The 137,335-nt window shown below is 39.9% G+C and overlaps 20 protein-coding genes, 1 long non-coding RNA gene and 1 other non-coding gene across 25 annotated transcripts in view; 12 read left to right on the top strand and 10 right to left on the bottom strand.

Moving 5' to 3' along the window:
- The window catches only part of LOC102708003 (peroxisomal membrane protein PEX14), a 3,474-nt gene extending 3,240 nt beyond the window's left edge, over positions 1-234 (top strand). For all 3 annotated transcript variants that reach the window (XM_015832815.2, XM_015832814.2, XM_006643588.3), the window contains exon 10: positions 1-234. This exon is cut by the window's left edge. In XM_015832815.2, coding sequence (XP_015688301.2) covers positions 1-26 — 26 coding nt within the window. In that variant the 3' untranslated portion in view covers positions 27-234.
- Positions 235-2,227: 1,993 nt separating this feature from the next.
- Positions 2,228-8,257, top strand: LOC102707716 (1-deoxy-D-xylulose 5-phosphate reductoisomerase, chloroplastic). Its single transcript, XM_006643587.3, has 12 exons — positions 2,228-2,449; positions 3,588-3,769; positions 4,094-4,180; positions 4,279-4,404; positions 4,487-4,549; positions 5,565-5,714; positions 5,951-6,018; positions 6,097-6,208; positions 6,290-6,394; positions 6,577-6,698; positions 6,993-7,139; positions 7,901-8,257. The coding sequence occupies exons 1-12, from the start codon at positions 2,362-2,364 to the stop codon at positions 8,067-8,069; spliced, it is 1,419 nt and encodes a 472-aa protein (XP_006643650.1). The 5' UTR covers positions 2,228-2,361; the 3' UTR covers positions 8,070-8,257.
- A 949-nt stretch (positions 8,258-9,206) lies between these two features.
- On the bottom strand, positions 9,207-11,982 carry LOC102707436 (RING-box protein 1A-like). The gene is made up of 5 exons (XM_006643586.3): positions 11,738-11,982; positions 11,603-11,653; positions 11,447-11,506; positions 9,637-9,708; positions 9,207-9,538 (listed from the first exon to the last, which is right to left on the bottom strand). Exons 1-5 carry the CDS (start codon positions 11,964-11,966, stop codon positions 9,501-9,503), a joined length of 450 nt encoding a protein of 149 aa, XP_006643649.2. The 5' UTR covers positions 11,967-11,982; the 3' UTR covers positions 9,207-9,500.
- An 815-nt stretch (positions 11,983-12,797) lies between these two features.
- Positions 12,798-47,613, bottom strand: LOC102715629 (serine/threonine-protein kinase ATM). Its single transcript, XM_040521758.1, has 80 exons — positions 47,526-47,613; positions 46,915-47,165; positions 46,733-46,841; positions 46,462-46,602; positions 45,711-45,872; positions 45,438-45,633; positions 45,156-45,312; positions 44,919-45,049; positions 44,756-44,843; positions 44,551-44,654; positions 43,655-43,753; positions 42,845-42,901; positions 42,619-42,694; positions 42,352-42,435; positions 41,710-41,751; positions 41,523-41,593; positions 40,289-40,337; positions 39,213-39,284; positions 38,373-38,510; positions 38,190-38,270; positions 37,000-37,184; positions 36,166-36,763; positions 35,743-35,811; positions 35,480-35,644; positions 34,697-34,822; positions 34,485-34,612; positions 33,721-33,877; positions 33,492-33,538; positions 33,338-33,401; positions 33,114-33,188; positions 32,463-32,585; positions 31,925-32,110; positions 31,466-31,590; positions 31,309-31,378; positions 30,608-30,735; positions 29,269-29,410; positions 29,049-29,189; positions 28,842-28,940; positions 28,539-28,585; positions 28,176-28,374; positions 27,867-28,073; positions 27,628-27,699; positions 27,480-27,549; positions 26,972-27,080; positions 26,472-26,595; positions 26,253-26,384; positions 26,005-26,070; positions 25,505-25,552; positions 24,313-24,417; positions 24,129-24,215; positions 23,612-23,911; positions 23,023-23,135; positions 22,555-22,621; positions 22,392-22,466; positions 22,187-22,309; positions 21,427-21,591; positions 21,243-21,344; positions 20,544-20,695; positions 20,243-20,444; positions 20,112-20,159; positions 19,939-20,022; positions 18,822-18,905; positions 18,249-18,329; positions 18,077-18,166; positions 17,935-17,997; positions 16,984-17,124; positions 16,804-16,860; positions 16,653-16,712; positions 16,205-16,299; positions 16,006-16,114; positions 15,259-15,348; positions 15,036-15,115; positions 14,868-14,946; positions 14,730-14,776; positions 14,366-14,465; positions 14,123-14,254; positions 13,853-13,987; positions 13,708-13,773; positions 13,175-13,315; positions 12,798-13,064 (listed from the first exon to the last, which is right to left on the bottom strand). The coding sequence occupies exons 2-80, from the start codon at positions 46,981-46,983 to the stop codon at positions 12,987-12,989; spliced, it is 8,979 nt and encodes a 2,992-aa protein (XP_040377692.1). The 5' UTR covers positions 46,984-47,165; positions 47,526-47,613; the 3' UTR covers positions 12,798-12,986.
- Positions 47,614-48,160: 547 nt separating this feature from the next.
- Positions 48,161-51,702, top strand: LOC102715355 (formin-like protein 16). Its single transcript, XM_040524729.1, has 2 exons — positions 48,161-48,246; positions 50,495-51,702. The coding sequence occupies exons 1-2, from the start codon at positions 48,161-48,163 to the stop codon at positions 51,459-51,461; spliced, it is 1,053 nt and encodes a 350-aa protein (XP_040380663.1). The 3' UTR covers positions 51,462-51,702.
- A 1,074-nt stretch (positions 51,703-52,776) lies between these two features.
- On the top strand, positions 52,777-53,607 carry LOC102707158 (H/ACA ribonucleoprotein complex subunit 4-like). The gene has a single exon (XM_040522777.1). The coding sequence runs from the start codon at positions 52,857-52,859 to the stop codon at positions 53,424-53,426; it is 570 nt and encodes a 189-aa protein (XP_040378711.1). The 5' UTR covers positions 52,777-52,856; the 3' UTR covers positions 53,427-53,607.
- Positions 53,608-57,009: 3,402 nt separating this feature from the next.
- Positions 57,010-58,447, top strand: LOC102706883 (isoflavone reductase homolog IRL-like). Its single transcript, XM_006643584.3, has 2 exons — positions 57,010-57,870; positions 57,999-58,447. Exons 1-2 carry the CDS (start codon positions 57,105-57,107, stop codon positions 58,160-58,162), a joined length of 930 nt encoding a protein of 309 aa, XP_006643647.1. The 5' UTR covers positions 57,010-57,104; the 3' UTR covers positions 58,163-58,447.
- Positions 58,448-60,649: 2,202 nt separating this feature from the next.
- LOC102706602 (isoflavone reductase homolog IRL-like) lies at positions 60,650-61,873 on the top strand. Its single transcript, XM_006643583.3, has 2 exons — positions 60,650-61,471; positions 61,574-61,873. Exons 1-2 carry the CDS (start codon positions 60,655-60,657, stop codon positions 61,735-61,737), a joined length of 981 nt encoding a protein of 326 aa, XP_006643646.3. The 5' UTR covers positions 60,650-60,654; the 3' UTR covers positions 61,738-61,873.
- Positions 61,874-62,361: 488 nt separating this feature from the next.
- LOC102715074 (protein RER1A) lies at positions 62,362-64,805 on the bottom strand. Its single transcript, XM_006645366.2, has 3 exons — positions 64,273-64,805; positions 62,922-63,102; positions 62,362-62,617 (listed from the first exon to the last, which is right to left on the bottom strand). Exons 1-3 carry the CDS (start codon positions 64,626-64,628, stop codon positions 62,570-62,572), a joined length of 585 nt encoding a protein of 194 aa, XP_006645429.2. The 5' UTR covers positions 64,629-64,805; the 3' UTR covers positions 62,362-62,569.
- A 3,611-nt stretch (positions 64,806-68,416) lies between these two features.
- On the top strand, positions 68,417-71,953 carry LOC102706325 (uncharacterized sugar kinase slr0537). Its single transcript, XM_006643582.3, has 7 exons — positions 68,417-68,666; positions 70,329-70,592; positions 70,670-70,741; positions 70,845-70,883; positions 71,014-71,121; positions 71,223-71,320; positions 71,417-71,953. The coding sequence occupies exons 1-7, from the start codon at positions 68,496-68,498 to the stop codon at positions 71,784-71,786; spliced, it is 1,122 nt and encodes a 373-aa protein (XP_006643645.1). The 5' UTR covers positions 68,417-68,495; the 3' UTR covers positions 71,787-71,953.
- A 606-nt stretch (positions 71,954-72,559) lies between these two features.
- On the top strand, positions 72,560-74,052 carry LOC102706042 (iron-sulfur assembly protein IscA-like 3, mitochondrial). The gene is made up of 3 exons (XM_006643581.3): positions 72,560-72,827; positions 73,503-73,620; positions 73,699-74,052. The coding sequence occupies exons 1-3, from the start codon at positions 72,647-72,649 to the stop codon at positions 73,790-73,792; spliced, it is 393 nt and encodes a 130-aa protein (XP_006643644.1). The 5' UTR covers positions 72,560-72,646; the 3' UTR covers positions 73,793-74,052.
- Positions 74,053-74,115: 63 nt separating this feature from the next.
- On the bottom strand, positions 74,116-77,486 carry LOC102705754. Its single transcript, XM_006643580.3, has 7 exons — positions 77,350-77,486; positions 76,343-76,886; positions 75,076-75,234; positions 74,937-75,002; positions 74,787-74,852; positions 74,610-74,678; positions 74,116-74,513 (listed from the first exon to the last, which is right to left on the bottom strand). The coding sequence occupies exons 1-7, from the start codon at positions 77,484-77,486 to the stop codon at positions 74,373-74,375; spliced, it is 1,182 nt and encodes a 393-aa protein (XP_006643643.1). The 3' UTR covers positions 74,116-74,372.
- LOC121054939 lies at positions 76,557-78,336 on the top strand. Its single transcript, XR_005812184.1, has 3 exons — positions 76,557-76,658; positions 76,737-76,869; positions 78,086-78,336. It is a non-coding gene; the product is annotated as an uncharacterized LOC121054939 (long non-coding RNA).
- Positions 78,337-85,457: 7,121 nt separating this feature from the next.
- Positions 85,458-89,667, top strand: LOC102714791 (alcohol acyltransferase 9). The gene is made up of 2 exons (XM_040527395.1): positions 85,458-85,896; positions 88,569-89,667. The coding sequence occupies exons 1-2, from the start codon at positions 85,462-85,464 to the stop codon at positions 89,478-89,480; spliced, it is 1,347 nt and encodes a 448-aa protein (XP_040383329.1). The 5' UTR covers positions 85,458-85,461; the 3' UTR covers positions 89,481-89,667.
- Positions 89,668-97,104: 7,437 nt separating this feature from the next.
- LOC102705470 (light-mediated development protein DET1) lies at positions 97,105-103,187 on the top strand. Its single transcript, XM_006643579.3, has 11 exons — positions 97,105-97,379; positions 97,997-98,421; positions 98,539-98,767; positions 99,749-99,844; positions 100,130-100,198; positions 100,427-100,483; positions 100,571-100,651; positions 100,727-100,891; positions 101,997-102,092; positions 102,501-102,600; positions 102,913-103,187. Exons 1-11 carry the CDS (start codon positions 97,299-97,301, stop codon positions 103,047-103,049), a joined length of 1,536 nt encoding a protein of 511 aa, XP_006643642.1. The 5' UTR covers positions 97,105-97,298; the 3' UTR covers positions 103,050-103,187.
- Positions 103,188-104,782: 1,595 nt separating this feature from the next.
- LOC102714517 (NAC domain-containing protein 92-like) lies at positions 104,783-105,841 on the bottom strand. The gene is made up of 2 exons (XM_006645365.1): positions 105,667-105,841; positions 104,783-105,573 (listed from the first exon to the last, which is right to left on the bottom strand). Exons 1-2 carry the CDS (start codon positions 105,839-105,841, stop codon positions 104,783-104,785), a joined length of 966 nt encoding a protein of 321 aa, XP_006645428.1.
- A 3,848-nt stretch (positions 105,842-109,689) lies between these two features.
- Positions 109,690-112,020, bottom strand: LOC102705195 (ricin B-like lectin R40G3). Its single transcript, XM_006643578.3, has 4 exons — positions 111,432-112,020; positions 111,212-111,334; positions 110,155-110,383; positions 109,690-110,016 (listed from the first exon to the last, which is right to left on the bottom strand). Coding segments are annotated over exons 1-4 (888 nt in total). The 5' UTR covers positions 111,966-112,020; the 3' UTR covers positions 109,690-110,014.
- Positions 112,021-116,982: 4,962 nt separating this feature from the next.
- LOC102714245 (NAC domain-containing protein 2-like) lies at positions 116,983-118,064 on the bottom strand. The gene is made up of 2 exons (XM_006645364.1): positions 117,564-118,064; positions 116,983-117,459 (listed from the first exon to the last, which is right to left on the bottom strand). The coding sequence occupies exons 1-2, from the start codon at positions 118,062-118,064 to the stop codon at positions 116,983-116,985; spliced, it is 978 nt and encodes a 325-aa protein (XP_006645427.1).
- Positions 118,065-120,128: 2,064 nt separating this feature from the next.
- Positions 120,129-125,046, bottom strand: LOC102704921 (protein NCA1). Its single transcript, XM_006643577.3, has 8 exons — positions 124,955-125,046; positions 124,502-124,788; positions 123,820-124,051; positions 123,531-123,676; positions 122,573-122,660; positions 122,346-122,492; positions 120,651-120,800; positions 120,129-120,561 (listed from the first exon to the last, which is right to left on the bottom strand). Exons 2-8 carry the CDS (start codon positions 124,774-124,776, stop codon positions 120,514-120,516), a joined length of 1,086 nt encoding a protein of 361 aa, XP_006643640.1. The 5' UTR covers positions 124,777-124,788; positions 124,955-125,046; the 3' UTR covers positions 120,129-120,513.
- Positions 125,047-125,271: 225 nt separating this feature from the next.
- On the top strand, positions 125,272-130,082 carry LOC102704457 (C-type lectin receptor-like tyrosine-protein kinase At1g52310). Of its 2 annotated transcripts, none has more exons than XM_006643576.3 (4): positions 125,272-125,439; positions 127,528-127,956; positions 128,064-128,631; positions 129,208-130,082. In XM_006643576.3, the coding sequence occupies exons 1-4, from the start codon at positions 125,382-125,384 to the stop codon at positions 129,785-129,787; spliced, it is 1,635 nt and encodes a 544-aa protein (XP_006643639.1). In that variant the 5' UTR covers positions 125,272-125,381; the 3' UTR covers positions 129,788-130,082. The 2 variants fall into 2 exon arrangements, with proteins under 2 accessions (XP_006643639.1, XP_006643638.1); XM_006643575.3 differs by having other exon boundaries at positions 128,061-128,631.
- Positions 130,083-130,143: 61 nt separating this feature from the next.
- LOC102713968 lies at positions 130,144-134,586 on the bottom strand. Its single transcript, XM_006645363.3, has 12 exons — positions 134,203-134,586; positions 133,984-134,106; positions 133,107-133,227; positions 132,815-132,942; positions 132,576-132,723; positions 132,259-132,437; positions 131,760-131,997; positions 131,574-131,663; positions 131,344-131,489; positions 131,065-131,172; positions 130,857-130,945; positions 130,144-130,724 (listed from the first exon to the last, which is right to left on the bottom strand). The coding sequence occupies exons 1-12, from the start codon at positions 134,269-134,271 to the stop codon at positions 130,172-130,174; spliced, it is 1,992 nt and encodes a 663-aa protein (XP_006645426.1). The 5' UTR covers positions 134,272-134,586; the 3' UTR covers positions 130,144-130,171.
- A 904-nt stretch (positions 134,587-135,490) lies between these two features.
- Positions 135,491-135,571, bottom strand: TRNAL-AAG. The gene has a single exon. It is a non-coding gene; the product is annotated as a tRNA-Leu (tRNA).
- Positions 135,572-137,335: the final 1,764 nt, after the last annotated feature.

Here is a 137,335-nt window from a genome sequence, read left to right as displayed (position 1 = left end):
AGCAAGAGCGGGAAGCAGCTGCTTGATACTCCACTTGTTTTCTGTTTGCCACGCGATGCATCTATCGTGTACAGTACAGTACTTACAATTAAGCATAAGGAAAAAAAAAAAGAAGATAGCGAATGCTGTGTATTTATCTATTCGCTGTGGGTGTGAATACTTAAGACAAGATGATGATTCTTCTGTGAAAAAATGGCCAAGAAAACAAGATGCGTGTCTTGTATTTTTACGTACAAGGATGGAATGGCTGCCTTGTTTTTCATGTGGTTTTATTATTTGTAGGCGTTAGTTATGAACTTATGGGCATATGCAGACAATGCACACGAGACAGAGACAGAGACACAGAGCGGCTCCAAATTGTGCAATCTGCTCAACCACAGCATTTCTTGCTTCCTGCTTTGCTTTTCTTACTTGGAAAAAAACCCAGGCCAGTTACAAGGCTTGTGATTGTGAAGTTGTGATGGGGGACATGGCCGGAAGCCTGTCCAGGAGTGTCATCTGAACTCATCTTAACTAGTTTTTTGGGTACCAGAAAAAAAAGAGAAAAAATGACAATAAAAGAGCAGAGACAGAAGTACGTGAAAATTTCCAAACTCGTGGCTGTTAATTTCGTTGCTCATTGCAGTACAAATATATAAAAAAAAAATCAGACTTGTTTGACTAGTGGATGGTTGGTCTTGGCGTTGCTGGATGTCGCAAGTAGGTGCAACACGTGAAGTCGAAATCCGAGCATGTTCAAAGCATGCCTTTGGTTTTGGTCTTGGTCATTTCAAAGTACCACTCCCCTCCCCTGCCTGCTAATCCTGCAATTGGCATAAACAACAACATTTGGCAGGTGCATTTAGCTAATCATTCAGCTGTTCAACCTCGTGGAGGGGAAATTCAACTGCATGCCTCTGACGTTTTGACTTGCTATTGGAAACAGTCAGGTTTCAAGCAGACTGCTGTTTTCAGTCTTCTCTTTAACACAGATGAACTAGTAGGACCGAAGATGAGGCATGCAGATGTTCAGAGTTGCAAAATTCAGCTTTATACCACCACAAGATACAGTCAGAATCTCTAGTAAAATTTCGGTGGGCATTGGCAGTCTGCTTTGCTAGTGGTCGCACTGATGATCTGATTGAAGCAGGTCAGAAGAAGCGACATGTGGTGCATTTCCACTAGCAAAATTAGAGTGATCCGGCTGAGTGGTTGCCCTAGCTAGCACCAGTACTTTTGGATGCAGCTGCACACGTGTCCATGGCGATCGATGAGATGTGTATGTATGAGTTGGGCTGATACACACACATGTCAAGATCAAGTGAGCCCATTGAGTATGGATGATGGGGTAATCTAGTTAAATTAGGTCATCCCACGAGGCCGACCGGCCGACCACGCCTTTCGCCTGCTAACAAAGAAAATGCCTGAATATGCAACCACGCCGCAAGTGCTGCCGCCAATTTTATTACCAAAAATTATATGTTTTTTTTTGCCGGGTTGGCCAATTAGCCAACCAAATAATTAAGGAAATTATATGTTTTTAGTTTGTGTGCTAACATGTATCCAGCACCGGCCCACTAAAATCTCCGATTTATTCTTCCAAAGTATGTGTCCCCTAATGTATATGCAGTTTTTTTTGGCAAAGGAAAATATGTATTAACATTAAAAGCACGTACTATTATGCAGTTTAATTACTCCCCAAATGAAAAACTGCTATAGCAAATTAGCGAGTACTACATGATACAATATATTTTCCTACTTCCTTTAATATACTACATGTTACCGTACAATACATTCGGTGTTCTCAGGTTTGAAGGTAAAAAATTACAAATCCTTTTTGAGAACTCCGGTGAAATCTACATGACCACAATTGTATCATTGTAGTAAGACCATAGGTTATCTTAAACGAAACAACACATCAAGTGGTACTCAGCAGAGAGAGAGAGAGAGAGAAGTATTTAAAGTGCACACACGAATCTTCGAAGCATAATATAAATCTGACCGATTTTGAATAAAATTTAGGCAAGTGATGGATACGAAATAGTAAATAAGAAGTACGTAGTACAATGTCTCTCTCTCAGTCGAAAGAGCATTTGGTCCTCACGTTTTGTTTGTGTATTTTCTGTTCCGAATGGCACTCACTTCTGAAGAAGAAGAAGGCAGCATCGGCCGGTGGCGCTGCCGTCCATAGGTCTCTCAGATTCCCATCTCGTCGTCTTATCTCTCCACTCCACACAATCTTCTTCTTCTTCCTCCCTCTCTCTCTCTCTGCCTCTCTTCTGCTGCTGCTGCTGCTTATATAGCCTTCTTTCTCCCTCCCCCAGAGGTCAGAGCAGACGTCGAGTCGAGAGCATTCCCTCGCCTCGGAAGGTACAGGTTGCCATGGCGCTCAAGCTCGTATCTTTCTCCGGGGAGCTGGCTGCGGTCTCCTTCCTCGACTCCAGCCGGGGAGCTCTCAACCAGCTCAAAGGTTGGATCTTTTCCCTCTTTAGGCGCCTGTTTCTTTTCTTATCCCCTTCCGGATCACTTTAATGGCTTTCTTTGTTGCTGCTTTCTTGTTTCTTGGCCTTGGGTTGGTCTGCTGCTCCTGCTTTCCTGTCATTCTCTTCCCCTCTTCGCCTTTAGGATAAGCTGTTTGGAGTTCATTTCATCTGTTTAGCCATTGGGAATCATCTGTTTCAAGTCAATTTGCACTGCCACTCTGCAGTATGGTCCAAGAACGCCAATTCTAGTATTAATAATCCTGGCAGTTCTTCTCACACCACAGACTCTGACACCCATTCTGTTCGTGGGATTAGGAAAGCTGCAGGTTCGCAAGGTTTTATGCCACAGTTTTGGTTTCGATTGCTTCGGCTCAAAATTTGGTTCTTCTGCCTCTTTGTCTTCACAGTTCGTCGGAGCTGCTGAGTTTTGCATAACATAGACAAACAGTCATTGTAAAGTTGCAAACTCTGATCCCCTAACAGTTTTGATTTTGACATCTCAAAAGGTGGATTTTCCTTGCTTCTCAGAAAAAAAAAGTTTTAATTCCTTTCTTTGAGATAAAAAAGGGGGTCAGATTTTTCTCCTATACGGGTATAAGACACAATTCTTCTAGAATTTATGCAACTTTCTCTTTGTCGAGAATTATGGCTGTTGTCAGTATTACGTGTCTAGAGCCGACAACTTTTGTAATAATCAACTGGCGGATTAAATTCTGATATATCTGGGCATTATCTTGATGTTAGCTACCTCAACCTTTGGAATATCTCGTGTTATCAGAATATATTCTGCATAGATTCCAATTCAGTTTCTACTTTCTAGTGATATGATATTGTTCAGATAGAGTTGCACTACTGTTACGTGCTTTTACTCTAAATGCTTTGTGCACATGAACTAGGAGTTCACACAAAAGCTATTTAGAGTTCATTTCATCTCTTTAGCCATTAGTCAAATTGTCAAGATCGGGCTCAATTATCTCTGGCTCCGGACTAATTTTTTCTGTCTAGTTTATTCAGCATATTGCTAATTTTTTGGAGTTTAGCAGAGATTGTAGGCACGTATATATTCCTGAAAATCGATTACTAGTTCTGTTTTTGAATCCTAATTTGCTTTTATCTTTATTGCAGTGGACTTCCCGGTTCAAAGGAGGAACAGAAGAGCAATTTCCTTAAGAAGGACTTGCTGTTCAATGCAACAGTCTCCACCACCAGCATGGCCTGGTCGAGCGGTTGCTGAACCTGGGAGGAAATCATGGGATGGCCCAAAGCCTATCTCAATTGTTGGTTCAACCGGTTCTATAGGCACACAGGTAAATGAATCAATATAAGACTAATGGACGGAAATTAGTAACCCGTACCTTTTTTTCCTTTTTGTTTCAGTTGTGCTAGTAATGTTAACTTTTAAGACATCAATGTTTGGTGAACTAGTTCATCTACTTGAAGGATCTAAGGGTTAAATTTGCTTTCTGACTGACCTGTTTATCTGATGATAAGAGTTGATTTTTTTTTTCACATACATCAGCATGCCAGCTATTCATTGAAGTTCACAATAAGTTGGATATGAAAAAGGGACATTGACATTCTGCACCACTAATAGTGTTTATCTTTCCCTTTTTTTTGCATAACTAAAAAAGACATTGGACATAATTGCGGAACATCCAGATAAATTCCGAGTTGTTGCTCTTGCTGCTGGCTCCAATGTGACTCTTCTAGCTGATCAGGTATACTGATTTTGTGAGGGAATATTCCTTTCTTCAAATGTTTAAATTAGGATTATGAACTTGAGAGCTAACTGGATGTAGGTTGTTTAATTCAACAGGTGAAAACATTCAAACCAAAGCTTGTTGCTGTAAGAAATGAGTCATTAGTTGATGAGCTAAAGGAAGCCTTAGCTGATTGCGAAGAGAAGCCAGAAATTATTCCTGGGGAGCAAGGTGTTATAGAAGTGAGATATTCCTGTCATATTTATTTTTAAATAGCTGTTGCTTTGCTGTGACTTTCACAAAGATTTAAATCTCAAATAATAGGTCGCTCGCCACCCAGATGCAGTTACAGTTGTTACTGGGATAGTAGGGTGTGCAGGACTGAAGGTAATTTTTCTTTTTATATTATATGTTCTTCATCTTCAGTGTGCTTTCTTTTATATTAGGTGTTAATATTACAGAAAGAAAAACGATATTCCTTTGATGTTTTACCAAGTATTTTCAAGAACTTATTGAGAACGAAAATGAAGATAAATGTGCTTGAGAAATATATTCTTAGTGTTATCTTACCAAAATCATAGGCCATCCAGGCATCCATTAGAAACATGTAGTACTGAAACACTTGGATTATATATGACATTATGTTTACATACGTGTACTCACTATTTTTGAAAGTGTGTATGTTTGAATTGGATGAGATATGCCAAATATATCTTTTTAGACTGATGATTATGTACCCAAATGTGCCTAACAATTTGAAAACTTCTTAATACAGAGTTCTGATGCATAAAAAAAGGGGCCAATTTACGGTACCTTCCACTAGTGCTGCAAGTAGTGTAGTAGTATTAAATCCTACTACACCATATATTTACAATCATGATACAACAAATTTTTATCCTTCCTCCACCATATATTTATAATGATGCCATATAACTTCTTCTCATAAATACCCTTCTACTACACTACTACACAACCTAATAGGAGAAGTAGAAATAAATCTGATCCGTTTGATCTATCTCAATGGACGGCTCACATCTACCTGGAGGTACTCTAAAAAAAATCCAAAAAAAGAGTTTGATATGCTATAACTAAAATGGAAGTGGTACACATATCCTATTCTTATCTTTGTAGAACATTCGAGCATGGACCATTTTGTGCAATATACTGTAATATCAGGTTGCCCATCATACCTTGATGGTGCTACTTTTGGGCTACTCAATATATTGATCTTCTTTTTGATATTTTTTAAGTTTGATTTATCTATAATTGTAGACGAATGAGCTGTAGTCAAATGAAAGAATTGAGTGCTTGCTGAAGTTCTGTGTGAATATAACCTACTTTGTCAGTTTAGTCTGGCACTAAACCTGCTGATTCCCCTACTTTATTTTCTTTTTTCTGCCAGCCTACAGTTGCTGCTATTGAAGCTGGAAAAGATATAGCATTGGCGAACAAAGAGACGCTTATTGCAGGTGGTCCTTTTGTGCTTCCCCTTGCACACAAGCACAAAGTGAAAATACTTCCTGCTGATTCTGAGCACTCTGCTATATTTCAGGTATCACAGAAAACAATTACCTGTAACCAATATTTCTTGTTTCATCATGATAAAAGTTTGGTGTAAGGTTGTGATAGTTTGGTATGTGTTGAACATTTGGCTGTTGAAACAACCTCTAATACACTAATGGCTCTCTGTAAAACTCTATACAAGGTAGCAGTAAGATTTACATTGGCTGTTGTAGTTTACTGTGGTTCTATTATATGCTGATTTACAGTTTACTTCTACTATTATAGTGTATACAAGGCTTGCCCGAAGGAGCACTTCGTCGCATTATTTTGACTGCATCAGGTGGTGCTTTCAGGTAGTCTATTGTCCTACAATGTTATTAGTCTTTTTACCAGAAACATTGGACTTTTCTAATATCAATTGATGATGACAGAGAGTGGCCAGTTGACAGGCTGAAAGAAGTAAAAGTTGCTGATGCTTTAAAGCACCCGAATTGGACTATGGGGAAGAAGATTACTGTAGATTCAGCCACTTTATTCAATAAGGTTTTTGTACTGAACTTTCAGAATTTTACTGATGTCATGTTGGCAATATCAAGCAGTAAAATGATCACTTGATTTTTACAGGGTTTAGAAGTTATTGAAGCACATTATTTGTTTGGTGCTGAATACGATGACATTGAAATTGTCGTTCACCCGCAATCTATCATACACTCTATGATTGAAACCCAGGTGAGTCCTACATCACGGCTATCTGGTTTTCTAGAAAGCAAATGTTTAGGGGTTATGCTCAAGTGCAGTGCATTTTAAAACTGTTAACACACGCACCTAATCCTGATATAGTGACCATATTTTCATGTTTACGCATGGCTTGATCATTATTTTTCAGTATTCATGAAGTTTTATTTCTCCAGGATTCATCTGTGTTAGCTCAACTGGGATGGGCAGATATGCGGATACCAATTTTATACACCATGTCTTGGCCAGACAGAATCTATTGCTCGGAGGTCACATGGCCCCGACTGGATCTTTGCAAGTACAGGCTCTCCCCTGAAATTCAATAAAACTCTTATACCTTCATACAAAATTCAATGGATCGGTTAAGTCCCTTTGGCTGGTTACCGGTGATATCCAAGTAGTTAACGCTTGCAGTGAACTATGCCTTGGTTGTTGGGCAGACGCTGCTTCGTCTTAGTAAATTTAAAGAATAAAAGGTTGAGAAAGTAAAGGAGCTAGAGTCAACACAAAACTACCAATTTGTAGTACTAATTACTAAACCGTGTAGATTTTTTCATTGCATGAAGACTTATTTTTCAATTTGACAATGCAGGCTGGGTTCACTGACATTCCAATCTCCTGACAATGTGAAATACCCATCGGTGAATCTCGCCTATGCCGCTGGACGAGCTGGGGGCACCATGACAGGAGTTCTGAGTGCTGCAAATGAGAAGGCTGTGGAGTTGTTCATTGATGAAAAGTATGATACTCACCATCATCCCTTTCCGTCTTTTCATTGCATAGTGGATTCCATCTTCTGATTTTGTTTACGCACCTATTCTCTGCAATTTTCAATGAAAATCATGAGCTGCTGATTGCAGCAATGCAACACAAAGAATAACTGGTATCTACCAAAGTCCATAGATATCTGTTGCCCTTTGAAAAGTGTGAGTTGAAAGGAGAACGCATGCATGTCGTTAAAGCAAATATTCTCGGGCACCTTCTGAGCCTTAAGATATATCATGGATTATATAATAAACCGACACCATCTTGATTTATGCTAGTAGGCCTTGTTTATATATTGTAGCTTACCTGGGGGCCACCTATTGTTCTGAATGCCAAGCTGTAGCCAAGATAAGTTGAAGGAGAATATATGTCCTTAAAGCTAATATTCTCAGAGCCTTGAATCTATGATGAACTATAATAAACCAGAAACATATAGTATTGATTTATGCCATAGGTCTGATTAAATCATGCATAGAAGGCAAGTATCAAAATGGTGGTCATGGTGTAAAAATTTGTCCTGTCAATGGACAAATTGGCTTCACTCTTCCTGAATCCTGATATAGAAAATAATGAAAAGCTGAAAACGTTTCATTATGGTTGAACTAAATTAGGAGTGAAATGCTGCAAGTTAGTAGCTAACAGAGTGGCAAATTTGAGCTAGTCATCTAAACCGGTGAATTAATGTTTCTGCGGCTGTGCGAGATAAACTTAGTGATGAAATGAGTTGTTTGGCAGGATCGGGTACCTGGACATCTTCAAGGTGGTGGAGCTGACATGTGATGCACATCGGAATGAGCTGGTAACAAGGCCATCACTGGAGGAGATCATACATTACGATCTGTGGGCGAGGGAATACGCAGCCAACCTACAACCATCCTCTGGCCTCAGCCCTGTACCTGCCTAACTTAACTTGTTCAGTTCCTTCCATGCAGCACGCTCAAGCTAGTACTAGATGGGAGAGATTTCAAGGATGTTGTAAATCATGCCTTTACATGAATAAATCGTGCGTGCGTGTGTACCATGTAAATTTTGATTGATGATAGTCAGGTAAAATAATATTGCCAAGTTAATCTAGGTAAGAATCATCAAATACTCTTATGTTGCATTCCTTTTCTTACGTCGTAGATGTTGTTAGCCACCGGTACATTCATTAGTGGAGGTTTGGGTGACTTTTTATGGCACACGAAACTACGTGAGCAATTAGTACAGTATTAGCTATTCTTCTATATAATTCTTTTATAAAAAATTCACCATTTAATAATTTAAGATGTGTGCAAACTGCATAATTTTTTTTATAAAGGACACACCATTTAATAATTTAATATGTGTGCAAACTGCAAACGCTGAAGCATTCGTCTCTCCCTCGAAAAACAAACGGTACATCTTTAGATACCGCTTTCCGTAAAAGGTTTCGTAAAGAAACTTTCTTCCGGTCTTTTCGCTTTTACATATAATTATTATTGGCTAAAATTTAAATTTTAATCTATAAGTAAATTTTAAAGTTTTTTATCATAATTTATTTTCTAATCTTAGCTTTTGGCTATTAGACAGTAAAGAACATGTATAATTCACGAAATATTTTTCATTTGCAAATAAGCTGTTTGTTTTTTTCAAAATAAACCAAACAATCGCCGCCATTCCTTCTTGACACAAAAGGGGTAATTATTTAGGTGTTTCATGAAAAATACCAAACGACGTATTTACAAACAACAAATAATTTATAAATAAAATTTTTATTTGTGTATTCTTAATGATCTAAAAGTCAATGCTAAAAAATAAACTTTAATAAAGAAACCTCAAAATCAACTCACAAAAATTTAGATTTTGATTTATAAACATAATCATAAAAAAAAGATAAGGTTGCTAAATACTGAAGAATAATCTTCAGAATCACCGACCCACAGGAGGGCAGGCAAACCGCCAGAATCTGATACCCTCCTAGCCAATGTCCTGGATATTTATATATATACCAGCAACGACATTCACAGGCTTCGATTCCAATGTCCTGGATAAGTCATTCAAAAGCACGGGACTTTTAAAATGGCACCACGGACCACGGTCCAGCACAAGGCAAATTGAGAAACAACCCCCGAATACAATAGCAAGTCGAGTTGTGACCCCGCAGAACATTGGTAAGAAGGATCTTATGTCATACGATACCCTCTCTACAAATCATCCTAACACAATCCCTGTACGGGAGTAGTACTCACGATAATTGTCCAGCGATAGATGTAAGGCATTGAAAGAAACTAACGATGGAACTGTTTCGCAGATGATATGACTTGGGTTTCTAGTACAGCCGTTGCACCAAACAAGCATTGACAGCAGGTGGCGTCTAGTGCCCATATTTCTGAAATTCCCATTCACTGTTGTCTGCAACATTGAACAAGAGGTATATCGGTCAGCGCTCAGCACACACCATTTAATACAATGAACTGCAAGAGCAAACAATACATGTGAACTGCAACTACCTAATGGGCACACTTGGCGAGTCTTGAGCCACCTGCTGATGCAATGGAAGTGAAAAGCATGATTACAGACACCTGGCATGCGTGAAAGCAAATCATGTTAGATTCCATCATGCAAATATGGGAATTACTCAATAATTCAACCAAGCAAATATCATATACAGAAAAACCAAGTATAATGATCAGGGAACCAAGCACTATTTTGAGAAAGTAAACGTAAGAGATATGCACAATATCTTTGAATATTTTTTTTAAAAAAAACAATCCATGTATACATTTGTTGCAGTGATATTTGGTTCATGGTTAACAGAATGTGTTTGGATATTTTACGATCTTAACGTTCAGTTGTAAAGGGCAGATTTATATCAGGGGATGTACCCTTATTGATACTTAATAGTGCATGCTTGGGGATTTTACTCCCAAACAAACATCAATGATTAAAGTCTTAACAAATATTAAACGTTCAAATTTAGCACATCACAAGACCCATATCTAGATTGACCTGCCAGTACCAGACATCAAACACTCTTCCCTTAAGTACCATAGAAGGGCATCAACCACATGACCAGGTGTAGCTTCAACAATGGTTAATCTCATACATCTGTGTCTCAAGAGATACACCCAAATTCACATCCAATATGTCCAAATGTTAATTGTTAATTCCTTTGTTATAGACAAATTAAGTTCAAGAAGCTAGAGCCCCATTGACTCATGGCTGCTCCATTCCAGAGCCACTAGTTCAAGTCTACAAACACCCTCGCTTTCTTTTTCAGATCAATAAGAAACTGGTAGTATAGTGAATTATAAAAATAAATCAAATAAATTTCTATTATCAACACTGTAGTATGAGGTAAAATGATTAGACATGAGTCATTTGACGAGGAACTTGGAAATGACACAAAAATCTAATTTCAGAATCATGACTTGACTGTATGAGCAATAAGATTAAAGATGTGAGCACTGGAGTATAATGAACAAAGCTCAGGGATATACATTGGGTGAAGAATGTTTGGGTTTGCTCTAACTTTATCTGATGTTATGGTCCATACCTATCAAATATGGTTTGGAACCTCATGCTCCTACCCTTGTAAAAGAACATACAACTTCTATATTTCCAAAATCTGAACTATGTGCCTCTAAGGTCTAGTACAGTTGTAGAGTCTAGAGTTAATAGCATGAGGTATAAATATCCACTTTAGCTTAAAGAAACTCATGTAGTTATATTTTGTTTCATTTTCTTTAACACATACACTCTGATCCGATTTGTACAGGTATTAATTGGATAATACTATATGCTACCTGGCATCCTAAAGTTGAAAAATACAACGATTCCAATACAGTCATATACATGAAGAAGAAAGGCACAAAACATCTACACTCTCATCTTTTTGCTTTTGTTTATGCTTATAGGCCAAAATTTAAATTTTCAAACTTAAAGTTGAAGTTGATTTTGGGGTTTTTCATCGTAGTTTATTTTCCAGCCTTGACTTTTAGATTGCGAAGAACACGTATATAAAAGTTTTATTCACAAATTATTTTCCGTTTACAAATATGCAGCTTGCCTTTTTCCCTGAAAAATCCAAACGATCACCCCTGTATTGTGAAATCGGTTGCATCTAGTAGCCTAGCAATCATCAACTAGAAGAGACAAACATGCAGCAGTCAATAGTAGCTATATATTGATCGGAAATTAACATAGTGGGCATTGAAAATGGTACGAGTATAACCATTTCCTGAATGTGAATGAGTGCAGACACATGCGGCAATTGAACCGAGTTATAGTAATTGACAAGAAAGACATTGGGATGCGTACCCCAAGCGACAGTGCACTCCTCGCTGGTGGCGCTGGCCTGGTTTGCCTGGCACTCGATGCCTGCAGCCAACGAACCAAAATAGATTTCACCTCCGCACAAATCGAATCGCACGATCCCTAAACAAAAGAAGGGAAGGAAGGGAAGGGCGGACTGACAGAGATCCATGATGTGGTTGCGGCAGATGGCGCAGTTGTCGACGACGATATCTGAGGAGGAGGAGGAGGAGTTAGTGAGATTATGAAGAAGATCGGTGGTAGGGTTAGGGGCGTGGAGAGGAATAGGAGGCGTACCCCAGGCCCAGAGCGCGACGGCGTTCCACTTCTTGATCTCGAAGCGCTTGTTGGGCTTGCGGGAGGAGGAGGAGGGACCAGCGGCGGAGGAGCCCTCGCCGGCGGGGGCGGGGGCGGGGGGCGGCGGCGCGTTGATGTCGGTGTCCATGGCCGACATGGAGCCAAGATCTATCGTATCTACCCTCCTCGTGTCCAAGTCCAAGGAGAGGAAGGGCTCTCTCCTCTCCATGACCGACCAGTCTCTTTCGCTTTTTCTACTGGGCTGGGCTGGGCTGGGCTGGCCGGCCGGCCCATTTCTCTCCCTTTTTGAATGGAATTAACCCCGAATTTGAATCACACACAACCTTCGCCGCCCGACTCATCATGAGGTGCTCATAGGGTAGGATTTGCGTGCGTTTCTTCTCAAGAGGAGTCTTGCTGTGTTCTCAAGAAAAAAAACTATGATCTGCCTGCCTCTATGTATGTGTTTGGACGGGTCTAACTCTTAGTTCAAGTTTAATTTACTTCGTATCGTGTTTTCTGGGGTATCCTTACCTCTATTTATTTTTCTCTGTGGTCTTTGCTCTTTATCAATCCAACGCTCTGTTACTACTTTCCAAAGCTATAATAATATCATCATAGGTTATTATCACATAAGATAGAAGATAACGCTCATCCCAGTAAAAGATGGAAGATAACATGACAAGTAAGTAAATAAAGAAAGAATGAAAAAAAAAAGACATGTTACCCAAGACATGAGAGATAAATAATAATATTATTATTTTTGTAAATTAATAGTATTTATATTATAAGAGTGGTGTCAAAGAGTACTAATTTATTGATGACACTGAGGATAGATATAAAAATTATACCTAGTGTTGTCTCATCTGCTTTCGTATGTCTCTACGGTGTTAGCAGATATTTCCTATCTATCTAGCTGCCTCGCTCAACGAGCAAGCTACAGATTGGTAACTGGCACACAAGGTTCTATCACGAAAAAGACCGAGGAGGCGGGAATGCAGATTCAGATATATATATATATATATATATATATATATATATATATATATATAAAGCCCTTCCTACGCCTGCCTACAGTTGCCTTCGCTGCTACCGCAGGAAGGATCGGACCACTGTCTGGATATTAATTACACCGTGCTAATTCAGGATTGGACTATGAATGAATGAATGTCTGGGTAGGAGGAGTACTACAACAACCCTTTTTTCTGCCTTGCTTGTCTCAATTTTCCTTCCATCTAGTGCTTTTTGCTTACAACCACGCTCCCCACCCTGGAAACATTTGGCACAACCGGTCTGCATCTACCGCATCCTGTATCAGTTGTTGCACCTGAAACCCAAACATAAAACCAATGTCTCATTTTCGCATCCACAAATCATAAATTGTTTTTTTTTTTGTTTGTTACCAAGCATACGAATCACCGAGGAGTGGTTGCTTACCTGGCCCTGCACACTTCTCATTTCACCATCTTCATATCCATCCAGCTTTTGCTTAACACGGAGGATAGCTCGGGCTGCATCCTTGTTGCCCTCATAAGCCTCTTGTGAGTCATCCAAGCACGAGTCTGTGTCATCAGTTTCCTACAAACAAACATAGGTTAGTCTATTCACTTGCTGCATAGCATCAGACTGCATATGTATCTTCCATATAGTGGTGCTAATAGTTTATAGCGGCAAATCTACTTGTTATGTTTGTAAAATTAACAGGTCATTCACTCCGTACTGTTCTCTACTAGAAAGGCTTTAAAGATACATCTACAACAATATTTTACATGTCTTCATACAATTATATATAGTCCATAATGGTTCAAGTCCTAACAGGTGTATGCCAGTAACTGCTGGTTGTATGAACCCTCAAACTGGAGTGCAGTGAGCAACATTCAACAATAGCAATTCAACAGCTTTCAATGTACATTGAGAAAACATACATCATGAAGCTAGAATAGCATGGAGAATTAATATGCTTTAGTTACCTTTTGGCGCTGTAAAGCTTTCAGTGGTGAGAGGGCCCATTTATACAGAGGATCATGGACGAAGACCTGGCATATTAGATCTGTTACTAGGAGGAATTGAAATATTGAATTTTCCAAATATATGAAAAATCTTTTGATAACATACTTCAATAATAGTGAGCAGTGCTTCTTTATTTGCCCTCATGACCGAAAGGGTTTTCTCACAAGATCTTCTAAATACACCTTCAACGCCGGTAACTCCCATGCCATCTATAATGTCCCTTGTCAGACGAAATGGAACCTACAAGTAGATGTATAAAACTTAAATTCAGGCTATTATATAAGAAAGACATAGCGTAAAATGACAAAATAAATCATATCCATTTTATGCAAGGTTACAATTTTAGGAATAAAAATATGATGCTTCATCACATACCCGTTCAGGAGTTTTAAGCATGAGACCCTGTTCAAATGCAACACCAAGATCTATGTGTACAACCTCAGCTGTCTCCTGATCAATGAGAATATTCATGGCATGACGATCACCAAGTCCCACAATATATCCTACCTGAACACAAAAGGTTAACAGGCAATGCATATATTATTCCCCAGTAGCCAGTGTAGATCCAGACAAATGATTTCAGAGTTCAGACACATTGCTTATTACTACAAAGACTACCATTGAGCTTGCTGCCACACTTCTTGTGTAAGCAAGTCTACTTTGGAACCAATCTGCAGGCTGCAAGAATCTCTCAAAGAAGAAGTGGTGCATCACAGGCCTGGTATTACAGGAGAAAGAAATGTATATGAGTGCCATGTCTTAATGTGCCTACATATTGTGATACTCCTCCTAACCAAAATATATCTACCTTTTGAGTTACGCAGAGATATAAGAAAGTAGGTAAAGTGAAATGGTGGATGGATATGATCGGGGGAGATGAGGAAATCTAGCTATATTTTGGGACAAATTTGAATGTTAAAGGTAGTTATATTTTGGGACGGGGGGAGTTAGTAGCAAATGAATATAGGAGATAGCAGAAGACCTGAAGTTGTTGCAAACTTTGGCAAACGCCTTCCTCTTGTCTTTTTCCTATAAAATGGAAATGCTTTCAGATTGGATACATGTTGTCATGGTATAAATAGCAAAAAAAAATTTAAAAAAAAATCACATGTGAACACACATTTGTCATAGTCTCTCTGCATTGGTGATATGTCCAGTCTCCAGTTCCATATCTTCCATGTGCTCCACCACTTCTTGTACTGTATGGACCAGAGGGGGGAAACCCATAACTAGAAAGCATTCAAAATGTATACTGCATAAAATTATGCGAATCATGTATGGAGAATACCTCCCCAAGAGATATTCAGCAAGAGGAACAGTCCCGTTTACCCATTCAACAACACCGGCACTTGGGGTGAAGGGAACAACCTAACTTAAATAAACTAGTTAAAATTTTGTATAAACTGCAAAGCAGGTATGGTGAAAAACTAAGATAGACATGAAGATATTTAAGAACAATAATTTAAAAAAAGATCGACTATCCTGATTAAATTCATGGATTTCATTTCTACCTTGTATGTGCGAATTCTCAATCTCCTCTCAGAAGTATCTCTGTGATTTTGCAAGAACATATTTACTAGACTGAAAAACTGCTCCATCACCTGCAAATTTATACAATATACCACTACTCATTTGGCCACAAGATATGCCATTGCGAAAAAGAAATATTCACTTTACTCAATTCTTTTTCAATCGACCTTACCATATAGTGGAAGAAAAATACTGACAGAATTACATTTGTAGCTAGCAGCTCTGTTTACTTAATGTTACTAATTCTTCAGTTTGGTTGAAAGTTTAATAATGTGCGATGATAACAGTGTAAATGACTATGACAAGATATAAAAGTATACTGCAGGCATTATCACCAAACCATGTTTCCTTTGCCCCACTAAACAAATGCTTATGGTAGGTAATAGATAATGTTCTTCAGTATAGTCAAATGCCCGTAGTCCGATTGTTTATATCCTATTTCCATTAGCTGTTACTAGCAATTGGATACACACTAGTTACTATGCCAATATATGTATCAGTTATTGCCCTGAAATATCTAGGGCAGTATGTGGTGCACGACTTAACACACAGATAAACCTTCTGTGCTGCAAGTTTAAATAAGCAGCTGCATAGTACCACAGGTTTGGAGTGGAAGATAAAACAAGAAAGCTATAGCTTTGTTGGTAGTTGCAAGCTCTCGAACTCTACATGCCAAATGCATTCTTGTAAAACTGTCTCATGCTTAAATTGTAGGAGTAAGAACATACAGCATCTTGTCGCAGGTCATCATTTCCAGATTTCGCAAGTTGGCGGTAGTTGTTACCATCAGAGCCAATACATTCAATAACCTTAGGAGCATTAATTCCGTTCATTATCCTGCCATGATGAAAGAGTTCCAACATTCAATAAAGATCAAAAAGGTACATCTTCAGTGACAAGTAATGGGTAAATTGCAGACCAACTTACATAATAGAATCTGCTAGCCCATTAAAATGTGGAAAGGAACCTTCTTCATACTGACAATTAGGATCAACTGGAATAGTAGCAGTTACAACAGGAACCTGCCAAAACCAAATAAAAATGCTTTAAAAAAAATGCATAGTAGTTTGATTTCTATGAATGATTTGAATTGGATCACAGGTGTTAGCAATAAACTAAAAGAATATGGAATAAAGGCAATAATGGGAAACATAAGATCATAAAAGTTTCTTCAACCACATAATATAAAAACTAAATACAGGAAACTATATTCTTAGTTTCTTCAACCAAAAAACATAAATATCTATAGACCAACAGAACGAAGCGTTTGATAGGTCCTACCAAGCACTATGTGATAGCACAAATCATTTCCCCTCAATGACTATCAATTTCTTCATAGGGAAGCACAGAAAAGTTCATAGAAAAATTTTCTTACAAGTTCAAGCTGACAAATGTTGCGGATCTCCCTAGGTAGCGGAATTCTTTTGTTAGTGTCCTGACAATAAGATGGACGAAATCAATATACTAACATGGATATTATGGACAGAAATCTAGAAGAACATGTTGCTGTTTGAAAACATAATTACCTCCTTCTTGGTCTCTAGTTCAGCTAACTTAATGTAGATCTCAACCATTTGTTTCATCTACAAAATGTAAAAATAAACATAATAAAAAGTATATTTTAGCAACAAATGCATTTTGACTTCATTCAGAGATGACTGGATAACAACATCCCAATAGTATAGCAATTTGAACGAGTGGCAAACCTGGCGAATCAAAGCTCCATGACAAGAAGATAATTCCTTTAACAGATTTTCAGCAGCAAGCTTCTTGTCCATGTCTACAATAAAAGAACTTCTACTCCTTTGCCTGTCTTTGACGCGGTCACCATTTGCTAGAGCCAAAAGCTGAAAGAATCACACGACATGCTTAAAATGACAAAAGAAAAGCCTCTTAATTCTACAGAATGGCATATGGGAATGATTAACATGCACCGCAGCTTCCTTCGAATATATAAAGTACACTAATTGCAAGAGCCGTGCAAGTGAACAAACTGAGATGAGTGCTTTCATTATTTCACTTTACTCTATATGTGTTTTCATTATTTCACTTCACTCTATCTTTGATCCTTCTGAAGCATTTCTTATCTTAATAACAAGAAAAATACCTGTGCATTACAGAAGATCTAAAAATATATCAGAAGTTCTGAACTTAAAGGTAAAATAACATTTTTGAGGAAAAACATATATAATTTGCAATCAATCCCCCAAAAAAACAAACACATGCATAAAATATATATTTATCCAGCCTTAGAAGATCCTGGCAACTCTAGAGGTGGTGAAACGGCAGATTCACCATCAGCGCTCATATGGTTCTTATAGTAGAGATTTGACCATGTGTAAGTGTATTGGATCCTTTCTACAGTAGTCCTTACTCACAGTTAGACACTGGAATAGCTCTAATGAGCGCCTAGGTGTATAGAATGATTTCCCACTGTCGTACTTTAAAAATGATGACCTACAAGTGATTTGAAATGCTTCAAGGTTCCATCCCAGAGCTCACATTTGGCAGATTATATTAGTATACTTTCCTTGGTATAGGCTGTTATGTTACTGAAATATCATATTGCTTTAGGCATTCAGCAGGCTAGCTATGGCTCCTATATTCAAGCATATCAAGTTCCTTTACACATGTATAAAGATCAGGAGATACAATACCTGAAATATTGTATGATATGGATGATCAATGGCCATTTTCTTCAGGAGAGAACTTAATGCATTCTGCAAGAAAAAAGATGACATTATGAGATTAATATTCACCCACTGAAAACAAAGCCCTGAAAGAGTAAGACACGTATACCTGGAAGTTCGATGAGCCATGCACGTCTTTTGAGCTTCCAAGTCTAGAAGCAATTTGATAGACCAATGGTATGAACTTGTAGGTTTGGACCTATACAATAAGAATAAATAGTCTTGCCATGAAGCTGAAACAAAAGAACGAAGAGAGTAGTGAATGAAATTTGATGATTCACCTCTTTTGTTGTCTTTATCATTGCTTTCACAACTTGCTCTCTTGAGAAAAGACTAAACCATAGAGAGACCAACCGGAAGACCTGAACATATATTTAATACCACTATAAATAACAGTGCCCCTATACCCTTATATATGAAGAGTGCAACACACAATATAGACTGAACAGTTTTATAGCTGCAAGCATATTGTGACTGAAATAGGAATACTCTGCACAAGAAACAATAACATTGACATATAACAGACAATGAGTGCTTACAATGACTTACAGGAGATGAATGCTTCACAGTAAATGAAAAAAAAATACACTGCAGCAACTAGGAACCATATTGTGACTGACAAGAAACAATAATAAAGCTGAAAATGGATAGCTGCAACTTGCAATGATACGCGGGAGACAGATACTTCACACTATATACAAACATTTTTTAGTGACAACAAACAAGCACGTTGTGACTGAATAAGAAATGATAGTAAGCAGGAGATTTGATATATGAACAGGAGTATGTATTAGCCGTTAACTGGCACCTGCTGATTCAAAAGGTTATAAGATCTTGAAATAAATATGGCATACCACTTGTAGATCATATTTCCCACCGACAGCGAGGGAGCGTTGGTACCCCTGAAGTGCTAGACTTAAGAATTTGTCCCGGTCATCCTATTAGGAGAGTTCATTAAATGTTTAAAGTGCAAAAGATTGGAAATAATACTACTAGAACTACAATGCAGAGAAGTAAACATGCACTATGGAAATGGTACCATTGAACAGAGCAATAAAATTCTGTGGTAGCCTTTCCTCCTAAAATATATTATGTGATGACTGTTTATTTGATAAGTATTCAAATTTCATGTTATCCAACATCCTAGTACATAAACAAGTTTGAAAATTTCATGTTATTCAACATCCTAGTACATAAACAAGTTTGAATTTGCTGTCCTGATTGTCACTGCAGATATAAAGATTTAATCCTGGCCATTTAAATTTTTCACCGAAAATTTCAAAATCATTTCCTGATTATTCTTTTCTCATAAATATAGAAAGTGATGAAACGGAGATGTATAAATGCTGAACAGAAGTAAAATTTTCAATATATTGTTTGAGAGTCAACTTCACTCCTGAAACCATCTGGTTATGTACTGGAATGCAAGCATCACACCCAATTTTTTGGAAATCAAATGAGGCACGCTGGTCCAAAAGATCCCAAGAAATTCCAACGATGTGTCTATTGCAAGATGCATGACATGTGCAAGATTTTGTTCTTAGTTGCTGCTTTTTTGAATTTTACTGCTGAATTTGGTATGCATGCACCGTGCAGGATAAAATATCATCCAAGTGTTTTTGTTAGAAATTCTTTTAGAGCACTGCATCATGCACTTGCAAAAAATTTCACCATGCTGTTGCTGTCTCCAGAAGCACAATAGTTGTGGATGTACAGTTATGGGTCTGGTTAGTACTGGATGATAACTGCAAATGCTATGCTCTAAGCTGGAGTCAGGGCCTTGATGCTGGATAGGTTTGTGACCAGATAGGTACTGGATGATAACTGCAAATGCTATGCTCTAAGCTGGAGTCAGGGCCTTGATGCTGGATAGGTTTGTGACCAGATAGCATATTGAAATTTTGATTTGATGCAGCATGAAAGGCAGATTTTGTATACACACTGAGGCTTGGGTAAACTACACATGCACACCTGAATCTTCTCTGCCTCTTCTCTGTCAAGTGCAAGTTGTCTCTGCAACTCTTGGATTTTCACTGAGTAATCAGTCTTTTCACTCTGAAAATTTTAAGGGTTAGTATGCGAGTCACCAACATTACCCTTGGCATATTTCCATATACCATGAAAAAATTCAGTGATCTGCTTGCCTTTGATGAACTTTTAAGTCTTTTAATCAGTGTCTCCAGCTCCCTAGTCTGCGTCCAATAGAAAATGTATTGAGATATACAGTTCCAAGCCCAATATTGATATGATGCCGTGAACAAACTTAGTTCCTTACCTTGTATTTCCTTAATCGCAGAGCTGCTTGCCATTCGTTGGATGAAAGTCTTTCTTCATAGCTTTTGAATAAGCCATCTGTGTAATGCGCTAGATGGAAATATGTTCGGCATTGCCTGGACTTGTACTTTTTGTCTGAGCTTTTGTGGGATTCAGTAAGATCTACAGAATGCCTTAGGTAGTCATCTATGATAGTTCTTGAACTAAAAAAGAAAACATTAATGCTATCACAAGCAAAAAATAGAAAACACCTTTTAATAGATGAAGCAAATGCAAACTATAAAGTATAAATAAATGGTTACTTGCTCGATCTTGTTTCAGCTAACCACTTGCCGACTAATCGGTAGACATCTGATATGTCCTTCTTATCAGGATGGTTCTTTAGGATGTATTTGCCAAGACTTATAGCCATATCATGCTGCCCTTGAGCTCTCAGCAGTTTAGCTTCTTCAAGCTAGATAGTGCAAGGGTCACATTATCAGAGTATGAACTTCATTGATCATGATTAATATACAAACCAATATGTGCAATATCATCATAAAAGACAACTTACAACTTAGCCTTTTTTTTAATTTCCAAACAATATAAAAAATATGGAAGTCGCCAATTGAACAGGTGGCTTGTTCGCTTGACTGCTCCCAGTTTCAAAACTATGATAACAGTTCTATGACAATTTTTTTTAACCGCACGCATGAGATCTGCGTGTCATTTCATTAAGAGGAGAAAAGTTGGACGGTGATAGAGAAAGACTCGGTACAACAAACACCACACATACAAAGGAAGTAAAGAAAACTAGTGCATTAGCAGCACAACCCAGTAAAGAGATCACTGAGTCTAGCAGCTTCTGCTAGACACCAAAGACGTACTCATTAGCAATAGCTTGAAGGACATCAGTCAGTCTAATTTGTTTATAGCTTTCTACTTACTTTTGGGATGATGTTGAAAAGAACATAAACACGTGTCTTTGTAGGAAGCTGGATAACACGTGGGGGAATTTATACCTTAAATAGGAAATAAGATTTTGGCATAGCTTGATGTTCCATCTGGTAACAAAGTTCTTTGAGTTCATATAAAGCAGCCGCAGCCAAAGAAAATCTTGCTCCCTGAATCCAGAAAAGGAACCATAAAGAATTATTATAAGAAAGAGAATGAAACTGTGATCATAGTTAAAAGCAGCAAGACAACCTTCCGGAGTGCTGAAGCAGATTGAAATAAATGTTCTCTGAGATGCTCTTCACAACCTAAGATTTTAAGGACAGCACTCCGGAATGCTAGAAAAGGTTCCAAAAGATCAAAATTACGTTCTGTCTGACACAGGATTGAAGTCCACTCTTTATTCAGAAGCTCCAACTACAACCAAAATAAGTTAAGGAAACGATTAGTCCACAAGGCAAATTAAAGTAGTTAAAAAAGAAATGTTACAGAGTAGAGATAGTGCTAAACCACATATACAGATGTTCATTCTCTAAAGAGATAAAGTCTTCAAGTTATTTTCTGGGGCAAACAAATCAAAGTATCTTTGTTTCGGAAATGAAAAGGGACAAGTACATGTAGCTATAACTACTATCTTAGCCAATCCAAAGTGATTTGCAATCAGTGAAAGGGCATAAAACTGAGACGAAGTGGTTGGTCTGTATCAACCTCGAGGCACACTTGACATAAAATGTATGTGAAAAGAAACCATTGTCTATTTTGAACAAAAAATTTCAAGTTAAAATTATCATCATCAGAACAGACAAGGTATGCTAAAGTGTTACATGTTTAACACTGTGAAACAGTGAGAACATTTCTCGCACATTGCCACCTAAATAGGTCACATAAATAGACATAGAAACAACGACAGTTCCCAAACATAATGTCTAAAATCTGAATGTGATTGCATCCAAAATAATGATAGAACTACCCAAAACATTATATATATGACCACAACAGATGTGAACCAAACCTGCATCCTTGTAGGAACAGTAGGAACGGGAGAAAAATCCTTGGTTCCAACATAAGACTTTGATGTATGATTGGGACAAAATTTCCAACGTAGGTCCCAAACCATAGTAAGATGATCTAACATCTAAAAAAATAAAACAAAGTAATAATGTACCTGATATCAAGTATCACAACAAGTATATCATCATAAGATAACAAGCCAGTACCTGTAGTTTGAGAACAGTAGAATGGATGCATTTTGTGCTCTCCTTGCTAGCATTTGAAAGAGCCAGCACAAGATTCTAGAAGGGGATGAACAGTAAATGTTAGAAGCTAGATTCACAACAAATCCAACAGAGTAAAGTCGACCACAGATGAAATTAAAAGTACCATCTTGGAGTTAGAAAGCTTCACATGGAACTCCTCAGAATCACCACTCTGTAGAGCTCTTAAGCAACTAAAGCATGGAGAAATAATTTATACATGAGGTTAGGTAACATATTTCTAAAGGTCAGAAGTTAGAACTATTTTTTCAACATAACCGTTGTTTCATTTATTTAAAGAATTCACTAAGTCGAATTTAGAAAGTTCAGTGCATGCATTCACAATATTATATGAAGGAAAGCATAAACAGCACAATTACGTAATGTATGGATCTGATAATATGCATATAATATGGTAAGAATTGTTGAAGTCCTTGTACCTGTCTTGTTAAGTCAGTTCATGCCACTGAGTTTTAAATTCAATTTAACATAACAGGTTCTACAATAGTATAAATTATTAACCATGCCCTTTTTTTCTCAACATATTGCTAAGGAATTGATATGTGTAACTAAGGAGTCATGGGAAACTACAGACCTGTGCAAACTTTGATTGAAAAGGCAGTAACTTTGAGAAAGGGTAGAAGGCTGAGAAGAGTATGGAGCAAGAAAGGAGAAATCCCAATTTCCAGCTCTCCAAGCAGTTTCATACTACATGACAGGCAATAAGAATTTTAGACCATATATTGTTGGAAAAAAAATGTTGGAGAATGTGGCGAAAATATATGGTGGAAACCCCAACTTAGCCAAAAACTCATGTAAACAACGACAAAAAAGTTGCCTAAAATCACACAAAAATTCTCAATGTAGATAAGATGATGATGAGCAGCTGTGTAAAAAACTTGTCCAAATTCAACTTCATTTATGAGATAAAAAAAATGAAAACTTCAAACAAATTGACAAGACTGCTTTCTGGTTCAAAACTTGCCATCTTTATATCTCACAAATGAAGTCAAATTTGTATAAGATTTTCTTACACAGCTTTTCATCATCATCTTGTCTACAAGTGAGATTTTTTTATGATTTTAGATGACTTTTCGGTCACGGCTTACATGAGTTTTCACCTAGGTTAGATTTCCACCATATATTTACAGAGAATGTGAGGCTATATGATATGTAGTACTTACCTGTATATCAATAAATTCTGAATCTTGAAGACAACTTTTTTGGCTGCTTAAACCTTGGCAATAGACATCGAGTACATGACTACATCCAGTCTTCTGCAAAGACCTCATCAGACCTTTGTGCATTTGCCAGTTCAGCATCTTCTTTTCAGCTTTAGAAGGTGCATCAGAGGGTCCAGTCAATGATGTCCCAGGCAAACTGCTAAGGTTCTCCTTTCGAGTTGATCTTACAAGTATATCATGATATTCAAGAGCACTACTCCAATCACCCTCATGCTCATATCTAATGATTTGTGAACTTATCTGCTCAAGAGATGACAATAACGGCAAACAAGAGTAAACATAACTTTAAGATCATAACACTAGAGTAATGGGTCTAAAATGTATATCTGATAGACTTAATTTATAAGAGTTCATACAGAAAATGTGCCATGTCCATTTTAAGAATAAATTGGAGTTCACACGGAAAGTATGTACCAAAACTCAATCAAAAAACAGTACGAAAAAAATTATGAAAAACCTCATTGGCCAGTGTGATCCCATAAATGCTGTCCAGCTCATTTATGCGAGTAAATGCATCAAGCAGTAGACCGATATGTGGCGGCAACTGTAAAAAGGCGAGAAAATAAATGGACACGGAAGATACTCTGATAGAGCTAAAATCACACGAGAGTAATAGTTAAGGAAATGAAATGAGGACTTACCAACTCTTCATGTGAAAAATCTGGAGGTCCTAACAGTAGCATATTGAATTTTTCCTCACACCAAAGTTCAACATACATTATTGTTGCGAAGTCACATGAGCACCTCTGCAATGATCCAGAAGTCCAAAATCAATACGAACAAAAGAAACAGGATAATTGAGCGAAAGCTCGAGAAGCATGAAGCACAACAAGCACTTCCATGTTTCATTACTACTCGAAACAATTATATTAGTACATACAATGAACAGTACTAGGATAGGAATAGAGTGGGGTGCAATGTGGTTTCAGGTGAAAGAGAAAACTACTTGCTAGCTTTAAGAAGGTTCAGAGCCCAAGCAAAACAGAAGTCTTGTATTACTTCAGTCATTGATTTTTTTTTCACGGGAATCAAACCATCAATTGAAACTAGAATCAAACTAGAAACCTAACAGTTATAGTGTTAGGTGTAATATCTGTGTCTAAGCTGAGAAGAGCATTAGGATTAGTGTCAAATGCAATACATGTGCCTCTATTGAGTGTTGAAAAGGCCCAAGTAGCCCATCTAGTGAAATGTTTTCAATCGTAAAGTCTAGGCTAGTCATGAGGGGACCGATCAGACAATAAGTTGTCGATGAGGTTCGATTAGTCGGTGTCTAGTCGTCCATCTACACAGGACATGCGTGTATATATGTATAGTTGTATACTACTAACTACTATCCTGTATAAGTGTATGTACTATAGTATGTTTACTTAAGTATAACCATACATTATATTACTACTATACTAGACAAATACATTGTAATTAATACGTGTAAATAAACAAGTATCAAGTATTTGTTTGGTGACTACCACCTCCTAATCGCATGACTAACCATAATTAATCGATGACAACCGGACTAGTTTCTTATCGAGCTAATCACCGCGAGGTGCATGATCGAGCCACAGATTCTGATTAGGCTGGCTAATCGTGACTAATCAGAGGACTTAATAACATTCTAGTCTAAAATTGGTCTACAATGTATTGTATATACACATGTCACTTGCAGTTTTAAATAGCCTCTAAGCTTAACATCTATTTCAAAAAAAAATGGAAAGTAACTAGACAAGTATAGAACTATAATTTATCGAGTCTGGTATAATACAAAGGAATTAAACATCATAATGAGCATGTTCATGAAATATTTAATGGCTGTGGGCAGGATAGCACACTTACATTAGCAGCTCTGGCAGCTACAAGATAATCAACCGACAGCCAGTACACCTGACGAGTAAACATGTTAGAAACTGGACATCAGCTGCAGAAATTTTCCCTACCTTACAGCCTTCAATCACATATGCCAGCTGAATCACAGGAAAATAGCAGGTTCATGGAAGCATAAGTAAAGGCAAAAGAAATCTTTCATTTGCAAATAGCCAACTGATCCTTACAATAGCACAAGAATCTACCACATGCATACAATACAGCAAAAAGCTACATGCTGGACTCATTTGCTGATAGTAACACACACTAAATTCATTTTTTTCCAAAGGAGAGTACAGGACTATAGGCATATGTACTTGGTTATCACATTTATTGTCCAAAAGAAATGTGACTGACAATGTGACTCTTATGCACTGCCACACTATGTGACAACAACAGAAGAGACATAGCAAAAGTTACTCATGATCATAAGTCATAACTGTGTGTGTGTGAGAGAAAAGAGAATAAGATACCTTCTTCCAGGAGGAGGATGGGGTTGTTGTTGGTGATCGACTTTTGGATCTGACAGATCTACCATCCTACAAAGCCAACATGTAGTTGAGAAGACAAATAAACAGAAAGAAGTATATCAAATGCAAAACATTACTCATGAAAAACGATAATAGAGTAAGTAACCATTACATAACAAATAACATCTGAGTATTGGATTATGGTAGTATAAGACTACATATGTTTCTTTCCTGACATGCAATTACAGTACCTTGAGAGCATTTGAAGGGCAACCCCTGGCTTTTTCTGCAACACAATAAGACCTGACAACATTCAGCGCATCCAAAAACAGATGAACTGACTTCATCAAATGATTGGAATCACAAAATATTATTTCCTCCACCTAAAGTACAACACAAGTCATCAACAAATTGAGAATAACCCTAGAGTGCAACCTTCAAGTAATCAAATAACTTGGGATGCAACAAACCATAGTTGAAATTAATCTGCAGATGCCAGCATTTGAATCCAAATTGCCCGCAATGTTCACAAGAGCACTTGCAAGCAAAATTTCAGCAGCCTCAACTTTGAGAAAAGCAAGACTCCTACAAAGTCTATAAGAAGAACATCATTTCAAACAGCAACAAATGTTAGTCACATTGAAGAGGATGTGTTAAGCTTTAGATACTGTTACAGGTGTATTTCTATACTCCTTTAAAAGAATGCTGTGGTGGTGGCAGTCAATCTACCACCCCACCTACCCCCATTATAAAGTTTACAAATTTTCCATTAAATTTATTAATATTAAGAAACAATCAAATCTAAATAGGTAGCTAGATATAAAATCAAATTAAGGTGAATATTCCCTATAAAAAAGATGTATAACACACTTAATGGAAAATATATTATTTATTTTAGGCAATATTAATATATTTTCTTTTATCCATAGCAAAGCATGGGCATTCAGCTAGTCTCAGTTGAAATTGGTACCTCAAGATGATGTCATCACAATGACAAATTAGTGAGCCCACTAAAGTACATAACCATTGCTTGTAAGACCGACCATCAGTTCTCCATAGGTCCCGATCTTCAAGTGAAACTATCAACCAGAGATTGACAAAAAAGAGAGAGAGAGAACAGTAAGTTGCAATAAATGGCATACCATAGGGAGCATAAGAAACAAGCAATGCACCATGGAGAAGCATGTTCAATAGTGTTGTACATTATAGATGCTTTCTTAAGTAAATAAGACATTACAGTGTTTCTTAATAAAAAAAATAGATGTGGTGCAAGATCCTTTTATTCTCTTGTTCACCAGAAGAAATAATTCACATATTATGTGCATGTTAGGTAGGACAGGCAGGGGATCATAAGATTGACCCATAGATTTATGAATGAGTGCTTGTTCTTATGAATGTGGAATGTGGTATAGGTATTTACGACACTGATTTAGGAGCAGTGTACTCTAAACTGCTTGAGATCATAAACTATAACTCACCACCAGAAACATTTTCCATGCCCAAAAGTGTCTGTTCAACTAACTGAGAGTTTATGCCTCGTGAATGAACCTATGCAGTAAAGGCAGTTAGGAAAATGATCTCAGAGATTATCAAAACAAACAGACATGAAACCATAGTACTACATACCATCAGTAAAGACCTATCAAGAGAATCAAGGCTTTGCAGAGCATTGAGGCCACTTGCCGTTGACAGAATTCCCTGTTCATGAGAAACCAAAACAAAATGCAGCAGCAATAATAACATAGCCAGCTAGGTAGGCCATTCAAATTGTCAAGTGCTAGGGGATACTGATGCTAAATCTAAAACAAAATATCGAGATAACATCCAATGGAATAAGAGCAAAAATGCCACTAGAAATGACTTACCCTCAGTGTTCGTGAAGTAACATCTATTATTTCAACAGAATCGTCAGACAAACAAGTCTTCAAAAGTTTCAGAAGACCAACCAAGATATCATCAGAAATGCCATAGCCCGAGTACAATTTATCCTTGGAAATATCCAGTTGTATGGGGTATTTTTCAGAAAGATTCGGCACATGAAATATCACTTGATGCACATCAGATATGCCAGCCTGCATAATTTCAAAGATATCAAGTTATTGAGACAAGAAAAATGCAAATCAACAACATAATGGAGCATGCCAACAGATTATGTACAAAGACTGAAAGCACACCCTAGAGATAAAATCAGCAAGCACCGATGAAGCTTCATTGGCCACAAACGATGAGCTACAAAAGTCAACAAGAGTCCATACAGCAGAAACAACATCAGGGTCACTGTGCCAACAACTAACTGTGTCTGCATTATCCACAGATGCATCGCCTCTGCAGATGATCTCTCCTGATAATAAGTTCTTGTGATGCATACGAAGACTAAAAGTACAAGGACAGAAGAAAATAAGTCATGTTAGAACAATGAAAAACACCATACCTCCTTGAAAGAAACACAACATGCATTCTAGCATATTTCACATATACTGTACATACATTTAACAGAGAAACCTCACAGAGGCTTGAGAGAATTAAGAAAATTATACCTCAACAGAAACAAATCTGGTGGCAAGTGAGGAGCCCTGCTAACAAACTACAGGAAGCAAAAACAATGCATTAGCGCATAATAATTACTCCCTCTGTCCCAAAACATAGAAACTTCTGGAGGATGGTACAGTTATCAAGAAAGGATGTGAAATTAAATGAAGAATGGTTGTCATTTATTGAGATGCGGGAGTACGTGGAGAAGTTTGTTATATGTGACTCAAATTTTGGATAATAGAAGTTGCTATATTTTGGGAAAGAGGGAGTATAAAGAACTAAAAGAATAGAATTTAAAAATTGCCAACCTTTAGAAACTGATCTCTTGAATCATAGGAACTGGAAAGTGAAGCATGGAACACTTGTATATCTTTTAAGCAATCCAAGCTAGGAAGTGGCTCCAGATCCTGTAAGATCATTAAGAACTAAGCAAATTAATGGCAGATAAAAACAATATAAAGCAACGGATCGTTAAGAACCAGTCAGAATAGATGGAGAGTGGAGATGAAGCATACTCTTATGTAATCATAAAGCAATGGATCAGCATCGACTGTCAATTGACGAAGCAGAGATAAAACTCTTGATGAGTCTGCAATAGCACATTTTCCTTCTTTCTCATTGCGAAGGCAACAAGTGACCAATTTTGGAACTAAGAGCTGTACGAAGTCCATTTATAAGGAGTAAGCAAGCAGACGTACTACAGATAAATTATGAAAAACTATGTATGAAGACCACCTGAAGCTGCTTGCCAAGCGCCGGAACAGTTTCAGTAGAAGAGTTTGAATTGAAAGCAACCAGCAACTTAGACAAAATATTGCAGCATTGACCTTGCAATGGTTGTCTCCAGATGTAACTCCCCACTATACAAATAATATAGCTGCAATTCAAAAAAATGGTTGCTCAAATGTTAAGATAAATAGACAGGCCAATAGATCCACAAATGATCTCCAGCACATAGTAAAATCAAATAAATAACCCGCAACATGAAAAATCAAGTCAATAGGCCATAATTGCATACAATACAAGCTTATGAAGTTTGTTAATTGTATTCCTACATGAACTCTTTTCTCCATAATATTTATTTGTAATCCAAATTTTAGATATTTACAAACTTTCAATGATGCTTATTAGTTAGTTTGTATTTTAGATATCTCTAATTTTTTTAATTTATATGCGGACCCTTTCTCTTAATACTATTCTTTAATTTTTAATCTAAATTTTAGATGTTCCTAAATTTTATTCTACATGGACTTTTCTCTCAATATTAGTTATTTTTAATTTTTTCGAATTTAAATATTCTTCTAAATTGTATTTCTACTAGCAAAATACCCATGTTTTGCTATGGAAATATATCACAAAATGTTATAGTGATTTTTTCTCAGCTATACTAATACCACATATTTTGAACCAGATATGGACTATTCCATAATATCAGAAAATACCATGAGCTAATTTGTAAAAGAACTGTAGAAAGCAGTGGGGTGGCAGATTCACTGCCGCCACCACTAGAGACATTTAAAGTAGTATAGATATGTACTCTTATCTCAACATTAGTTATTTTTAAAAAAGTTAATCCGAACTTCAAAATTTTTTTTCTAAATTGTATTACTACATGAACTCTTATCTCAATATTGTTTGTTTTAAAATTTCTTATCCAAATTTCAGATTTTTCTACTCCGTTTCATAATGTAAGACTTTCGAAACTTGTTTAGATTTATATAGTTGTCAATAAAAATAGATTTATATGTATACAAATTATATACATTGATCAATGGATGAATTAGACAGGGTTAGCAAGTCTTAAAATATGAAACAAAGGAAGCAAATTATATTTCTACATAGACTCTTCCTTAACTTTATTTATTTTCTAACTCTGAATTTCGAATATCTGAAATTGTATTTTTATTTGGACTTTTTTTTTTCTATTTTCACTTAATGTGGGAATTTCTAGATTCTTTTATGTCCTAGCGTTATGTGGGGGTTCCTAGGAGAGCCATGTGTGTGTGTTGTTGTTGTGTGTATGAGGGGAGGAGTTTGATTAAAATTAGGAAAGGGAAAAGATAAAAACACTCACAACCAAGTGCTGTAAAGAGCCACTCTGTGGCCAAGTACATCTATCAAAACCTCAATGGCACAAAGGCGATGACGCATATGCCTAGGATGGTTAGCATCTGCAATTTGCTGATGTATTGACAACAGGAACTGCAATGGGAAGCAAATATATAGAACCTGGTCAGATCTCATAATGATCAAAGAATAGAATATATAGATTAGACTACAGTGATAAATTGTCTTCGACAATTCCCCAGCACCTGTAAACAGGCACATATTGCTCGTCAAATTCATGAAGGAAAGGCTTGAAAGCCCTTGTTATGTTGTTGTAACTCCATTAAAAACTTAAAATTAACAGTTGGGTACTAGTAAAGAATCATAGCAAAACCAGTAGCAACTTGTAGTAGAAAATATACAAGAAAACAGGTGCAATCCCCCATAAACAATGAAATTATGTTAACAATCGGTAAGTTTAAGATGCTCAATCTCTTTTGTCATAGGCCACTAAGATAAAAGATGGTTTTTTCCGAGATAAAAAATTATTAGATCTATACCGAGCTTAACTCTAACACCCTAGAATACGCTTCAACAGAGGAATCTAAACATTGGCCTCTTCGCTACAGTTTTTGCTGTCTTAGAAAATGGTAGAAGCAAGAAAGATATTCCAGTTTGTGCTTTATTTCAGAAATTAGACAAGCATGCCACAACATACAAATTGAGTACCTTGAAAACCCTGTCTGAACGGAATATGTTAATTTTATCAATAACAACTGTTTCGGCCAAATTACCATCCCTGAAATGTGGAAAAACACAGTAATAGTGCTACTGAATTACCATGTAAGCATCAGAAATGCATTGGAAAAAAAAAACAAGAGTATACATTGCTTCCATAAATCCATCAACAACTGTTTTCACCGAGTGTACCACAGCCTCCTTGGAAAAGTGTGGAATTTCTGGCTGACGAGAAGAAGATGAAACTGATAGCAAAAAGCCAACAATGGAAACCTAGAGAGAGGAGAAGAGTGAGTACAAAAGATACAAAAATTTGGATCGGATTTAAAGCACTAAGAAAACTAGTCAATCACAGTGGAATAAGAAAGCCAAAAATATGAGAGTAAAACGGCAATGGAAACCTATAAATAAAAAGGTGAAGGTGACGAGGACTAAAGTATTGTGTAAAATATATTTTAGCACAAGACAGCACCCAGTTTTAAAAGGAGCCTGAACAAAGGGCAAAGTAAATGCACCAGATGACAAACACACAGCAAATTGCATAGAGAGAATGAAACAGAGTGCAGTGCATGCAGATTGAAGAGAAAAGGTTATTCAGATAGCCCACCATATGTTTTTTAATGAGATCATCGCGTTCAGGCTCAGAAATTTCACCAAGCTGCAAAAGGGATTCACATAAGACAGTCTCTGATATGTCCTTCTCTGGCCCTGAGCCACATCTGGCAGCAATGCACAATCCAAAGATCGGGACAAAGTATCTCTTGATAACAGCAGACAAAGGTTGCGATAAAATCTGAGTATGAAACACATAAAAAAAGAGATTAGGATCAGAGCAGGTTACATGAAAAGATCAAATGAAGTACCGTCCTCTTTTAACTTCACTCTTTGATAATTCTAAGGGAAATTGGTGTTTGCTATGTTGTATGGTATGATCATTTTCTACAATGAAGTTAAGAAAAATTCAGAGGTGTAAAAGTCCATTAAACTAACTAGTTAGGACTATATTAAGGGGTTCCAAATGGAGATCCTAACCCCTAACACGGTAAACTAAATAGAAAACTGGCAAGCTTCCAGAATTTCAGAATAACAATAAACACAACAAATATAGAACATGACTGCCAATATTAGAACAAGGGTCCACTCACCTTGGATAGCCAATTAAGATCGGCAGTATCACCCCTCAGAATAAGGAAAGAAAGTAACCATGGGCAGCAATGTTCAATGAAGTTCTTTGGCTCAGCCGATTTAAAGCCAAACATTTCTTCCACCTGTAAAATTATGTAATAAAATAAAATATAGCAACGCATAAGAATGACACAAAATATGATAAAGCTGAAAGACTTACAAGCAGCATGGGATCAAACAACTAATTATAAATATCTTTCTCTTGATGACTCTTCGTCAAGGAAAAACAGTGAATGCAAAACAATACAAATAGAAAATAAAAGCAGAACAGCAACAAAAAATTAAGTGTAGAGCAACCTTCTGTCAGTAAAACTTTCTTGTGGAGGCATATGGTTAGACCATTAAATAACGACATTTGTATATCAATCTTTCAAAACAGTTAAATAGAAGTTCAAGTCTATGCCTGTTCATTACTTCAATGACAAACTCAGGTGGATTCATCAAGGAGAGTGACACCCAAAAGCACCAAATACACACTAACACCTCCACATAAAAGCACCCACAGTTCCAGGACTCTCAAAGAACCAGTATCAGGCTGCCCAGCAAAGTGAATTGTCCTTTTAACAAAATTCATTAATTGGCATATGAAATGCACTGGAGCAGAAGTTTACCTCAACAAGCGAAACTAGGCTAACCTCACAAGCAACCCACCGGAAAAGAATTGGCCCTATGAGTTGGTCCAAATACTGCATTAAAAACAGGAAAATGATATGAAGTTTAGTTTGCCAGAACCAAACAATTCTCCTTTACAATTAACCAAACAAACAAGTTATCTTAGATTCAATTAACATGCTCACAATAATCAGCAAAATAACAAAAGAGAGATTCTACTCACCTTACTTCGTGAAGCATAACTGAGCCTCTTTGAGACAGAATCAAATAGAGCATAAGCTAATTCTCTGAAATGGAAGCAGCATGAATATAAGAAGCAAAGAACACGTCCATGCACCAATGTAAATACCAAATAGTTTACTCATAGTGAAAAATACCGCTGAGATGGCTCTATAGCAGCAACAGCAGAAATCATGAATATGCACTGCAACATCAGAAATGAAAGGCATAACTCTTGTATAGGTTAAGTGCAAACAGAATACAGTAAATACATCAAAGATAAGACCAATACTTCACACAAACCAATGTGAAAGACCTCAGTGGGGTATGCCAATCAATATAACAGAGTCTTATTTCAAGATAAAAGATGGTGGGATCAAAGCATACCTCAACTTCAACATCCTCACTTTGCAAGGACAAATGAGCTAGTGTAATGAGGGCAGTTTCAATAATAGGAACAGGCTGTGGACCAATAGCCAAGACTTCTCTAGCTTTAACTGGATTTTCATTTGAAAACTGCACCATCTTGACACCAATATTTGAGCTGGTATTGACAGATAACTTTGTAAGGAAACTATGAAACAATTTTGTGATTACAACACACACACACACACACACCATGTGTGCACCTGTGAGTGCAACCGCTTAGCACATGCTTGAAGTAACAAAGGTGAGAGGTGAAGGATAAATCCAAAAACCTCACAAGTCACAAAACCCCTAATTAAGCACATTCACCAGTGCACAAGTTTCGATACTAGAATCTGAACAAGTGGGTGGAGTCATACATCCACAATCACCTCAGTAAAGTATTTTCCCAACATGTAAAAATTGTAAGCAATATGTCTCGCGGGGGAAATTTTTATCTCGCGGGGGAGTTTCAAAAATTGTAAGCGATATCTTTTAACATACCCGTCCACTATTACAGTATCAATGGTAACCCATGTAGAAGTCCTGGCTCTGATAGCACATTTTTTGCTTAGCATTGCTTTCATGGTCTAAAAAGGCCTATATACCTATACAAATATATCTACTACTTAAAAGAGTGACAGTATCACAAATAAAATTTTATCTGAAATTGGACAATAGCATAAGAAATAATATCAGTATGCAATGTAACTCGGCATCATTTGATCATAACTGTAGACACTTACCAAACATCATGAAACAACTCACTGTGTCCTTCCCATACTTGGAATAGCACAACAATTTTCCGAGCCAAATACAACCTGACACGATAATCAGTATCATGTAGCATGCTAAGCAAGTGGCCAATCATGTCCTGCAATCAGAATAACGGACTAAAACACACAATATTGGCATATATTTGAGATGGTAGTATTTGATAACAGAAAAAGGAAATAACCTGAGCGACATCGGGAAACAGATAAATAAACTGAGAGATGCAATTAATCAGCCTGGTGCGGAAAAACCAATCTGTGGAACTGATCTCAGTAGCCCTGTTTACTAAATTTAATAGGATGTCCTGGTTCTGAAATAAATGCGAAAAAAAACTAGCAGTTACCAAAACTTTAAAAGAAGATGAAGCATCTAAGTCATCATTTAGCATGACTGTAGATCTAAAATATGAACTAGCCCAACCAGGTACAGAAAAACATTTGGGAACCAGCTTCTAGTAAACCTGTTCTAGCCCAATTTCCCTGGACTAAAAGCTCCCAAAATTTATACTAGAAGAGAGCACTTATTTTGGGACGGAGTAAATATTTTATACTCCCTCCATCCCATAATATAAGGCGTAACTACTTTTTTTTGTCTCATAATATAAGGCATGCATGCATTAACTAGCACATATCTTTTTCTCTAAATTTGATTTATTTTAAATTCTTCACCATCAAAACGTCCAAACACATTACATGCATGCATACATGCACCTAGATAATTTAAACGAGTAGGTGGTTATAACTCTCTCTTGATCTTTGTGTTAATGATAGTTGCGCCTTGTATTATGGGGTGGAGAGAGTATTATCATAAAAGACGCCAACTGTACAGATAGCAAAAATGGTGTTCACTCATGAAAACCTAAAACTTAAAAGTATGTTGTCACAGAACAAAAGCTACAAAGTTAAGAGCAATATTTAGCGAAGGCTAACAGAAATATGCTAAATTGTATCATATGTCAAATAGCAACCTCATTGGGCGCCACTTCAAATCCTTGTGACTTTCCATCAGTATTATGCCCAACATCACAATTAGCTGTCAAATTCCTTATCAGGGCATGGACATGTGTTAAACAATCTGCAGAGCTAAGTAGTGAGAATGCACTTCTGTCCCACATATCAACTACAAGATTGAGCTGCATGACCAACGCAAAAGTATAAAATCAGATAAATGCCTGAGTGGATAAAACTCATAAGACCACCAGCAGCAGCAGCAGCAGCACAAGGACAGTACCACAGAAGATAAACTTCTTGACGAAGCAGAGATATTTGTGCAAAGTTCAAGCAAGATAGCCTGGCCAGCCTGCAAAAGGAAATGATAAGTCAATGATACGATTGAACAAAAGACAAATTTAATACTACCTCCGTCTCAAACTACTACTCCCTCCATATTTTTTATATAACGTAGTTGACTTTTAAGTCCACATTTAACTATTCGTCTTATTCAAAATTTATATCCAAATATGCAAAATTATAAGGCATACTTAAAGTTCCTATAATAATAAATCATATTATAACAAAATAGTTAATAATTATTTTTTTGAATAAGATGAACAGTCAAACGTAAATCCAAAAGTCAATGGTGTCATATTAAAAAAATATGGAGAGAGTACTACTTTTTGAGACGGCGGTAGTAGATACTACTGCTACTTTGTACCTTGACATCGACCTCTTTCTCAGCTAAGTCGTACAAGACTTCCCATGTATGAAGTGGCACCACGGAGAAAAAGGTTGAAATAATATAGACTAATTGTAGCTTGTACTCCAAAGGGCGTGGTGAGATACCCATACTTCCACTCCCACCTGCTGTGACAGGATCTACTTCACCAGTGCCAGTCATATCAAGATCCATATCAACTAAACTACTTCTGCCGTCAGGATTTATGTCCTCTGACAAACTGACAACAGATACTGGCAAAATTTTACTAGGATTATCTCCATCAAAATTGTTCATCAAACTAGAGAGCTGGGAAAATAGCTGAGATATAGCCACTAAGAGTTCATCAAGAAATTCAGTGGCATCATGCACAGAACTAACTTTATTATTAACTCTCCACAGACTAAATATTGGAGAACACATGAAGCTCTTAAATGACGATAAGACTGAGCCAGTTGTATCAAATGCTGACCCTAGATTGGTAAGACCATTAGAAAGTTCAGCATGTTCCTTCATAACCACTGACACGGTATGTTTTATGATGTTGGTGACATAATCCAACATAGCTTGCAGAAAAGACGATTTTTCATCAATGACCCTGAAAAGCAACATTGAAATAAGGAACTCTGTGGGATCAAATACTCACCAGATGGAATGGAGGGAGGGAGGGAGGGGCAGAATTACACTTTGATCTGTATACTACTTCAGAAAGAATTGGAAGTTTGGACTCAATCTCATTTTAGTGCAAATTATCACAGATTTTGGTTCTTTGTACTGAGGCGCTGACTGTGAAAATATGAGGAAAACAAGTACAGATGACTATAAAACAAATACCTTGACAACAGAGAACAATGAATTAGGTTGCAGACAAGGGCACAAGCATATACAAGATTAGGTAAGTCCACTTGCTCGAACTGTTCATTTGACATGAATCCTTTGGTAAACTCCAAAAGCTCCAGGAACAAGGGTTGCTGAATATGACGAGGAAGGTGAGCCTGGGTGCATTTGTCAGACATGACCTGTTAAATAAATTATGTACCTTCAGTAATTAATACCAACGGAAACATCCAAACAGGAATCAATAGGATTTTATAATTTTGCTTCCTCCCCCAAAATCCAAAATGGAACACACCAGTCTACTGGCACTGAACTATAAATGCAGCCCATTAGGTCCTCATAAACTTTGATGAAATAAACCATTTCCATACTACATTACTTCGCTTGTAGCAGAGACATCATAAGATTTCCTAACTCCACTTAGCACAAAAGCTCCAGAATTTGAGACCTAAAGGCCCATATGTTGCACATGAGCTTACAGTTTTCTTTAACTCCAAGTAGTCCCAGAGTCAAAAGTATAAATTGAAACATGCATTACTGGAATAGGCAAAAAAAAAAACATGATGTTAGCCTTCATGAAATTCCACTGATCAAGCAGGTTTTTTTTATAGATTTTGATTTGATGTATACAACCGTTTTGAACCAGAGAATCAATGATTGGTTGGTCTTTCTCAACGTGATCTATAGCACGAAAAAACAGTCTTTCATGTGAAACCCGGGTTCGAGCCCAGGTTGGCGTCCTCTCTACTGGAGGCTGTACCACTGCGTTATATGTGCGTTCGCAGCTGTCTAATTCCCCTCCATGGCATCTTTCACTTATCCATATGCCGCAAGCCATTGGAGTGCTTCTTTGGCTGTGCTTTATCAACAAATACTGGTGTACAAAACTAAACTATTTCTTAAAGGGGGAATGAAGTAGTGGGTCCCCCTGCCCACCAACTTGTGTGTCTTTATTTAGCTTCTAACTAAATATCATACTGAATGTCACACGGGAATCTTTCTAGAAAAACCCATCTGGTAAAATGCAATTTGTAGATTTCTATCTAAGGTACACCTTGCTTTTTGTTACCACCTTAAAAGAAGAAAAAGGGCTGCCACCGGTTTTAAGTGCATAGATAGTTGAACCTCCCTGGCCAAAATATAAGGAGCACAACATTGAAAAGATTCAACTACAAGGAGTAAAGCACCTTGGTAGGACTTTCAAGATTGATCTCTGATAGAGCTTCCACAGAATAACCTAGTTCTTCCTCGTGAGACCAGCTCTCGTCCTTTCGGTACAACTAGAAAAAACAAATTAGCACAAGTTCACCGGATAAAAACATGCAGGATTTAACTGCAACCTGTGTAACCTGACGACTAAAGAAACATACCTTGGAAATGTCTTTACATTCACCAAACAGTTGTGACGTATCTGCTAAGTTAATCATAGGCGAGGAAAAACCAGCACAGAGAGCAAAAATGGTTTCAGGAATCATCAGAACATTTTGTTCATTCAAAAGAGAGAATCCCTGCCAAAAACATGTCAATAATTGAACTTACATTTTTCGAAAAAATAAAGGAGAATATTGATATCCCACTCCAGAATGTAACTTAGAAATGGATACAGCGGTGAATAATGTACATTGAAGAATGGGTAAACACTAATCACGGACACAATTAAAACAATTAAATGCATGATGAAATGATAACTAATGGTCCAAATAATGGGAACATATGTTTGTTTGTTTTTCTTTTGAAACTCACATTTGTATGTTATGATTCGATTAGTAAAAGCATCACAATTTCCATTCCAGAATTTAAGTTAAAATACATTATGAGGTTGACCTCTATATATATGAATAATATGATGTCCCCTGTATATATCTAGGATAAATCTGAATGAATATAAAGCATACAAATTTTAAATAGGTCATTTTGATTCTTACATGGAGTTACAAATAAATTGTGTTCCACTGTTGCCTAAATGTGTGACACTTGCATAAAGTATACTGATCTATCACCGTAAGAAACTATGTGCTCGCATTTCAAAATGCTAATGCAGATACACCTAAAGTTATAGTCTGTCAAGGAAAAAATGGTCTTTCAGTTAGCAAAATGGGCAGATGAAAACGTTGATAATATCTTTGTGAAGCAGAGAGTAAACAAAAATTAAACAAAAGAATAAATAGAAGCAAACAAAAGAAAGTTGCCTGGTAAAATTAAAACATTACCTTTGAGTGCACTAACTCCAAAGTTGATCTTAGCAGATTCTTTCGAATAAAGATGGAATTGGATAAATCACCCTGCATAGAGTGATATTGAAGAATGAAAGCATGCCTTAAGCATATTTGATATTAAAAAAGAACTGATACAGAAAGTATATAGCTAGTAAAAATAGTCAATGCAAACCAATTGGGCAGGTAAAATCATTAGCTCTAGTGTATTGAAGAATTAAGATGTTGATTTTGTTCAGATGGACTGTTTTTCTACATTGTCATAGTAGCCTGTCATTGAAAAATCCGTAGCAATTGCTTCAAGACAGGGGCTGCGTTCGTTTCAGCCTATTAGGCTAAACTTCCTCGTTTTCCGTTAGCACGCTTTTCAAACTACTAAATGATGTATTTCGTGCAAAAAATTTCTATATAGAAATTGTTCTAAAAGATCAAATAACTACATTTTTCAAATTTTTAATAAGTAATACTTAATTAATCATGTGCTAATTATGTTATCGTTTTCCGTGCGGCTAATTAGCTTTTGTGACCCTTTGTTTCGAACGCAGCCAGGCTGTTTTTAGAAACAAGACAGGCAGTATTTAGAAAGCATACAAACTGCGGGGTGGTTTTGCTCTTTTTGACCTTCGACCATAGAAGTACAGGGAAATGTGAACATTTGTGAACTCAGTGTTAACTGATGTGCTTAACCTAATCATGCCAAAAAAGGTAAATGGCAGTTAAGAAGTAACAAGCAATATATTTCCTGGTATTGCTGAACCATACATAAGCCATAATATGAACAATTAGAATTACATTTGTGAAGGACAGATTCGAAGATAGAAACCAAACATTTTGGAAACCAACAAAACTTAGTAAATTGGAAAAAGACTACGGATGTCTTATTTTTGACCCAATCTGCTGAGTTCACACTAATTAGTGAGTTAAGAATATCAATCCTTGTCATACTCGCAAACAAAACGTCACATAAGAGTTTTGAACAGGCTATTTGTTTCCTAAATTTATGGGATCAACTCCACAATCCATAGTAACCATAAACAGGAAACAACTAAAATAGTGCAAGACAGAAAACATACCTGAATGCCTATTTTTGAAAAGTAACAAGCAACGAAGTACAAAGCTGACCTAGAGTAAGAATTGGAGGGTCAAAACGAATTGTAAGTATAATCTCAAAGTTAAATAACAATTCTAAGAATTAGCTCACAATTAAATGTAACAAATAAGTACACGCTGAAATGTCCACATCAGTAGAGGATATTGAAAGAAAGGTTAGGCAACAATACCAAGGGCATAATAGAACATAAAAGAAGAAAGTACTAGCATAACTATGAGTTTATTACAACATGGCAATGCCTTCAGTTAACAATAATTGTAAGGAATCTATGCTGCATTAGTTATTTCTTTTCAGAGTCGCACGTTTGCAACCTGTGGTGTATCCGTGTGCAAGAAATATATAAATCACAATTAGATAGGTACAATCCCTAGCACGCTAGGAGGCTCTCTCTCTCTCTCTCTCTCTCTCTCTCTCTCAATCCAAGGATAAACCCAAGTTAGCACACATCCCACTATTTTATATAGTTCACAGTTAATCCAACATTCCAGAAGAATCTGTATATCATAACAGCATCAGCATATTCAGATTTCATGGGCACTGGTTATTGCTGTGCTATGAATGCAACAGTGCTCACTGCTCCCATTTCTCTTAACCAATATTTACAAAAGGACACATTTTACATTATTCACCAGCTTGTCACAAAAGTGGACTTTGGACTTATTTAGCAACACAAGTATCAACCAATCTTCTGGGACATTCTATTGACAATTAGGCCCAGATGATGCTAACTGATTATTTACAATCCAAGCAGAATGGTGATTAAGCAGGAGATTTGAAACTAGGTATTGTTCGAAGTTCAGTCAACAAAGGTGCTAGTATTTGAAAAGAATACGCAGTTCCCTTTTCTATTTGTACATTATCTCTAGAAATCAAGATGCACATGCAGTATATTCTATAATTCTGAGATGAATGTTTACTGTGAGAAGAAAGAATAGATAGGATCGCATGACAACAGAAATTAACTAACATGGAATAGCATGCAAAAAGCCTATTCACTATTCGGTACTCAGATAGAGGTGTGCTACAGGTAGTACAGGAGCTTTATACTGGCTAATCAATAAATTTCATCAATATTAAGGTAGAAAGATGTGTATTGAGCTAAGAAAAATATTAGCTACTGCATTTTCACTAAAGAAAATGAGGCAGCATTACAATTGATAAAAGGTAAGTGTCTCGCAGAAAAAGGGCATACATACGATGATGGTAATTGTTTAAATATTTGTAGGTCCCATGTATCTTCTGACACAAATGATGCATGAACTTGGTCCTTGAATAAGGAAAGCACAAAATGTCATTAATATTTTGAAATAACTATAACTGCCAGAAATTATGCACAGAATATGTTAGAGCTTCTATTGAGCTAATTGGGAATGAGAAGCTCACCCGCATGATCATTTCACTCAACAACCTCAGAACTGAATCAGCCTACAAAAAGTGCAGAATTAACATTCTAAAAGTGTAAAGTAGATAGATGTAGCAAAAGGCAATCAGTTAAGGCAGACATCTGCACGAAGGCAATCAATAAACTCCCTGCAAAATACTGCTGCAATCTGCAAGGATACACAAATGTTTGTGCAGGGTTCTACTGGGAATGTCATTACGGACTCCATCTTTATGATCTCTTTTTTTTTTTGCGTGAACATAAGCCCATAAGAAAATAAACTGATAAGATTAAATCATCGACTATTATGTAGGCAAAATTTTCTGTGAGACATGACATCCAAAAAAAAATGTTCTTGCTGATGGACACTGCAAGAACGTGGCTTTGCTTGTGGACACTCCAACAATGTGGTTCTTTGCTATTTGATACCACCTTCATAATTTCATCAATTATATCCATTTTAAAGAGAAAAAATTTCTACAGGGACAAAAATAGCTGAAAATAATGAAATAATGAAGGTACTGTCCAGTAGCAAAGAACCACAATTTTCGAGTGACCACAAGTAATGTTACAAACTTCAAACAAATATAAGTTTTGAAATATCATAAGATAAGGGTCAAAATAAGTGATTTTGTGATACTCACGACAAGAGCTGTGGTACTAAACAATGGAAGTGCATGAATAAGACAATTCCAGGTATCTTGCCAATAACCTTCAAAATTTGACATCTGCAAAAAAAAAAAAAGTAACTGGTTGTGTCATATGGTAGGTAAAATTATGAACTTCACAGTCTAGAAAATGCATATTAGTGATAGGTAGACCACATGAGATAGAGGTAGATCAGATGCTTTTTGGCCTTCGAGTTAATTAACTGGAACGCCAATGGCATACCAAAACAAAAATAAACTCACCTCGCCTTTTGTTAACAAAAATGGTGTTTCATTCCTAGCATCCAGCACGAGCAGCGCAGAGAACTCCTTGAGAACCCTGTCAAGATCAGTGAAGGTTTGACATATTCTACTTGTAATTAAGGCACACAATATCAAAACAATTTCAGCAATCATCTAGTTACAAAAAGCAGGACAACATAAGATATTTAAGCCACCAACAAAAACAAAAGGTACCATCAAAATAAACCTGATAAGCCATAGCAGTGAATCTTGAAACCGTAGGGCATTTGTATTGCTCAATACACTGCACAACCATAGAAAAAACAGATCAACATTCAATAAACTAAATAACGCAGGCCTATGGTAGGCAAATATCTGTAACAAGATCACAAAATATTATACCAAGAAATATGCTAGAACATGAATAACTACTGATGACATACAACTATACTATTGACTAATAATAGCAAGTAAAATAGTTTGAACTCAAGGAAATCAAACATATTAATTATTGCTCAATTTCAAATAAATTGAGAATAACTTTAGTTACATGTATTTTTTATGTGAGTGTTGACCAGAAAGAAAAATAGTCAGGAACGAATTTAGGTTCTTCAGCTTTATTAGTAATGAAAAAAATGTCCAAGCACATATGTATAGTCAATAACGGTATAATACTTTCCTCCTATTGTCTGTTGGCATTGTTCTTCTTGCCTTTACCATTCTAAAGCTGATATAATGATAAGAACCATTAAGTTGCTTTTACCATAAATCCAAACCTGCCTGTTAAACCAGTATATCCATCACACACACAAACATACCCATGAGACTTTCAAAATTGTATAGTTGAAGTTATCCATAAGAGTGACTTTGCTATTTTGCATGCATGTGCATTTCGGACACTCCATATGATACATATCTCGAGGGAATACCATATACTGAAAAACTCAAATAGAATAACTGTAGGTCTACTTACAACAAGCAGATTGCTATTTTCTATAATTTAGCAGTTGCTGATTGCCACAGACAAAATTACATCAAAGAAAGAAAGATCCATAACCTTTTCAAACCTTTACAGGTTGCCTCGAACCAACTAATCAACAAGGATTTATCCACTCGGTACCCATACTTGTGAATAAGATAATAAATAGAACCGCTCCTGTGGAAAGAAACAGGTTCGCAAATTCAAACACTACAAAATAGAAGATATAATGGTCATGTGCTTAACAAGGAATAAGGAATGACATCTCACCACAGGGAACAGCAATAACAAAACAATGTACTCCCCCCGTCCCATAATATAAGTCATTTTGCCCTTCTAATTTATCCAAAAGTACAACGGATATTCAAATATTGCAAGACAATACTTTATCCCAACCTACCAACTTTTGTACTGCTCTATTCCACACATATCAACTTTTGTGCTACTTTATTCCCTCCAACCATCACATTTTGTATCGTGACTTGTCCTTTCACTACTTCCTTAATTTTTATCCAAATAAATGGTAGAGTCCATTACATTATGGGACTGAGGAAGCAGTTTAAACAGATATATCTGGAAAAAAAATGTATGTTCTCCATTGTGTCATAATAATATACTATCACTGAACAAACTTAGGTAATACATCAAATATGGGTTAATTGCTCAAAAAGGTTAGTGTCACTGATTACCGCTATGTTGGTACTAAATTAGAAAAATGCAAGTGATTTATATATATTTCATAATATTGAGATAGAACAAAAAATTACTTTGTTAAAAGTCCTGGTAGCAATGAATTGGAAGCAGCAAGCAAAAGGAATGGAAATACACAAAATGAGGCATGTTTAATGGAAGGGATTCTTGAATTTTGACTGTGTTGCTCAAATTTTAATAAACCCATGGTCATATTCAGGATACACATCTGAGATTTCAGAGGTAAACAATGTTTTCTTTTGAAGTGGATAAACGGCGCATACCAAACAAGAGATCCTTTCAGCAGGCTATCCATGATGATGGTCATAACATGCTCCGTCTTTAATTTTTTCTCATTATTTGATGTCCTCGGTGTGCATTTGCAGGCCTAAATATTCCTAACAATTTGAGCTGTTTTCGAGCAAAAACAGAACAATGAAATTTGTGCGTGCAAGTCTGAGCACGTGTGTGTAGATGCAGATCCAGTACCTGATATAAGACAGTAGCAGATAGATCCATCAATTCTTCCTGGAAACATCTCAAGGACCCAGCTTTCTCATCTCGAGGTGCCTCACACCTACATTTAATGAATTTCATCAGGAAAGAACTCAAAATCAAATAGTGTTGTCAAAAAAAAAAAGATTAGCCCTACCATACTAAAGATGATCCAGTATTAAAATGATGGTCTAATTCCTTAATGATGACATCAAGAAGTTTTTCAAGAATCTCAGGGATAGCCCTAGCAAGCTTCAGCTGAACCTTCGCATAGGTGATGAACAAGCTCTGGAAAAGCAGTAAAGATGTTGTGTGAATACAACAGAAGAGATGTGATGAAGGTACAATCAAAGTGATGTATAAAGATAGAGTGGTGCAAGTCAGGCTACAGAACCTTCAAAGCCCTATCATGGGTCATCGGCCAGGAATGGAACATAAAATCTTGAATGGCATTGTGGATATCAACAGATTTGCATCCCAGATTTGGCCCATCCTTCAGTAGAAATGTGTTAACACATTCCATAAGTTTGCGGGTCAGCTTTCCCTCTTCCCTGATTCCAGAAATTATGTTTATTTCAGTTGCAACTCAGAAAAGTAATGGGAGACAAATCAAAATGCAATCCATTCTTCTTAGGAAGTGAAGGGATTCAAAAGGACATGAGCAAATAATACGTGCCTAATATTTGAGCATATTATACAAAATCCATTAAGGACCTCCTCCCTCATGGAATCTGGGTAATCACCCGGTGGATTTTCAAGTAGAACATGAAGGGTCAATGTACAACGGAAGGATTCCTCCTTGGAGCTGGCCTGATTGCTGAATTTTTCATCAAAACCAGTCACAACCTTCTTCATGTAGAGCACAACAAAACCTGAAGACATATGAAACTAATAAAGGAACAAAAGTGTTATGACATGAAAAGATAGGACAACTGGCAAGGCAACTCACTGCTATATGTTCGAGGTTTCATCTGGTACTGGTACTCCTTAACAGTTAAAAGCTGCCTAAGAATTATGCTGTATTCTATCAGAAAGCTGGGAGCATCTTTTACAACCTCCCATATATGACTGAAAAGTTTCTTAGCGATGGAAATCAAAAGTAATGACCGCCCTGCAAAGAAAGAGAACCTCTTGTTTATTATCAGGTAGCCTGTAAAATATTCCACTTCAAGGCAATTGAAAAGGCCATCTGATGGATAGTTTATTGGATAGTTCCGCATCAATTTACAACTGAAGATAAATATGATCACGTTGGAGACATTTGATGGAAATGAATGGGCATTTATTTGCATCATTGATGGGTAGAGATAAAAATGGCAGTATGCGTCGGATCATGATACGCATAGCGATACAAAATTATCTTCTCTCTTTATGCATAATATTTCAGTAGGCAGCAGCCTGCCCAAGTTCAGTTTGATACATTGTGAGTTGTGATCCATCCATAAAACGATCTGAACAAAGAAATCGTTACTGAAGCACTAGAAAGTATAAAAATGGTGAAGCATTTATTATCAAAGTAGTGACAATGCAGAACAATGATGATCTATACTAACTTGTGAAAATAGATAAACACTGAAGTGATCAGGTGGGAGAGCACAACACCCTCGGTAACAAATTGCACCCGTATAGGTAGGTACCTGAGATTGGGGCCCAGACGCCCAGTAGTAGGAGGAAGGAAGGGATTGGAATGAAAGGTAAACCTGAGAGGCGGAAGTCCTCGGCGCACTGGACAGCAAGGCGGAGCATCCTGGCAGCGGCGGTCTTGGGAGCGCGCTTCTTTCCGGAGATGTCGGCGATGACGCACTTGGCGAGGGCCAGGATGAGGAAGGGCCATGTGGCGGCTGAAAACAAGAGAAGCACAAGCAATGGCAATGGCAATGAGAGAGAGAGAGAGAGAGAGAGAGAGAGAGAGAGAGAGAGAGAGAGTCTTGTAGGAGTATAATGTAATGTGTAGAGGAAGTAGGAACTGACAGCCGGGGATGTGGCCGGGCTTGAGGCTGGCGGTGTTGCGGGTGAGGAGGCGGCAGAAGGAGAAGGCGCGGTCTCCATGCAGCCAGGTGCCCAGCAGCTTCACCCCTTCCTGCGGTGAGTGAAGCCGTGCGGATGAATCAATCGGAATCAAGGTCGTAGGTGAGAAGAGGCAGTGTACTCACATCACGGGTTCTGGCCCGGTCGGAGGAGAGCTTCTCGATGATCTCATCGACGTCGCGGAAGGTCGCCATGGCGGATTGGGGGGAGGGCTTGGGTTAATATGTGGGTGGTTGGAGCAACACACTTTCTGAAACACGCACTTGCAGCAGCAGCAGCAAACTTGCGACTCTATTTTGCAGAAATACAAGAGCCAAATACAGAGGTTTGCTCCTTGTACCACGGATGAACAGGTAATGCAGGTAATTACACAACCCTGAATATGCAGGTAATGCGCATCTGTTAGGTCTTTGGGTTTAGGATATGAACTCGAGTTATACAGAACAGCAAAATAATACTGGCCCTGTTCACTTTGCATTTTTATAAATTGGTAGTTTAGCAGATTTGAAGTGTATCCTGGCATTATGGGAACCATGCCAAAAAATTTCGATATATGATTGTCAAAGAATTTTATAGAATCAATGAATGAATGTCAACATAGGAGTACCTGCAAACACATCTGCAAGAACCCTCAGCTTTCAGTCAGAGCAAATCAGAAAAAAAAACAGTGGAATCAAAACGGCGGTCGTGGATAAGTAAACTAGTGTAGTATAAGCAGGGTCGGAGTCGTCCTCACCAGCGGTTGGCGAACGGCGAGGCGCAGTCGCCAGCAGCAGCCGGCAGCCGCCGCCCCCGCACCGGTGAAGAAGAAAAGAGACTTCGATCTGTGCTTTGCTGTGGACGGGGAGCCGCCGCCTGGAGCCCGCGCCTGGCCGCCTCCTCTCCGCGCGCCCGCGCTCCGGGAGCCGCCGGCTAGGCAAGGAAGATGGAAGAGAAGAAGAAAAAATTGCGAGGGTAAAAGAGTCACTGTGTCTCAGTAAAAGCAAAGAAGATAAAAAGAAAAAATTGAAAATGGTGTTTTAGAGGGTTCTTTATTTACTAATAGTGTTCTAAAGATTCCTGATTTTATGGGTGATGTTTTGGTAACTTTCCATATGACAATGCAGAATAATAATGATCTCTACTAACTTGTGAAGATAGATAAACATTGAAGTGATCAGGTTAGACAGCACAGCGCCCTCAGTAAAAAATTGCCCCCATATAGATAGGTACCTGAGATTGGGGCCTAGAAGCCCAGTAGCAGGAGGAGGAAGGGAGGGATCGGAATGAAAGGTAAACCTAAGAGGCGGAAGTCCTCGGCGCATGGACGGTAAGGCGGAGCATCCTGGCAGCGGCGGTCTGGTAGTGCGCTTCTTACCGGAGATGTCAGCGATGACGCACTTGGCGAGGGCCAGGATGAGGAAGGGCCATGTGGTGGCTGAAAACAAGAGAAAACACAAGCAATGGCAATGGCAATGGCAATGAGAGAGAGTCTTGTAGGAGTAGGAGTATAATGTAATGTGTAGAGGAAGTAGGAACTGATAGCCGATGTGACCGGGTTCGAGGCTGGCGGTGTTGCGGGCGAGGAGGCGGCAGAAGGAGAAGGCATGGTCTCTATGCAGTCAGGTGCCCAGCAGCTTCACCCCTTCCTGCGGTGAGTGAAGCCGTGTGGATGAATCAATCTGAATCAAGGTCGTAGGTGAGAAGAGGCAGTGTACTCACATCGCGGGTTCTGGCCCGGTCGAAGGAGAGCTTCTCGATGATCTCATCGATGTCGCAGGAGGTCGCCATGGCGGATCGGGGGGAGGGCTTGGGTTAATATGTGGGTGGGTGGAGAGAGTATCGGTGACGGCGCCGAGGGGAGGGGGGAGAAGAAGAATAAGGGAGAAGAGGGGGGATCTGTGTGGGTTTATTTTGGGGAAATGCTACGAAACGGGGAACCGGCCATCATGGCCTTTCCGCGCATTACACGTCTTTCTACTAGGCCCCCAACAACGCCACTTTCTTTTCGGCCTTTAGATGAGAGATGTTTTTATAACAGTTATTTAATCATGTAAATAATAATTAGCCACTTTCTTTTCGGCCTTCAATGTTTTCAATTAGCACCTTTTAAACCTATTGAATATTGAGTTTTTTGCAAACGAAGATTACATGTTTCTTTAAAACCAAATAAATTCATATTCTATAAAATATAATAGTCAATACTTAATTAATCAAGTACTAATGGCTCACAAATGTCCCGTGTGTGATGAAACATTCATCATCCTCCACTAAATAATGGTTCCTTGGTGTACTTGGCTGTAAAGTTGTAAAGTTATATTTTTATATATTGTCTGTGTAACTAATGTTAGTGGCGGAGCCAAGGTTTAAACATAGAGGGGCGTAAGAGTCTTGGTGGGGACATAATAAAATATTGTTTAGGTTAATTGTCTGATAACTATATATATAATTGTATGTAACAAATAAAATATTAGAAGAGGCCAGCCAGCTAGCCATCACTCTCTATCTTCGCCACTGATTTGAAACGAATCAGTTAGATCACTACATTTTTTCACCTTTTTTTATAAGTTGTATTATAGTTTAAGTTAAAAAGTTTGAGATCCACAGGGTACTTCTACTTTTTTATTTCGCTACCTACACGTTTTATTGTATTTTTAAGTAAAAGCTTGTAGAGCCATGGACAACAACATGTTATAAATTTTTTTATAGTTTTTCACTACATTGCATACTATCTCGATGATTAAATCAGTATTAGGTAATTTAAATATATGGAATATAGTGGATAACATAGGATATTCTCATCTACATCCTAATAAAATTTAGTCATATTCTAAATATATTTTTAAAATTTATAGTGGTTTAGAGTAGTCACATCAATTACAATTTGATAGCAACTGTTTTGTTTTAGAAATAAAAATTAATTTGTTAGCTAATGATACTATGAATTAATAAATTTTAGGATAACCAAAGCTAAAGGGCCCATGGGATTGCTGAGAAAATAGATTTGAATATTTGGTTTTTAGGAAATAATGGTTATCATCTAGCTAACAAATGCCCAAATATTTGTGATTGATATACATAAGTTTCCTAAAAAAAAATCAAGGGAAAAAATGCCTAGTTAGTATTGGTAGGTATAGATAGTTATATTTTTTAAGAAGTTAGGACAAAGCAACTAGTCCTTTCTATCATTCCATAAAAAATAATTTAAATTAATGTTAATTTGTATGCAGAGGAATGTCACCGGGAATAAATTCGCAAATTTTAGTAATTGTAGTGGAGGCCTGGCCGTGGCCGGAGGGGATGAGATAAAACAGGTTGAGTCTGTCGTATCAAGAAAATGAAATCGATTGGAGCAGTAGACCTGTAATTAATTAAAACAGATGGAGATGAGATGATATTCCGGTTTCGAATTAACAATGCTAGCGAGGGTGCGGCGTGCGGGCAGGAAGAACCAGATGCCCAACGTACCCCAATTTCGGCTTTGATTGCAAATGCGGCAGAGAATCGCCTCGTTTCCGCAAGTTGAAAGCAAAGCCAAGAAAGATACGAATACGATCCTAGCTCTCTTTCTTCTAGTTTCTTTGATTAAATTTATTCTGCTTCTCTTTTGATGCAATATATGGATGCACACACTCATGAACGTGTAGAGATCATTGCATTCCCGCCATTTTACGCAAATCTATATTCCATCGATCCGTCGATTGATTTGATCGTCAGGTAGCAAAGGTACGTAGGTGTCGTCGTCATGGATGGGGAGGAGGAGCAGCCTCCCCAGCGCTACTGGTTCCCGTACTGGACCAGCCCTCCCCCGCCGCCGCCGCCCAGGCGCAGGCCGCCATCACCTGCCGCCGCCTCCTCGCGCCATCCCCACCGGACCACCGCCGACGGTACACAAGCAGCCGCATCCAGACGCCCGCCTGCTCCTGCTGGCTCGTCGCCGCCGCCGTCCCGCGCCGCAGTACTGCCGACCAACCGCCTGCATCAGCATCAGCCGCCGCCGCCGCCTTCTTCAGCAAGCAAAGATCGTCGTGAGCCACCTCCTCCCGCGCCCAAGGACGTCGCCGTCGTCATCCCCACCGTGCAGCAGCATCAGAAACAACCACCCATGCATCCGCAACAGCAGCAGCACAAGGGCGCCAAAGACGGCGGCGACGTGCGCAAGGACATCAAGGCGGGGCTCGCCGGCCTGCTCAGCGCCGCCTCCCACGGCCAGCAAGGGACAAGCGTCATCACGCTGGCCGGCGAGAACAAGGGCGCCACCATGAAGATATCCGCCCCCGGATCCGGAGGCACCAAAGGGGCCGGAGGGCAGAGCACCGGCGACAAGAAAAGCCTTGACGGCAAGGGCGTGGGCGTGAGGGCGATGATCAACAGCAACGTGCAGTCCATCAACAACTCGCTGGTGCTCCATAGCTCCTGCAGCGGCGACGACCTGGGCGTGCACCTCAAGCTCCAGCTCTCCGCCAAGTCCAAGAACAAGAAGCAGGTCGCCGATACCACTACCACTACCGGCAAGCCTTCCGACGCCGATACCAGTGTGAAGGAGAAGCATCAGGCGCCCGAGGTGTCCAGCACCGTAAAAGCCAGCAAGCCCGCCGCCGCCGACAAACCAGGCAAGGAGAAGAAGGCCGATGGCAGCAAACCAGGCAAGGAGAAGAAGCCCTCCGGCGCCGGCGCATCCAACAAGCAGTGAATAGTATGATGTAAATACGTGTACTAGTTGTACAATCAAATAAAAAATGCTACTGTACTAGACTATGTGTGTTTGCTACCGTATTGTAATTGTATTTGTATGCATGCATTACGTATATGTGCTAGTACTACGTAGTATTTTAGCGGATGTTGCTCATGCTCGTATTGCGATGTTTCCTGGGTCGCAGAGGACACTAGCTGGGCCGTGCTGTTGTTAGACGGAGGCATTTGAAATGGTAAATAACAAATGATAAAAGTCTTTTGATATTGTATTTTTTAAGTTGGTGTTTAGAGACATATAAAAGTTAATATTTTTTTGGGTAAAAGTAAGAGGTGGTCCGTATCCCTATGTATTTTTTTTGATATTTGCTGTTCTAGACTGCCAAATGCAAAGTTATCATTCTTTGTGCTAGTGTTTAGGTCTATTTTATTGCTATTTTAAAGGATCTGAACAGGGTCTCAATTCAATAGCAAGCTTGCTGCCGCCGCCGTTTGACGTTAAAGCCGAAGCCCCATTGTTTATAGCTGTTTAAAAGCATAAGCAATACTACTTACTAACGCTTAAAAAATTGATTTGTAGTTGATTCTTGTTGATATAAAAGTAAAGATTATAAAATAAGCTATGATAATAAAAATCATAAAGTTAACTTAATTTAAAGTTTCAAAATTTAGATATTAATTTATAAGGCTCTGTTTTGATCCTTTAGTTATATGATTATACTTTAGTCACGACTAAGGCCGCGTTCAACGTGGGGTGTAAGTTAACTTATCCTGTCACGAAAAACATAGTAATAGATTAATACATGATTAATTAATTATTAATTATTAAAATAATATAAAATAGGTTAATATGATTTTTAAAAACAACTCTCCTATAGAATTTTTTTTAAAAAATATACCGTTTAGCAGTTCGAGAAGCACACGAAAAATGAGAGGATAAATTAACTTAGAGGGGGCAACGAATACGGCCTAAAGTCATAGTCCCTACTTTAGTCAATACGGTTTGGTTTAAGAGACTAAAGGACGATTAATGAGCAGTTAGAGTAGGGACTTTTTAGCACGTTCTCCTCTCTTCCGAGTGGTTGTGTGGGACCGGCCGGCCTTTAGTCCGAAATAAGCACCTCATTTATAGATTTTTTATTATTTAAATAGTGACTTTTTAGTTTAGTGACTAAAATGGAGGGAGGGAGCATGTAGGGCCTAACACTTTAGTGTTACTGTCATTCAGGTTGGTCGGGGCATGTGACCTGAACCGGCGGCCCATATGTGTAGCCCATGAGGCCCATCAGAAAGCGCCCCTCTCTCTCCCCCCTTAAACCCTAGAAAGAAAGAAAGAAAGCAAATATCGACCTCCTCTAAACTCCAAAGGCGGCGGTGGTTGGCCGGCGGCGGGGCCATGAGGGCGATCTCCGGCACCATCCTCTCCTCCCGCCCCTGCTCGCTCGCCAAGGCCGCCGCCATCATCACCCGCTTCGCGGACTCCGCCGCCTCCCACCTCCCCTGCCCCGACGCCGCCACCTACCTCCGCACCGCCGCCGACGCCACCGCCGCCCACCACCTCTTCCGCCGCGACCTCCGCAAGTACTACCATGGGGATATTGCTCCTGCTTCCGCCTCCGCCTCCGCCACCGACAGGAAGATCAAGAAGCATATAGTGATCCCTGCTCTTTCCGCCTCCGCCTCCGCCAGCGAGAGGAAGGTCAACAAGGAGAAGCATTCCAAGGAGCATCACGAATCATCGATTCATGTGAAGCAGGAGGTTGAAGAGATCCCCAGCCCGGAGAAGAAAAGGACCCAAAAGAAGCGTTCCAAAGAGATGAATACCGATGCTAGCGCTGGTGATTTGGGAAGTCTTGCCGCAGAGCAAGATTTAGGCAGTGACAGAAAAAGGAAAAAGAAGAGGGAGAGAGGTGATGACAATGAGCAACTAGAGCATACAAGCAAGAAGCCACGGAATCGGTCCTGAGTTTAGGCTTAGTACAGCCCATTCTGATTGGAATTGGTCGCATCTTCTTTTGAAGATGGTGTGGTGAGGTTGTTCTAACTCCATTTTGCGAGTGGGGCTGGATTACATGGTCACTCTAGTTTTATCTTGTTTTCTTGTGATATCAGTCTGATAAGGATACGTCACAATCCCTTTTGTAGCAGTCAAATTATATTGTTGTTGTCCCTTGCGCTGCCCACTCTAGTGAAATCGGTTGCTAATTTGCATAGATTCATCCGCGGATCAATGTATATGTGTTTGAATTCATTAGCATTTATATGAATCTAGGCAAAGCTGGAAAGTATTAGAATGTGGAACGAGAGGAGTACAAAATAGCCCATTTAATTTTAGAGTACCCATTACAATTATATAATGTGTGGTTGGTGGGAATTTATGTAGATTCCTGTTTAGAGCATGAGTCAACTCCCAACAATTGCAGTCTTTACATGTTGATGATCAGGGATGCAGCTCATGTGGTGTTCTCCTTAAGGATTGTTTGATATGTGACTCATTATTCATTCTATGACATTTACACCAGTGACTTAATGAATTTTAACCTCTTTATATATGCCGCTGCTATGGTGAGTTAACGAATTTAACCTATGTATATATAACGCTGCTATAGAGTTTGTTTATTCTATTACAAACAGTGCATCTCATGCCTTCTGTTTTCTGCTAATGTACTTTTGGCCTTTAGTAACACCTGCATCCATTTATTCATGATATTTTCATCTCTAATAACTGCATCTTGCCATTCCCCGTTCCCTATATAACTGTGTTGAACTAGAAGGTATGTAGCTTTCTCATGGCCCCTGGTGATCTCTTCTTAAGCACAGGTAGCCGTGCACTGTTGTTGGTTTAAGAGATTCAACAATGGACAGAAACTGAAGTGAAGAGTGATTGCAAAGATATGGCTCTAACTACACAACAGGTAGGAATGTTTTATGACTACGGACTACCTCTTGTTTTCAGATGTTACAGTTTGCAACCACAGAAGTTGAAAGTCACTTTGACAATGAAAAATGGAGAAGAACCTTTTTTTAAAAAAAAGAACCAGTGGCTTATGAATAATTGTTTTGGTTCCACTAACTTTTGTTTAAGTGAACTATTGATTAGATATGAAAATGGTCTGGAACAAAGATGGAGTTATGGAAGTAGCGAACGAATCCTATACTCCTATATCCACAGCCAACCTCTGCTCTACCCCAATACACAGGTACAAACAGAAAGTTGACAAGTTGCTTGAGCCACCCATATAAAGATGGGCAATCATTGGAGTAGATCAGCCCAAATCAAGAGGTAAACTCCCTTCCCCCAATTCAAAGAACTTACGATTTCTCTCCGACGAACAGAGACCTGGTCTCATAGGATCTTGGATCTTTTTCAAACAAGGAGGCTGTATCTATGACAACTTATAAAATAGAAGGACCTGAATCTGAGAGAGACGTACCAGCTCCCTTCTTCTGTCTCTTCTCTTCAACTGGGGAAGCTATATGAATTGTTTGGTTGCGTGGTAATGGTAGCTGATTATTGCCACCCAGTGTCAATGTGTTGTACATGTACCAAAACATGGGCAAAGATTTCTCATTTGACTTCTTTGGACCAGATGAAGATGAATATTTTTTTTTTAATTTTTGCGACGGCTATTTTGATGGTATAAACGATAAAATTAGCTATTATAAAAGTTAAAAACCTATATTAGAAATATGAAATGATGAATTTTTATATAGAAACATTGTGAAAAAAATAGTTTGTTTAACATTTTTGGGAAATATGCGCAAAAACCATGAAAAAACTAAAAAATAGAAGAAAGAACACAACCAAAGTACCAGTATCGAATACAACGTGTTTGCTGTGTCTAGTTGTGACCTTACTTTCTACCGGGCTCATTGTTTCACTTATGCTTCTACTAAGCTTGATTTTAAATATTTAACCTTAAATTTAAAGTTAATTTTAAAGTTTTCCATCGCAATATATTTTGAACTTTGCTTTTAGATCATTAAGAACAACATATATAAAAGTTTTATTTATAAATTATTTTTTATGAATATATTGTTCGCTAGTCTTTTAAAAAAAAGCCCAACAATGACGGTCTACCTTTACTCACCTAAGGAATGGATGTATGGTGCCTGACTGCCCGCTCACCAAACGATGTTGCATCCCCTACCTTTTTGTTTTAATTTAAATTTTTAAGTTAATTTTGGGTTTTTTTTTGCTGTTGTTTACTTTTTTTTCCAGTCTTAACTTTTAGATCATCAAGAATATGTATATAGAAGTTTTTTTTCATAAATTATTTTTCATTTACAAAATATGTCACAAAACAATCACCGCATCCGGTGCTGAACCCGGTACATACAAGAGCAATACCGTTAAGAGGTCGCTTTGCCGTTATGACTCGGGTGGCCTTCGATTAAGATAGAATTAAATGTAGTAATGAGCTCGTTGACATTTAGACTTATGCCTATCGTTTATCTTATCCATATTTAAGGTTTCTTTTCTTTTAAACAAAAACCATACGAGAGAATATGATTATAAAATATTAATAAAATATATATGGAGATTTAATACGGATGTTCTATTGGAGTGATAATTAATATAGAGAGAATTTTTTTTAGATGACTATCTAAATGGTAATATAAATGATCAAATTTAGATAAACTACAAAAATGCTATTGAAAAACATGAACCGGCACTTCCTTTTTCATTTTTGGGTCCATAATTTCATAAAGATCATATAGCTTAACAGTTAGCCCTATGTTGCTTTTGTTTCAATCCAGGCAATCATCATTACCTTGTTCCCTCTGTATTTGATATTTGTAAAAATGAAGCAATCCATGTTTCATGGTGTTAATTGTGGTTTTATTCCCCAGATGAAACCATGAAAGAGTTATGGTGAAGTGCACTGGAATACCTTATCTAAAATAAATAAATTTTACTGAATATGATGTAGTATATTGTAAAAACAACAAATATGTCTAGATTCATATCATATCTAATCTAGTAGTACTAGGTTGGTTTATTCTTGTATGTCACTTCACCATAGTAGGTGTGATATGTTTGGTGTTCGGTAAGTGGAAAATGATTGACGCTGATTCCTGACTGACATTTGGTTGGTAGATCCAACCGGGCTGGAAACCTAAGACAAATTCGTCGTCTGGACTGCAGGAGGGAATCGCGTCCAGGTGCGCTGAATCCACCCCGTGCATACAAGAGCAATGCCGTCATGACCCGGTGGGTGGCCATCGATTAACATAAGAACTAACGGTAGTAGTATTGGCTCTATTTATAGTATTTAACATCCTTGACTTTTATGCTTATATTTGATTATTTATTTTATTTAAAAGTTATATAAATATTATTTATTTTGTTGGTGATGTATTTTATTATAAAAGAGCTTCAAAACTAATTTGTATTTTTGCAATTTTTTTAAAATAAATATATAAACGTATGTTTAAAAGGTAATGGAGTAAGTTATAAAGAGGCGAAATTGGAGCATTTGTTTGGTCTAACGTTGTACGAATATTCTAGGTGTTTTTGTTAAAGAAATGAATAATGAATCTGATAGTAGTATCTCTTTTGGTTTTAAAAGGCTATGAAGGCAGATGCAATCACACACTCCACTCACTCGTGTCCTACCCTGCTCCACAGGAGAAAGAGTCAATGGCGTCGGAGAAGAGCAGGATCCTGGTGGTGGGCGGCACGGGGTACATCGGCCGGCACGTCGTCACCGCCAGCGCGCGCCTCGGCCACCCCACCACCGCCCTCGTCAGGGACACCGCCCCCTCCGACCCGGCCAAGGCGCAGCTGCTCCAGGGCTTCCGCGACGCCGGCGCCACGCTCCTCCAGGGCGACCTCTACGACCACGCCAGCCTGATCCGCGCCGTCCGCGACGCCGACGTCGTCATCTCCACGCTGGGCGCGCTGCAGATCGCCGACCAGACCAAGCTCATCGCCGCCATCAAGGAGGCCGGCGGCAACGTGCGGAGGTTCCTCCCCTCCGAGTTCGGCCTCGACGTCGACAGAACCGGCGCGGTGGAGCCCGCCAGGTCCATCTTCGCCGGGAAGGCCGCCATCCGGCGCGCCGTGGAGGCCGCGGGCATCCCGTACACGTACGTGGTGTCCAACTACTTCGCCGGCTACGCGCTGCCGACCATCGGGCAGAGCCTGCCGCCGGCGCCCCCGGTGGATAAAGTGGTGATCCTCGGGGACGGCGCAACCAAGGTGGTGTTCGTGGAGGAGGGGGACATCGGCACGTTCGCGGTGAGGGCGGCGGTGGAGCCGCGGGCGGAGAACAAGACGTTGCACATCCGGCCGGCGGCGAACGCGTTGTCGCACGAGGAGCTGATCACGCTGTGGGAGAGCAAGTCCGGCAAGAAGCTGGAGAGGGTGTACGTGCCAGAAGACGCCGTGCTCAAGCAAATCCAGGGTATCATGCATTGCCTAGCTACAAACTCCATAATTTTGTTTTGTTTTTCTGGTTGCAACTCATACATACAAGTAAAATTCCATCACGTATTAATCACTGGAAAGAAATTTGATTGATGGATGCTGCAGAGTCGCCAATCCCGCTGAACATCGTGCTCGCGATCGCGCACGCGGGGTACATAAGAGGGGAGACGACGACGCCGTTGGATGCGGCGTCCGCCGTGGAGGCCACCCAGCTGTTCCCGGACGTCAAATACACCACCGTCGACGACTATCTCACCAGGCTCCTCTGAACAATCTCATCTTCACTTCACTTTACTTGCTACTATCTCTGTGTCTGTGTCTGTATGTCATGTGCCAATAAAATACAGCAAGTCTTAATTGGTGTACGTGTTCCAACCTCCAATCTTCAGTCAGTGTCAGTCTGCTGGTTTAATTTGTCGTGGATGATGGATCTCATTCTGTTCGAGTTCACTTCAGTTCAGCAGTTGAGGCCGGGAGTGCCTTCATTTGTACTGCTTGTCTAAATTTGTCTCAATCAATACCAAACCATGCTCTACCTGCTATGTTCAGATTCATTACAATTTGTCTTTTTATTTTTCTCTGGAGTAGTACACATAAGAAGCTGACAGCATCCTAACACTCGGTCCAAGTCCAACAAACAATTGCTGCAACTGCAATCTAGCTACCACGTTTTAGTTTACGCCACCCATCTAGAAGAAGGGCTCCAAATAAACACAACAACTCGCTCTAAAAGCATGTACAATAGCAGACTATAAGCTAGCTACAAACATATTTTAAGAAAACAAGAGAAGAGAGGGAAGAACATCGAATTATAGGTTTGTAGTCACCTATAATACGGACTCCAAGACACATGTTTGGAGCGTCATTTTTGCAAATCTCTCAACAGATAAAACTAGATATTAATTGTGCAGTATATATTTATATATAACCATTGCATGAATTAACTATTAAGTTAGCTATAAACTTTCTGAGCCAACGGCTGGCTATACTCTAAACACTAAGAGCATGCACAGTCCTCCTATGTGGCTGGTGGCTCAAGCCCGCCACGTAGGAGATTCTCCTCTAGCTGGGCTAAGGTCGTGCCTCAAGGAGGAGGCGCGTCCCCTGCAGAAGATGCGACGGCCTCGTCAGAGCTGGGCCCCAACGAGGGTGGAGGCACGACGCTCACCGCGTTGGGAGGCGGTCGCCCGCATGTGGCCGGGAAGCAAGAGAGATGAAAGGTGGCCGGCGACGCAAACCATGAGCTCCTGACCGGCGACGACTGCCGCCGCACGAGCTTGTTTTCCCGTCGCCCGGAATGGAGCCACCGTCGCCGAGCTCGATCTGCGCCGCCGGCCGCCGCGCCGTCGCCGAGCTCACTCTGTCCCGCCGGCCGCCGCGCCGTCGATCCGTTGAGCCGCGAGCGCCGCCAGCCGCCTTGCCGTCGATTCGGGCCGCCGCGAGCTCCACCAGCCGCCTCGCCGTAGATCTGTGCCGCCGTGAGCGCCGCCAGCCGCCGCGCCGTCGATCCGAGCCCCGACGAGCGCCACCGGTCGCTAGGACGTAGATCCGGGCCACGCCGACCGCTGCCGACCATGCGCGCCGACATGTCCACCCGCCGCCCGCCACCGGGACCGAGCTCCACCGACAATGCACGCCGAGCCGCCGGCCGTGCGCGTCGAGCCAGTGAGCACTCCGCCGCCTACTGCTCGTCGTCGGTGAGAGGGAGAGAGAAAGAGAGGTGAGAGTGAGAGTGAAGAGAGCTGGGAGGTGAGAGGTGACTGAGAAAAAAAGATAAAAGTAAGTTTTGGTGGGACCACGTAAAGCAACTAGCACTATGAAAAAAATGGCTTTATCCTACGTGCCACTTGCTTTTTAACTAGAACACAACCTGTATAGTGCATGGCCTGACAAAGTCACTCTTTCCATGCCGCGCCTACGTGACTTTTAGAGCATTTACAACACTCCACGGTGATGTATGGTCCGATGATCTGATCCATACGGACGTGTGACAAAGCTGTCGTCAGCAAAAAGAGGGAAAAAAGTGAGTGACTTCAAGCGTGACGGAGTGGTTCGAAGAAATGGGGACGTGGTGCATGGTGAAAAAAAATACTCCGTTTAGTAACAGTTTGAAATTGAAAAGATGTCAATCATTACGTGGTCACTACTGAGCACATAACTTGATCGATTAAATGTCTTAGGAGTCATCTTTTCGTTTCTTAAATAAAATATCAAAACAAATATTTCTAAACAATAAAATTTATAAATAAAACTTTTTTATATGTTTTTTTTAGTAATATAAAAGCAAATGTTAACAAATAAACTATAATTATAAGTAAAATCAAATTTTGGCTTATAAATAAACAGAATCAAAAAGATGTGAGTGATCATTCGTGTCTCCTTTTATCCCTTATTAGTAACTTTTTATCTCTGAAGAAAAACAACAGCACAAAATTGCATTGCCAACGGTTGCGTTGAGATTAGTACGGTAGAGATGACGGAGACATCTCATGGTGTTAATTTTCGGATTTGCTTCCTTTTTTTTCCCTCCAAGAAATGAATCGATGAAAGAGGTTATGTTATTAGGAATCGAAGGAGGAGATGCAGTGCAAGTAGTCACTTGCACAGTGATAAAGATGTGTGATCTCTCGGTGTTTGGTAAGCAGAAAAGGCCTGGTAGCATCGCTCGCTGTCGCTGTGATGTCTGTCAATTGAGGTAGCTCTGTATTGTACCTACCGGCTAGCAATACATAGATAGGAATAGGATATTAAATAAATTAAAATGGCATCAACACAACACAAGACAATGGCGTCGTCCGGCACGACGACCAACGAGAAGGAGAGGATCCTGGTGGTGGGCGGCACGGGGTACATCGGCAGGCACGTCGTCACCGCCAGCGCGCGCCTCGGCCACCCCACCACCGCCCTCGTCAGGGACACCGCCCCCTCCGACGACCCGCCCAAGGCGCAGCTGCTCCAGAGCTTCCGCGACGCCGGCGTCACGCTCCTCCAGGGCGACCTCTACGACCACGCCAGCCTGCTCCGCGCCGTCCGCCACGCCGACGTCGTCATCTCCGCCGTGCGCGCGCCGCAGGTCCCCGGCCAGACCAACCTCATCGCCGCCATCAAGGAGGCCGGCGGGCACGTGCGGCGGTTCATCCCCTCCGAGTTCGGCCTCGACCCGGGGCGCGGCAGCGGCGACGCGGTGGAGCCGGCCAGGTCCATCTACAGCAGCAAGGTGGGCATTCGGCGCGCCGTGGAGGCCGCGGGCATCCCGCACACGTACGTGGCGTGCAACTACTTCGCCGGCTTCGCGCTGCCGTCGATCGGGCAGTTCATGCCGAAGGCGGCCCCGGTGGATCGGGTGGTGATCCTCGGCGACGGCGCAACCAAGGTGGTGTTCGTGGAGGAGGGGGACATCGGCACGTTCACGGTGAGGGCGGCGGTGGACCCGCGGGCGGAGAACAAGACGTTGCACATTCGGCCGGCGGCGAACACCATGTCGCACGACGAGCTGGTGACCCTGTGGGAGAGCAAGTCCGGGAAGAAGCTGGAGAGAGTGTACGTGCCAGAGGACGCCGTGCTCAACCAAATCCAGGGTACGTACGCCATTGCTACCACTTGGTACATATATATATAATATAGTAGTGTACGTGAATTGAATAGTATTAAAAGATAGATGTACATGTATGCGTGTGCAGAGTTGGAGTACCCGAAGAACATATTGCTGTCGATCGCTCACGCGGCGTACATCAAGGGGTTGATGTGCGATCCCTTGGATGCCATGGACGACGTGGAGGCCACCCAACTGTACCCGGACGTCAAATACACCACAGTCCATGACTACCTCAACAGATTCCTCTAACAATTCACTGCATGATCCATCATAATCCATCATATTATAATAATATGTATCTGCATGTTCTAATACATTCCTTTCGAATGTACAAATGAAATTAAATTAAATGCGAATGGATCTAATAGATACAAATATTATATATACACAAAAAATTATAGATATAAACTTAATATATAGAAATATTATATATATATATATTTATACTTACAAACTTTATATACGTAAAATAAAAAATACAAACTTTATGCACAGAAAAATACCTTCGGGCCTGTTCGCGTGCAGCCCCTCCACGCACACGCGCGCTAATTAGCATTTTCGGGTTCAGATGCCTTTACTGGTGACTTCCGTACCAATTAACAGGGCCGCAATCAACGAAAATCACTCGCTGAACTCTGCAAATAATGTCCACTAGCTTCAGATGAACATTATTTGTAGATGGCTTGCCTGAGGCTGAACAAAGCTACCTTTCATCATCGTAAACGCAGTTCAGATGAGCGAAAATCACTCCACTGAACTCACAGGACATCGTCAAATGCCTGTTGTTCCCGACAATTAACAAAGCAGCTCACTGCCAAGTCGATCTTGAATTTGCCCTCCCCTTGTATAGAGTAGCTAAAACCGTTGCCATAATTTAAAGAGTCGCACTATATACCCATCCAAGAAAGCATTCTACCACGATATCAATTTAAACCGTGAACCTGAGTCTGAAATACATGTGAATATCCTTCTAGCTCTAGATATGAATGAAATATTACAATTGGTATGTAGCACATCAAATATCATCGGCTGTATCTTGTCGCTCCTTCCATCTTTCCTACCAGGGTGGGTAGGCTGCCAATCAGTCTTTCGAAGAACGGCTGCCGGCGCTCTTCTTGCCGCCATATTTCTGGCAACATAATTGGGGCAAATGGTGAGGAACAAAATAATAACTGAAGCTTCATATGCTTAATTAGTACTCATATACAATGATGCAAACTGCACAAGCATTTGTTCAAGATCAAAAATAAAAGGGTTCAATATCACAAATAAAATATGTCAACAATGAGCCCAAGCATGAATATATAAATGCCACTTCTTTCAACATTTTCAGTGTGTGATAAACATGTAACTCCCATGGCACCAACGCTCATCAGATGACAGGACTATGTAGAGAAATGGCATATGCTGACACTTCTAAGAGTAAAACTAACCTGTTTCCCAATGTTGAAGGGAACATATTTGTATTTTATCATATGCACGATCTGACGCTTCATTGTGAGGACGAAAAGAACCACCCAATAGCAGAGAAGTATTGGCCAGAAGACAGGAACATCAAATACAGAGAAGAAAGTCATCACAAAAGCTACAAGAAAAGCTTTTGTAATTGCATACCTGAAAACCAAGCAAATGAATGTTACGGACACTCAGGTTGAAAACACAAAATGGATGTTCAGCTTTAATAAAACAAAGGAATTAGCTCAGAAAACCGTGAAATAAGTACTAATGACTGCACACAAATATAAGCAGCATGCTGCCCTGCATATAAATCACATGATATGGAATGCTACGGATATAGTTATACATTAGTTGTATGCTGCACTGAATACGAACACAGATCGATGAGCAATATGGACATTTCAGGCTGAATATGTATTTTCAACAATGCATGCAGTATTCTACACTGCATCTAAATTTGTCTAGGATGGAATGTGGGGCATATCTGAATCATAGGTCATATAATGGCATACATGCATGGATAATAATTACTTTGTCATTAGCTAGTGCCATGATGCTATGAGGGAAGTCAACAGTTCCACGCTCCATCATTAAATTAAAACAGGAGAGACTGGGGCAAATCGAGAAGAAACATGTTATGAGTGATTTGTTAAGACAGCTAAGCTGTAGTTTAGGAGGTAGTGACAGGATCCAAGACTCTGTTTGGTAGCAAGCGGGCACATCCAGTGGAATACAGATTTATATAATAGGAAAATTTCCCTTTTTTCCCATGGCACCGGTAGTTTAACTGCAGGGACACTTGCTGCATTAACCCTCCAAAAACATATTAGTTCACACCTATAGCTGTATTCACAGGAAATCGATTAAGATGAGGATGGATTGTGTAGCGTGGCACTAAAATTGTGCTTCGTGCAGAGAGAAACAACAAAATATAATATAGTACCAAGGAGCAATCACCTAGAGTGGTTAGAGTAGCGTGATAAGAGTGTTTGTTGAGAAGGACAGCATAACAAACTGCATGGCAGCATAACATGGAACTAAATGGACTTAATAGTAGCAACAGCCCCCACGAGCATTGATGTATTATTAGGTCCAGAAGAGTAGCAGGCGCATATGTGAAATTTGAGGCTACTTGGTTTTCTCTCGCTATGTTAACCGTGATAATTTGGTATTATTCGATTCGATTACAAACCTTAGAATGATGGATGGACCTTTTTTTTTCTCTCATATATGGAGGTAAAGATGTAGATGCGAAAAAAAGAAGAAGAAGAGGGGAATGATTGATTGATCTGAATCTGGATCTGGGTAATCGTGGCAGGGGCTAACCAGAACTTGAACTCGGGGAGGCGCCTGATGAAGGGCTTGAACTCATCGGAGCCGCGGGTGGGGAGGGCGGGGCCGTCGGCGGCGGCCTGGGCCTCGGGGTCGACCATGGGGGAGAGGAAGCCGATGAGGAGGTTGAGGAGGTAGATCCCGAGGCCGTAGGTGACGATGTAGAAGCCCTGGACGAGGTAGACGCGGAGGGCGTAGATGGCGGCGACGGCGAGGGTGGCGAGCCAGCGGCCGGTGGCGTGCGGGGTGGAGCGGTCGAGGTAGTACTGGAAGGCCCTGGAGGCGTCGGTCCGCCACTTGGCCGCCGCCGCCGCGGCGCCGGCCGTGCCGGAGTCAGCCGCGCCGTCCATGGACGTTGCGGATTCCTGGAGTGGGCTGGGGGGCGGGCGGAGGAGGGCGACGACGACCTCGCTGCCGCTGCCGGTGCCGATGCCGATTCCGATTCCGATTCCGATGCGGGTTGGGTTTGTGTCCTGTGAGAAGAAGAGGAGGAAGAAGACGGAGCGACTCGTCCTCTCTTCTCTTCTCTTTTCTCTTCTCTTCTTTGAATTGGGCCTTCCTTCCTTGGGCTTCTTCTTTACAGTACATGGCCGTCATTGGTGGCCGCACTTGAACTGGGCTGCCCCTTGATGCAGGGTCAGATTCAGACTTCGATTTTTTTTTCTTTCTTTCCCTTTTGTCTGTTTGAAATGTTGATTCACAATACGTGTTAACGTATTTCTAGATTTATTATTATAGATAAAATGATATTTAATTAAATAAAGTATTCCAGTAGTAGTAGAGGAGTAGTACATGGTTTGCAAGTGGAGGAGGCCTCCTCCATTGCATTGCATGATTGGAGTGAGCACCTGAGCCTGATTGCATTGCTGGTTGGCTCGGCGATTTCTTCATCTGTTGTCATGTTTTGTGGCTGATGTTGCAGGCTGCGTCCATGTGATGACATATGTATGTATTCAGATGGGTGTCCTGTCCACGCTCACATGTCACTGCTCGCTACTCCGTGTAATCTCCTTTTTTGTTCTCTTGCTCCTGTACTGTATTTTCAGCGGTTTTGGTCCAGAGCAGAGCAGCCAGCAAGATCGCAGATGGACGTACTACTACTGTACACTAGTAGTATTCAACTACTGCCCATACTATTCAACTGTTAACCTCTGTCATGTCTCTACGGAGTTAAGAAATGCAGGTAGGTAGGTATGCAGATTTCAGAGTTCCATTTATACAGATGGATGGATTGAGTATATACATGCTGTACTACTACGGAGTGGTAGTTGTTGTTTCTTGTAGGAATGGTTGTAGCTAGATAGGCCGGTCTGGTAGGTTGTCAAATTAAACATCAGAGTGATATAGCTGATGAATCAGACATGTGCTATCATCATACAGTATACTCCTACTACACATGTGGTTGTCGTACGTGTGTGCTGGTGTCGCAAAGCGATTGGATTTTGCCCGCTTGGAATGGATCCTCCTTAGATTCCTCTTTAATTTCTCACATCCTCCTCGATCCGCTTCAAATCTACTATTTGCCCCCTTGCCTGTCTTGTCAATGACAGTGGATGTTTAGCTGGTGAAATAAAAATTTTATATATCACATCAGACGTTTGACTAGAAGGGGTTTTCGGACATGAATGAAAGGCTGACGTGGAAAACGCGAGGCGAATCTTTTGAGCCTAATTAATCCGTCATTAGCGCATGTGAGTTATTGTAGCACTTATGGCTAATCACGTACTAATTAGGCTCAAAAGATTCGTCTCACGATTTCTCACATAACTGTGCAATTAGTTTTTCGTTTTATCTATATTTAATACTATATTTAGGTGTCTAAAGTTTCGATATGATATTTTTGGAACTAAACAACCCCTTTGTCTCTGTGCTTTCAATCCATGATGTATTTTTTTTCTCTTTTTATTTTGAGAACCTCAAACCCATGTACTTCTAGTACTCCTGCCTGCCTAAAGCAATTAACATGAGTAATAGTTATCCTGCCTAATTAACTTGAGTAACAACAAGTCCTTGGTAACCCAAGGAAGGAATCAACTGTCTGGTGGTGATTGATGATACATGTATCTAACAACTATTGCAGAGCGTAGTAACTTAAACCGAAGATGCCCAGAAATTCCCAACCCAGACCAGTGGAGTAGGAGTAGTAGTTGCAGATGTCAGCCCAAATGGCCAATGGCCAAGCAACAAATCAGATGTCCTTACTCTGCCCTACACTGTCACTGTAGAAATGTAGAACGTAAGTACATTCTTGCCACTTGCACGGGCCTTATTTAGTTCCTAATTCTTTTTTCCAAAAACATCACATCAAATTTTTGGACATCTAAATAAAGTATTAAATATAGATGAACTAAAAAACTAATTACACAGTTACGGAAGAAATGTTGAGACGAATCTTTTGAGCCTAATTAGTCCATAATTAGTTATAAGTGCTACAGTAACCAACATGTGCTAATGAAGGATTAATTAAGCTCAAAAGATTCATCTCGTGGTTTCCAGGCTAGCCGTGAAATTTATTTTTTTATTCGTGTCCGAAAACCCCTTCCAACATTCGGTCAAACATTTGACGTGACACTTCTTCTACAAATTTTGTGAATCTAAACACCCCTGAAATTTCATTTCAGCAGACAATCAAAGTTTCCCTAGTGCCTAGCATTATCTTTTATAAAGATCCGGCTTTTCTTGCCATTTCCGCCGCTAACTTTCGCTGCACTTTCCTAGCAAAAATTCATCAGCTCAGCTCCAGACAAAAAGCTCTTTCTTTCTTTCGTCAGGCTCGTTATCTGCCACTAATCTAAACAGAACATCAATAATTTCAATCCACCACTGCCGCTAAAATTCAGTAAACAAACAAAGGCGTAGCAATGTAGGTATGCATTATTCAGATACCAAACAATGATGCACTTCACTCCACTCGACTCGTGAGAGAGAGAGAGATGAGCAGCCATGAACATACATCATGAGAATATGGGAATGTTGGGTGGATGTCAACTTGCAGCCTCGCTCCAACTATAGAGCAGTGTCTGTTTTCTTTTAACTTCGTGTTTGTCGCCAACACACACAATACTTGTCGTTAGTGAAATAGACGTATAACTGAGAAGCAGATTTAACGTGAAAATCCTTACGAGAAAAAACCATGGGCGTCAACCGGCAATATCCACTATGAGGTGATGATTACAATAACAGGGGAATACACCGGACCGTCACAGCCTTCCCATACAACTTACAAGGGATATATATAAGGGGAAATCAAAAAGTCCTAATAGGAAAAAGATTGTAGAATTCTATTAGGAAACTAATCCTACTCCTACTCCATGTAGGAAACGGTTAGAAGAAACATAGTAGGAAACTAATCTTAAGAAACATAGTAGGAAACTAGTAATATAATTCAAATATATTACAGATAATAATTCGGATCATATCTCTAACACTCGTTGATTAGCTACATTTGTCTATGACAGCCTCATGCTAATCTGAGGGTCACAAATGATGGTGTTTATAAGAGCGAGGGTCACAAATGACAACAATGACTTTTAAAATACTTTGTTTGATAACATAAAACTACTATGTGGAATTGTTTTCAAAAGAAATTTCAAAACCTCATAAACTTACAGTTTTATAAATATATTCTGATATAAATGACTGTCAAAGTTGCTCATCGAAGACCTTGGGATTGGTTCAAATGTCAATTATTTTTGACAAGAAGGAAACATGTAAATTTCTAAAATCACCATGTGAATACATGGAGATTTAACACAAGATGTGAAAGCCAAAAACCTATCTCAACCTATGGATTGATTTGATCGGACAATGAATTCTAAGATAATCTTAACCGTTAGATCGGGTCCATATTATAACGGTGCATATATGAAATCAAAACCCCATAGAGATAGAGATAGAATTTTAAGAGTTGTATATAAAATCTAAACTTTATAAAAATAGAAGCTAAGAGTTACATATGGTTTAAATATACATTTATATACAGTGATATCTATAGAAATAAAAAATATTTTTTAAAAGGAGAAAAAAAAAGGGATTGGATGGGTGCATCAAGATTGGTGCAAGGAACAGTTAGCGAAGAAGATATGTCCCTATAAAAAGGGAAGCGATCCTTCTTTCCTTCCTTGAGAGCTGGACCTTCCTCCTCCGCCGCAGCCGCAGCCGCAGCGCACGCGACGCCGAGTTCACCTCCTCCTCCCGCCGGCCGGCCGGGCGGATATATGGGCGCCGAGGCAGAGCACCGCGCCTGTCCCTCTCCCTCTCCCCTCGGGAGGACCGATGCGGCGCCCACCGTGCTGGGGCTGCAGCTGTCGGCGCTCATCGACCACGTCGCCCGCGTCGACTGGTCCCTCCTCGACCGCATACCCGGCGACCGCGGCGGCTCGCAGCAGGTCCTCCCCTCCCCTCCCCTCAAATTCACCTCTCGCTCATGCGCCAATTGCAGATGTCCCTCTGTCTGTCATCATCAGTAGGCGATTTTCGGTTATCTTGTTTGCTGCTGCTACTACTACTCTGTTATGTTGTTCTGATTATGTATGTATGACTGCTGGAATGGCCTGTCTTTTCTCTTCTCTTGTCTACTCTTTTGACAACAATAATATTATTTATATGAACATTTATCTGTATGTGATGTGTCGCAGGAACATTATTTAAGGAAAAACTGAAACGCGGATTTGTAAATGAATAATAATTTATAAATAAAATTTTATATACATGTTCCAGCGATCAAAGAAAAAAACTGAGAAATAAACTACAATAAAAAAATCTGAAATCAAATAAAAATAAAAATTTTGATTTATAAAAAACGAAAAGCCGAGGCTGGTTGATATAGACTGCTCTGCGCTGCTCTACTATCCACTTATCTATTGCATACAACAAAATGTTAAAAGCAAGTAGACTAGTACTACCTTTTAGGACCTACTTACACAGACATATTCCTACATTTGACGTGGCCCGTATTTTGGTTGGCCAGTTGCAGCTACATTGAATTTAGGTGTGGCTTTCGCTCTTAATACTATCGAAAGAACCAGTCTTGCCTGAAAGTGTTGTTCTGACTGCATAGTTCCTGAATTTGGTCAAACGTGGCCTTATGCTGCTCACCCTGATTGGTCTATCAGCAACGTGATTTAACGTTTTCAGAGTTGGCAACAGTTTATGCTGACGATTTAGTACGCGCTTCTTGACTTTTCGTTGCAAAGATACTCCTAACCTTAGATGAAGTAGCCGGCTCAACACATTATCTGATTTTTAGCAGTTGCTGTGCCCTTGTCACCTATGTGGTCCACAAAAAAAAAGTAGACACAAAAGCTTGTACTTTGTAAACGCCATCACTTTATGACCCTGACGCTCAGCACCTTTTGTGGTGTGGCTTGCTGAGTCCTCGTATCTTCCATAGAACATGGTGATTGTTAAAAAAATAAAATGTTGTAAATTTGGTACCGTTAGATTCCAACTCTGACTATATAAAACCATCAATTTGGCACTTGCATGATCTCTAAATTATGCACAACCAATTCGAATTCGACACCTGGAATTGGTTGTGACACACTGCACTGTACTTCTCTTTTCTCTTTCCGGAACCTTCACTCTACCGGCTATCAAGTTATCTGTTATCTCTTATCGTGGGGCCGCGGTAGGAGATTCTACAGTTCATCATGCTTAATTCTTGTGAACGCCCCTGTTGCTTTCGCATAAGTGCAACAGCATGTTATATTCCCATGCTTAGGTTGTAGTTTTCTGCAAACGGAAGCACATGGGCTCATGTGCAGGAATATTTCTATGCTATTGAAAACAGTTTCTGAGAAAAGTTATCAGAAGGAAATGAAGATCCGATGTTGATGGTTGATACCATGTCACTTAATCTTAGGCTCTTAGCTGTTAGGAGGTTGAAGAATGATGATCCTTCCCTTTGATTTATTTTTGTTTCCATTGCCTACATCATGCATTATTTTTCTTTGGAGGCCTGAGCCAAGAATGTAGCAAACACTAGAGCCATGGAATATTGCTGTGTTTGATTGTGAATTTCACTCGTCATTATATTTTGTGATGCACAGGTCTGTATTGAGGAGTTGAATCATATTCTGGCAGAAGTGAATGCCCAAATCCTCCCCTCCCGTGATGAACTTTCTCCAATAAGGACTATAGCCGGTGGTAGTGTCGCCAACACAATTCGAGGTCTCTCAGCAGGTTTTGGGATACCAACTGGAATAATTGGAGCCTGTGGAGATGACAGCCAGGGAGATTTGTTTGTCAGCAACATGAGCTTTAGTGGAGTAGACCTCACAAGATTAAGGACAAAAAAGGGGCACACAGCGCAGGTAGTCTAAAATGTCTATCTACTTTCGCCCTTATTTTGCTGCTTAGTGGATAAGGCTGAAAATAATACCTGTTATAGTGCGCATGCTTGGTCGATGCAAGTGGCAATCGCACCATGCGCCCTTGTCTATCCAGTGCAGTCAAGCTCCAGGTAACCCCTTGCTTGATGCGGTCATTCATCTTCACTTGTCTCTTTTACCGTCTTAGACAGACAGAATACATGATACGGTCGTTATTCACCACTCGTGTGACAGGCCAATGAGTTCACAAAGGAGGACTTCAAAGGCTCCAAGGTGGCATCCTTTTCCTGCTACACCATATTTTGTGCACATACATTCCAGTATATGTTATCATCACACAAAGATTATTCTACCTGTGATGTTTTGATCTGGAATGTTGTCTTGTGATGATGATATAATGCAGTGGTTGGTTGTTCGATATGCAAGTCAGAACATGGAACAGATCCAGGAAGCTATTAGGATTGCTAAACAAGAAGGTCTCTTGGTGTCATTAGATCTGGCTAGTTTTGAGGTCTGAGCGCAACCCATTGGCTAGCTAAACGTAAGGTGTTTTTGGTACAGGCACAAGTCTGATTATTTTTTTTTCCTTTTTACTTGTGAAATACTATGCAGATGGTTCGTGATTATAGGAGGCAACTCATTGACCTTTTGGAAACAGGCAACATTGACCTTTGCTTCGCCAATGAGGATGAAGCTAGAGAGATTATAGGGTGATAATTAAGCTCATTGCCTTAACTTACTGTTTTTCATGTGAGATGGGCATCTGATGCGTAGGGTGGTGTGTGTTGTGTGTATCTTTCTTTCAGGGGAGAGGTGGCATTTGATCCGAAGGAGGCAGTTGGATTCCTAGGCAAGTACTGCAAATGGGCGGTGGTGACGCTTGCTTCAAAGGGGTGCATAGCGAAGCATGGGAAGCAGGTGGTGGAAGTGGCAGCGACCGGGGAGAGGAAGGCGGTGGACGCGACGGGGGCGGGCGATCTGTTCGCGAGTGGGTTCCTGTACGGGCTGGTGAAGGGGCTGCCATTGGAGGAGTGCTGCAAGGTAGGGGCGTGCAGCGGCGGGTCGGTGGTGCGGGCCCTGGGAGGGGAGGTCAGGCCGGAGAACTGGCAGTGGATGTACAAGCAGATGAACGCTACCGGCCTGCTGCTGCCCTGCCCTCTCTCTCAACAAGCTTGAAGCTTGATTGCATTGCATTGCATGCTGTTGCTTACTACTACTCCAGTACCAGTACGTATTTTAATTAATTTATTAATTTGTAAGATGCAACCATTGATTTTGATATATATAGCCTGCATTGCAACGCGGTGCAGTGCCGTGCTGATTATTCGATTTGCTGGACAAAACTCATATTTGTTCCGTTCGTATGAATGATGATGATACTATAATAGAGTGATTGACGCGGCATATTTGCGAACTCATCACATAAATGATGAGGATTGAGATCGGGTTACTGCACACTACATACAGTTTTAACCGTCCACTTTGATGATCAACGGCCCACAAACGTTGCTATAGTAATTTTGTCAAGAGTAAAATATGCTGTAGTGCTACAGTGTTTTGAACGATGGCATATAAGCTGTGTCACAGTATCAACTACAGCTGATCTGGATCCGAATGATGATGAAGAGTGATGGTGAAGAGTGATGGTTTGGTTTAAACGAGATATATATATATATATATATATATATATATATATATATATATATATATATATATGTGAATAAACAATTGGGAATACCACTTTTTTTATATATATAGCGATCTAAAAACTAAAACTAAAAAATAAACTTTGATATAAAAATCATAAAATCAACTCTAAATTTAAATTTAAATTTAAGGTTAATAGGATGCTGGGTGACATCCTTAATGGATTGGGCTACGATGTTCGTCTAAGGCGATCCAGTTGATGATGGGCCGAGAGTGGGCGTCCTCCAGAATCTTCTTCTTCATCCGCCTCTACTCTAACTCATCTTCCTCCTCTCCGTCGGCCGGCCGCCGCGCACACGGAAGGACGCCAGGCAGGCAGATCGCCCTTAATGTCTTCCTCCGCCTTGAGGGCGGCCGCGCACAAGGCGGCTCGCAAGCAGGCGGTCTCCTTGACGGACGCCGCCGCGTCCCGAATTCGCCAGCTCCTCACCCTCCGCCACAAGCCCTACCTGCGCCTCGGCGTCAAGGCACGCGGCTGCAACGGCCTCTCCTACACCCTCAACTACGCCGGTAATTTCTATCCACATGTTACTTACTAGTGTGTCGCTAAATGCTCCAATTTCTGAATCGCTTCTTCATTCCAGCCCCAGGAAACTAGTGCCATGAAATACGTACTATGATTTGGTCAATATCACAGAAACCTTGCCACTGTTTCCAGTATTTGCATACAATACATACATTACTATTGGCTACACCATGCTATATTATTGATGCTTCTAAGCCTACCATCCCCTGTTGCTACTTAGGTTTCCACATCACAAATGGAACTATCTTCACCTTACGTACATACCACGTATATTGCTGTAAAACAAAGGCCTATCTTCTGTCGGATGATTCATTCCATTTTGAGGTCATAAATGTTACTACTTCATACCAACCCGGTTGATTTTTACATCATCATGTCCAATTTATATTCATGTCTATCCTCCATGCATTGTTGGTAGTAACAATTTGCACATCCAATGTTAACATTTGTATTGAGTTACTCTGTCAAACATTGGCCATGCAATGCCAGCGGATCGATTGTACTTTCCCCACTCATTACTGGGTATCTTCCTTTTAGGGGACTGAAAAAGAATCATCTCTGCTGTACAGTGGAGATTTAATTATCTGTCACATTTCCTCCCACTGCTTCTTCTATGATCGATCTCTATCCCTGCTAAAGAGCAATATCTGCTTATTCAGATGACAAAGGCAAGTTTGACGAGGTTGTCGAAGACAAAGGGGTTAAAGTACTAATTTACCCCAAGGCTCTGATGCATGTGATTGGCACCAAGATGGATTATGTTGATGACACACTAAGGTGTGGTTTTTGGTGCAGAACGTTTCCTCCCCCCTCTACTTACCTCCTTTGATTAACTTACAGAGGCTTCTCCTGTAGGTCTGAGTTTGTGTTCATAAATCCAAATTCCAAAGGGGAGTGCGGTTGTGGTGAATCTTTCATGACTACAAGCAGCAAGGGATCTACATCTTGAATAGCTCTGTGCTAGTGTGTGAGTTAAACAGAGCAAAATATGCAGAGGCTTCAGCTACTAGTATTCTGCTTTACGGCTTATTGCGTTGGAAGAACATAGCAGTAGCATAACAGTGGTTGTAATAGATGCAGCAAATCAAACTGTACGAACTCACCCCAACTGTCTTCCTACATGGGGGTCATGTGTTCATGGCTTTTATTGTTTGTTGAAACTTGAAACTCGATTAATGAAACAAACGAACCATGTTTTGTTCAGACACATCTGACATACTCATTGTGAAGTGGAGACAAGCAAGTTCAAGGAGCTAGATCTGTGATTTGTGGATGTCACATATTGGGCAGGTCTCAGCTCTGGCTATTTGACTGCTGTAGGAGCCAGTGTGCCTGAGCAAAGACCAAATTCTTAAGAAAGCAGAGACATACAGACCAGACAAAAGAAGAAGAATCAGATACTGAGATCCTCCAGTCAAGTCTTATAGTGTTGATCAGTTTGATGAGTAGTACAGGTTTGTGTGTTGGATCTGTTGTAGCTAGCTAGATGAGCTGACATTGTAGCTAGTGTGAATCTGTGATGGATTAGTTCAGTTTCCTCTGAAATTGGGTGGAGGCCAAACTCCATTCTCGTTGGTGACGTACGACGTGCAAGACAGGGGCACCAGGCAGAGTCCTCTACTTCGCAGGTCAAGCTTTGCTGCTGCTTCCCCTCCATTTGATGCTCCCTTCTAATTATTTCCATTAATCAACACCAAGCATACATGACAGGTTAGTTATCAGAGTTATAATTTCTCTTCTGAAACAAACAGAAAAGTTTTTTTTACCCGTTGTTGTGCTGCCCTGCAGGCTTTCTTGCTGTTCTTGGATGATCTCAGGTATGGACCGCTCAAAGTCTGCTTACATTGCAATTTGCAAAAAACAGCGTAGGGACAATGGTCAGCTCAGACTGAATATTATTTCACTGTAAGTATAAGTACATGTAAATGGGCTTTGTTACATACCTCAACTTGGTCCTGAAGAAACTTTATGTAACCGATGGCCTCCATGAGTACCGAAGCGGTATCAGTCTGCATCTCATCACTGTTAAGTCGAATTCCATGAATATAATTAGAGAAATTGATAGATGGATTCGTTGAATTTTTTTTACATACCTTACCAAAGGGTGAGACCAGTTGCTGAAGAGCGGAAATTCTATCCCCTAGTTTCTCTTTCCTTACCTAATAAGTTGAACGACATGCATTACCATTAAGTTTCCATGCAATCTTTGACTCGAGCAGAATATATACAGACCTTGAATGAAGGGATGAGGGCAGAGGAGGAGCGTGACTCCAGCCGGGGCTTCTTTGACGATGACGGCAGCTCTGTTGATGATCTGCGCTCTGTTGAACTCCCATGGCAGCCACTTCTCCCTTTAGCTGCTGTTGCTGCTGCGTTGGTATTCCTCTTCATCTGCACCATGTGTAGGTACAAAAATTGACCTGCTTGTTAAATTACTTACGTATTGAGCTTCCAAGAAATTAATATATATAGTTTCATCACTGCAAATGATATAATCAACTGTTGAAAATGATATAACCAGCTGGTACTGAATTCCAGTCCAGGATGCATGTTCATTGTAGTACCAGTACTTTTGGGGGGTAAAAAGATGACGCATGTCACCCTTAAAGCTGCATATATGCTGAAAAAAAGGCTGTACTTTCTGGAAATGGACCGGGCCTAGCGTTGTTCAGCATCAGGCAGGCCGGGAAAGCAAATTACCTATCTATCTAGCTTGCTACTGTTTCAGAGGCATGTGTCACCTAAGCTTGCTGCATATTTGCTTATGATGTCCCCAGTTTATTATAGACAAAACGGTCCTACAATTAACAACTCACAGGCTTTTGGCAAACACACATGTTCTATTGTTTTCTACCCTGCACTAGACATGCTGATCGATCTCTTATCACGTAGGAGTACACGTTAGCTAGCTAGCTTGCTGAAAGTATATCTAGGAGATTTCTGAATCAGGGCAAATGTATATATGTATGATCTACTAGCTAGCTATCTTACAGGTATGCATGACTGGCACACTCCTGAATATACTTCAAACTGATATTCCAATACTAATTCATGCATTTTATCCCGTCAATTCTAATTGATTTATTCATATATTTGACCATTCGAAGATAAGAGAGATCCATCAAAATCTGATAGAGACAATAGCTAACTACAATATCGTCATGTCTGATTTAAAAATGAATGATTCAACTGGCTTGTTCGCCATGCAGGAGCGAAGTAATGGAATGGCCATCTTTGCATGCTACAAGATTTTCTCTAGTATGTAAGTACAGGCTGAAAATACATTCATATGCTTAATTTGGTTACATCATCATTTATAATCAGTTTCAGCTTACAAGTAATTAAACGGCTACAGTAGTAACTGTCATCACATATAATCAAAAAGGTACTAATTAATACTGCTCCACATACAGTGTAATATAATAATATAATAATTGAAATTATAAGCTACCTTGCTGGATCAATTAGTCTAAGTACTGCATTGTATGTTGTGACTGACCTGCAGGGTGTGGATGTCGTCCATGGATGGTCCTTGAATTAGATGAGCAGGAGGGCCATAGGTCCAGGGCACATGCTCATCTCTCATGCCGCTATGGCCGACCACTGAAGCCGCAGCAGCCTGCCTCTTGCACGAGATCGATGTTGCTAACATCGTTTCCGGCAACGCATCGCCGGCACCTGCCGGCTTGTGCAGTCGCGAGACGTTGATGCTTGGGAGCACGGCGCCGTCCAAATTAGCGGCCAGCTGATGCATATCGGTGTAGATCGTCGTCGTCGTGGTGCCGTATGACGACGTTGAGCTGAGGGATTGATCGGTACGTCGTCGTAGCTCCTCCTCCTTCATCACATTGTTCATGGACGTTGCAGTAGTATGATCTGCTGCCACAGCGTAGCTGCTCCATTGGAACCCTAGCTCCTGCATCATCAACACCGTGCTGAGCTGAGCCTGAGGGGGGTTCAAGGTCGGAGCAGAAGCTAGCTGACTGTAATGGTGGCCTTGAACTGAGAGGAGTGACTCAAGCTCAGGTGAGTTCAGCTGGTCACTGCAGTTTCAGCAAGAATTAAAATGATAAGCATGGATAATCTACCACAGTATTATATATATGGCATTAATTGATGATGCATGGCGAAAGGGACAATTAGAAGAAATGTGCACGGCAACTTTTTGGAGGAAACCAACAAATTAATAAGCCTGACTAGCTAGATCCATACTGCCAAATGCACATATCATTCCTGAACGTTCCTTTTACCATTGTTTCCTCTGAAGTTGTCATTAGCCCAGAATCTCACAAGGAACAAGGAGGTAGCAAACAAGCACTCAGAGAGAAAAACCCAAATCCTAGGAATCTATATCCGGGTAGATGCATATGTACACAGTACAATACAAACTCAAACGACATAGCCTTCATTTCCTTTTCAGAGTGAACATCATATATGCATGAAAAACACAAAAGATAAATAAACTATAGATAGATATTGAGCAATATATAAATAAAGCTAGCTTACAGCACTAGGGGCTGGCTCCATTGGGGATTTAATCCAAAGGCTTGGAGAGCAGGAGCAAATGGCATGGAAGGCCATGGGAGGTCATCTTGCAAGAGATGATCACAGAGGCTGGAGGAGGACGAGGAGGAGGCCATCATGATGATACTAAAAGGGCTATAATGATGATGATCTTTTTATTTGATGTTTCTTCCAAGATAGGAAGAAAAGCTAGGCCACACACGCACACGTTGACACATATGCATGGTACACTTTCTACTCAATGAGCTGAGCTTTTAGAATCCCTCAACAACATGCATGTGTAAAAGGAGAGGAGAAGTATACTATTGAGAGTGATGAGAAAGTAATGGATCCAGGTGCCCATAAGGTAAGGCTTCTTCGCCACTTTCCCTCTTTTTATATTGGCTGGTAACTTTGTTCCCATGCCAATGCCATGCATCCTTCCAAAGGCATCTCAGTATCTCACTGCATATGCATCTCTCTCTCTCTCCAGGAGTTATCATGCATCGTCTTATGTAAGATTTCTGTCTTTAGATCCATCTGAGCGTTTGCATGCAGACATGCATGATTAATCCTCCAGCATCTCCGCTTGTTACAGTACAATAATATGCTGCACATTAATTAACTGTCGTTGCCCTTTGATCAAATGCTGAAAACTGCAAGCTTGCAGCTAAAAGTAAAGCAATTATTCATCCTGGCATCTATAACCTGTACATCTAACGATCAACATCCGTGACAGGTTGATGCAGATGTCAAAACATCCGTGACAGGTTGATGCAGATGTCAAGTCGTTCATTCATATGTGTTATGTTACATAAAGGCCGGCCGCCTGGATCAAAATGGACTAGCCCTAAACTTAAAATGAACCATATATGTACATGCTACGTACGCGGGCTCATTCATGTATGCAGTTAAGCTAAAAAGACTACTCTAGTCAAGCTAACTGGTAAGATATGAGATCCTCGTCTTTTCGCTTTTGCTCTTGCTTATAATCCAAAATTTAAATTTTTAGGCTTAAACTTAAATTTAAAGTTGAACATGTTGTTTTAACTTTTTCCTAAAAAAATATGAAAAGATGACCCCCCCCATGCCTTTGATCATGTAGCAATCAAAATAGGATATGCAAATAAATGAGAGTAGATCGATCAGTGTGACATTAGCGAGATATCATCTCTTTGGGGCTTTCAAATATAATCCAGAGTAATTACATTATTAGACAGGTTTGGTTTAGAATAAAATTTTTCTCTACCAAAATTTTAGCAACCTCACTAATACATACAATAGGTATATATGTTTGCTTTGCTGTTCATTATTGTACGCACCCATTCAAATTCTATATAATCAAATTTGACTACCCAAATTTTGGGTGGGCAAAAATGGGCTCCATACCAAACATGTCAGTGTTATGGTAGACAGCAGCTGGGTCCAGCGATGGATTATATATATATTTGATCTGTATAGTTGCTTTTGAAATAAAGGGACGAGAGAGACCAGTTCCGGCCCTTTTCCTTCTCAGAGGAGGAGGAGCACTTTGTGGTCTCGGTAATTGTGTCATTGTGATTGTGATGTCGTACTAGACACTAGTATTAGTATAGGAGTATGCTTGGGCATGGCAATGGCACTGGCAGGCAGCAACGCAAGAGCCACCCTAATTAGCTTATGGTCTTTAGTCCATAAGATATGCCACACACTTTCTAACCTATTGTGAGCTGAGTCCAACAAATAAATTTACATGGTTTTTACATCTCATATAATTTATAATCTCCATCTAAAACACGTTTGAGACACTGGAGCTAGCTTCGTGAAACTCCTGTTTGCACATCCACATCAGCTTTGGTAAGCTATGATAAATGTCACTAATTTAGGCATGGCCTAATTAAGGGTGCAGCTGAGAGTTAAAGTTGGTCTCAGCAGCTGCAGCAGCTGGTCCTAGCTTCCTTCTCAGCTGGGTTCTCAGCTGGCCCTAACATGTCAAGAACAAATTAAAACTGGAGAATAGCACTATGCATGCTTCAAACACATCACTGCCTGTCCTCCCAGCTACACCTCGAGAAAACATGCATGTAGCCAATATATAAATCAAGCTAGTAGCTAGTGATTAATATATATAATACTCTCATCAACGATCCATTCATGCATGTCATGTCATAATTTCATTGGAGAAATACCGGCCAATGCATGAGCAAACTAGATCGAGATCAACACTCATCTGCTGCAGCTGCGTGCATCAGTATATATGTATGGGCAGATGCTATATCATATATATGTATGTAACCTGTTACACTGTGCAGCTAGCTAGCATCTGATCTCTCTCTGTAGTAATCTCTATCCACAAAAAAACAATATGGTTTGCTTTAGATTAAAACTATATATATACGCAATGATCGATCTGTATACCCACAATACGTTAGTATTATATCAGAATATCACATGACGATACGTGGCAATTAAGATATATATATAGTATGTATGTACATCGATCACATCGGTATATAAAAAGGAGAGATCATATAGAAAGATATATATAAAGATGAGCAAGGCATGAGCCATGCATGATGCCTGCCTGCCTGCCTTAAAGAAAATGAAAGGTAATACTATAGAAGAAAGGCATCGGGAGAAAGGAAAGTGAAAATAAAGAGAAAAAGGCAAACAATAAAAAGGTAAGGAAATGTACTCGATCACCTCCAAAAGTTCCATCAAATATATAGTGCGATGGACCTGCCTGCATGCTACCTAGCTTTATATATTGCGCATCTAATCGATCACTTCTTTTCCAAAAGCCCAACTAGCTTAATTAGCTCTATATCTCTCTCTCACACACACTCACAAATTCACAATCTCTACATCTATCTATCTATCTATTAATTAATAATTAATAATTATATATATATATATATAGAGAGAGAGAACTCTGGTTGCTGCTTATGACTATCTAGATCGATCGATGATGCATCAGTAGTAAACTGCTTAAGCACTAAAGCAATGAAAACATGTGTATGCATATATTTTGCTGCCATGATGATTACCAACTTTGCAAGCAGTACCCTTATACCTTCCACCCCATCATGGCCTAATCATGGTGTTTTGCTTTCTTTCAAGGTCGTCTCTTCTTCCCTAAAAGGAACTAAGAATATATATGATGCATGCATATGTAGTCAACCCTCTCTTAGCGACGTCATTAGTTTTCTCACACAATCAAATCAATTAGTACGAGGCTATCAGAACTATTATTTCAGCATCAAAACCTCATTAAGTATGTAGGACATGCCATTGGAAAAATCAATGTTATTTTGGCTTATTCCATTCGTGTTATATTTCTACATCCAAACAAGAAGTTAGATGATCCTATCTATACAGACCAAACAGCAAATTAAATGGCCACATCAAACAAAACGTGAATGGCCATATCTCATCTATCCGTGAAAAATAATTTTTCTATGCGTCCTATGTGAAAATGGATTTTCATGAGTGAGTGCCCAAGACATCCGCATGAAAAAAAAAATGATTTTTTCACGAGCGACAATCGAAATCTCGACCATCTGAAAACTGCTAGATTTTCATATACACTTTCAAAATCGTTTTGATCGTCTGGATAAATGATAGGTAACTAGGATAAGGGCCCGCTTAGTTTCCAAAATTCTTTTTCCCAAAATATCAAATCGAACCTTTGAACACCTAAATAGAGCCTTAAATATAGATAAAACTAACTACACAGTTAGGAAGAATCGTGAGACGAATCTTTTAAGCCTAAATATTCAGTTAGACATTCGATATGACACTTAATTTTTTTTTCTGCAGCGGAGCATAATTAACGAGACGAAGGAATCTTCTCCGTAGAACAGTGAACAGTGAGAAAACACTGCATGGAGTTAATAAATGGGCACATGCAGGAGTGCGGTGGGAAATTAAGGACTTGTTTAGCTTCCAATTTTTTTTTCTAAAATCATCACATCAAATTTTTGGATAACTAAATAAAGCATTAAACATAGATGAGCCAAAAAATTAATTGCACAGTTATGGAAGAAATCTTGACACGAATCTTTTGAGCCTAATTAGCCCATGATTAGTCATAAGTGCTACAGTAACCAACATGTGCTAATGACGGATTAATTAGGCTCAAAAGATTCGTCTCGCGGTTTCTAGGCTAGCCATGAAATTCGTTTTTTCATTCGTGTCCAAAAATCCCTTCCGACCTCCGATCAAACATTTAATATAACACTTCTCCTAAAAATTTTCTCAATCTAAACACCACCTAAAAACCTAAAAAGACAAGGGCCGACCGGAGGGTCCTTTGCTCCTGTGTGTCCTCTCATCTAAAGCTGCTGATTGACAACAAGACAAATGGGGGCCCGGAGGGAATATATGCTCACTTTTTTCATTTGCAATTTGTGACTCCAAATCCAATCCATCCCGGCCTCCCTCTCATTAATTGTTGTTTAATTATGTGCATACTTGTAATATTAATTAATAGTCTAATTAATTTATGTCGATATATATACATACAGATACGCAGGTGATAAGGTGCTTAATTAACTTTTTTCTTACAAAGGTTAGTACAGAATAGGATTGGTTAAAATTTTATAGCTTTTAAGCTAAAATATATAAAATTCTGAGTTGAATTGTGAAAAATATAATGTGTGTTGGGAGGCAGGCAAGCATATATAGGCACCGACCAACAAGGCATATATATATATACACACACGCAAGCTTTCTAGCACTGCAGGCAGGCTCAATTATATGAACCCTGCAGTATGGTGGTCCACGCGTTTGCATGATCCATCATATATGATTTTTCTCTCTCTGTTTTCTTTATTAAAAATCTTGCCTTTTGTGCATGTACTGAAAATAAACGATTTTGTGTTAATTCATACTTAGCACCTTGATTTTTCAATGATGGCAATACGTGTACATAATTTCGAAAACCAGTGCACAATCAAATTACTCAGAAAATGCATAAATTCTGCCAACTGAGGCCCTAAACCATACATGTTCTCATCACGCGCGCGCAGTGAGAGAGAGTCATGGGCCTGGAATTAATTAACACGAGAGGCCTACAATTAGCCCAACAGGCAAGATGGGCTTCTATCTACCCCAGTATGCATGCCTGATGAGATCCCCTCGCCAATTGGCATGGCTTTGTTAACTAAATCAGCCATGCCAAAACATTTTGGTGTTATCAGATTTTGATAAAGCCAGACACATTTGGTTTTGATAGTGTTTTTAAGAGTGGAGGCTTCCTAAATTACCAATCTCTTTTTTCATGGATCACCGTGGCGAAATGCCTACCTGAATATATTGCTTCAACCAGACAAACCCATGGCAAGCTTCAGCTGCGCAAGCGCGGTGGTCCGTGGTTAAAAGAAAAATATATGGAGAGAGGGGAGTGTCACAAGCTCCCAGAGAGTAAAACAAAAGAAGGGAGAAAATAATGTTCTTCACATGCAAGAAGACCACGAAGCCAAAAACTAAAACAACTGGTGCTTGGCAACATCCACTTCATATGATTGAGATTGTCTAAGGCCAGCAACAAGAAGTAATCAATTGAGGTGTGGTTTGTGTCAAAAGTGTGCTAACACCCTTTAGGTGATGGAAAGCCCCAAAGGAAGGAGGAAGACACTGAAGGTTCCAGCCAAAGGCCGCAGTGGTGGAACCAACGCCATCTGTATAGCCCAGACGACTACGTGCGTGTGTTAGCGATGTATAATATTTTTACATGTGTTGTGATATAAATACATCAGTGATAGAGCTGCACTAAAAGGCCCCCTGCATCATGTCATCTTCAATCAGGCTATACCAATTTGTTATCCCCTTTGAGAGATACGTACCCAAGCGAAGAGAATGAAGAAGGCCAGGAACAGAGCATCGGACAGAAGGCAGATGAAGCATCAACAGAACTAGAAGAGATGAAAACCACCGGCAAAGCATAAGGCCAAGGCCCAAGCAACCTGCAAACCCACTTTAATGAGATGGTCAATGAACATGTTAAGAGTAAGAGAGTGGGTTTAGAGTGTTGGGTGGTAAGTGACAGACAGATCAAGACAAAGATGGTTGATTTGAGGCTAAGAACACTGGTGAATTGATTCTAACCATAGAGTTAGACGGGATTGACACAGGAATGAGAAAAATGGCAAGAAATTGAGTTTTAAAATTTAAAATTTGGCTTCTAAGCAGATGATGAATTGACAACCAGGGAATAGGTATCCGAGTGTGCTTCAACTTAACGTAGGGTTACCTAAGGTCTTGTCCTATATACCAAAATTTGACATCCTCAATTTTTGGTAATTACATTCGTGTCATCCATTTTCCATTACTGGTAACATATAACCTCACCAGCACGACAACTGCATGGGTCACTATCCCCTAATGACCTCCTGCCTAGCTCACCCGGCCGTTTAATTCAAGAATCAATGCCCTTTTCCTCTTCTTTTTACAAAAATTATATAAGTACAATTTGTGCGTTCCAAATTAATTGGTCCTTATACAAGATCAATTAATTCTTGCATGACAGTGAAAGTTCGTGCTAGCTAGTAGGTTCCTTCAAAATTTATTGCAGCTTGACGTATTACCACCTTTTTCCTTCAATCTCAAATGAATTTATTGCTTCTTAGTTTCTCTCTCGATCGTTCCTCCTTTCTATAGAACTCTATTGAATATTTATTCTTATGGCTCTAATTGAAAAAAAGAGAATGAGCTAAGTGGACACAAGGGCATATGCAAGGGAATTATATATGTACATTTAGTTAGGCCATATTCACGTGGTCATTTATAACCGTCATATTACTTATAGTCTATTTTACTGTCAATAAACTATTTAATATTATATATATATATATAGCTAAGATCAATTATAAATAAAATTTTCAATATTTATTATCTACCAGCTTTAAAACCGAGTCACCCTCGTCGATTTTGCCTCTGAGCGCGAGCTCTCACCATCACCTCACGAGACGACAGGACGGCCATCTGCGAGCTGAGCCAATGATTTTTTTGTTTTTTGCATTGTTGTTGTCTCCCGGTGTTGTTCGTGCCCTTACGACTCACTCACTAACTATAATTAGTGTTAACTAAGTTTTATATTATAAAATATTCTAATTATTTTTAGTTTATATAGATACTAATATATTTAACTATATATTTAATATATATTAATCTATAAATAAATCTGGATAGGACGTAAAATCGAGGGAGTACTATGTAATTTGCCATACCACATAATCTCAAAATCCCTAGCTTAACCGTCAGATCGATCCTTGTATATGGCACACATTATCTATGATCGACTGCATTAATTCCGTTAGTATTAGGATGTTTTTTTTTTCTTTTTACGAAGAAACTAGCATGTTGTTCATGTTTTTAATCCATTTGTAAGAAATTTTCACATATTTTATTTTTTAAAAAAGTAACACCTATAGAAAAAATTTCAGCTCAATTTCTTCTACAGATTCTCGTGGCAAGGAACGCTGTTTCATCTAGTTGTGTAAACTTTTATCTTTAATTTGGTGGTACAATCAAAATATAGTATGCTATTCTTTCAAAGGTACACAATCTAAACCTATAAGCTTTCGGCGTTATAGAGCCAATTATATATGCCTTATATATAAATCCTTGTGGGGATTAAAGGATTCCATTGAGGTACAATTAATCTGTCTACTAGCTAGGCAGCAAAGCGGCCGGTCAATAATAAATTAAAATACAAGAGAGAAAAGTAATGAGCTAGGAAATTGATGTGTGTGTATAAATATATAGGACATATATATATACACACACAGAGGAGAATTAAGGTAGAAGAGGCAATATAGGCTCCCATCGTTTTACTTTTTAGAGAAATAAGTGAAAACGTGTTTTTGCAAATGAAAAATAATTTGCAGGTAAAATTTTTATATGCATATCCATAACGATTCAAAAGCGAAATTTATAAAACAAAATTTGATGAAAAAACTATAAAATCAAGTCTAAAATTAAGTTCTAAAATTTAAATTTTGACTTATAAACGGTTGCAAGTGTGAAACGAGCAGAAGCAGCTAGCTCGATATATAGGCAGCCTGGGGGCGAGCTTCTTGCATTGGCACGTAGAGAGAGAGAGAGAGAGAGAGGGGGGGGGGGGGGGGGAATTGAATGGTGATGGAGATCCCCGGCGAGTGCGAGTACCGGGGCGAGGCGGTGGTGGTGAGGCCGAGCCAGCCCACGCCGCGCCACTCCCTCTACCTCTCCAACCTCGACGACCAGCGCTTCCTCCGCTTCTCCATCAAGTACCTCTACGTCTTCCCGCCCCTCGCCGCCGTCGCACCCGAGACACTCAGGTGGGCGCTCGCCAGGGCCCTCGTCGACTACTACCCACTCGCCGGCAGGCTCAGGCCCTCCGCCGAGGACGACGGCAAGCTGGTGGTCGATTGCAATGCCGAGGGCGCGCTCTTCGCCGAGGCCTTCCTGCCGGGCCTCACCGCCGGTGACTTCCTCCGGGGCAGCGCCAAGCCGCACAAGTCATGGAGGAAGCTGCTGTACAGAGTCCACGCCACCAGCTTCGTCGACGTGCCGCCGCTCGTCGTCCAGGTTAATTCCTTTCTATCTTTCTAATTCTTCCTTTGCTATCCACGGTTCTAGAACTATTCTTTTTTTTTTCTCAAAGAACTCTCCTCGCTCCATTCCATCCAATAATCCGATGAACAATTTGCATGTTTCAAACACGTACGCTAGCTGGGTGATTAATTAAATTGGGCAACTTAATTTTCTTCCAAACAAAAATGAATTGGGCAACAAGCTGTAGATGCTGTCACACTTTTGCTTTAAGATTGGTGTCCCATGCATGCATCTAGTGCTGGTTGAGCTAGCTGTCGTACGATGTATGGAGTGGTAACTAAGGTAGGGAATTATTGATGGTATAATCATTAAGCAGCCCACACCCACCCAATTGGTAGCTCCACTCCACTATCTGCTTCTTGTCTCCATCCGTTTGTTGATGATGAGCTAGTATTGATATATATCCCTCCCTCTCACCCTAAAGAAAGGGGAACTAATGGAGATGTCATTCAGACTAATAAAGTCTGCTTGCTAGCTGTTATTAATTAATCTACTACTACTATATGTAATCAGTTTGCTTTGTGACCACCACCAAATTATTCAGCAAGCTGGAGATTATATTAATAATTAGCTGCTGGTACGTAGATATTGCTTGATTAAAGAGAACTGGATAGCTAGTCTGTATCGTGCATAGATATATATGTGTATATATATGTAGAGGCTTGAATAATATTAATGCAAAGTGGTGGATCGGATGGCCTGGCCATTGTTAAAGTTAGCAGCGGAAAAGAAAGAAAGGAAAGGGTGAGGATAGATAGATAGATAGTGTTAGGAGATCGGCTTTTTCTTTGTGAAAAGAAAGGCAGGCATGCAGTGCAGTCCTCCATGATCTTTTTATACCAGCTACCAGATCTCTTAGACCTAGAGGAGCCTTTTAGGCATATGGGATGATCATCATGCCTACATAGCATGTATCTCAATCTGTCCATCCACATTTCTCTGTCACCATTCCACTAACCTAGCAAGCTTAATTTCTTAGCTAGATTAATTGAGTTCAAGCCAATTTATGTGCTGTCTTCGTCTTAAAATATATTTTAGTCGTTTCATGTTATAAAACTTTTAGTTCGCCTAAATTTATTTATGTATCAATATGTGTATGTCTTGTATATGTATCTAAATTTATTGCCACATATATAAATCTAGATAAAGCCAAAATATCTTATAATGTATAATAGAGGGAATAAGTATTTCTAAATTGATGAGTACAAATTAGGTCAAGAAGAAAAATCTATGATACCTATAAATAAAAAATGGTGGGGTGTGAGATAGATAGAGGTAAAATTGAAAAGTTTTTAAATGGGAAGTGTTTGCAGGAACAAGTCGTATCATAAATAACACTACACGTGTTTATATTTTGGTACAAAATTAAATGCTTACATTTTATGATAAAAGAGGGCATCAAGATGCGAGTATCATTTATACATGCATGCACGAACACTTTATTAGACGATCGATTTGCCAATTTGTTCGATTCCTATACATATGTATGATGCTTGCTCCTTATTCCTTAGTGATTCACAGTATAATGTTTGCTAGCTAGCTCGATTGGTGATTAGTGAAAAGAAGAGAGAATGGGATCTTGATTGGTGATTAGTGAAAAGAAGAGAGATGAACTGGCCCCTCGCTCAAAAGTATAGCTAGGTACTCTCTCCGATTTATTTGTTTGACGTTCTTTTGACTTCTTGATTTATGTTTGATCATTTGTCTTATTTAAAAAAATTATATAATTATTAAATATTTTATTATGATTTGATTTTTTTACTAAAGTAAATTTAAGTATGATTTTTAATTTTGTATATTTTGACAAAATTTTCAAATAATACGAAAGGTCAAACATAAATTAAAAAGTTAACGACGTCAAATGAACCAACCGGAGGGTGTAATAAGTAACTAATGTTCAGCAGTTTCAAAAACCTTGTGATGCAACGCCGCTCTATAAATAAAATTTAGCTTTCCTTTTTGAGTATGCTAGCTATCTGTGTGGATGCCTGTGTGCATTAATTCATTTTGAAAATTCTATTCATTGAGTGAAGCTTTATAAAAGGCTCCACCAACTAATAGTGTATGATTAATTATATATTTATATTAGCAAAATGTACTAATGCTAGCTAGCCCCTAGCATACTATTAGCAGAGCCAGGCAGCTATAGCAAAGCAGACAATGGATTGATTGAAGAAGGTACATTGGAGATCGATAGGGACAATGGTAGTATGTTGAGGTAATAAGCCTTTAATGTAAAATTTTGAAATCCAAGTACCTGGTATACCTCAAGAGAGATAGTAGTATCATTTTAAATAGAGTACGTAGAAAAGCCATAAGATTAATTTATTTTAAACTCGGTCGTCGATCCTAGAGAGAGATTGAGAGATAGAATTACACTTTTGCTATTGATCAAATGTTTGATATTTTTTCTTCTGTCAAATATGCGCGCAATGCATCAGGGACTAGGGGAGGACGTGCATGAGATTTTTAACTTGTGTGCATGCCTTCATATTATCATCCAACAGCAGTAACTTGATTTCTTCCTTTTTAAGAAATTATCTAATAGCAGTAATTGGATTTAATCGATTGAATTAAAATTTTTAAATATTTGATCAGCAGAATTAACCTGCAGAGGGAGTGGGCTAATGTATGATGCGACGCAGGTGACGCAGCTGGGATGCGGCGGAATGGTTTTGTGTACGGCCATCAGCCACTGTCTCTGCGACGGCATCGCCACCGCCAACTTCCTCCACGCCTGGGCTCGCGCCGCCGCCCACCTCGACCTCCCCCTCGTCCACCACGACCGCTGCGCCCTGCGCCCGCGCTGCCCCCCGCGCGTCGCCTTCACCCACCCGGAGTACAGCGTCAGCACCAGCACCACCGCCGGCTGCCACCCCCACCCCCACCCGCTGCTCCCCGTCTCGCTCACCTTCACGGCGTCCCACCTCCGCCGCCTCAAGACCAGGGCGCCCTGCACCTCCTTCGAGGCGCTGGCGGCGCACGTCTGGCGCGCCTGGGTCATCTCCCTCGCCCCGCCGCCCGCCCTGCGCGTCAAGCTCCTCTTCTCCGTCAACGTGCGCCGCCGCCTCAGGCCGGAGCTCCCCGCCACCTACTCCGGCAACGCCTTCGTGCTGGCCTGCGCCGAGGCCACGGCGGCCGACCTGGTGGCCACGGGCGGGGTGCGCCTGGTGCAGGAGGCCAAGGGCCGCATCGACGACGACTACGTGCGGTCCACGGTGGACCTCCTGGAGGAGCGGCGCGGCGCCAAGCCCGACCTGGCGGCCACGCTCGTCATCTCGGCCTGGACGCGCCTCGGCCTGGAGGACGTCGACTTCGGCAAGGGGAGGGCGGTGCACATGGGCCCGCTCACCAGCGAGGTATACTGCGTCTTCCTGCCCGTGCTGGCCGACCCCGACGCCGTGACCGTGCTCGTCTCCCTGCCGCAGCCCGCCGCCGAGGCCTTCGAGCACCACTGCTGCCTCCTCCACGACGAACCCCTCGACAAGCAGCTGCAGCTGCAAGGATCTGACCACCTTGCTGTCGGCCATCGCCATGCCCATGACATCCTCGCCTAGCTAGCTTTAATTAATTAATTACTCCCTATCAGCTCGATCAATTTCAATTCGATCTGAATTATTTACGTACTCTGCTGTACTCATGCCTGCATGCATCAGTTAATTAATCTACCACTAATACGTACTATCAACGTACGTTCAGGTTAATCAAGATCAAATTATTCTCCAGATCGATCGTCGATCAAGCATCAGGGTATATATATATGTCTAACTTTTCTTTCCTTTACTTTACCATAATTAATTTATAACTTGCCCATCGCTGACAGCCATCCGTGGTACGCAACGATATGATGTTGATGCAACTTTTCGCAAATTTAATTAATTAACCAACTAAAGCTGAATTATTTCAAGTATTTTAACAAACTATTTTGTCTGCTACTCCGTAGCTAGCTCCAGCACCAGCTTAATTAGTATTGAGTATCTTTTGTGTCATGTCACCGACCGAAATTAACAAGGACAATTTTACAAAGTGTAGTAGTACAAAATCTTAAACGAATTAAATTAACATGTATATAATCTATTAATTAAATACTCTCTCCATCTCTAAAAATGTTTAACGCCATTGATTTTTTTATATATATTTGACTATTCATTTTATTCAATTTTTTTTATCCTAGCTGGGGCACTACTTAATTTGCTCAAGCTCCACTTCCATCTACCACTAACTCTTGTACCTTCTAAATATATTAAAATTAGTTATTTGTTGACCTTAAGATCATGATAAACAGCTGGTGGGTAGTCAAATAAGAGTGAAAAGGCTAGATTTTATATTAGCATTATTTTTCCGGATTCTCCTACAGCTACATACTCTTTAAAATCAAAGTAAGAATCCAGATCTTTTGAGGAGATCGAGATCTCAAAAAAAGTGTTACATGCTTTTCTTTAGGCTCCTCATAAAATGCTTATTCCCAAAAAAATAAAAAATAAACAGAAGGACATAGAGTACCTGGCGAATCGTAGAAAAGAAAGCGGTTTCTCTCTGTCATCGATCCAGGTACAAATTAACAAACGAATTAATGCGTACATGAATTAATGATGCATGCGCGCCACGATGATGTTGATGCAGATCGTCGTCTAGGGCATTCCCAACCCATAACACTGGATATAGTTTCTATAAACTCTCTATCATTAAAAAAATTAGTACTACACACTACTCTTCCAATGCAAATACCACTATTTCATACTTCAATTTAATGCTACTTATCTCATATGATATCTTAGATGTTGTGTAGAAACCATATGTCTCATGCAAGACATGGTTTCATTTTCTTTTCTCATTTATTCACTTACCACATCATTTTTTATCCTATGTATTAACTTATTTAATGTTATAGATCTCATCCTAATCATTGGGTTGGGAATGGCCATACCTTTACCTGTACGAGAGGCAAGATCGCGAATGATATATATGATCATTAATTACAAAGTAATAGTAGTAATATTCAGCTACAGCTGCACTGCAAACAGAGACAGATGTCATGGATCGATTACAGGAAGGAAGAAAAATATATATCGATGAGCTACCCGGCCTGTCCCTGCGTGCAACCTGACAAAAAAATGGGTACAGTCGATACTGCACGGAAAAGAAAATCGCAATCAATCTTCTTCTTTTTGGTTTTAGAAAAAGGGTGAATTGAATTGAATATATGCTTGCTAAATCGAAGCTCGTGGACTTGGATAGTGCCAATATCGATATTGTTTAGAATGATATGATAGTGGGATGTAATTAATTAAACATATGAAATCCTTGAAATCAATGAGCGAGCGTCGACAACCAAACAATGTTCAGAGTAAATAAATAAAGCCCCCACATACATTCCCTTAGCATGTTATATGGAGTATCAATCAAACCAGCAGCAACGTCAAGATGCATGATCGAGGGCAGGCGATATATCAGTGTGCATGTTAACCATGGATGAGAAACCGCACCATTGATCGAGCACAGTAAAGGCATTTCATTATCTGGCCGGACAACAGTCAGTCAGTCATTCCTTTCACATCAAACGTACATTTTTTTTTGTGCAGGATGCATCAATGATACTACTAATAAGCATACTGTAAGCATAGTCTGACTCTGACATCCATGGTGATGGTGGTGAGCAAGCAGAACAACACAAACCGCCGCTCCAGGAGCCTCTGCATTCTGCTTCCGGCAATATTGTTAAATTGTATATAACCATGAAACCTCCTACCATCAAACAAAATTTTTCATGTTGAACAAACATAATTGATTCGATCCATCAGCACTTGAACCTAACCTCATATTTGGATTGATACCAGACATTTCATTTTCGAATGGTCCCAAGAGCGAGCTTCTTCATGCCATGCACTTATTAACGTCCTCGCTTAACAACTTAAGCACTCACAAACAAGCTAGTGCATGCATTCTCTTGTCTCAATGATTAGTCCCAATGTCTAGCTTGTTTGTGGCTTAGAGTAAGGCTCGTGCCCTGCAACGAATCGAGCTCGAGCTTAGAGTAAGGCCCGTGCCCTGTAACTAGCTGAGCTCGATTAAAGTTCGAGCGTGCACAAAACGCTGGTATTTTTCTCCAGAATGTCATCCACCCATGCTCTCTCGGTTAAAATTATCAATTTTTCGACTCAGATTCAAGTCAAGGCTAATGTAGTAGTACTGCTCATATGCTAGCTAGTTTTGTAACCTTGGTAGGCAAAATTTACTACAAGCCATCGAAAAAACGTGTAATTAGCCGATGGACACCGCAAGATCGTAAATTTGCTGTAGGGCACCACAAAAATATGGTAATTAGCTGGTAGACACTCCATCCATTATTTTATTAATTTCAAAGTAAAAATGACGAGATTGCCCTCGGTGGCCAGCCCGTTATGCCGACTAGGTCTGGTCGAACAAGACCTAGTCGGTCTCGGCGCTACACCACACCCGGACCCTAGCCTATAGGACGACTGAGCAGACGGCGGTAGCAGCAACCTAGTTGCAGCGAGGGTGATGGCAAATCGACCACCGAGGGCAATCTCGTTATTTTTAAAATTTTTAACTTCGAAATTAATAAAATAATGGCTGGAGTGTCTACCTACTAATTACCGCATTTTTGGGGTGCCCTACAGCAAAATCGTGATCTTCCGGTGTCCACAGACTAATTACATGTTTTTTCGATGCTCTGTAGTAAATTTTGCCTTAAAGTAAGTAACATCAAACCCAAAGATACCTGCAGCCTTGTAGGTGTACAGATCCCAAAATATAAGCACTACTAGGTTATTTAGCAAAGATTAAGGTTGAGAAGAAAATACTATAATATCTTTTAATAATAAGGAATGGATGAGGGTGGGAGGAGAGGGGGGATGAAATAAAAAAAATCTTAAATAAAAAGTGATTGATGTGTACTGTAAATAGTGCTAAAGATGTTTATATTTTAGAATAAGGTTCAAATGCTAGAAACACTTATATTTTAGGACATAGTGAGTATACACTCCCTAGTCTCCTGCTGCTGCACCTTTCTGCCAGATTCTGATCCATCAATGTATTACAAATGTGCAAGCTCAGTCAAGCTCGAGGCTCGTCCGAGCCGAGCCCGACCCCAAGCCCAAGCCTAACTACATGCTCGAGGTCAGTCTAGATTAGATTTGAGCTCGACTCGAGTATCTACCAAGCTCAAGCCTAAGCACATAAGCTCGGCTCGTTGGCAACCCTATTTGAGTCTCTAATGCAGTGAGCTACATACACGCCAATGTTAGGATAGTCTAGTCTCTATTGCAGTAAACTATTTACACATCAATATTCTAGAGTATATAAGAATGCTTGCCATAAATACTTTTGTTCCTATAGATTTGGAGCTAGATATGCATTTCAATCATCTCAAGAAAAGACTTTGGTGAACCAAGCGCACTTTAAATCATCTCAACTTACATGTTATCACAAGATTTGAGAATATGTAGAAATTACAAAGAAACCAGACATATAAGATGGAAAAATCATAACAGAAGCTATATATCCATACCTTGTTTTTATTGGATTTTGCTGCAGCTACCATGACCTTACTAGGTTGAGCTTGACTACGACCTTACCATCTACTACTAATAAGAAAAAAAATATTCTACTATCAGTAATTAATATGGTAGTATAAATTGATATGATCTATTGGATTAAAAGAAATAAACGGTCTAGATTAGTTTTAATACCAGTAGAGAGTATTGTAGAACACATATACTAGGTTTGCTTACTTGACTAATTTTCAGCACTTAATCATTAAAATCGTCCAACATTTGCAGGTCTTTTCTGAATATCCACATGTACATGTTTTAAAAACCATGGAAATATGTACAAGAAGTGATGGCAAACTTGCTCACCTATTAGGAGTTTTCATGCCTTCCTGGTGGTTTGAAACCTTCTCAGGCATCAACTGTATCAAATTATAGAGCCCCTTTTCTTTTAACCTCTCTTCATGGGTTGGTCTTAGTTCTTATCAACAATTCAAGGCTTTGTGGACCAATATGTTCATCCTACAATTTTAATACTTGTTCAACTTTTATGTATCTACATTGTTTTCAAAATAAATGTTAAAAACATTTGAAATATTGTTCGCAATTCAAACTTCCCCTTTCTTTTGGTAGTTCCATGGTGATCCTTATTAGAGTGGCCATTCTTTGTCAATTCAGCAGCTTCCACATCCTGGATTATTGTCATGATGAGTAAGCAGAATATTTTAATATATTGTAAGTAAATAAATTAGCACCGGTCCTATTTTTACTTGGTAGTAGTAAATTGCCAGATAAATTATCCCTGTCCAAAGAAATAATCTTGTCTGGCACATCCATGCTACTGCTGTCGGGCGTACAATAGTCATAAATATCCTTGTTTTGTCTTGGAAAGTTAACATTGGCCAAAGAAGCCAGGCATTTCCATGATAGTATTCAACATATTACAAACTTCACACATTGTTCTGACTTCAGCAAATCAAGTCAGCATACATCATACAAGATAATGAAACGGCTGTAAATCTGGTTTTGAATGCATCGTTGTAAGAGTAAAGTCAATTTTACTCCCTCAACTATAGCTCAAACCTAGATATCAACCCTCGACCGGTTAAAATATCCCCCATGAGAGCAAACACAACCCTCAACTGGTTGAAAAATCTCCCACAAGATCAAACAAAACTAATTTTAATGGTTTTGACATCCTACTAATATATTTATTTGAATAAAATGGCAGCTACTTTTAACATCTTCTATTAAATTGGTTCAATATGACTGAGAACTAAAATGATTTTTGAGGGAAAAAAGATAATGTTAAAATGTTTTTTTAAAAAAAAGAGGTGTAAAATAAGGTGTTGGATAGGCGAGGGTTGATTTCTGGACCAAGATGATAGCTGAGGGTGATAAATTAGACCTCGCTCTTACTATAGCACCTTCTATAATCAAATTTAGCAATATCACGATAGACAACGTACCTAGATCCCGGTACTAGGATAATCAGCTAGAATCAAACAAAAGATAGTAGACAGATGCTCGTTGATAAAAAAGGTCACCATGGTCACAACCTACTGCTATGTTAATGTTATGAGTTTATTATTAGGCCACGAAATAGGCAATAATAATACACCGATGACAGGAGTAACGGGCAAGTGAAGGAAAGGGTCATCCTCCTGAGACTCTCTAGCTGAAATCCAACGAGTAGAAAGGAAACCAAATGGACTGATACGAGAAATTGTCAGTATCGAGGGGAATCATGGCCTGCTGCTCGTAGACCGCAACGGTAGAGGAAGCCGTAAGAAATACTAGGTTGAAAATCAAATGCGTGCTAGAGGTGGAAGAGGAAGGGGGACATGTTGTCTTACAGGTGTCGACGACGACGTCGTCGTCGGAGGCGGCTGCTGGTCGATCTTCCTCAGCGGCCTCTTCCTCTTCCCTCTCCCCTTCCCCATGTGAGTAGAGCAGGAGTGGTGGGTAGGTTTAGGGTTCTGGATGTCACGGCGGCGAAGTTGAAAGAGGCCGGCGGTGACGGGAAAACCAAACTGCAACGCAAGCCCAAAGTCTTCTTGCAATCTTTAATATACACGTGCATTACCATATGCTTATAAAATTAAAATCTTGCTTTGTAAGCTGCAAGTGGAAAAAAACAATACTAAAATACTCCATTAATAGGAGCAGAGACAAAAATAAGAGGGGAAAACATTTTTTAGGTTAAAGTTCGTTACCCGTGGGCTAAAAGTTAAGATTGGAAAATAGACTATACAAAATATCTCATAATCAACTCTAAACACTAAAATTCAAATAATAACCCTATAAGCAAACCACGATGGCTTAAATCTTATTTCCATTGAGAATAAATTTCATAGGACCTTGGGTTTAAGGGCATTGGTCTCATAAAGCCCTCTATTTAGGAGTTTGTTTCACTGTACCCCAAAATTTTGGTCATATCTTCTGTCACATAGCTCAATTACATTTTTCCAACCACTACTCAAAAGCACAAGCGCAATGTCTTTTTAATAGTCACAATGGTGCAGGAAGTTGGTTATGGACGAACTACTAGCGGTTCCATGTTGTGGGTGACAATGGGAATTTCCTTTTTACCCTGTTGATCAAAGCAGTAAAATGATAAAGGGAATGAGATAATAGAGTTCGTGGAATGCGTCATGCTATCAAGCTCTGGCTTCAAATCGACAGTCCAAAGGTTAGGTTAGGTAAAGGTAGTCATGTACATAAAAAAGCTAGGCCATATCTTGATTGAAATAGAGACACAACGTTTTTCGATGGATTTCTTTTTGTTCAGCTATTTCTTCGGTTTAGTACATTTGCAGCCCTTTCTTTGTTGTATGACTTTTTACTTAATTTAATTTGATTCAGGTGGGGATCCTCTCCCCCTTGCCATTTCAAAAAAAAAAGTTATTTGAGATATTTAATAATTAGTGATGTCATAATTAACTGTGATGAGGATATTTATTTGTAATTAGTAATGATAGGTTTGAAAAAAATACACAATGACAAGAATTAAAAACCCTTGTCTTAACTGTGATGAGGATATTTATTTGTAATTAGTAACGATAGGTTCGAAGAAAATACACAATGACAAGAATTAAAAACCCTTGTCTAACAACACTGACACTAGCATGCTATTAGATCTTAACAGTAGGTAGTGAAGCTTAGGGTAAGTACAACAGTGTAGACGATTATTGTCTATTTTACGCATACAGACAGCTAAATAGATAGATTGTACAATGACTTGTCTATTTGTTTGCCTGCAAGACATTTAATTTATTCTTTGACACATAAATCAAGGTAATCAATGGTGCTAGCGAATAGACGAGACGCGGCGTACAATAGTATTAGCGGTGTCGGTTTAGCATTAGAGCACGCACCCCTGCCGTCTCGTCGCGAAGATACGCTGTGGTTGTCTGTTAGATAAGGCGAAGTTTTTTTTTTGCAAATTTCGTAACATACAGACGGCTTAAAGACAGTCGGTGTACGTGCCCTTAACCGCCAGCCATGTTATGTAAAAAAAAAAAAGGATGGCATAGCTAGAAGAAAAGAAGTATTGTAAAATGGAAGGAAAAAGTTATTTGTTGTTTTTATGAGGAAAAAAAAGTTAGTGTTGCAGGCCTTGTTGTTTTTTCTTTCTTTTGTCCCAAAAAAATTGAGCACCACAACACCACCCGAGGAGGCAAGAGAGAGCGACCGGGAGAGGAGAGGTGAGGGGGGAGGGAGGGAGGGAGCTCATCCCCTCCGCGCAGGCGCAACTAGGTAGGGAGCAGGGGCGCCCTGCTGATCTCCGCCTCCTCCTCCCGCCGACCTTGGCCCGTGCGATGCTGCCGCGCCGGCGGCGGCTAGTCTACGGGCGGCCCGTTCATGGCGGCCTTCTTCCGCAGCTCCAACCTCGCCTCCAGGGTCTTCGACCGACAGTTCCTCTCCCCACGCCCCGGCGCTACTGTACCTATTCAATCCCCATCCGATTCCTTCTTCTAATTATCTTCTTACTCTGCTTCTGGACTGCTTGCTATGTCTATTTCATTTCCCCCTTTCTTTTCTTTTCTGGGGGCTCGATTTCAACTACTTTACACCCTCTGGATTGTCTTCCCTCTTTCTGTTTTGGGGTGCGCAGGATTACTCAACTTATTATATCTATGCACAACAATGGACCACTTTACTTATGCTACCAACTAGAAAACAGATGCAATCGGCTCTCTTAACTTCATTCTGAATGTATCATCTACTGCCACAATCTTACTGAACTTCTATCACTAAGAAATTTCCGTGCTTCGAGTGCTATCTCTTAACTTTTCTAAAATTGTGTCTGGGAGCATGATTGAGGCTGTCCAAAGTGAACTATCAGCAACAATGAAGTTATATCTTGTTAATATCCTTGTAATTCAAAACTCTTTTCTTCATACCTATCTATTGCATCTCATGTTGTATTTAATGTAGCAACTGTCAGAGCAAACACATTATTAGGTAGCATTGTGATGTCATAATGGAACTTTTTCTCTCTTTCACTTAAGAATATCTAAGCTTTCTCTTCTGATCATCTTTTTCCCTCTTGTTGACAGGTCAACACTGTTAGACAGTTCTACGAGAACCTGTTTCCAAGTTACACTATATTTGACATAGATTGCCCCGATTATTCATTTCGTAAATTCACTGATGATGGCAAGTATCTCGTGGCTTTTAGCCGAAACCACCAAGATTTAATTGTGTACCGCCCCATCTGGCCAACATTTTCATGCAATGAGGCATGTGACTCTCATGATCTTCCACCAAAAGCAAACAAATTTGACAGCTTCTTTAAGCAGCTGTACTCAATTTCGCTTGCATCTAGCAATGAGTACATCTGTAAAGACTTTTTCCTTTACATGGAGTGCCATCAGTTTGGTTTATTTGCAACATCAACTGCACAAAGTAATGATTCAAGTGCCACTGAGGGTGCGATTCATGGGGTACCATCAATTGAGAAAATTACTTTCTATCTTGTGAGGTACAGCTATCTTGTTTCTGTAGGAATGCAGTTTTAGTTGTACATTACAATATGTATTTTTCTAACCATTCTTTCCTTTGTTGGAATGGATTTCAAATTCTATATTTCTGTTGCCAGGCTAGAAGATGGTGCGATATTAGACGAGAAAGCTTTCCGCAATGATTTTATCAATTTGGCTCATAGTATTGGAGCTTACTTGTATGAGGATCTCCTTTGCATTGTCTCTCTTCGATATCAAACCATTCATGTCCTACAAATAAGAGATTCAGGCAACCTTGTTGAAGTACGCAAAATTGGTGCATTTTGTCAGGAAGATGATGAGTTATTTCTCCATTCACATGGCCAGGTAGCTACAGATCTTTATGGCAAGATTTATGGATCTATAAATAGTTTACATCATTTTGTTTAGGCCTGTAAAATATGTGTATGTACTTACCTACATATTGTTATTAACATACATCCTTGAAATCTGTTTACAACCTACCCCATGGTTCATCAGGCAGTCTAATCTATTTGACAATATCTGACTGTGTGGCAACATTGTGTTTTTAAAGTTTAGCATCTCAAATTACCGATCTAGAATATATGGAGATGGTTTCTAGGTACTGGCTACATCTTACCTGTCTAATCAAATTGATGTTGATTGTGCTGAAACAATAGGTGTGCACGGCTCAAATAATAGTATATAACAGCTACTGGAGCATCATCAGGAGATTATATTTGTAGATAAAGAGGAACAGTTTTTCCAGTATTGATGGTTTACCAGATAAAACAACAAATAGGTCAATAACCATTGATTTTAATGTGTCACCACCCATTTTTTCCTAAAAAATAAATTAGGCTACAACCAAGAATATTTGTCAGACTGAACTGATCTTCTACACACTTTTTTGGTATGTCTGCATCTATCCAGAAGTGCTTTTGTTCTGAAATATCTGATCATCCATTTGCTAATGTCATTCTTCTATTGTTTCGTGTTATTTCTGTTGTGTAAAACTGTATAACTTACAGGCTACAAGTTGATAGAGAAACCAATGTACATACTTTCCGTTTGTTGCTTAAAAATATTTCATGTAATTTTATTTCCACCATGTTCATTCATCATTACTTTTAGTTCTTTAGAAAAAGGTTTTACTTTGGCTCCTTGTTTGTCCCACTATTTTTATTGCAAAAAAATAGCCTTTTCAGTCTAGGTAAATGTTCATTCCCATGATGTGTTATTTGATCAACAATAGTTGATATTGGTCTTGTTTTGAACTTCTGCATGATAAGTCTAAATCAAGTCTACATATAAATCACAAAATATCAATGTACTTGATGCCTGCAGGTTGTACGAGGTGTTTCTTTTCTTCCTGGCATCAAGCAACGGTTGTTGTCCTTTATTTTTCGCAAGACATGGAATGAGGAATCTGATCAGACCTTGGTTAGCCATCTTTTTTAGTTTATTAATTTGGTGCTAGTTTTGAATCGTGGTGTACATTGTCTTTTTATCATGGTCTTGTTCCAAGGTTGATAACATAATTTTGAATATTGATGTAAAGTAGATTTTGGATTTAAGTCATCCCAACTGCCATGAATACTGCCAAACCAATATTTATACCGTTTTTTCCTTATTTCTCTTGTATAGTGATTGTTTCTTCTGTGTGTTATCTTTGTAACTTAATTTGTTGTGGAGCTTGTTTGTTTGAATCAATGTGTTTGTTTACAGAGAGTTCAGCATCTGAAGAAGAAGTTCTATTTTCATTTTCAAGACTATGCTGATCTTATCATATGGAAGGTACCTACAGTATATCCACTTCTCACTTTGTCTCTTTCCTATTTTTATTTCTTCAAAAAATATTTAACCCTTCTCCTGGAACCAATATAGTTAATTTTAGCAAACTCTCATTAATAACATAACCTTCTTGATAGTTGATAGAGCCTGTGTTGTTAACCAGACCTACCATATTCTATCACATGTTTATATTTTTTGGTTAAAGGTGCTTATAACATGATAGTTGAACAGGTGCAGTTTTTGGATCGCCATCACCTATTTATCAAGTTTGGTAGCGTGGATGGAGGGGTAAATACATTTTTTTTTCTTCAACTTACCAGTCAGTTATGCATGACCTGTTGTCATTTAATTGCAAGTACATTTTTGTGTTTTTAGGTTTCGCGTAGCACTGAACAGAATTTAGCATTCTTTGCTGTGTACAACATGGAAACAACAGATATTGTTTCACTCTATCAGGTATCTATTCTCATTGAAACATAATGTTGGAGTTGTTTCTTTTTGTTATGCTGAGCTTATCCAATTTATCAACAGAATTCTTCGGAGGAGCTCTATTCATTGTTTGAATATTTTTATGACCATTTTCACGCAAATCCACAAAATTCATCGCATGGAAATTTTATCTCGTCACACTCCAATAACGTTCAAGCCCTTGATCAACTTCGAACAATTAAAAATAAAGCAAGCAGCTCCTCACAGGTAATGTCGAGAACTCCGGGAGTATAGCTTCTCTTTTTTAGAACTCATTAAAGTTCTTCGTTCTGTAGTCTGTTTCTAATGTTTTCACATGACGTGCGATTGTGTGAAAGTTATCGTGCTAATGCCTACAACAATACTGCTCAGTTCTGCATGCTTGGATATATTGTACAACAACAATAAGTTACCAAAATAATGACTGTTTTCTTAAACTGAACTGAAAAAATCTCTGAATCATCTTGACATTGAGCTATCTATGATGTGAGGAATTTAAAAGGCACCCCTGTATTACCCTTAAAAAAGGCTTAAAGCTTGTGATCTTCAGCCTGTCTTCCAGTAATTGCCTTTTCAGTTATGTCTGCTTCTGTTAATCCTGGGACAAGTGGTTTGCTTGTGAAAATTTTAGAATGAGCCAGATCTTTGTAAAGAAAAGCTAGAGGTGTGAAGCTGGTGAGTTTGGTTCACGGGCAAGGTTGGATGGGATATGACGATTCATGTTTTGTTGGATATGATAATCCAAGTGAGTTGTTTGGTTGGATGGATAGGATGAGCTAGTTTTTTGTTTGGTTGGATGTATAAGGATGGATGGATTAAAAATAATAAATTATTAATTCAAAATAAAATATAATTATGATCAATAATCCTACAACAATTGATACTAACTAACAACAAAATGTATTAACTATCCATAATTAACACTAATCTTTAAATGATAATCACTAATTAACAATAAAATATACTAATTATCACTAATTATTTGCTAATGATAATGGTTAGCGAGGGTGGATAGTCCCATCCAACCAAATTGGTTGGATTCACCCATCTAGCATATTTGAGGAATATTCCTGGGATGGCCATCCTATCCACCTCTTGTCCACGAACCAAACACTATCGAAAATCCGGCGGCCATATCCCATCCATTCCTCGAACCAAACGAATAGTTGATGGTCTTGGATATTTCTTGATACCCATGTTTTTTTCATGTTACTCTTACTATTTACATATGGCATACGGCATAGCTAACTAATTTGTTGTAATTAGTTCTTTTTTTTTGTTAAAAATGTGATGCTGGCTTTTGGTAAATGATATCTGTTCTACATTCTTGCAGTTTGTGAAAAAGATGATGGCCTCGCTACCTTACACTTGTCAATCACAAAGTCCTTCACCATACTTTGACCTATCATTGTTTCGGTATGATGAGAAGGTTCGCTCTCTTCAACTTGTTTGAAATAAATATACACCAAAAAGTATTTAATATATTTGAATTTCTTTTTGGTTGTCTTTACAGTTTACAGTCAAGTTCAAACACATCGAAGATAGTACCTTGACTAACAAATATGTATTTTAGGATCGTTGAAATCTTCTCTAAATATAAGCCATGTGAGGCGCTTTTGTCTATTTTCTCCCCCTTTTGACCTTGCTGAATAAACACTACCACTTGCATGAATAAATGGGTCATCTTTTCCATATGGCATAAGTGCATAACTGAAGGATAACAAAATCATTTACCCACTTTCATAGGTCCCTTTGGTCCACTGCAAAGAATAAATGGTAGTCCTTTTTTTCTTATTGTTATTTAGTTTTTGACATTTCCTTGCCACCTTGTTTTCAGCTTATTTCAGCGATTGATCGGCACAGACACTGTACAGAGCATCCAATAAAATTTATATCAGTGAAGCAACCAAATGTTGTCAAATTCAAGATAAAACCAGGTAATCTTAGATCATTGCCGTTAGCAAGCATCATCAAAATTCTGAAGTTCTTGCTCATATCTTCATATAATTATTGAGGACATTGGACAGTCATGTATGTAGTTCATGAAACGAACACTTTAATATTACAAGGACTATGAAGGCCACAAACTAAAATAATGGTTAACATACCTGAGAATTTTTCTAAAAATTTGACTGGACAGTTTGTGAACATAGACATACTATATGGTTGAGTGTAGGATAAGTTATGTTGAGTTTGATCTATTTTTTATGGTGGCGTAAATCAAAATATCCTTGTTTAAAACTTTGCAGGTTCAGATTCTGGTACTTCTGACAGCAGGGCAAAAAGAATATCCTCCTTCTTGTTTCACCCATTTTTCCCTCTTGCACTTTCTATTCAGCAGACATATATGCAGCCAACTGTTGTCAATTTACATTTCAGGAGATAGAAGCGTAGCCGTTCCCTCAATTGTGTTTGTAACAGTTGTGAGCGGTGCACAGCTCAGTAAAAATTTTGGCCGTATGTAGTAGGGTGCTTTATTAACAAAAGATCTTATTATAGGCAAAGAAAGATGTGGTTTTAGGCTCTCCTGGCTTCGATTATGCTGGAATGTTCATTTTGTAGGAATATGGCTGTCTGAAGGTAAACATAGTTAACAAACAGAGCAATTCTTTTGAATTTATTACGTTGTCTTTCATCCTTATTCTTTCCAAGGGGCATAATCGAGGGGATTATTGTTACTGATTATCTACTTAATTGTAATGATACAATATGGATAAAAATAAGCGGACTAAGCAGTGTGGTAGATTTTTTTTTTTGAGAAAATATGTTTTCCAATAATATGTTTCGTTAGTTCGGTGAATTTATAATCTTATCAAAAGGAGCATTGGTGGTGCCATCATCACCTATCCTCACTATAGTTAGTTTAGCTCTTAAACCTTTTTGCTATTAAAAACTATAGTTTTACAATTTAGTCCTTCAATTTTTTTATATTAAAAACTACAGTTTTATAATTTAGTCCTTATATTTCTTGATATTAAAAATTAGTTAAATATAGATTGATATTTATATGTAAATTTAAATTAATGTGACTATTTCATATAAAAAAATTAATAATACATCATAAAATCCGTAGCAAAGTACGAATATTTAATTAGTAAACAACAGCAATGTCTGTCGGTGATTTATCCTAGGGCTGTGGCACGTGGACCGTGGGTTTCTACGGTAGTCACACCATGTGTGGGCTAGGATGGAGCTACGTCGTACTAGAGCCAGCCACACCATCGCGTTGGGCATGGCCTAACATTTTGCTACGCTGTCGTTTCTTAGTCTTCGTACGTGCGGCAGCTTAAGTTGTTTGTCACATATATAGTATTTTTCGTGCGACAGCAGCGTGGTGTCGCAACAGATGTTAGTATTTTATTTAGAAGAAAAGGGGGAAAACCCAATACAAAGGATTATGTTGACAGCATATTTTGAAATTTAGTTATTTTTCAATTTGTACATTGGTTACATATGAATGGTGAATGCAACGAAACTAAGTGTGTACTAGTGAGGTATATATACTAGCTGGTTTGTAATTGTATATGCATGTATATATGCTGCGTGTGTATATGCATGTAGTATATATGAACTAGCTAGCTAGCATCACCCGGCCAGAAAGATTAAGTTCAGTGGAGCACATATAAGTCACACGTACGCCATGCTTTTATTAAACAAAATAATTTATTCACACGACCAGAGGGATATATATATATATAAATGGCCGGGGAAGGCAACAACGCATATGCACTGCTAGCTAGCTCTACCTACCTATGTCTATGTATATGTACAATTAATACAACAAAATCATTCACGCACGAATACATGACCACAACATACAATACCCGCATGCAGTATATACACACACACACACATCATGCATGTATATACCTATATATATATTTATCTATACCTGTCTGTCTATATATACGATGCATGCATGCACACGCACATACGTACAAAACACAAATTATTACATATATAAATTGATCTACAGCTCTCTCTCTATATATATAAGCCAATATCAATAAATATTTTCAAATCACTACTGAGATCACACAAAGACAAAAAGCCAAAGGCATGCATAAAATAAAGTAGCCACCCTCTGTCGTCATCACACGTATATATGATGCATGTATTTCAGTATTTCCACATGGCTCCGTCCATGGCTACCATGTTGCATGCCACCGATGAGATCTCGGCGGCGGCGGCGGCCGCGGCGTTGTTGCTGTTCTGCTCGGTGTCCTGCGATACCAGCGACGACGGCTCGCTCACTGGCTCGCCCACGTAGCCGCCGTCCATCTGCTGGTGGTAAAACTGCGGCATCGGCGCCGGCGGGTTCCCAAACTGCTGCCCGCCGCCGTTCATCGGAAGCGGCAGCCCGGAGCCGGGGAAGCCAGGCAGCGTGGAGTAGGAAGAACCAGGCGGCGGCGGTGCGGGTGCCATGAGAGGAGGCAGGCCGTTGGGGAAGTCGTCAACCTGCAGGTCGACCATGGGCTGCATTGGCATGGGGATGATGCCCATGGCCATCTGCTGGTGGTAGGTGGCCTGAAGCTGCACCGGCATCGGCATGGGCACTGGCATTAAGGGTTTCTTGATACCGGAGCTCTTGTGGAAGATCCTGCAGACGGCCCAGTCGTCGTGCCTGGGGCTGGGAGTGGGGTCTGCTGCAGAGGAGGAGGCGTCGGCGAGCCTGTACTCGTGCATGACCCAGTTGGTCTTGTCGCCCTTGGGAGCCCTGCCCTTGTAGAAGACGAGCGTCTTCTTCATGCCGACGAGCAGGTGGTGGTGGCGGAAGATCTCCTTGTCCTTGCCGGTGGCCTTCCAGTAGCCGGCCTCCGTCGCCCTGTTCGTCCTCATCCCTGTCGGGTACTTGCGGTCCTTCTGGCAGTAGAAATACCACTCCTTCTCCCCAATCATCTTCGCCTTCCCTATATATATTCATCAATCGAATCGAATCACATATGCATCATGCATGCATGTCATGGAGCTAGCTAGAGAATTATTATATAATTACGACGTACCTGGCAAGTCCCATGGCTCGCACTTGTTGAGGTCGACCTCTCCAATGGCGGCCACGCAAAATCCCCTGCTGTCAAGCACCTTGGGTGTGAGGTAGAAGGTGATGATCTCCTCGTCCGTCGGATGGAACCTGAACCCGGGAGGCAGCTCAGGCTGCTGCTGCTGCTGCTCTCCCATGGCTAGCTTCAACAAAATTAACTACACAGGAGGCCAGGCCAGGCTTAACTTGTTCCCAATCAATCAATCAATCAATGTAGAAGAAGTAAGCGATATATCGATCGATCGAATTAATTGAAATAATTAAGAGGGAATTGAATATAATGCAAGGCAAGAGGGTTGCATGGGTTAAATAGGCATGGGGGATGAGGAGGCGTGCGCACACAAGCCACTTGTCAGAGAAGCCAGACTCCTCCTTTAACTCCTGCATTCTCTTGTTTGCTAGCTAGCCAGCCTTTCCAACTGTGAGCACTGCTCCTCGTGCCATGTAATTGGATGCATCCTCATTTTCTCTGTGGGTGCCATTGCTGGAATTCATCCTTATATCCAGCCTGCTCGTCGTCTTCCTGCATCCAGATTCATCCATCCTTATGATCTATCGCGTGCCTGCCTGCTTTAATCCCTTTACCTATAGCTGCATGCTTTTTCAGTTTGTCTCCATCGTTTCTTCATGCTTCCCTAATTGTCTCGCTGCATGCAAAGATCTTCGCTTTATTGCTGGCTTATTTTCTTCTCACAAGCGAGCCGTTCCTCACGTTGATCATGCACCATGCACTCTCAGGTTGTTGCTGGATAAAAAGATATATCGATCCAGACAAACTTTAGCTCTCCATGCAAAAACTCTGTGCTTGCAAAGTCATAATCATGTGATCATCACTAGAAACACTCGGTTGGACGTGATAATTAACGGGGGAAAAGAATGGGACACCCTTCGTTACATATTATAAAATCTTCTGGGTCTATCTATATTCATCGCGTATTAATGTATACGTGTCTAAATTCACCGGCACACAAATAAATCTAGACAATGTTAAAAATTCTTATTCCGTGGAACGGAGGGAACAACGGTTAAGATGATTCTATTTTACCCGATCGATGCAAAGTTCATGGTAAGAAATTTTAGCTAGGTCCAAAAGTTCATTGGTCCTATATTTTCTTTTTCTACTTATGCTTACGAGTCTAAACCTAAATTTATAGTTAATTTTAGGGTTTTTTATCGTAGCTTATTTTTTAGCCTTTGTTTTAGACTGTTAAGAACACACATATACATACAAATTTTATTTACATATTATTTTTCGTTTGTTAATATAGCGTTCCCTTTTTTCCTCAAAAAACCAAATAATAACCATCCAAAATATGCTAGCTACACTGCCCATGCATATGCATGTGAGATATTATAACGATTGCTAGCTACAATAATCTGTTAGCTTGCTGTCAAAGCTAGCTTGCATGCATATGCATTGTGATCCATCGATCCTTAAAACCATGACACGGCCGGTTACAAATCAAGCTAGCTAGGGGATATGCAGCCGGCCATGCATGCATCGTCATAGTATCTCACAATTCATTTCTGCAGCTAGCCATGCATGCATGACATATACTATGTAATATCTTATTAATTAATCTGCTTTCAGTTTGGTTGTCTGTACATGCGGCATGTATGCATGCATGCTTTTTACACGTCATGACAATCCATCTATACATTTATATCTGAATCCTCGTCAGTTATTTGGTTTATGTAGCTACTTTAATTTTTCCATATGTGCTGACACCAGATATGCATCTGTTTAATTAATTTATTGTTACTTTAATGTCGCCACATTCGCATGCACATTATGCGCATGCAGTGTTTCGTTCTCTGTAACGTATATGCATGCATGTTGGGCGGCCATGGATACCGGGCAGGCATGTTTCCTGCAGGACAGGAGTATACCCGGCCGCTACGTGCAGACCATGCATCCATGGCTGCCAGTACTAGTCATCAAGGAAGATTTTCTCTAGCAATATATGTCAAATAATATTAATTTTGTGACAGCGTAATTAAGGACATTTCTCCCGTGTAAAGAATAAAGATTGGTAAAAAGAAGTTGCATTGCATTGGTACGTAGCTAGCTAGAGCTTTCATTTGATATGTAGCTGGGTTGCTTTTTAATTAATTCCTGCGAGGAAAACTGCATGCTCCATGCATGATCACTCGATCACTGCTAGCTAGCTTTAATTTAGTTATTGTCCTACAGTAGATTGCCGTACTATTAATTGTACCTGTACTGTTAATGGCCGGAACGAATATTGCATGGTCATTCGATGGATGGATGCATGTATGCAATCAATTCATCATCGACGACGGACGGATCGATGAAACGGACGACGATCCACATATGAACGAATACGATGGCGACATGGTCAATGAAGGTGGGGCTAGCTCTAAAGTACTCATAGTATTACTCAATGCAAAGTCGCACGCAGCTTTTCTCTCTTCTCGATCTCTTCATTCAATTCGATCGATCAGTTCGTTGATGCACGCGCGCATGTATGTGTATATATATATATATATATATTCATTCATTCATGCTTGCTCATCAATCACTTCACTTCCATATACTCAACTCTGATGAAAGTATGTATATATCATGCCTTTGATTACAGTATCTAGTCGATCGATTTAATGTGTGGTGGTGCTAATTAAGAAAAGAAAATGAAGAAGAACCTACTGTAAAGTATATATATATAATACAAGCGCAAAAGCATATATCATATATGGTGGTGATCGATGGCACTCCAGTGAACAATGACATATGCAGGCATGGTTTAACAACGGACCTGTAGCGTAGATTAAGAGGTTTTAAGTTTGACAAACAAACAAAGAAAGGACAAGTTTACAGACTAGTACTAGTTCATTAAAGTACTGTGGGCTGAAAACAGAACACCCAGCAGCAGCTGTGTATTTTCACTAGTGGGCCGGCCGTATGAAGAGCCCGGTGTATGCGTGTGTCTTTGCTGTCTACCTGTCGATTGCCTACCTCAGATGATGCATCTAGTTAAAATCAAATCAATTTGAGACCGACGATAGATGATGACGACAGAATTTATTAAATACAACTGGAGGATGAACTTCGGTAGCAAATCAACATCAGATACATAGAAAGTGTTTTAAGTAGTTAGGAGTTAGAGCATTTCCAACAGAAATTTTATCTAATTAGCTAAATTTGGTGTTTGTACTCCTTTCTTAAAAAAAATAAAACCTCCTAAAACTATGGGCAAAACCAACAGAACAGGTAAATATTGACTCTCCATATTTTAAAACCTCCTCCACGTCATATTCCTTTTGTTTTAATCCAATCGGCAAACAAAACATGGATTGGATAGCACACGCCGCGGCGTACGAACAGAACAAGCTCGATCGCCTGGGTGATTGAAAATCGCAGAGACATAAGCTGGACGCCAGTGATCGCCTGGGTGATTGAATCGCAGGACGACGACCTGGTAATAGCTAGACACCGATGATCGCCTTGCATTGGATTCACGCTGAGCAAATGCACGCGAACGAGCCGCGGGAGGCGCGTGAGGCCGCGGAAACCAGGCAAAACGCACGCGCACGAGAGGGATGGCGATCTGCGTCGAATCGCCAAACTTGGCTAGCGCAGGGTGGAGAATGGCGACCGAGAAATTCGAGGGAGGAAGAAGCTGATTCCGTTGGCTTGCAGTTTTAATCTCAAATCTTTTATATTTAGTAAATTAATTAATTTAAACGACCTATTGGAGATGCTATTAAAGTAGGCATATTCTAGCTTTTAACAGATCGCTATCTGCTTTCTCCTGCAGTGCATCTACGCAGATATGGAGGAGGGCATCTTACAAAGAGAAAAAAAAAAAGATGTTGATAATGGAAGGGGCAGGTGATGTGATGTGATATGAATCTGATCCGATCCGATCCGATCCACAACCACAATTGGTAGTACGGCCAGAGATATGAATCTGATGCCACCACTAGTAGTACAGTAATTAGTGAGCAAACAAGTTCTGTGTGATGTTCCAATCCGACAGTCAGAAGGGTCCTCTATATTTGCACACAAATACGTGATCACATTCACACACAGAAATGTCATTCGTACTCGTACTCGTACACGGACCAAATTACATGGATCAACGACAAGACAAACATTCCAAACGAGATGGATGAATTATTACAAAGCTGGACCAAACCAAACCAAGCACTAGTCCAGTTGAGCGATCACAGCGAGCGGCCCCTCCATCGATCAGAGGCGCCTCTTATTATTCCACAAACCTCCCTCGTACGTTGCTTGGACCAACACCAACACACGTATGTAGAATTGTAGAGCTGCATAAATTTGCTCCTGCATATATATACATGCACGTCATCAGTGAAACGCACGTAGCTACTTGAAGTTAGAAACTATTAAGCTAAACTAGTGACTAGTGAGACGAAGAAAAAAAAAACAAAATTTGAGAAGAAGCTAGGAAGTTCAACTTACACCAGGGAACAATCTTCCAGCGCTGGTTGTCACCCTCGCACCACTCCCAGAGCACCAGGGTGGTTCCATCGCGCACCCCACCGTGGTCCTTGTCTCCATGGAGCGCATCGAAGTTGAGATAGATATTGTTCACCATCCTGATGCAGCGGAACCCGCTACCAACGTCCCTGCTCTCCGTCCACAGTACAGACTCGTCCATGTACTCTGGGTTGTAGCGAACCAAACGAACCTGTCGAGGATGCAAATTATTCCCCCCATTATCCATTATAATATATAGTCATCAGAGCTCATACTACAATTAACTTATTGAATGGGAGTGATTTTCTGTTGAGCAAAGGGTGTATGTGCAACATGAATGATCCAGCCTGACATCCCAACATTGTATCTGCCACAATTGCAAATTGTTTTACAGCTAGCTACTCGCTAAGCCCCAAACTATAGCTACTAGGATGCAACACCTCCCAGTAATACGGATGTAAACAGATGTATATCCAGATTCGTAGTATTGGGAGTATATCCAAATTCGTAGTATTGGGAGGTGTCTCATCGTGTCTTAGATAACTATATAGTGAGTAGCTAGTTTCACATGAGGACACGCACATGGACGCCCCAACATGTAGCGTCATATGGATGCACATGGATTGGACATGGGTTGGTGGATGCCAGTCTGAGAGTATCACAGATCTTAAGAGTTGTTGGTTGACATTGTAAGGATGCACTAACAGAGTCACAATATTTTCTAGACACGACAATGTATGTACATGAAAGCATATAATTGTTCCAAAGCAGTAGGATAAATACTTTCATTCACGGCAATACAGGTTGTTATGGTTCCACACTAAAACTGATATACTAATCCCAGTGATACAGTTTGGACAAATAGTGCTCCTGCGGCATAGAAATGTGATTCAAAATCCAAGTGAAGACACAAACAAAATATTTCACTTTAATTTGGCAATAGACAGATTTATGATTTGTTAATTGAAGTGTGGATATTGCAAGCTGCAGCAGGAAGATTAGGGGAGGGAGGGAGTGAGAGATGTTAAGCATGTCTTACAGGGTGGGATTGGCCGAGGGAGTGCTTGAGCGCCTCTCCGGTGGCCTTGTTGACGAGCGCCATGGCAGGGTATCCTTCCTCGTCCTTCACTCTTGTGCTGTACTTCATGTCCTTCACCCAGTGCTGCATCACAAATTCATCCGCATGTAATGTCGCTTTCCTTCCTTGACGCGCGATCGAATCGAAACGAATCGATGAAGGCAGGCAGGCAGCCACTGACCTGCGTGTCGTCGTCGCGATCGGATCGCACGAGGCAGACCTTGCCATCCCTGACGGCGAGGCTGTAGTTGTCCTCCCCGGCCTTGCAGTAAATCCGGTGGGTCTGCTGCCTAACCGGACCTCCGCCTGCACCGTGCAGGGGGAGGGTCTCCTGGACGGGGCTGATGTAGTCGGATCCCCCGTGGCCTTGGCCGTATCCACCGCCGCCGTAGTGCGTGGGCCTCTGGTCGGGAACCTCGTGGGAGACGTGGACAACGTTGCCGTAGCCCCCGGGAGCGGCGGCACCGTAGGAGGGAGCGTAGTCGTCGTTGCGGCCGTAGGAGGGAGGAGGCGGGTGGCGGGCGTAGGGGTCGGAGGAGGGAGGCGGGTGGCGAGCGTAGGGATCATGGGGGGGTTGGCCGTACGGTCCGGGAGGGGGAGGATGGCCGTATGGCCCCGGAGGGGGAGGGGCGTCGTAGCCGTAGGCGGGGGGCCGGCGGCGATCGTCGTCGTCGTCGTCGTCGCGGCGGCCGTGGTGGCGGTGAGGGAACTCCATGGTGGCTACTGAAGGTGGAGGGGAACGGAGAGAGGAGCAGAGCAGAGCAGAGCAGAGGATGGCGCCTCAAATTTCCACTTTATTAGCGCAAGAAGCCTTCTTCTGCTGCCTCCAATTCATCTATAGTCAATCTAATAATTAATTTATATAATAGTTACCTATAAAAAAATATATTATTATGTTCTATATCATAGATACAAGAATCCATACTACATTTGACTATAATAAATCTGTAGTCTACTACTTTGCTCTTCTCTTTCCTCTCTTATCTATTTTACTTAAAATATGTTTATAGCTAACTTATAATACTCAGCTATTGGACTGCTCTTAATAGTATTATTGTTATTATTCGACTTTCAGCCCCACCGCACCGCAGGGAATAATTCGTCGCCGGATCTGGCGCTCACCCCCCAAACCCATCAGAATTCACCCATAAATCCAAAGTCCGCAAACAGTTTTAATAATTAATTTTCTATTTTAATAACGATCGGTTTCCTCGGTAGACATATCGACGATGGGCACCATCACCATCATCTATGTGTACATGATTCTGGTGCGCACGAATATTATGTTTACATGATTCCGAGGGTCCAAATCTACTAACCCTAATAAATATTTGCTATTGCTTCTGACTTTTCGAGCTTAGAGTGAATTCGTATGTATATAAGTACGGTGCCGATACGATGGTGGGTTACAGTAAATCTTTGAACAAATGTGGGCATAGCGGCGTTGTGCTGGGAAGTGTGGTTACGTAGGAATGATGTTGTTTATAATGAATCTAGCGCTCACTCTTTTATGCAGTTAATTTTTATAGGGACACATGGGGCAAAACAATGGTCTTTCCTGCTTAGGGAATAGGATGGCAAAAGGTTAAAAATTACTGCATGATGTTACAGATGAAGATCTTAGATTTCTTCTCCAAGTATGGCTGGAATTTCAGAAAATTCAATTTGCGTGGAGGTTTGGTTAAGTCACTTGTTAGTTGAACTTGGTGCTTTTTTTTTGGTGTGTTTAAGATAGCTGTGTGACCCATGTAATGGGAGGAGCGTTAGTGCTCTGGTATGAACTTGGTCATTCTTTGGGATGTAGAGGCTGGGTTAATATAAATCCTTTATTAAAAAAATCACGAGCCAACTGTATATGTACGAGTACGATCGATGGATAGCAACAACGTGCATACATGTGATTTGAGTACTTGTGTGAGGTGGCATATATTATATTCACATATACATGACGACGGTGCCCAACACGTAAGTAGCACGTACACCGCTACAAATTACACGTCGCCACCTTCTCATTCATTCATGATAGTAGTGCCTTTCATTTTAATTTTTTTTATTGATGTTGTTGACTTGTGATCTAGATTTGCTGGGATTTGCTTTATCCATAAATATGTTTTAAGCCCTGACTTAAAATTTTACAAATCACTAAAGGTGTTTTAACGATGATTTATAATCTCTTATATTGTAAAAAGTTTTGAATATATAGACGACTGGTTATCTAAAACTTAATAATGGCATCAATTAGGGAAAAGGGAAAGGAGAAAGTAGTGTGTATCTTCCTTCTGCTAGTATTTCTATTCTACTGCTTAATTGTTTTCGAATAGATGGCAACAGAAGCGTAACCACATCGGAAGGACAGCTGCTAATTTAAGAGGGTTCACCTCTTTGCCAGCTCGATCACCTTCCTGTTTCAGTTCCATTTTGATTCTCCTTCTGATTTCGACTTAATTTTATTTTTCATTCTGTTGTTCCTCTCTTCTCAATTATTGCTGCTCCCGTTTTCATTTGGGCCGGCCTAATCGCATCGATCTGATGAAATCTATTTGACTGTGTAAATTGTTCAGGCCAGCCCATAATTTCTTCTGGCCGGCCCACTACGTAATTTTCTTCTCCCGCGTTGAAGCACGCGGGTTTGGCCCAATTTTTTTATTTATATATATTTATTTTAAAAAAACATTTTTTTTATTCTTAACATTTGCAAAAATATACCCCAAACTCGTTAAATATGACGTGTCGTTAAATATGAGGATGAGAAGGTCCTAAATACAAAATTTTCTACACAACTCAGATTGCTTTTATAATTTTTAAATGTCATACTGAGTTGAACTGCATATTAAAATTGTAGAGCTGAGATCTACTTATAGTTGGCAAAGTTTCATTAAAATTATTTAGAGGTCTACATATTTATTAGAAAATCTCAAATACATTTTTATAAAATCTTAAATCTATGTTATAAACAACTTCCGTTGGAGATAAGCTCTATATACAAATATAAGTTGAGGGTTGTATATAAAATCTAAATACAATTCTACATGTAATGGTGTCTATAAAAAAACAAAATTTCAGTGTTCTATACATTATACTTCATCTAACATTAGTTGTCTCTATGCAGAACTGCGCGGAACAATATCTAGTTCCAGCGAATTAGCGGACATTAGGCCCCGTTTAGTTGCTAAAAATTTTCACCAAAAAACATCACATCAAATCTTTGGACACCTAAATAGAGTATTAAATATAGATAAATAGAAAAACTAATCGCACAGTTATGTGAGAAATCGTTAGACGAATCTTTTGAGCCTAATTAGTACATGATTAGCCATAAGTGCTACCGTAACCCGGATGCGCTAATGACGAATTAATTAGGCTCAAAAGATTCTTCTCGCGGTTTCCATGCCAGCTGTGAAATTTATTTTTTTATTCTTGTTCGAAAACCCCTTCCGACATTTGGTCAGACGTCTGACGTGACACGTAAAAATTTTTATTTCACTCACTAAACAACCCTTAGTATACTAGTACCAGTATATAATACACATATAAAACGTCATCAACAGTTGTGTCCTTACGTTTCTTGGATCAATTGATGAAATATTAATTTATTGTGCTACTATATTAGTTTCACCATGTATTGCTCAAGTCAGTCTCAATGTATGTTTTATGAAGGTATCATGCGCATTAAAATTGCTGACTTGGTAAAATCATTAAATGAATGAGTTTTATGAAGGTATCATGTTTCTTGGATCAATTGATGAAATATTAATTTATTGTGCTACTATATTAGTTTCACCATGTATTGCTCAAGTCAGTCTCAATGTATGTTTCATGAAGGTATCATGCATATTAAAATTGCTGACTTGGTAAAATCATTAAATGAAGGAGTTTCATGAAGATATCATGCACGTTAAAATTGCTGACTTGGTAAACATTAAATGAAGGAGTTTCATCTCTATAAAACTAATCTGACTCGGTTAACTAATTTATAAACATGTCATGAAACTATGAGACTGGCCTAATGTACGTCTACTTGTTGATTTAATTATAGAGATTGATTATTAATTCCATTCATGGGGGCGCCTGCCTCCTCTGCTGCAGCAGCATGTACTCCTGGCCAGCACGTACAGCTAGCTAGGATAGGAGTAGCCTGTACACATTCAACCATGCATACTTAATTACTTTACTTTGTCAACAAAATACTAACTTAATTTATGTGTGTATTATACATATACATATAGTAATTATTGCCTGATTGTTTTTTTCATTCATACATATAAATGATTTGCCATTTGATCGATGAGGGTTTTGCCGTACACCAGCTTGCTTGTTAGTAAACCATGTATTACCTCGTTAATTAATCGATTATAGATAGATACTACTATATAAAATGCTAATGCGTGAGGCAATAGCAATCAATCGGCGACGTGCCAACACAAGTACGTAATTACGTTTTTTGCTTACCTTAATTCGTTCTCCATTAATATACTATGAATCGGCCAATAGGAAGCAGTGACTTGAATTGATTACTTAACCTGCCTGCAACTGGCCTTCTGGTCAAACATTTGGTTGAGAATATTCTCCAAAGAGTATCAATCAGACGGCCCAAATAATAACAAGCTAGAGCTAGCTAGCTAGGTAGCTTTGACAAGCAAATGGTTTGGTAACTGTACATGCATCGTTAACGTATAAACTCAGTCATTCTCCATATATATCGATCATTGTTACGTGTGAGAATTCTCTGTATGATGCCACATATACATATATAAATAACCAACCCTTAAATCAACTAGTCGATCATATGTTTATCTTTCTGTATATCTGCCTGTCACGCCCAACCTAATTATAAGTTAACCATGCAAGCTCGATCGGTGAGGGCACAGCTAGCAGATCGAAAATATATGTACATATATATATAGTTAATTAAGCTAGGACAAATACTTAGAAGCTCCTGCTGTCGTGGAGATAGATCCATCAATCAATTCGGTGATCGATCGGTTTTTGTTATAGAAAACCAGAGTTCAGAAATTCACAACATCCCCGTCGATATATAATTCCATATACATTCCGCATGCACTTTATACAATTTATAATATATCATAAACTCATCCACATATGCTACATCTAATTTAATTGAGCATCTTTGCCATTGCATGGAACGCTGGATATATTCTGAGATCAGACGATCCGAATTGTAGCAGTAGAGAGCCAACCATCCAATTTTCGTCGAATTGAAGAAAGCAAACCTAATCCGGATTCTGAATTGCAATGATCCAAGCTAACATGGATATGCGGATCGATATGATAGACAAATTTGTGTTTCCCAGAGACAGTTGTTGTGGTTAAACAAGAAAGAACAGGAAGTATATATATTGAATTTACAGCCTATATATATATATATATATATAGTCATTGGAGATTAACATCAACTACAATTAATCAGATGGAGTACCTATACAAATGACTGGCTACGTTGTGCATGTGTCTAGCTTATTGTAAATTCTAAATACAACTAATTAATACAACAGTGCATGATTAGCTGTTACAACAACATAATACTAGCTAGCTATGCATATGCATATGCATATGCATATGCATATATGTATATACGTATATATAGTCCTGATCGACCACCTATTATCTAGCTAGCTATCAGTTTGTCATGAACATCTACAAATCAATTCATCAATCCAGAGCCTCCAATATTAATACAATTAATTATGGACAATATATAGTTAATGAATGTGCTAACCTATAGTCGAGGGCCATATTGATCTGTCATCCTGAGACTGAGAAGGCATGAGCTGCTGATGGCCTGCAGGTGCGGGCTCAAATATGGATGACAAGTTGGCGGTCTGGTTATTGGGCGCCTGCAGCATCATCGTCATCTCAGCTGTACTGGAATAATCCTCCATTGTTTTCTGCTTCTTGTTCCTGCTGCCTTGTTCCACGGCCATCGATCCCAGCTGCAGAGATGCCGTCGTGTGATCCGATGCCGGGAGGTTATTGTCGGCGAACAGCTCCGACACGGCCGAGAAGTCGACGAGGTAGTCGGAGATGGATGGAGGCCTTGGCATCCGGAAGTTGTGTTGGTCGTCCTGGCGGTGGTGATCAGCCTCAGCCTGGGGCTGGCCCTGTTGGTCGTCGTCGTCCATGGACGGCGACATGTAGTGCAGCTGCTGGCTGGCCTTCTTGTAGATTCTGCACAGCACCCACTCGTCCAGCTGCGCGCGTGCATGTACAAACAATCAATACCATATATACCATAGGCATGATGCACAGAGTCTGAGCTATTAGCTAGAGTTATTATATACGTACGACTACGTACCCTCATGCTGCTGCTGGAGCTTGACGAGGCGGCCTGCAGCTGCTTGGAGGGCCTGTAGGTGTTGATCATGGCGTCGGCGAGGCGGTACTCGTGCATGACCCAGCTTGTCTTGGTGCCCTTGGGAGGGCGCCCACGGTAGAAGACGAGCGCCTTCTTGACGCCGAGCATCTGGCCGGCGTCGGAGATGGGCTTGTCGGTGCCGGTGGCCTTCCAGTAGCCGGAGCCGGCCGCACGGTTGGGACGGATGCCGTTGGGGTACTTGCGGTCGCGGGGGCTAAAGAAGTACCACTCGGCCTCGCCGAACACCGCCATGGCCGGCAGCTCCCACGGGTTGAACTTGTAGATGTCGACCTCGGCGATCACCGGGGCCGGGCAGGGGGCCGCGTCGGCGCGCTTGCGGAGGTAGTGGAGGAGGAGCTCCTCGTCTGTGGGGTGGAAGCGGAAGCCCGGCGGCAGGGCAGTGCACGGGCACGGCGGCGGAAGCTGCAGGTCGATGGTCATCATGTATGGAGGAGCTTCAGATCGGGGTCGGTCGAGATTGCTCGTCAACAAGATGGAAACTTTGAGAGTTGGGGATGGCGCCCACCTATGTGTGTGTATATATATATATATATATATATATATATATATATATATATATAAAGAGCCATTTGCCATCGGGTTTACCCTCACAGTAATATATAGTGCATCAATTTATTATGTATTCTCTCCCTCCCTAGGTTAATACATAAAGCACTACTTTGTCTGTCATGTTTGTTTATGTTTAATACAATTCACTTTACATACGTTTGTCTTATTCATAATTTTTTTTTTCTCAAATATGTAAATATAGAAGTTGTAGTTAAAGTTATTTAATAATAAAATAAATAATAATTACATAATTTTTTAAATAAGATAATGATCAAATATAAATTTAAAACTCGGCGGTGGTCAAAAGTAAAAAATGGGAAATAACTTGCTTAGGATATATATGGTCCAGTATAGTGACACAAATGTCAAAATTCAGCATAAGTACTGTGATAATTTTGTCCACTGGTGTTGGAACACCATTCAACTTTATATATGGTCCGTAAAATTCAATGGTCAGATATTGAAATTTACGTTTAAGTTAGAGCAGTTATCTTGTAATAGTACAGCATGTTGTAATATATGGCCGGCTTCGCCTTCCGCTCGCACGTCCGCTAGCCTCTTTCGTATCGTATATTCAAATGTTATTTTTTTGATCGTTTATCTTATTTAATTTTTTCACAAATATATAGAATTATAAGTTATTTTTAAGTTGATTTGGTAATAAGCCAAACTATAACAAAATAATTAATAATTTTATAAGATGAGTGGTTAAATGTAGGGAAAAAATTAAGTTGACCGCGTCAAAACTTGAGGTCAGCATATCAACATGCATGTACATGCAGCTACAGTACATACTAACACACTTATTAATTTGACTTTTAATTAGTTAGTCCCTGGAGCCTTAGTATACATCTGTTGTTGGTGCTTACTAGCTAAGGGATGAAATGGTTTATTACTTACTTTGGTGCTTACTAATGGGAACATGAAGATATGTCTTACTAATGAAGAATCGAATTAACCTGAACATCTCTCAGATACGTACCGGCGTGGTGTATGATATGGTAAACCGAACATGGATAGCTTTGCATTTTTCACGTAGCACTTTCACTCGACCGATCATATATACGATTCGACCTTCAAGGCTGCAAACTAAACGTGGCTAAATTAAGATGCATGGAATTAATGACACGCGATGTTGTTTTAATCCCCTTCTGGTTCAGTTAAACCAAGATAAATCCAATTATATTTTCCTGCTCCAACCTGGCCAGCAAACCCACTCTCTTCAAACCTCTCTTGTGTCTTGCATTCCATCAGTTTGATATAGATACAAGTCAGGCTTAAAGGTTTCTTTAACAAAAAAAAGTCACAGTAAAATAAATAATATTTTTATAGTTCTTTTTGAATAAGATGAGTGATAAAACATCATGTCCAAAAGTTAATATCACAAAAGAAGAAAAAGAACACACCTAAATTGAGCTACACCACTAGCGGTATATACAAAACCTGGGGGGCTGACCATTTCCAAATTATGCGGCTAAATTAGTCGTGGGGTGATTGTTTGGCTAAATTAGTCATGAAAAAGCCACTCAGCATATTTACAAACAAAAATAAGTTAGAAATAATACTTATATATATATATATATTATTAGTGATCTGAAAGCTAAGGCTGAATAAACTTTATCGAAAATCCCTCGAAATCACACTCTAAATTTAAGGATGAAAATTATATATTTTTTTCGGAAGCAAAAAAGATAAAGGTGCGTGGCTGTTCTGCAGAAAGATGAATTTAGCATAGCATGTGATTAGACTAAACTAGTTATATTCTGCACAAGTCAAATTTGCATCAGTTGCGGACTTTGGCAAGCAAGACTTGCTTTGCCTTGTTGTCAAAGATCCGTCTGTCACAAGGTAAGAGCAAAGACCTGATTTCTTTCTGACTTTTGAGATACCCCCATCCAGATTACCTTAATGCTACTAAAAATATATGCAAACAGCTTTGCCAGGGCGATAAAAAACGTCCATGCTTGAATTCTTTCTTTCCTTATTGTCGATATACAGTGGGATAGCATTCACATAACACGGCAGGCAACAAACAACTTCCGAGAAGATTCGTCTTCCGTAGTGTGTCAGGGTAAGAGAAGCAAACCATAGAGCTTTGGCTGGTGGCCATCAAGATTCAAACAGTACTCTCCACCCGCACCAGACATAAGAAACATCTACAACTCGAAAATATTTATTTTCTGTCGCAGCAAACCTCAAATATACACTAGTCCCCATTCTGGAGCAACTCCTTCCATATTCATCACAATACTTACTGGAGCTGATCCTCATTACGGATAGCACATATCCTGTGAGTATGCTCTTAAAAGAATTGTGCATATCACTTGTCATCCAGTTGTTTGTGTAGAAAGTCAAGAACTGAGAGGCGCTGTAAAAGTACAAAATACAAGTCAGTCGAGAGCACCACACACACAGGAAAAGGATAAGAGGCGGTGCACAAGGATAAGGAGTAGCTACCCGTTGCTCAAGACTGGCTTCTTCAGAATCTATCTTCAACTTCTCAAGGCATTTAATTGCTTCCTCAAAACCCTCAACTGCCATGCTCTCGTTCCCAAGATTTCTATCAGCATCCGCAACTTTGGCAAGAGAAGTTGCTAGATCAATGACCTATATCCAAAAGTAGACAGACCATGATATAGTGGCATCTAAAGAAAAACGCTCTCAAGAATTTATCTGTTACATGTTGCAGCTAAAGACAACCACATTCTGCAAAATGTTTTGTTATCTATCTGTTCGTTCTGTCTCCTGACATTAAAATTTAGAGAAGAAAGGGTTTGTTTGGCTTGCAACCAATGGTTTTGTAAAGTAGCTCATTTGGTTTGTTGCTATTTTTTAAAAATATGTGTGTGTGCTTTAGTTCATTTTGGTTACCAAAATTTAGGCAATGTCAGTTTTTTGGCTAAAAACCAAAGATAGCACCATCTTATTGGCATTGACCTTTTTTTTTTTTGGACATGCTTGAAGTGAGCATGAACCAAACAAGCCCAAAGTTACCAAAAATGCAGGCTAGCAGATCAGTTAGCCAGATCCTCACCATTCATAGTGAATTACCAGACCTAAGTCCTAGTATGGTCTGGCACTTGCTACCACATTAGTATTCAGAAATCAATTTACTTCAGAGAAAGGAATACAAAAATTATGTGTAGGAACCCCTTTTTATGTCCACTTTTTGCTGCCCCCTGTGTCTGAATTATGTGTGGTGTCCCCTATGTCTGAATTATGTGCAGTGTCCCCTATGTCTGAATTATGTGCAGTGTCCCCCATGTCTGAATTATGTGGAGTGTCCCCCATGTCTGAATTATGTGCAGTGTCCCCTATGTCTGAATTATGTGCAGCGTCCCCTATGTCTGAATAATGTGCAGTGTCCATGAGAACCAGAACAATGAAGTGTGGGAGAATATGGCGATTGCTAATGTGTAATTGGAGTGCGCCATTGAAATGGTATCCAATAAACACATTTAAACACCGACATTTCTAATCATGTCAACAGGAGTAAATTTTACACATTGAACACTAACATTTCTGTCCTCCTACTTTGTATTTTGTTTTTGTTTTTGTGTTTTTGTGTAATATTTTTGTTTTTTCTTCCCCTTCATGAAATGAAATGCAGCTCTCCTGTGTTTTCAAGAAAAAAAACTCTAACATTTCTAATCATGTCAATAAGAGTAAATGTAAGATAAGGACGGACTTTTGATCAATATCTGCTGATATCATTTTCATGGGACATATCTACTGATGTAAAGCTACGGAAGAGCTGGCACGATTTTAGTACTCCCTTCATTTCAAAATACAGGGCATATTTTGTTTCGTTAGAAAAATAGTTTGACCAAATATTACTCAATTAGAATATAATTTCTATAAGACTATAACACAAAATTGATATTATTAGATTCATATATGAAAGTATTTTCTTATGATTATACTTGTGTCATACAAGTGAGATATTAATAGAGTAATCTTTGATCAAACTCTTATCCTAACAAAACAAAAGACGCCCTATATTTTGAAATATGTAAAGAAGTCCAGCAACAGAAATAATGAAAGGAGCAGGGAGAAAATGGAATGACGAATAAGATTCCTTCTGTTTCTAAGATAATAACATCAGCCCTTTTTATATTTATAGCTAATCTTAATCAGTAATGCAGTAGTTACCTGGGAAGCCACCGCTGAGTGTTCTTTTACTGCACTTCTGCGAACATCCAATGAACGTGCATAATAGCTTCTTGCTGACTGGAGGTCTCCATCGTAGTAGCGAAGATCTCCAATTTTATTTAGTGAAACTGACAGAGTATGAACCAACTGTAGATGAATGCAAAAGTTAAATCAATATGAGAACTTACCACCATGCTGTTATAATCATTTTAAAAACAAAATACAACCTCCAAATCCTTTTTGGGCAATTTCGAGAGGAATTCAGAACTTTCTTCATAGTAAGTGATTGCTGAAGGAGCATCTCCCAAGGTCCGACTGCAGCATGGAATGAAGTCATTTATGCACAAACTAAGAAAATTAAGATAAAGACCGCCATGATTATGTGTCACAGGCATAATGAAAAATAATACATGAGCACAATGAAATTATAGATAAAGTTCAGAAAGCATATCATAACAGTGGGATAAAAACAAAATCCTCCCTAGTGACATTGAAACGCAATGAGTTCAGCAACAAGTTGTGACAGACCCTGAGATTTTATATGAGCAGGTACAACACATCCTGTCCTGACTAGAACCAGGATCTTGCTAACTGGTAGCTGGCTATTAAACAAGCTCCCGCTTGCTATTGGCACCAGAAAGCTGGCTGGTGTAGGGAATGGACAAAGATTCCCACTTTTCCCAGATGCGAATATACCATTCAGAGCAATTGCAGCCAGTCATAATTGGCATCAGCATAAGCCTACAACCTGCTAGACAGGCTCTGTGCATCAGCTAGGCTGCACAAAGTAGCAAACTCCCGTACCATTCCAATGTAGACAAATAGGTCGATACTTTAATGAAGAACAAATGTTATTGCAACGAGATTCTCCTTTCTCTTGTTTTGAAGGGATGTTTTATGTGTAGTCAAAACACAGAGTATTAGAACATATGAAAGAAAACTTGGTTCTGAATGATCAGAAATATGAATGGGCCTAGACTACGATGGGACCTTGTGCCAACAGATACAAAGAAATGAGCATCTATCTTCTTTTGTGGAAAGCTACAAACACTTCAAAGATAAGAACTGTTCTCGTAATTAGAAAAAGTTATAAAAAAAAACATGCAAGAATTTAGTTCAATACGCAGTAAACGTATCGATAGAAACTTCACTTATCCTCCAGTCCCCAAGAGAAAATCACCGTACCAGCAATCCCCAAGCATTCCTAACACAGCTCCAAGCTGAGAAGACAGTTCCTGGTTGTCTTCTTTAGATTTCAATTCCTCCCTGATGTCTTCTGCGCACATACTGAGCCTAGACCTTGCACTTTCAATGTTCTGTGCGCGAAAAGCCTGAAAATGTAAAAGTCAGAGGCATTGGTAAAATATCAAGAACATTAAGAAATTAACACAGACCAAAGGATGATGTATTAAAACACATTTCAAATGTAAAATAGCTCGGTGTAAGAAGCTTATGGTGTGATTTGAGTACTGACCCTCATAGCTTGCTGGACTAGAAAAGCTCCTCTCTCCATGGAGACATCCTCATAAATGACCTTGCCCCCCTTGTTACCTGTGACTTCCTCATCACCTGGAGCATGTGATCGCTTGATACGTGCATGGCCATCAATGAAGTGGTCGACAAGGGCTTGAAGTTCATCATCGGGCTCAATTCCTTCTATGTCAGCACCACACAACGGGCAGTCCTTAAAGCGCAATATGCATGTCCTGACAAGGCAAATCCAGTTAGAACCTACTGAAGGAAGGAATTACAAGGTGTTTCCAGTGCCAAAGATGTGTGTTTACAAGCGGTGCCATGCCCAGCAGCAGCCAAATCCTCCGCTACTGAGTTTGAACGATAGCAAAACAAGTGTTGCAGCATTGAGGTCGCGTTCGGCACCACCAGTTACCGCCTCATTTTCCGCGTGCACGCTTCCCGAACTGCTAAACGGTGTATTTTTTACAAAAATTTTCTATAGGAAAGTTGTATTAAAAAATCATATTAATCTATTTTATATTATTCTAATAAATAATAATTAATTATACTAATCTATTACTACGTTTTCGGCGCTGGATAACTAACCCCTCTCCCTGCGTACTGCCGAACGTGGGCTGAGTAGTGAGAAAAGTAACAGCAGAAATAAAAAGTGAGGTGAAGAAAAGCAATGGAAAACACACTTGCAGAACTTGTGGGAGCACGGGGTACATTTGCTAGTTTGATATAGAAGCGCGTGGCAGACCATGCAGCTGAGCGGGCCAAGCTTGAAGGTGTTGGAGTCGTAGCCGAAGGGGCACTTTGGTGGCACCATAGATGGATTTTGTTGGGCATCGTCCTCCTTGTGGTGGTGAGAGTTGGCAGGACATGAGGCAGTGGTGCTGTTGTTTTTATCGGATTTTACAGGGCATTTGGCGCCAGCGGAGGCGAGTTTAGCGAAGGGGCATAGAGAGCTCATAATCGGTCGGTCCTGGAAGAAAGATTAGTGTCGAGTTTATCGAATAGTTGGTATGAGTAATCAACCAAAGTAATCAAAATTCGTGGGAATAGGAAAAATGGAATGCGATTGATTCATAGAGCTAGAGGTAGAGGTAGGGCTAGGGCTAGAGGATTGGGAGGGGAATCGAGATGCTTACGTTAGGTGAGGGGAGATTGGTTGGTTGATTCTTCTTCTTCTTCGTCGTCGATCTGCTTCCGCTTTAGGGGAGGGGAGGGGAGGGGAGAGATTGGATTTGCGGTGCGGTGCGCCTACCACAACCACAGCCCACACCACAGGACGGGACGGGAGGAGGTGGAAGACGCAACAACGCAACGCAAACGACAAGCAAGCCGGGACGGGAGGAGGAGGAAGACGCCTTCCTTGTTGGGCCGATCGATAGAGCCCAGCCCATCCCATATGGCTAGGCTCACCCACCCACTGCTTTTATGACTGGACTGGACTGACTGCTTTTATGACTGACGGCCGGCCGGCTCTTCTTCCTCCCTCCTTCCTCTACAACCAGTACAGTACAGTGGCCAGCCATGGCGTCTGAATCGCATCGGTGAAGAAGCGAGGCCGAGGCCATGGCTCTCCGTCTCTCTTTCATCATCATCCTGCTCACCGCCCTCGCTCGGACCACCTGTATGTATTTATTTCACTTCTTTCTCCCCCGACTCCTCCATCTCTATATGCGGCGAATCTTAGGCCCCAGTAGACAGCTTTCGAATTGAGCTGCGCCTCACCTGCGGCCGATGTCCGCCCGCTAGAGGTGCCGCCCGCCACCCGCCTCGCCGCAGCCGCACGGCCCCGCCGCCGTCCGCGCCGATGGAGGCTGGGGGAGAGGATCCCGTCGACCGTATATAGAGATTGGGGATGGGCCAATAAATATCAGGGAGTTCCTCTTTCTTTCTTTTTCATTTTAGCCCTTCGACTTTGTAAATACTATGAAAAACTCCTCCCTTCAATTGATTCCTTTCGTAATATTTTCGGTGAAGAGTTGCTTTGTTTTCGCATAAAGTCCCTTTGAATTGTAGGGTTGGAAAAACATACTTACAGGAAAAAATATATGATTTTAATAGGAATCAGAGTGTAAAACATACATAGAATTTAGATACGATTTTAATTGTAAAACAAAGGATTGAAAAATACAAGAACATCATTTGATTGAAGCATAGGAAAAATGTAGGAATTTATGGAGAAAAAAATTTCTACGATCTTTGATCTCATCGTAAAATTCGTAGAGAACTTTTATAGAACAAGACATTACATATGAATTTTATAGGATTTTATCTTTGTTTCAAAGGATTATATAGGAATATTTACTATAGGATTGGAATCCTACAAAATCCATGTGTTCTTCATTGGAATAAGGGGGTCTAAATTTTACAAAACTATATATACTTTGTCTATTGTCTATTATGTGGGAAGACTATAGATTTAAGCATTTATCTCACCTAACTACAGATATACTATACCCGTTATCCCAAAACAATATGTTTAATCTTGCTCTTTATATCCACCGATATCTAACATGCAGGACCAACCTAAAGTCCCAGGAACTTGTTCACCATCACATTGAAACCTATGGTCTCATGATATTCCATTACATATGTTTTCAAATGCAAAAATCCACTACTTAATTATTGATTGACATCATCCACTAAAGTGCATGTTGAAGGTTCATGAGACTACATGTTGGTCTGGCATGTTAACTAACGGTGATTGCTAAAACCTGTCATTTTGTATAATAAGTCTGCTAAATGTGCAATTTTCTAATTTTATAAGACATGTCATTAAATATATAGTTTTGTAATAGAACATAAAAAGTACATGTAGTTTTGTTAAATTTACCGTAAATAAAGATACCCTCCTGGCCCAACCCTAGACACTCTAAGATCTTTTGTCAAACCTGTTCTGCTCCCATTTCTAGTCAAGAGATAGATAAATAGCCACATCCCATTGCATTGATCAGGGGCCCTCGTAGTAACTTACGGGGTCGAAGATCAAGAAGTGGCTTATTTATACCAAGCATTCCTCTTATGGCTAGATCCAATCTCCTGGTCCTTGCGGAAAGGAAAAGAATTTCACGTTCTTCCTTTCAGGAAGGGAGAATTAGGGAATTCCTATTGATTGCTGCTTTATCCAGACCGTCATGAAAAACATGAAAAAAAGGCTCGAACGATACAATCCCTCCCGTCACCCCAGAATGAAAGGGGTGATCTCGTAGTTCTTGGTCTATGAAGATGCGTTGTTAGGTGCTCCATTTTTCCATTGAGGATGAACCTCAACCTGTGCTCGAGAGATAGCGCTGCATACACTGATAGGGTTAATTAAGGTAGCCTATTTGCACACAGCAAAGCCGTTGCTTGCTTTCTAGTGTATGCTAAATTATACCCATGGGATTCATTCCTTCTCTACAATAGCTAGCATAGATCCCTCCCTGCTCATATGTGCATCACCTTCCTGCACACCATCCTTCCCTTTTTAGTATTTGGGGGAAGAGACCAATTCCTCCTCTCTTACTTCAATCTGCATCTTCAACAAACAAAGATTTCATTTTTCCATGCCTGCCACTTCCCACTAACACCCGTTCTTTCTTCTCACCACGACTATCTACTATTGCGCTATGTGCCTTCTTCTCGTCTTCTTCTTAAGCTGCTGTTGTCCTTAGGGCTTTCCACTCTAATCGTATTGAGTGATTGACTGACTGATACTCTCATTTCTCTGCAGCCTCCTCATGCCCTGATGCTTGGCAACTCACTCCTGCTCATGACAAATGTTTCATTTACATACCAACACCCCTTTCTTGGGATAGATCTGAGGCTCTTTGCCGTAATAACTTCACCGCTCATTTGGCCGCGCTCTCATCACTTCAAGACCTCACTTTCGCAAGGTCTCTCTGCGGGGCCTCAGGATGCTGGGTTGGAGGCCACCGTGACAATGCTGCCTCTGCTGCTTTTGCTTGGACATGGTCTGATGATTCATCCTCTTGGAATGACACTGTCTTTCCTGTTGACACATTGCACGCCAACTGCAGCGGTACTGGCTGTGCCCTTGCTACTACCAATGATACATGCACTTTGCTTACCACTACCCATGCTACCCTTACCGCAAAAAGGTGCAGTGATCCACATGGACTCATTTGTATGATCAATCATGGTGAGTCTTCTTTTTGCAAATATTCAATTTAGTCTGTATAATCTATCATTGCTTTCTTACAAACTGTTATTTCTGTTCTGCTGACCAACTATACTTTATATCAGAAGACAGATGTTACCATGATCACTGCCACAAAGAGTATTTCATAGTACTCGTTGTTGTGAGTGGATTCATTCTCTTGACCACTCTAGCAGTAGTAGTTTGGCTTCTTGTCTATAGGCGAAGCAAGAGGAGGAGAAGGTCGCGTGAAGCTTCCGGTACTTCAGCAACTGCACTAGTTCTGCCGCTATGGAAAGTGTTCACAGGAGAAGAACTTAGATCAATCACAAAGAACTTTAGTGAGGGCAACCGGCTTCCTGGAAATGCAAAGACTGGTGGAACCTATAGTGGGATCTTGCCAGATGGATCCAGGGTAGCAATCAAGAGACTAAAGAGATCAAGCCTGCAAAGGAAAAAAGATTTCTACTCCGAGATTGGGAGAGTTGCAAAGCTGTATCATCCTAATTTAGTTGCAGTAAAAGGATGCTGTTATGATCATGGTGACCGCTTTATTGTTTATGAGTTTGTTGCAAATGGGCCGTTGGATGTGTGGCTACATCATGTCCCCAGAGGAGGCCGGTGCCTTGATTGGCCAATGAGGATGAGAATTGCAACAACTCTTGCACAAGGGATCGCGTAAGTCTCTGTGGAATTTGGATTACTTGCCTATTTCTCAGAAACACAATATTTCTTGTTGAGATGTTATAGCCCCCTATGATGTAGATCCATGCATATACCTATTTTCTGTTCGCACCTGTGAGCATGGATTTTTCCTTTTTCTGGTAACGCTTGCATGTACTGTCCCACTCTAATTTATATCTAGGCCTATTGAGGAACTAATTTGGATTACCATCTTAGGTTGGTAGGTTCTTTTAATTAAATTTTTGTGCTAAATTTGAATTTCTGTTGTTTCCCGCCATTCAGCGTTAATGGTTTATCATTATGTATCTTTTTGATTTATTATTAATTGAAAACAGTGGGCTGCGTAAATGTACATGATTCTAGGGCTTTTAAACTATATTGGTTGATGGTTTCTATAGTAATATATATATTTTTTTAAAGCAATAGCATTCAGTAGTGTCTGGGTTCCCCTGGAATTAAGATTAGGCCAAATGGGTATAGTAGTATATGTTACCGTGAGGCCTTGTGGGTTCTGTTTGGTTTGCTACTTTTAGTTGCTATATTTACTTACCATTACTTATTTTGATCCAGATTTTTGCACGACAAGGTGAAGCCCCAGGTTGTGCACCGTGATATCCGTGCAAGCAACGTGCTACTTGATGAGGAATTTGGCTCCCATCTGATGGGGGTTGGGATGTCCAAGTTTGTGCCATGGGAAGTAATGCACGAGAGGACTGTGAAGGCTGCAACCTACGGGTATCTTGCTCCTGAATTCATATACAGGAATGAACTGACAACAAAGAGCGATGTCTACAGCTTTGGTGTGCTCCTTCTAGAGATCATTAGTGGTCGTCGGCCTACTCAGTCTGTCGAATCCGTTGGATGGCAGACTATATTTGAGTGGGCAACACCTCTAGTCCAGTCACACCGGTATCTAGAGCTGTTAGACCCACTGATTCAGGACTTGCCGGATGTAGGCGTCATCCAGAAAGTTGTCGACCTTGTTTACGCATGCACCCAGCATGTTCCTTCGGTGCGACCAAGGATGTCTCATGTGGTCCATCAACTGCAGCAACTTGAGCTAAAGTCAGCAGCATCAGAACTGAGGAGCGGCACCAGCACCAGCGCTACGTCTCCAATGTTGCCATTGGAGGTTCGGACTCCTCGCTGAAATCTATTGTAGTTGCCGATGTCAGTCAGCTGGCAGCACACATCTATTCAAGTGTCTGCTTAACTAGTACTAGTACGTAGTAGTTGCAATTGCTTCCTTCCTTCCGAGGAAAAAGTGGTTGAGGGGAGAAGTAGTTGTAACAATGTGTTGTTTGTTCTTGTAATGGCCATTGCTCGTGTGTACTTCAGTTGACTTCTATTTAGATCTCAGTATATGTTTTGAGTTTAATGTGCACAATGTCTGTACTCTGATAGTGACCAATCTATGTATCTATATTTGATAGAAGGTGTGCTAATATGTGGTTAGAGCTACCTAAGGAGACCTGTCTCTGCACATGGGGCAGCAGCATATCTATCTACATTTGAGAGTTGAAATGGCAGCGAGCTAAGTAGCTGCAGTGGGCTTCCGCCTGAGCCTGTTGAAGGTGGGTCTCAGAGGTTGACTTGCGCTTGGTTCAAATGGTAGCAATGGCTTCTTGATCTGTGTTCCGGCTCCGAGGCTGGACACTGGTGGAGTTCTGTTGCTGCTGCCATTGCCATTGCCGGTGCTGGTGCTAGCCCGCTGCTTCTTTGCCCTGGGAGCTTCCAGCCTCTCCAGAATTCTGTTGGTCTTCTCATCCAGCGGCTTCACCGGAGACGGCAACTTGGAGCTCTTAGGCTTTGCAGCAGCAGCCACCCTAGAAGTGACGACGCTGGTGAAGTCATCGTCGATGACGATGAGCTGCTCCCACTCCTCGGTAATGCTGGGGGACGCCTTCTCCTTTGGTCCTCGGGATGACGCTGCCGGTGGCTCGCTGAACGAATGGAGATCTCCAGCCTCCTCCCTGCACGGGCTCAGCACCTTGTTTTCCTCGGGACCCCGGAACGTCGATACTTGTGGTTCACTGAACGTATAAAGATGATGAATGTCCTTCACGCCACAAGCAGGAGGAATCGATCTGCAGAATCATGCCCCGTGTTAGTTGATCGTGGTCTTGACAGCCAAACATGAAATATGCCAAGAAATCGAACTACAAACTATAAACGAAGCAATGGAAATTAACTTCTGCGTAAAAATCAGGAAGCGCTACCCAAATTTAAGGCTATCCTTAACCAGACAATTCAGTCTGGAGTGGAAACCTCTTTCATGTTGTAGAGGGTTGTAATCCTTCAGCACAATCTGAAATATTAATTTGTTAGCATATAAGTATATGCAAATACTAAAAGCATCGTGGAAGTTACAGATGAAACCAACATATACTGTGGAACTATGAAACAATTATATTCCCATTAACAGACCTTAGACAGTGAGGCTTCGATGAAATTCTTGACTTCCTTGGTACCAGTAAAGTTGCAAGGTTGGCTTACAACTGGGAGAGGCGATATCTCTTCAGATCCAGCAAGCCTCTACAGCATGAATGCATGATACGTTCTTACTGTTAGAACCATTCAAAACAAGACCACATACCCTCCTAATTACGGTAATGGATGTTGATGGACAAAATAAACAGCACAAAAAAAGCAGCGGTGTGTGCCTTGAATTATAATTGCAACAGAACAGGGGGACACTGCCTATACCCTCAGAAGCATCGGTCCCTTATCAGATGGTTGGAGAAGATAGTAACACTGCAGGGATCCTATCTTCATCGTTTCAGTATTGCATTCTGATGAGCACACGAGTCCCTGATCAAGCTTGAAAAGTGTCTCACATAGACCATAGAAAACTGCAAAGAATAGATACTGTTGAAGTTGAAATGTCACGATCATTTAAGAAGCCAAAGACATTACATGTGTACCGCTAGACCTACGTTGGGTGTTCTGGTCTGAGCATTCGTCAGGAGTAACTTCAACATCATTTGAGCTGGGAATTACAATATGAGGTGTCCCCATTATGAGTCCTGTTAACAGAGTTTGCCATTATATTTTGAACGGAGTAGATATAGAGCCCCTATAGACTAATTAATGTGTATTTCAATAGAAACAGCTGTGGTTACCTTCATTTAGTGAGGCTAAATTGGTGCGCTCAATCACGTCAAAAGAAATGGAAGATGAGGGTCGTCGCAAGTTTGAACTGCCTTCTGAGTCAGGAAGAAACAGTACTGTATGTTCCCCAATTTTCACAGCAGTATCAGTAACATCAGAAGCTGTAAGCTGTCGGTTAGTCATTGGGCACATCCACTTTGCCTTATCTGTGTTAACAAGGTCAATAGGACGACCATGGCACCTGCATATCTGTTCAATGTAGTCTCGATTAGCATGGGTAACATAACCCTTCAAGAAGCTACAGAGTTGCTTAAAGGAAGTATGGAGACATGATAGTTATTGTTCAAAGTAAATGAAAAGCTAAAAAAGGCCACGATGGAATCACCAAATCCATATGTCAAAATTCCTTTAGCAACTTGCAAGTACAGGATGAAGGTGAACTTCAGAAGAAACTAACCACTATAATCAGTTAGTTAATTAGTAATATGTGACATGTACAACTTGTCTCACCTGACATGATGGAAAACCATCAATGATCTGATTTGCTGATGCATATATGCTGCAAGATATTTGATTAACAGTGCTAATAATGGGAACTCGGAACAGAAAATCAGCTTGCAGTCTCTCCTCCTTGTCATCCTTTAGCTCTTCTAACCACCTCTTGACTAATCCATGCAAAACTTGAGTCTCTGCATTTCCAAAAGATTGTAGTTATAGGATGACGCTATTATATTTTGCAATGTGAACAAGAGGGTTGTTTTATTTACATATATACGGAGATTAAAAAAAAAGTGATAGATAAGTACTATCCTATCAGGTTTCCTCACCAGGACTGTATCTTCGTACCACACAGTTTTCAAGATCACAAATCCTGTCTATGAAACCATTGGAATTTTCAGAAACACCGTCATATATGAATATAGCCCCTGTTTCGAGCATTACAAACTCCACTGTAATACACTGTTCTGCTGCGTCCTGGTGACAGTGAAAAGAAATAGAGGATTAAGCGATTACTTGATGATCCCTTTGAAATCAAGTTGCAATTTGCAAAGTCACACGTCCATACCATGAGAGATCTTCGGAGAGCTTCTGTGTTTTGTGCAGACATACATAAAGCAATCACTTTCTTGGAGGTGTCATCAGTGGCCCAAGAATAGATAGCTCGGTTGCTAAAAAGATTTGTTAATGACACATCTGCAACAGGAGATAGGTTGAGTAAGACAGATTTATATTTGAAGAGCGTACACTGTCCAGTAGTATGTTGGCTAGTTAGTTTGATAATGTAGGAAATTATGAAACATTCAAGACGTAGATCATCCCAAGGTAAGGTAGCATGAATATATTGGGCATTATAGTACCTCCAGTAGTATATAGAGATCCATGTTTGTTAGGACGAAAGGCATCGAGAGGCAAACTGTTGACAGCATGGTGGAAGTCTCGAAGGTTAAATTTCTCTCCAGGCCTGTACACCACCTTGAGCTGAATGGGAAATGCACACAAGTGAGAGAAGGAATGCATCTGGTTTGGAGACAGCAGTGCTGTTATGTGGGGGATTTCATATAAACGGCGTGCTACAACCTGAGCCCCGTGGGTGATTTTCGGATTAGGAACAGTGCTTGCAATCTTAGCCAAATTAGTTAATTAGTTAATTCTTCCTTCCTTTCAGTATTTCGGTTAATGTAAGCCTATTTAGGGGCAAAGTTACAAGGAAATAAGCAAGCAGAAATATTCATCTACAATCTCTGTTTCTCCCCTTTCTCCTGGTTCACCTGCATGGCTACGGGGCGGTGAGGTGAGGTGAGCGCCCTCGCCCTCCCGTCGAGCATGGCAACACACTTAGGCATTTGGGACATCCCCGGGTCCTAACATCTCCTAACAAGTGCAAACAGAATTGTGCTATACAAATACAAGCATGCACTATATAACATTATATATGATGATGAGTCTGTGGTTGGTTAAGTTGTTCACGCAGACAATCTTAGTGTAATTCAGTGAGGAGCATCATCTTCCCAGATGTGAATGATGCATGAAAATAGTAATTCGAAATCAACCACAGCAGATTTTTGTCAGTGTAGACGGGTCGTTTTGTTACAAGTAAAACAGCATAATTTTGCATCGAAAACATTATTTTATATTAAGAAGAAAAAAACAGAGAGGAATCAAACATGAGCGTCTCAGACAGAAACAAGCAGCAATAGCATTCGTAGAAACAGAGGGAGAGAGAGCGAGAGAGACCTGAGGAGGGGAGGAGGCGGCGGCGGGGGGTTGGATGTAGGAGAGGGCGAGACGGTCGGGGAGGTGGTGGGGTGAGGAGGAGGAGGAGGATGCGGCGTAGAGGTTGGCGAGGTGGAGCAGGCACTGCATGCGAATGCGAACGCGAATGCGATTAATGGGCATGGGCATGAAATCGCCATTGGAATGGAAGGGAAGGGAAGGTCACGTACCTGAGCTTACCTGGTTGAGGAGGCGGAGGAGCGGCGGTGGGATGTTGCGGAGGTCCAGCAGGAAGCACAGCAGCGCCATCCCCTCCCTCCGCCAACTCACTCTCCTCTTGAACAATACTACTCCTATGAATCCTGTCTGCGCGGCGGCCGGCGAGACGAACCCTAGACCTCCCTCCCACCCACTTGCCGTGCTCTGGCTCTGGCGTCCCCGCAGACATGAAGAGCTGCAAGAAGATATGTGCAGTGCAGCATCTCAAGTTGAAGACTAAATTAGGGATGAGGTTTACCTCCATCACAGTTCTACTAGTACACATTTGTAATTTGGACAACATAAATTTGTTCCAAACGAACCCATTGTTGTGTTGCTGATAAATTGTACCCTTTGTGCAAACATCATTGTAATTGACGGTGACATTATGCAGCTGCTATGTATTGCTGTGGTTTTGTTTGTCCTCAATCAGCCTTGGTGTTCTGTCCTCTTGAAATAGAAGGCTAGGGTCTGCCCTTTTGAAAAAAAAAAACGTTGTGTTTTGGCACAAGAGCACTTAGAGTTTTTTCCTTCCAACACATTAGCACACTCTCTTTCAGCAAACAAAGGAGTGAGGACTGTTATTAATTGGAGTGTGGATGGCAATACCCATCCCATCCTATTATATGTGAAGATGAAGCTGTTTTTGCTTCCCTGTTTTGTTTATGGCTATTTGTGCGAAGCTGATTTTTGCCCTCATGGTTTTGTACATGATACATGATGCAAGTATAATCAACTCTGAATGCCAGGTTAAGAGACATTTCAGCTTTAGGATGGATCCTAGAGAGAAAAATAAGAATACTCCATCTGTTGTTTCGTTTTGTATTGGAAGTCTTTCTAGTCTTATATAAATTTATTTATTAATAAATACATATAATTTATATATGTTTAGATTTGTTAGTATTCACATTAATCTTGGTAAGGATAAACATTAAGGTGGGACAGAACCAATACAAAGACATGGCCGGCAGAATTCAAACCTGCCGATAACCACTCCGGCTGAGAAAATCAAAAACTGTCTTAAAATTCTCATTTTTATAATGACGTTATTATAGCACTTTTTTTGATTTTTTTCTAATAACGACGGTAGTTAGTGCTAAATAGGAACATTCTTATATGTGAGGAAATCAATAACACAGTCTTAAAACTTTCCTTTTTATAACGTTAGTTAGTGCTAAAATAGTATGGGAGGAAATCAATAACACAGTCTTAAAATTTTCATTCTCTTAATGCTAGACAGTGCTAAAATAGAAAAAAAAAACACTTATGTTGTTGAGAGTGGGATTTGAACCCACGCCCTTTCGAACCAGAACCTTAATCTGGCGCCTTAGACCAACTCGGCCATCTCAACTCTTCTGGCTATGCACTTGGTACATTCATTTATTTCCTAGGCACCATCAAATTATGAACTTTGCTACTACGTGACAAATAAAACTAGGACGACGGTAGCACATATTCATTGTTTTGACTTCACATATAAATCCAGATGATGTTTCTGTTCAGTGCATTCCCATCACACCTAATACCTGGTTTGGTTCTTTCCTGCCGATCAACCATCTCACTTAACTTCCACCGTGATAGCAACAGTATTACTCCCTTCAATTTTTTATTTAACACCACTGACTTTAAATATATTAGGGTGTTTCTTGCCCTTGAATTGGATGCTTCTATTTTCTTCTACTCCTTTTTACTGTCTTCTACTCTCTTCTTTGAGATGGATGGCTAAACTTGACTTTCAATGAATGCAAATGGTTTTAGGGTTTGGAAACTATGGGGCACAAGGTTTTGGAGCTTCAAGAAAATTCAAGAAACTGAAGTTGGATGAATTTAGCTTTGGCGGGTTTAGAAGTTTCCGGAGTACTCTAGAAACACTGGTGAGGGCTTATGGGTGAAATTTACCCAAATTTGAAGACTTTTTTGCCAAAATTGAAATTTTGAAAGAATTATAGCCCAGTTACAAAATTGCAACTAAAGGAGGAATTTGTGGGCTTTGGTTGCTTTTGTGACAAAGTTTATTACCCTTGGCTTCTGCAAAAGATCTTCGGAAAATATCCGGAATTTTTTTGAGAGAGAAAATATCCGGAATTTTGAGAGGGTCTAAACACCCTAACTGACCGGCCTGGCTCTAAAGGGTCTGTCGGCAGGTAAAATTTTAAAACTTTAATTATTATTTTAAGCAATCAAATAATAGTTAGAAATTATTTTGACGAACTAGGGTTAATCACAATCCTTTCATATATCTTCACGATCAAGCCCAGGTCTGATTTGTTCTCAAATAATTTTTTTTTCGGTTAATCAAAAATAGTTTCTCATCCGGTCGTCCGTTCCTCTAAAATGATATCAATTAGGACTCAGCTGCGCACGTTTCTGACTGTATAAATTTCGGGTAATGATATATTCATCGATAAATCAGAATGGTCAATTGCACCTAATAATTGCACCCAAGCATCCATCTATGCTGTTATCCTCATATCGCAAAAAATTCTCACGGACTCCCATGCATGGAATTTGTAGAAATCTACAACAATTAATTTCTTTTAAAATTATTAAATTAATAAAATGGAAAGTAACGGAAATGATATTACCATAAATTCTACTCATTTTAATCAGTAGTTTTCAATTCTTTTAAACTTTAAATAAAGTAGTAGATTGTTTTATCCTGATACATCCAAAACAAAAAATAACTTTCAGCATAATTTAACAACAAAGTATTCAAACAAATAACCAAATTTTGATATGAATAGTATTAGCCCATGCAACACATGGATTGGTGTTATTTATAGTTTTGCACATTTGCATGTAAAAATGAATGGTTAAACGTTTAAGTACTCCTCCAGACGGAACAAGACCATGTTTACTCTACGTACATGTCGTCGTTACTGCACGATAATATATAGCTAGTGTCAATGACTGCAGGTTTTCGATAGCATGTTTGTGCTAGGTAGAATCAACTTTTACAACGGCCTATCTGCCTCCAGTCCAGTCCATAGAGTAATCACAAACTTGTGCATTGTTTCGTAATTACTAATGCATTCGTTTCATGTTTGATTTTTTTATAACGTTTGACCATTCGTCTTATTTAAAAATTTATTACACATATAAAAAATGATAAGTC

The sequence above is a fragment of the Oryza brachyantha genome, chromosome 1, assembly GCF_000231095.2.
Source record: "Oryza brachyantha chromosome 1, ObraRS2, whole genome shotgun sequence".
In the NCBI taxonomy this organism is placed as follows: Eukaryota; Viridiplantae; Streptophyta; class Magnoliopsida; order Poales; family Poaceae; genus Oryza; species Oryza brachyantha.
Note: the sequence above shows the minus strand (reverse complement) of the source record. Positions and strands in the feature narration are given on the sequence as shown.

Excerpts from the sequence above, each read along its gene's own strand:
- LOC102707716 (XM_006643587.3), top strand. The coding sequence starts at position 2,362 with ATGGCGCTCAAGCTCGTATCTTTCTCCGGGGAGCTGGCTGCGGTCTCC. Across the intron at positions 6,019-6,096 it reads GCATCAGGTGGTGCTTTCAG|AGAGTGGCCAGTTGACAGGC; the intron begins GTAGTCTATTGT and ends TGATGATGACAG. Across the intron at positions 6,209-6,289 it reads CAGCCACTTTATTCAATAAG|GGTTTAGAAGTTATTGAAGC; the intron begins GTTTTTGTACTG and ends TGATTTTTACAG.
- LOC102707436 (XM_006643586.3), bottom strand. The coding sequence starts at position 11,966 with ATGGAGAGGAGAGAGCCCTTCCTCTCCTTGGACTTGGACACGAGGAGG. Across the intron at positions 11,507-11,602 it reads CAACCACATCATGGATCTCT|GCATCGAGTGCCAGGCAAAC; the intron begins GTCAGTCCGCCC and ends CGTTGGCTGCAG. Across the intron at positions 9,539-9,636 it reads TCGCCAAGTGTGCCCATTAG|ACAACAGTGAATGGGAATTT; the intron begins GTAGTTGCAGTT and ends TCAATGTTGCAG.
- LOC102715629 (XM_040521758.1), bottom strand. The coding sequence starts at position 46,983 with ATGGCGACCTTCCGCGACGTCGATGAGATCATCGAGAAGCTCTCCTCC. Across the intron at positions 35,812-36,165 it reads AGAAAGAGGTCGATGTCAAG|GCTGGCCAGGCTATCTTGCT; the intron begins GTACAAAGTAGC and ends TTCCTTTTGCAG. Across the intron at positions 28,586-28,841 it reads CAAGAGATCAGTTTCTAAAG|TTTGTTAGCAGGGCTCCTCA; the intron begins GTTGGCAATTTT and ends TGCTTCCTGTAG.
- LOC102715355 (XM_040524729.1), top strand. The coding sequence starts at position 48,161 with ATGACGCACTTGGCGAGGGCCAGGATGAGGAAGGGCCATGTGGTGGCT. Across the intron at positions 48,247-50,494 it reads AAGCAATGGCAATGGCAATG|GTACGTAGGTGTCGTCGTCA; the intron begins GCAATGAGAGAG and ends CAGGTAGCAAAG.
- LOC102707158 (XM_040522777.1), top strand. The coding sequence starts at position 52,857 with ATGAGGGCGATCTCCGGCACCATCCTCTCCTCCCGCCCCTGCTCGCTC.
- LOC102706883 (XM_006643584.3), top strand. The coding sequence starts at position 57,105 with ATGGCGTCGGAGAAGAGCAGGATCCTGGTGGTGGGCGGCACGGGGTAC. Across the intron at positions 57,871-57,998 it reads CGTGCTCAAGCAAATCCAGG|AGTCGCCAATCCCGCTGAAC; the intron begins GTATCATGCATT and ends TGGATGCTGCAG.
- LOC102706602 (XM_006643583.3), top strand. The coding sequence starts at position 60,655 with ATGGCATCAACACAACACAAGACAATGGCGTCGTCCGGCACGACGACC. Across the intron at positions 61,472-61,573 it reads CGTGCTCAACCAAATCCAGG|AGTTGGAGTACCCGAAGAAC; the intron begins GTACGTACGCCA and ends ATGCGTGTGCAG.
- LOC102715074 (XM_006645366.2), bottom strand. The coding sequence starts at position 64,628 with ATGGACGGCGCGGCTGACTCCGGCACGGCCGGCGCCGCGGCGGCGGCG. Across the intron at positions 63,103-64,272 it reads CTCCCCGAGTTCAAGTTCTG|GTATGCAATTACAAAAGCTT; the intron begins GTTAGCCCCTGC and ends CTTGGTTTTCAG. Across the intron at positions 62,618-62,921 it reads CCTTCAACATTGGGAAACAG|AAATATGGCGGCAAGAAGAG; the intron begins GTTAGTTTTACT and ends TTATGTTGCCAG.
- LOC102706325 (XM_006643582.3), top strand. The coding sequence starts at position 68,496 with ATGGGCGCCGAGGCAGAGCACCGCGCCTGTCCCTCTCCCTCTCCCCTC. Across the intron at positions 70,884-71,013 it reads AGGACTTCAAAGGCTCCAAG|TGGTTGGTTGTTCGATATGC; the intron begins GTGGCATCCTTT and ends GATATAATGCAG. Across the intron at positions 71,122-71,222 it reads TAGATCTGGCTAGTTTTGAG|ATGGTTCGTGATTATAGGAG; the intron begins GTCTGAGCGCAA and ends AATACTATGCAG.
- LOC102706042 (XM_006643581.3), top strand. The coding sequence starts at position 72,647 with ATGTCTTCCTCCGCCTTGAGGGCGGCCGCGCACAAGGCGGCTCGCAAG. Across the intron at positions 72,828-73,502 it reads CTACACCCTCAACTACGCCG|ATGACAAAGGCAAGTTTGAC; the intron begins GTAATTTCTATC and ends CTGCTTATTCAG. Across the intron at positions 73,621-73,698 it reads TATGTTGATGACACACTAAG|GTCTGAGTTTGTGTTCATAA; the intron begins GTGTGGTTTTTG and ends CTTCTCCTGTAG.
- LOC102705754 (XM_006643580.3), bottom strand. The coding sequence starts at position 77,486 with ATGATGGCCTCCTCCTCGTCCTCCTCCAGCCTCTGTGATCATCTCTTG. Across the intron at positions 74,853-74,936 it reads TGGTCTCACCCTTTGGTAAG|ACTGATACCGCTTCGGTACT; the intron begins GTATGTAAAAAA and ends GATGAGATGCAG. Across the intron at positions 74,514-74,609 it reads GCAGGGCAGCACAACAACGG|AAGGGAGCATCAAATGGAGG; the intron begins GTAAAAAAAACT and ends GGAAATAATTAG.
- LOC102714791 (XM_040527395.1), top strand. The coding sequence starts at position 85,462 with ATGGTGATGGAGATCCCCGGCGAGTGCGAGTACCGGGGCGAGGCGGTG. Across the intron at positions 85,897-88,568 it reads TGCCGCCGCTCGTCGTCCAG|GTGACGCAGCTGGGATGCGG; the intron begins GTTAATTCCTTT and ends GATGCGACGCAG.
- LOC102705470 (XM_006643579.3), top strand. The coding sequence starts at position 97,299 with ATGGCGGCCTTCTTCCGCAGCTCCAACCTCGCCTCCAGGGTCTTCGAC. Across the intron at positions 100,199-100,426 it reads CTGATCTTATCATATGGAAG|GTGCAGTTTTTGGATCGCCA; the intron begins GTACCTACAGTA and ends ATAGTTGAACAG. Across the intron at positions 100,892-101,996 it reads AAGCAAGCAGCTCCTCACAG|TTTGTGAAAAAGATGATGGC; the intron begins GTAATGTCGAGA and ends ACATTCTTGCAG.
- LOC102714517 (XM_006645365.1), bottom strand. The coding sequence starts at position 105,841 with ATGGGAGAGCAGCAGCAGCAGCAGCCTGAGCTGCCTCCCGGGTTCAGG. Across the intron at positions 105,574-105,666 it reads CGAGCCATGGGACTTGCCAG|GGAAGGCGAAGATGATTGGG; the intron begins GTACGTCGTAAT and ends GAATATATATAG.
- LOC102705195 (XM_006643578.3), bottom strand. The coding sequence starts at position 111,965 with ATGGAGTTCCCTCACCGCCACCACGGCCGCCGCGACGACGACGACGAC. Across the intron at positions 111,335-111,431 it reads ATCGCGACGACGACACGCAG|CACTGGGTGAAGGACATGAA; the intron begins GTCAGTGGCTGC and ends TTTGTGATGCAG. Across the intron at positions 110,384-111,211 it reads CCCTCGGCCAATCCCACCCT|GTTCGTTTGGTTCGCTACAA; the intron begins GTAAGACATGCT and ends CATCCTCGACAG.
- LOC102714245 (XM_006645364.1), bottom strand. The coding sequence starts at position 118,064 with ATGACCATCGACCTGCAGCTTCCGCCGCCGTGCCCGTGCACTGCCCTG. Across the intron at positions 117,460-117,563 it reads GCTCCAGCAGCAGCATGAGG|CTGGACGAGTGGGTGCTGTG; the intron begins GTACGTAGTCGT and ends GCACGCGCGCAG.
- LOC102704921 (XM_006643577.3), bottom strand. The coding sequence starts at position 124,776 with ATGAGCTCTCTATGCCCCTTCGCTAAACTCGCCTCCGCTGGCGCCAAA. Across the intron at positions 122,661-123,530 it reads GGAATGCTTGGGGATTGCTG|TCGGACCTTGGGAGATGCTC; the intron begins GTACGGTGATTT and ends TCCATGCTGCAG. Across the intron at positions 120,562-120,650 it reads AAGCCAGTCTTGAGCAACGG|CGCCTCTCAGTTCTTGACTT; the intron begins GTAGCTACTCCT and ends GTACTTTTACAG.
- LOC102704457 (XM_006643575.3), top strand. The coding sequence starts at position 125,382 with ATGGCTCTCCGTCTCTCTTTCATCATCATCCTGCTCACCGCCCTCGCT. Across the intron at positions 127,957-128,060 it reads CATTTGTATGATCAATCATG|AAGACAGATGTTACCATGAT; the intron begins GTGAGTCTTCTT and ends ACTTTATATCAG. Across the intron at positions 128,632-129,207 it reads ACTCTTGCACAAGGGATCGC|ATTTTTGCACGACAAGGTGA; the intron begins GTAAGTCTCTGT and ends ATTTTGATCCAG.
- LOC102713968 (XM_006645363.3), bottom strand. The coding sequence starts at position 134,271 with ATGGCGCTGCTGTGCTTCCTGCTGGACCTCCGCAACATCCCACCGCCG. Across the intron at positions 131,173-131,343 it reads AGGGACCGATGCTTCTGAGG|AGGCTTGCTGGATCTGAAGA; the intron begins GTATAGGCAGTG and ends TTCATGCTGTAG. Across the intron at positions 130,725-130,856 it reads AAGGATAGCCTTAAATTTGG|ATCGATTCCTCCTGCTTGTG; the intron begins GTAGCGCTTCCT and ends ATGATTCTGCAG.